The 143417-nt window shown below is 39.4% G+C and overlaps 9 protein-coding genes and 3 non-coding genes across 21 annotated transcripts in view; 5 read left to right on the top strand and 7 right to left on the bottom strand.

Moving 5' to 3' along the window:
* Positions 1–39201, top strand: part of shisal1b (shisa like 1b) — a 70104-nt gene extending 30903 nt beyond the window's left edge. The window contains exons 4-8 of one of the 2 annotated variants that reach the window (XM_088418350.1): positions 6726–6866; positions 9304–9407; positions 33986–34200; positions 35411–35624; positions 38898–39201. In XM_088418350.1, coding sequence (XP_088274476.1) covers positions 34134–34200; positions 35411–35624; positions 38898–39201 — 585 coding nt within the window. In that variant the 5' untranslated portion in view covers positions 6726–6866; positions 9304–9407; positions 33986–34133. Of the gene's footprint in view, positions 1–6575; positions 6867–9303; positions 9408–33985; positions 34201–35410; positions 35625–38897 lie in introns of those variants that run through there. The other variant, XM_088418349.1, reaches the window with a different exon arrangement.
* Positions 39202–48544: 9343 nt separating this feature from the next.
* parvg (parvin, gamma) lies at positions 48545–55291 on the bottom strand. Of its 2 annotated transcripts, none has more exons than XM_088417423.1 (13): positions 55173–55291; positions 54550–54653; positions 54426–54490; positions 52976–53078; positions 51787–51921; positions 51392–51507; positions 51270–51325; positions 51166–51194; positions 50561–50625; positions 49555–49623; positions 49390–49491; positions 48947–49019; positions 48545–48858 (listed from the first exon to the last, which is right to left on the bottom strand). In XM_088417423.1, the coding sequence occupies exons 2-13, from the start codon at positions 54611–54613 to the stop codon at positions 48746–48748; spliced, it is 990 nt and encodes a 329-aa protein (XP_088273549.1). In that variant the 5' UTR covers positions 54614–54653; positions 55173–55291; the 3' UTR covers positions 48545–48745. The 2 variants fall into 2 exon arrangements, with proteins under 2 accessions (XP_088273549.1, XP_088273550.1); XM_088417424.1 differs by having other exon boundaries at positions 51166–51197; positions 55173–55286.
* Positions 55292–58258: 2967 nt separating this feature from the next.
* On the bottom strand, positions 58259–71650 carry parvb (parvin, beta). 3 transcript variants are annotated; one of them, XM_088417475.1, is made up of 13 exons: positions 71398–71650; positions 65767–65856; positions 65191–65261; positions 64819–64921; positions 64411–64551; positions 63191–63306; positions 63044–63102; positions 62619–62638; positions 61459–61520; positions 61319–61387; positions 60683–60784; positions 60520–60592; positions 58259–58569 (listed from the first exon to the last, which is right to left on the bottom strand). In XM_088417475.1, the coding sequence occupies exons 1-13, from the start codon at positions 71492–71494 to the stop codon at positions 58493–58495; spliced, it is 1080 nt and encodes a 359-aa protein (XP_088273601.1). In that variant the 5' UTR covers positions 71495–71650; the 3' UTR covers positions 58259–58492. The 3 variants fall into 3 exon arrangements, with proteins under 3 accessions (XP_088273601.1, XP_088273603.1, XP_088273602.1); XM_088417477.1 differs by lacking the exon at positions 71398–71650 and adding an exon at positions 69924–70058; XM_088417476.1 differs by lacking the exon at positions 71398–71650 and adding an exon at positions 67391–67529.
* Positions 63863–63934, top strand: trnag-ucc (transfer RNA glycine (anticodon UCC)). Its single transcript has one exon. It is a non-coding gene; the product is annotated as a tRNA-Gly (tRNA).
* Positions 71651–71726: 76 nt separating the features above from the next.
* On the bottom strand, positions 71727–79618 carry hdac10 (histone deacetylase 10). Of its 3 annotated transcripts, XM_088417472.1 has the most exons (18): positions 79479–79618; positions 78361–78495; positions 78203–78299; positions 78016–78113; positions 77844–77948; positions 77695–77763; positions 77502–77628; positions 75983–76048; positions 75853–75912; positions 75615–75704; positions 75438–75544; positions 75298–75365; positions 74391–74695; positions 74030–74112; positions 73724–73780; positions 72894–73167; positions 72615–72774; positions 71727–71991 (listed from the first exon to the last, which is right to left on the bottom strand). In XM_088417472.1, exons 1-18 carry the CDS (start codon positions 79535–79537, stop codon positions 71966–71968), a joined length of 1986 nt encoding a protein of 661 aa, XP_088273598.1. In that variant the 5' UTR covers positions 79538–79618; the 3' UTR covers positions 71727–71965. The 3 variants fall into 3 exon arrangements, with proteins under 3 accessions (XP_088273598.1, XP_088273599.1, XP_088273600.1); XM_088417473.1 differs by lacking the exon at positions 73724–73780; XM_088417474.1 differs by lacking the exon at positions 79479–79618 and having other exon boundaries at positions 78016–78147.
* A 527-nt stretch (positions 79619–80145) lies between these two features.
* On the bottom strand, positions 80146–83220 carry aplnr2 (apelin receptor 2). Of its 2 annotated transcripts, XM_088417405.1 has the most exons (3): positions 83209–83220; positions 82198–82274; positions 80146–81583 (listed from the first exon to the last, which is right to left on the bottom strand). In XM_088417405.1, the coding sequence occupies exon 3, from the start codon at positions 81528–81530 to the stop codon at positions 80253–80255; it is 1278 nt and encodes a 425-aa protein (XP_088273531.1). In that variant the 5' UTR covers positions 81531–81583; positions 82198–82274; positions 83209–83220; the 3' UTR covers positions 80146–80252. The 2 variants fall into 2 exon arrangements, with proteins under 2 accessions (XP_088273531.1, XP_088273530.1); XM_088417404.1 differs by lacking the exon at positions 83209–83220 and having other exon boundaries at positions 82198–82301.
* Positions 83221–83821: 601 nt separating this feature from the next.
* Positions 83822–91770, bottom strand: pus7 (pseudouridine synthase 7). 2 transcript variants are annotated; one of them, XM_088416367.1, is made up of 17 exons: positions 91509–91770; positions 90766–91059; positions 90603–90687; positions 90173–90295; positions 89957–90098; positions 88770–88787; positions 88482–88593; positions 87509–87586; positions 87299–87427; positions 87025–87150; positions 86901–86962; positions 86663–86823; positions 85746–85872; positions 85569–85670; positions 85378–85507; positions 84578–84669; positions 83822–84462 (listed from the first exon to the last, which is right to left on the bottom strand). In XM_088416367.1, the coding sequence occupies exons 2-17, from the start codon at positions 91047–91049 to the stop codon at positions 84326–84328; spliced, it is 1908 nt and encodes a 635-aa protein (XP_088272493.1). In that variant the 5' UTR covers positions 91050–91059; positions 91509–91770; the 3' UTR covers positions 83822–84325. The 2 variants fall into 2 exon arrangements, with proteins under 2 accessions (XP_088272493.1, XP_088272494.1); XM_088416368.1 differs by lacking the exon at positions 88770–88787 and having other exon boundaries at positions 91509–91769.
* Positions 91771–92387: 617 nt separating this feature from the next.
* trnat-agu (transfer RNA threonine (anticodon AGU)) lies at positions 92388–92461 on the top strand. Its single transcript has one exon. It is a non-coding gene; the product is annotated as a tRNA-Thr (tRNA).
* A 978-nt stretch (positions 92462–93439) lies between these two features.
* On the top strand, positions 93440–134817 carry srpk2 (SRSF protein kinase 2). Its single transcript, XM_088416366.1, is given in 17 exon segments — positions 93440–93463; positions 93466–93499; positions 93502–93619; positions 121097–121248; positions 122182–122290; positions 123114–123201; positions 123272–123359; positions 123452–123558; positions 124170–124335; positions 125346–125386; positions 125519–125870; positions 126775–127533; positions 128164–128264; positions 129011–129118; positions 129211–129280; positions 131128–131220; positions 133439–134817. Coding segments are annotated over 17 exon segments (2595 nt in total). The 3' UTR covers positions 133624–134817.
* Positions 94107–94179, bottom strand: trnak-cuu (transfer RNA lysine (anticodon CUU)). The gene has a single exon. It is a non-coding gene; the product is annotated as a tRNA-Lys (tRNA).
* A 134-nt stretch (positions 134818–134951) lies between the features above and the next one.
* On the bottom strand, positions 134952–139598 carry adck2 (aarF domain containing kinase 2). Of its 2 annotated transcripts, none has more exons than XM_088416369.1 (8): positions 138422–139598; positions 138023–138169; positions 137776–137904; positions 137608–137703; positions 136451–136711; positions 136142–136270; positions 136009–136062; positions 134952–135260 (listed from the first exon to the last, which is right to left on the bottom strand). In XM_088416369.1, exons 1-8 carry the CDS (start codon positions 139271–139273, stop codon positions 135120–135122), a joined length of 1809 nt encoding a protein of 602 aa, XP_088272495.1. In that variant the 5' UTR covers positions 139274–139598; the 3' UTR covers positions 134952–135119. The 2 variants fall into 2 exon arrangements, 1 of the variants encoding a protein (XP_088272495.1); XR_015865816.1 differs by lacking the exon at positions 134952–135260 and having other exon boundaries at positions 136004–136062; positions 136451–136543; positions 136615–136711.
* Positions 139599–142752: 3154 nt separating this feature from the next.
* Positions 142753–143417, top strand: part of LOC148422800 (DENN domain-containing protein 2A) — a 29383-nt gene continuing 28718 nt past the window's right edge. Inside the window, exon 1 of the mRNA XM_088417918.1 lies at positions 142753–143029. The gene's annotated coding sequence lies outside the window, so the exon portion shown is untranslated. The remainder of the gene's footprint in view (positions 143030–143417) is intronic.

The following is a 143417-nucleotide window of genomic DNA, read 5'->3' as shown; positions in this document are numbered from 1 at the left end:
ATCGCATAAGCTTCCTCGGCGACTATTAAAACTTGGTACGGACCGACGACCGGCAGCGACAAGCAATTTTGGTTCGGTGCCAGTACCAATTTGTCATTCACACGCGGGAAGCAATAACGCCGTCAGTCAAACATAGAATTCCAGGCGCCAAACAATGATTTGATCTAACGCTCCGAATTTCGCTCCCATTCCGCAACGCTGAAGTTTAATTAGCTTGTCCGCCTCCCGTTTTGAAATCCATCCCGAGACGTCTTGCGGCTTTGCTCGCTTTTCCGATCGGCCGATTTCCATCATGGGCTATTTCTCGGCTAGCCGAGCGCTTTATGATTGAGTCTTGTAATTGCCGATGCTAAGTGACACCCCGAGTGCTCGGCAATAAGCGACATTAACTTTTCGGGCGATTACAAGCTCGCTATAGAAGAGCCCGGGGAAAGCCACGCAGCAGACCGCTGACTCAGCGAGAGCCGACCCGACGTCCTCTTTGAGTTTGAGGTCGTGGGATGACTTCCTGATAAGCGTCCAAGGCGTTATGCTCGACAACCCTAGACCAGAGCAATAGAGTTTAAAAATTGGGTGGGATTCGACAGTGCCAATTTTTTCATACGTATTGTACAGTGGTGCTTTGAGATACGAGCATAGTCCGTGCTGTGGACACGCTCGTAATGCAAAACACTAGTAGCGCAAACTAAATTACATTTAAATCCAACGCTTCGCCGTGTAGATTTTGATTGGGTTTATATCTTTGGATTCATGAAGCTAAGTCCTAGTGTCCTCAGTAGAGGACTTTGTGGCCTTTCAAACTAGTGAAATTCGAGGACACAGAGACACAAATGGAATAGTTCATAAAAGACAATTTTACACAATTAGACCAAAATTTTAATACATACTAAACATTGGTGCCGTGAGATACGATTATAGTTTGTGCTGTGGACACACTCCTCTTTGGATTCATGAAGCTAAGTCCTAGTGTCCTCAGTAGAGGACTTTGTGGCCTTTCAAACTGGTGAAATTCGAGGACACAGAGACACAAATGGAATAGTTCATAAAAGACAATTTTACACAATTAGATCAAAATTTTAATACATACTATACATTGGTGCCTTGAGATACGATTATAGTTTTTGCTGTGGACACTTGTAATGCAAAACACTACTGTAGTCCTAGTGTCCTCAGTTGAGGACTTCCTGGTCTTTCAAAAGAGATCTGATGAAATTCAAAGAGGACACAACAGTGGACACGCATAGTCTGGGTCTCAGGAGGGTATTTTATTTCATAAAAGACAATATTACCGATTGCATTAAAATTTTAATACATATTATACATTGCTGCCTTGAGATATGAGTATAGTTTGTGCTGTGGACACACTCGTAATGCAAAACACTATTACAGGTACCCTCCCTAAATTTTCGGGAAACAAATTGCACTCTATGATATCCTCCTGAGAGGATATTTTTGGACTTACTGAAAGAACCCAACTAAGTCCTACCGTCCTGAGTAGAGGACATCCTTTCAAAAGATGTCTCATGCAACTAAAGAAAGACACGACAGCGGACTCAAATAGGCCGGGTGTCGGGAGTATATTTTATTTCATAAAAAGACATACATTGGTGCTTTGAGATACGAGTATAGTCTGTGCTGTGGACACACTTGTAACGCAAAACACTAGTGGAGGTTAAGAAGCACGCCTCAATATCCAAATGCAGAATGATTGGCCAGAAGGGTCCCCATACCCATTAGCAGCATCCTTCCAAAAAAGCGACGGGGGCGGGGGGAATTACTGAGCGCAGATTTGCACGCTCCGCCGGGTCTCCTTTGACCTCCATCTTGAGCGCTTTAAGCCGGGGCCCATGAGAAAAGCTTTGACGACAACACGGGCCGTCTCGATCGTCACGGGACGGAGCGGCATCAGCTGTGTTCGGCATTTTAAAAGCTTCGCTTGTCCTTGCAGTGGACGCAAACAGACACCGTAACTCATCCACTGCCAGTGACGCCACAAGATCCATTTTTACAAGGCTCCCAGTCAATAAGTCAACTCATTCACTGCCATTGACGGCTAAAGACGTCAAAGATCCATTTTTACTGGGGTGCTAGTGAAGAGACTTTAAAGGGGAAGACAACCCAAAAGTTTTCTTTACCGTAATAGATTCTGATTTACATGAAGTTCATGTCATAGGAATTGAGCAGCAATATCGCCCCGTTTTAACTCTTTCAGTGCCAAGCGTTATTGGAAAAGTAAACCTCTGGAGGGTCGTATATTTTGCATTTTCACCCACCTTTTCACTCACCATATGAAAAAATGACTTCCATTCTTCAGTTAGAATTGATGTAGGTATGTTGCAAGTGTGGAAACACTGCCATCAAATGGTCACAGTTAGCACTACAGTGCTAAATTGGCTTAGATTAGGTAAGTATTAGTCAAGGGTGTCAGCTACCCTCCATAAAAATACGTATTTGACCAGAATTTTATTATTTATTCCATCCATGGCACCGAATGAATTAATCCATCTCAGGGGGCGGCCATTTTGTCACCTGCTGCTGATTAAAAATACCATCAGATTTAAGAGGCAGGAGTGCTTTGATGCTGAGTCCAGTCACATGGACGTTAGTTTTATGGAAAGCGATTTTTATTGCTTCTGTCTTTTGTTAATTTGAACAAGGATACCGTTTTAGATATAATATACCACTTTTTTAATAGATAATTCGCTTATTTATAGTTGGCGTGGAGGGTGGGCGGGGCGCAAAACATTTACTCTTTCCTTGGGGGGGGGGGGGGGGCATATATAATTGAAAGACATTATGGAAAAAGTAGGTTTCCATGGAACATATTATTGTAAAATAATATTTGAGGAGTTGACTTCCATCTTTAAAAATATAATCCACTGGAGGAAAAAAAAATAATAACAGACATTTCCCAGGACTGTTAGCATCTAATATTAAACTAAGCCTGGAGTGTATTTTTATTTTAAAGAGTGAAAGTCACATCTGTATCAAATACCCTGCAGGTTTAATGGCGGACCGTATAAGCCAATTCTCTGCATTTACGGAAACTCCATAAAATGAGTCAAAAAACCCCTGGAGAAAAAAAAAACACAGCATAAAAAAAAATAAAAAATGTGCAGGTAGTGGATAGAATAAGACTTGATGAACATCTCCATGCTCACAGCCCTTTGTATAATTAATGAGAGCACTTACATGGAAAACAATTCAAGCGTCGATGCCGCTCATGAATAGCAACCTGGCTCCGTTACCATCCGGATTTTCTGACACCGTTACCCCAAAATTTGCATGGCGACAGGCGTACGGCGTGTGTGTCGGGTCTTAAGTGAGAAATCCGCGCAGCATCGCATTCATCTATCATGACCTCATTTCCCAAGTACATTTCACATTCCACTCAATATTTCATAAGAAATGGAAGGACGTGTGTGGCTTTGTATTTACTGCGATACTGTCGTTGAAAAATCTGCGCTTTTTTTTTTTTTTTTCCTGATTGATCCTTACGGGTGATCGCTTTTTTCACATGGAGCAGGCGTGCGGCTTGATTGAAATAACAGATTTGAGCTAGCTTAAGTGTCTCTCTTACGCTGAATGTTGATTAGATGAAGAGCGCTACAAATAATATGTCATGTGGTGGGAATGTACTCAGTGGGAAATTTCTCCTGAAAGAACTTGCATACGGATTGATGATACCAACAGGCAGTGTGAAAGGATCTAGAGATCATTTTTGGACAAATTTAGCTTGGGCGGTCTATTTAGGCCGCATGATATCGCTGAAACTGTGAAAGTGACAGCTAACATTTGTTGATTTGATTAATTGAACATGTAAACATGATATAAATGACAAAACAAATATAGTTAAGGAAGAAATAAAAAGCATCAACGCAACAATTTAAACACTAGGTAAATTACATATGCTAAACTAATATGTTAGGTTGAGTCATCCTAGAACATTTAATAAATAACACACAACGAAAGATGACAAGAGACTTTAGATTCTTTTTGCTCGTGAAGAAATCGGATAGATTTCTAGAATAGAATAGAGATGAGAACAGTTACAGTCTTCGACCGCTCTGGAACACATCTGTGTCGAGTCTTAGAGTAGTCTGAATAACAAACGTCGACGCCTTGAAGGTTTTATCTATCTATCTATCTATCTATCTATCTATCTATCTATCTATCTATCTATCTATCTATCTATCTATCTATCTATCTATCTATCTATCTATCTATCTATCTATCTATCTATCTATCTATCTATCTATCTATCTATCTATCTATCTATCTATCTATCTATCTATCTTGCTAGCTAGCTAGTTAGCTAGTTAGATCGCTAGCTAGCTAGCCAATGTGGCCATTGATTTTTTATCTATCTATCTATCTATCTATCTATCTATCTATCTATCTATCTATCTATCTATCTATCTATCTATCTATCTATCTATCTATCTATCTATCTATCTATCTATCTATCTATCTTGCTAGCTAGTTAGCTAGTTTGAGTGCTAGCTAGCTAGCTAGCCAATGTGGCCATTGATTTATCTATCTATCTATCTATCTATCTATCTATCTATCTATCTATCTATCTATCTATCTATCTATCTATCTATCTATCTATCTATCTATCTATCTATCTATCTATCTATCTATCTATCTATCTATCTATCTATCAGGGAGAATGCTCTGCCGGTCAATCCTCTCCATTTTAGTTAAGTCGTATTGGGATTGAATATCTTGAAAAAACGTGAAAACACGTCCCTGGCATTGAATGACTTAATGGCACTCTTGATTTAAAGTTGAATGCATTTCCAAATCCCAATTTGCTTCATCCCATTGCTAGTTTTAACCTACGCAAAGAGAGTTAGCTGTCTAGATGACCTTAAAATGACGCAACGTAATTTGATTGATCGCGTATATCGACCTGAGCGGTCCGGGTACTCTCGGGAGACACTTAAAGCCGGACGGCTGCCTCGTCACGTCACCCGTCGGCAGAACGAGGGGCGCGTTATCGCACGCGCGCAACAGCGCTTTGTGTGCGCTCAATTAAATGTCACAAAAAGCTAGCATGTCACACACTTTCAATGGGATGAATGATGCAAAAATGTCAGCTTTGTTTTGTTGGTAGAACAGACAGCAAGCATAATTCACAGCTAATTCGTTGTCTTTTCTGTGTTCTCTTTGTTTTGCCGAATTTTAAACCTTGAGCGGTATCTTAAGCATTTTTGATACCGAATTTTAAACCTTGTGCGGTATCTTAAGCATTTTTGGGTCGTTTTTTTCCACATAATTCTTGAAGGTTTATAGTCAAGAGATGGCACAATCCTGGTTGTGTGATAACAAAGTGGTCATGCCATGTTGACATGTTACAATCCGGGTGAAATTTCAGTTCCCTAATGACTTATTTCAATGCTTTCACTCTTGATGTGAAATGCTATTAATGTAAAGATCAAAAGATTGGACAAAATACTGCACAAGGGTTAATTTTATCCACTTTATTTCTGGCTCATCTACTAGAAAATGGAGTCACTGATGACAAAGTGTATTTATGTAATATATATATAAATATATATAAATATATATATATATATATATATATATATATATATATATATATATATATATATATATATATATATATATATATATAAAAGCCCCACATGTTCCAATTAATTTGCTCTTAATTTGAAATGCGGAGAATCACTAAAGAATTGGAATATCAAACTGTGGCTAATAACGATTTACAAACAACAAAACTTTGCAAAGGAGCCACAGTGACAATAAACTGCTTCATGTTCAAATTGATTTGCGCTTAGTTTGAGAAAGGAAGAGGACTGCCTGGAAATAGGATTAACAAACTTGTTCTTCTTCCACTTCATTGTTGAGTCTCTTTTGACAAAGCATTTTGTATAAAACATTTATAAAAAACATACAAAATTCTGCAAAAGAGCCACAATAGCACAATTTAGGGAGAAGATGATTCATGTTCCATCTAATTTTCTCTTAATTTGAAAAGGAAGAGAACTGCTGAAAAATAGCAGTAACAAACTTGATGTTCATCCATTGTAGCCACGATAGCACAATTTTGCAATAAGTTGCTTCATGTTCCATCTAATTTTCTTTTCATTTGAAAAGGAAGCGAACCGCTGAAAAATAGCAGTCGCAAACTTGGTGTTCATCCATTGTATTTTTTACCAGAAAATGGAGTCACAAATGACAAAGTAGATGTCTCTTTAAAAAATGAGGCATACAACATTTTGAAGAGGATCCACTATAATTTAGTAATAAGTTGCTTCATGTTCCAATTAATCTGCTCTTTTTTTGAAAATAAAGCCAACCGCTGTAAAACAAGAATAACAAGCGTGATGTTTTGTGTCCAAAAGCATTCTAGTCATATCAAATGTTCACGGTCCATTGATTTCACTTGGGGAGAGGGGGTAAAGTGCACAAAATGGATTTCACTCCCAAGGTAAGTTGAGCCGAGCGCTAACAGGAAGTCTGTGCTCCTCTGGAGAGAAATGACGTTGGAAGGAGAGGAGACGCACAGCTAGATAAACATGCGCTCACGCGCGATGGAGGATCTCCCTCCAGCGTGCAACCGCACCAGCTCTCTCTCTCTCTCTCTCTTTTTCTCTTTTCCCCTCCCTCGCTCCATGCCTCCCTCTCCCGTGTGTTGTTTCATCTCACTCTGTCTCTGGCTCTCTCTTAACTCGCCCGCCGCCGCGCTCCCACAGATGAGGGAGACACCGGCGAGGAGGAAACTCGGGGGCGCGAAGAGCGCATTCGGTTCCTCATGAGCGACTCGTCAAGTTCCTGAGGAGGAGGATGAGGAGGATCGGCATTTGAGGAAAGAGGAGCAACAGGGTGGCTGGGAAGTAAGTCCCGCTTCTTCGTGTTTATTCTCATTTCTGGTTTCAAGTCGTTGTCCAAACACGGGATCAGTTTTCACTCAAAAGTGAAGTTCCTTTTTCGAGTTGTGCAAAAGTACATCAGGTGGAGCCTCTCGCTTTTTTTTTTTTTTTGAAGGCGTCACTTGGAGGCTAATCAGCAGGATTGGCAGGCAGGCGGCGCCGCCGGTGACTTGGAAACAGGCGTGTGGGTGACGCTCGCTTGGATTTAGGGAAAGAGAAAACGGGTGGGGGGGGGAGAAGAAGGAGATTCCCCTTTGTTCCGCCGCACACAACAAAAAGAAGCCTTCTTCGCGGTGAAATATTCAGCCCAGGGGCAGCCCCTGTCAGATTTGATGATTTGCTGGTGACTGGGAACCTTGTTTGAGACTACACTATTGCTGGCATGTGCATGAGATGGATGGAATGTGCCTTCATCCATGCACGCAGATAGCACACATTGCCCGGATGATGAGATCATAATATTCACTCTTAAACCAGGAATAAGACTGCGAACTGTTGACCAGCGTCTTCGTGTAGTTAACAGCGGAGAGTACCAGATGCTTTTTTGAAAGGGTAGGAGGCCTTTATTTCGACGAATTGATTTTCGGCGTGTTTTTGAGCATAAACGGAAAAAAAAGATATTTTTGAGCATGGCTGATTAGTCAATAATTTTCAAAAATATTGGAAATACGTGAGGATTAAAAAAGATCGTATTTTTGTGGCAGCAAAGTATGAAATGGACCAATTTGGGACAAGGGACATTTTGTTCTTGACGGTGACAAGTTAATAAATAATTTTAAATTTCCTCCTGAGATGCCACCTAAAAATAGTTCAAGACTTTTATTTATTTTATTCGTCCATGGTTTACATGTATTTTAATTCAGGTGCAATTTCCTCCATATCTTTTCGCTTATTACAGCATAAGTGTCAAATTCCAGTCCTCGAGGGTCGGTATCCTGCATGTTTTCCGTTTTTCTCTCCTCAACACACCCGATTCAAATGATTAGCTTCTCAGCGTTATGCAGGAGCTTGAAAACGATGCTGATCATTCGAATCAGGTGTGTTGGGGTTAGAAAATCGGAAAACATACAGGATAACGGCCCTCAAGGACTGGAGTTTGACACCTGTGTATTAGAGCTACCTTTCAAAATCCTTAGTAGACGACATCCGGGCCTTTCCAATTATGCCTCATGTAGTCATGGGAATACGAAGCTTCATGAACCACTTTTTTACCACATGACCATCACGACGCACATCTGCATAAAATTGACAGTAAAGGCATCAAACATTTTCCAAAGGAGTCACTATAACACAGTTTAGCATTAAGTTGCTTCCTCTTCCATTTAATTTGCTCTTAATTTGAAAAGAAACATGTACCGTTGTGGCCCGACATTTAAAACAAGCATGAAATGAGAGTTGTTGCTACCTACACAAACGGTGTTAAAGTTTTACGTACCCCCTCGTCTCCACCCCCCCAAGAAACTGTCATTTGGAATAAGGACAAAAACAGACAGCATCAATTATTAATATGGCTAAGTGGAAATGTAATTAGCATGTCTGCTTCAGTTCTAAAGTTTGTGGCTTTGGATTCTCCTGTTTCTTGTGTTCATTTTCTGCTACAGCTTTCTTCCACCTAAAAAATTTCAAGAGCTGATGAAAATGAAAGGATTATCAAAACTTATTCTAATCTTTATTATCAGTTTTACGGGGTCATGTCCGCTCTGTGCCACAGTAAAGCGTGTGTGTTAACCAGTGATGGGAAAATGAAGCCTCAGGAAGCACTTGTGATTTTTTTGTCTTTTTATTTGCTCCTCTAGATGGCAGTCTTGCTTTAAAAATGTAGTGGAAATTGAATACTTTTTCATTGCATTAGACTTTATCTTTAAAGAGGGAAACGTTTTGGAGCTTTTAAGCAGTTTACAATGTTGATTTGTCACTCCAAACAAATGTTTTGTTCATTATTAGATACATTTTTTAGCTTTCTTTGCTTATTCTGCGCTCTCACACTAGCCCTGCCCAAGCTGAAGAACTCTTATGACTCTTATAACTTTTATGTGGATTTTTTTTTTTTTACCTCCACTACCCCGCCCCCACATCACCCGCGCAAGAATAAATACATGACCTTAACTAAGTCTTTTAGTTTTATTTAGGTTCTGGAGATGAGGCGAGATTTTGCACCGGGTCAGCCAAGTAAACAGCAACATTTCATTTATTAGCTAGAATATTTTACTGTAGAAAAATCCAACATAAAGAGTAAATAATTCACCCCTGGACGGAACTATGGTTATGAATACTGTGTTCCCTAGGGGAATGATTTGATAGAAGGAACGGGTTCTAGTGAGGACAGTGTGTTGATGTTGTGTTGCATTTTAATGTCAGTAAAACACCTGTTTTTGGCCTGGTATTCACACTGTTGGAATAGTCTTCATCAACCACGAGGATGGGCAGTCAAAATGATGGATGGAGGGACGTTTTGCGGTCCGCCGGCATTGAACGACGTCATGAAGGGGGCGAGGCAGCCACACGGTAAGAGGCGCCGCCTCTCCAAGCAAGGTGTTTTACTGTAGTTTCCCAAATCTAGGTTGCACCTGTGTATAGGACGCTTTCTTAATTTTAGGGTCAAATTCTGGTATTTTCTATGTTATCGAGTTTTGGACACATCTTTGGAAACAATGTGAAATCTGTAGCAAAACAATAAATCTCTCATCTTAGTAAATTCTTCAGATTTTCTTACGGTCATATCTATAATATATATACATATAATAGTTATTTATCTACATATAATAGTTATTTATTTTGTTGCAGGCTAGGTTAAGTCTTTTTTCAGATTTCCCACATTGTGAGCGATCAGTAAACACCTCGCCAGTGTAACATTGAATGCAGTTGTTTTTCCTCTTCCTCTCGATGCAGCTCAACTTTATTTTGCCTTAAATACCCTAAGTTGCGCATCATCCATGTTTCAAAGTCAAAAACGAATATGTTTGCGTGTCCTTTAACTTCCGCGCGCTCTCAAACGGATCAAATTGTTTTATTCATATTTCTGTGTGTGTGAACAAGGATGAATGTTGAAATTATATATATATATATATATATATATATATATATATATATATATATATATATATATATATATATATATATATATATGAATTTAATTTATGTCCATATATTTAACTGGAAAGTGAAAAAATGCCATGATCTACGCCCTCTATACAAAGAAGACCATCTTGAGAGTTAAGAAAAATCGAGTGCTTCATGAGGCTTCATTTTCACTAGTGTGGACATACTGGTACAAAATTTATATTTTTGGCAGGGCATGATGATGTGGCGAATATTTTGACACTTGCTGCTAATTGAGGTAAACAGTATTTACATAGTCCAGAAATACAAAATCAAAGTCAGGAAACAGACCTTAAAATGGTCGCTCTCGCGATGGCAAACATCCTGACGTTATCATCTTCATCATCACCGTCGCCTCCGCAGGAGTGACTGAACACGTACGAGGTCATGCGGGTCGTGTTTGGCCAACAGTCATCAGCGGAGGTGTGTGTGTGTTGTGTCACTTTGTTTCGCTCAGATATGAGTGTGTGTCACATGACAGTTAAGACCATTACGTGTGTGCTTGAACGCTCCCTCATTGACTTGTGCATGCGCCCCACTAGAACATGGAGTTCTGTTGACAATGCATTTCAAAGCAAGGGCCTGTAAATTCGTCCTACCAACATTTTAAGCGGTACATTTGATACCACGTGGATTATGCTAAGTGTGTTTTATTTATGTTGCACTTCTCACAGAGGGGATTCACAAAGTGCTTTGCGTGGTTGAAGTACAGTCGTAAACATATGGTCAATGAAAGAAAAACACAAGTCAAAGCAGTTAAAAGGGGAAGTCAACTAAAACGTCCTCTTTACAATATGTTCTATGGAGCCCCAAGAGTGTATTCTGAATAATATTGCATTTATGAAATATGAATTGACAGACATTTTGTCTCTAGTTGTCGACTGAAAATGACATCACAGTTGCTTAGAGGTGAACCAGCCAATCACCACGCAGCTTTCGAACGCCACATGAACAAACTCAGAAAAGCACTGAAGCATGATTGGTTGTTATCTGAATCCTGAGCAACTGTGATATAATTTTCAGTCGATGGCAAGTGGCAAAATGGCCGCCCCCTGAGATGGCTAATAGGTGCATAATTCATACTCCACAAATGCAATATTTATTAAGGTTTTGTAGAACGTAGTATTTTGGTCACCATGTTTATCGCCGGGTTTACGTTCACAAAAAATGGATTGAACTCTATTTTATTATTTGTTTTTTGTTTTTGTTCCCTTTTTTGTAAAAAAAACAAAAAAAACGGCCATTTTAGTACTTGTCGAATGGAAATGACCACATTAGCTTAGGGCTCTTGTCACAGCCAATCACAGCTCACCTGTTTTCTGAGTTTGGTCATGTGATGCTTGCAAGCGGTCATTTCTTGAGTCCTGGGCAACTGTGTCTCATTTTGTTAGAGATAAGAAAATGAAGCCTCATGAAACACCTGCGATATTTTTTTTCACTCCACTAGGTGGTGCTCTTGGTTTCATGATTAATCCTAATGCAAAGGAAATGTAATGAATTTCTACTGCATCTTTGCATCACCCAAGGGAAAGCATTGAAGAAAAACAGTAGGGAGCTGAAATTTCACCCAGATGATGACATTATGACAAACCAAGAGGGTGCGTGCAACGGAAATATTTTGAATCTCCACTTCATCTTCAAACCAAGAGTGCCACCTAGAGGAGCAAAAAAATATCAAAGGTGCTTCATGAGGCTTCACAATCAGACGTTTTAGCGCTGTGGGAAATTAGCCAGCAAACAATATGCAGTCTTGCTCTCTGATATTATTCTTTGAAAACTACTTATTCATTCATCCTTTTTGTGCTCAAAGGAATACTAATCAAATGCCGAAGCAACTACTATACCGTATGTCATAATGTGATGAATACTCTGGAAGATTCGCTTATTAGCGGTCCTCTGTGGCAGGCATAATGCTAATATGGCCTCTGGATGAAAATGACTTTGACAGCGCACGCACACGCACGAGGCGAGGTGTCGTGACCAGAAGCTATCAAGGTGAACATTGGGAAGTGAAGAGCACTTGAGTTTGGGAAAAGCTCATCATGCTGCTGATGAAAGGCGATGATCACGAGCTAGGAGGCTTTAGCGCGCCTCAATGTCAAAAGCGCCACGTGTGTGCTATCTCACGAACATTACTATTAGTCAAAAAAAACATTTCAAGTTTTTCATATTTTAAAAACATTCAGCTCATTTTTATACTTTACAAAATCATTTCACAGGCCGGATTAAACTCATATTGCGGGCCAGAACCGACCCGCGGGCTTTATGTTTGACACTCCTGATACATATCAAAATTGAATTTATTTTCTGTTGTTTATTGTTGTCAAATTGTAGAAAATCATTTTTTTTTTCCACTGTAAAGTTATTATTCAGAGAATGAATCATACTTCTAAGTATTGTCTTTGCAATTAAACAACAACTGCCTTGTTTTTACACAAAAGGAGTTCAAATCAGAAGGCGGAACATCGAGGCAGCAGTGCCTGAGGCTACGCGCTAAAGCTCTTGCGCAGGCCAACTGGAAGAAATCAAACTCCAGCCTACTGATTCTTCTGGAAGAAATAAAATGTCAAGATCATTTTTTCTGAAGCTTTTCACGTTCTGGTTTTGGAAGCGCTAACTTTTACTAGCCTTGTAAATATGCCGTTCGTTTTAGGTCTGCATGAACGGTTCCTAAAAGCGCATCGGTTAGATTTTTAATAGAAAGAAAATCTTATCAGAAAATTCAATGCCACAGAAACAGGGACATTTTATTTTCAAATAAACTAATCCCTCACAAAGACATATTATTACGTTTTATTTTATTTTGAAGAGTCCAAACATTGAAACGCGTGTACTTATTTTTAAATGTATTTTTTCAAGTATTTCGCTAAAATGTAGGATCTTAAATCTTACATATATATATATATATATATATATATATATATATATATATATATATATATATAAGGTAGTCTTATCTTAATACTGTACTTACCTCCAGTAATGGACACCTTTAGTACTTAATTACAATGTATGTGTGCAACACTATTAATCATAAAATATTAGCATTACTGTTAATCATAAAAAAATTAGTGTTAATCATAAAAAATGTCAATTTTTTTCATTTATTAAAAAAATACAGCTCAATTTTTATACTTTACAAAATCATCTCGCGGGCCGGATTAAACCCGTTTGTGGGCCAGAACCGGCCCGCGGACCGTATGTTTCACACCGCTGTTCTAAATGATCATACTTGAGCAGTAAAACGACCTTACTCAATAAACGAAATAACAACATCCCGATAAAACTGGTCTCTTCTGTCCTACTACTCATTATCTACATGTCTTATACAAACATTTTCTTCCTGGCCTCCCACACAGCGAAATGTCAAACGTCAAGAAAAAAAACGCACGCAAAACGTCACTGCGAATGAACGGGGAGTGCTCACGGGTCGCTGTAATTGCAGGAAAATAACAGCGAGAAGCGCCAAGAATCATACAATAAACAATTGATGGTTTTTCTTACGAGACAATCGGATTCCTCGCACATTTAAAACAAAAAAACAAATTCCATGTGCGGTTTTTTGATGGCTCTAATTTGGTCGAGGTTTGTTTTGTTTATATTGTATGTGCCCTACGATTGGCTGTCAGCCACGCGACGGTGTATGTTGCCTCTCGTCCAAATTCTGCTGGGATCCACTCCAGGGTCCCTAATGAGGACGAGCATTTTAAAAAATGGATGGATGCGTGCCAGTCTGAATTTCTCTGATGCTGATTGGTGCAACGGCGCCTCCGGAATTTTTTCTTTGAGCCGACGGGTTGTGGGCCACCAAAACATTTAATTTGACTAATGATCTAATGTGCATTGACCAATAACGGGATGTTTAACATTTTTTAGTTATTAATTGAGTTATAAGGCAGGGGTGACAAACATAAGGGCCGCGGGCCACTTCTGGCCCGTAAACGGGTTTCATCCGGCCCGCTCGAAGATTTTATAAGTCTAAAAGTGAGCTGTTCTTTTTCAATAAATGAAAAACTTGAAATGTTTATGAATAATAGTGATACAGTATTATGGTTTTCTGATTAATAATAATGCTGTGCTAGTACTCTTTTGGACAGTAGTATAAAAGTATCATAATCTATAGAAAATTGTATAAGTACAAGTAAAATGATCCTTTTTAACATTGACACAAGGAAAAAGGAATTAAAAAATATTCAACAACTGTTAACTACTTTTTTGCAGCATTTATAAAGGTTCAAGGTTTGTCTAAGCCAGTGGTGTGAAACATACGTCCCGCGGACATTTCTGGCCTTCATTTCCATATCCATAAACTAATCATCTTCTTACTTCCTCCTTCAACATCACTAGCAATTTTGGGACCTATGGCTTACCAATTCAAGTTTGAATTAAGTACTAAAATGCACAATAAATACAAAATCTAACAACGCCTGAAGAGGGAGGCAAAACAACATAAACACAGCCAACCCCGCAGGTCATGACAGTTGTTCATGCCATAAAGCGGGAAAAATGCTGTGTAGAGGGGACGGAAAAATGTAGTATTCCGCTTCGTAATGTCCGCTGTACTTCAGTTTATACTTGGCAGTGGGCGTGGCCAGGCAGATACCTTCCGGTGGCGCCACTGGATTGGACAATTTTGCCGCTTAATTGTCTGAAATCGCAGTGACAAAGTGGCCTCATCACATCTCGCGGGCGCTTTGGGGCTGATTGATGATCCCGGCGGCAGCCGAATATTTCTCTTCCAGCAAGTAAAAATAAACAACAGCTGTTGTCATCCACTAATCACACTATACAGTAGCGTCTGCTTTTCCGCGCGGCCGTGCAGAAAAATGCGCCCGTTTAGTCTGCCCGCTACGTCTCGGCGACATTTCTTTGGGTCGGTGCCAGAGTTCAAGCCGTGTGTGTGCGTTCATATGAATTGATGAGCACTTGCCAGAGCTGGATGAGAAAATGTGTGCTTGTTAGACAGCGCGAGAGGCTGACTGATGACGTCTTTGATGCTACTTCTTTCCGCGTCGGATTCCGCCTATTAGATATGATCTAGCCCAGGGAATCTCACGCTTGAGCACACCGAGACGAAAAGCCAACTCCCACTTCTAACATCCGCTTTGCGGCTACTTATGCGAAAGTTTTATGCCGTATGGTACAAAGGAAATTTCTTTATTGTCTTCTGTTTTTTTTTTTTCATCAGAACTGTCAAACAGAAGTAAAAACATGGATCATGCAAAATATAATACATATTATAGGCCACCGCTTCTCGATTATTTACAGCCAATCACAGCACACCCCTTGTCTGCGTTTGGCTAACTGTAAAATATGAATTGAAAAAAATCAATCTAATCAAAACACAAGGCAACACAACGACACTTCCTGACGTGTAAAAGTTCATAGCTGAGAAAATAAATAGTACAGCATCTGAAAAAGATATCTATAAACCCAGCTAGCTCATTTCCATACAGTATTTGTGTTTATGTAAAAGGCTGCGAGCGTTCTTTGGGTGTTTGTGTGTTTCAAAAAGGAGACGAGGTGTCGCCTTGCCTAATATGCGCGGAGAATAATTAAAAAATCAACAAGCTGTTCGCCCCGCCGGCGGTGTTTGAATAGCAACGCCTTGTGTGCGTGCATGCGTGTGTGTTGGGTTCTTGTTTTTTCGCGACATAGTGGGACCAAATTTCTCTTCCGAGCACAAGAAGAAAAGAGACATTGTGACCTCACCACAGGGCAGGACAGCCTGTGGGTAGCCATTATGATTTTGTGAAGAAGATAGTAGCCACACACCACTATCGCGTGTTGATTCTCGCATCTCCTCCGTGTGTGCTCCCTTAAAATCCTTTAGGGCGGCGACATTTTGTAACTAAGGCTAATCTTATCAATAAATAGAGTGGGGTCAACAAGATGGTTCCCAGAGTGGTAGAAGATAAATAACTGCCAACACATACTGTCCGTTCTCCTCGCGAGCAAAACAAATCCTAAGTCTCTTGTCTTCCTTCCTTGTGTGTTATTTATGAAATGTTCTAGGTTGACTCAACCTGACATTAGGCTTGTTTTTACAGTATCGATTTGACTTGGATTTTTGTTGGGGTTTGTATAAGGGTTAGGCGATTCATTGCGGTGGTTAAGGTTAGGATTAACGGCTAGGAAATGCAATATGTCGATGAAATGTCCTCACGTTGATAGAAAACCCCCCTTCTGTGTTTGCGCTAGTGTGTGTGTTTTCAGGTGTGTTAAGCCAACAGAAAAATGACATTGATTCAGATTCTTTTGTCGTATTGACCCAGCGGAAAGAGTGAAATCACGCATGAAGGAGCGGGCGAAATGAATACACGGGGAAATGTATTTTGTATTTTGAGTTTTTTTTTTTTCTTCTTCCCATCTACGGTTGTTGTTCATTACATAAATTACGAGCCATTGTTGGGGAAATGCGCCGTCTTGCGCCTAATTGCGAGAGCACGGGGTGTTTTGGCATCGACGTACGGGCGCTTAAATATTCCGAGACTCGGCCCTGTTGCGCCATTAGCCGACCCGCCGGCACAAGCTGTGTTTAACCTTGTATCGAGTGCCCCCGCTGGGACCCCTCATACATCATTCTTACGTCTTAGAGCCGTAAACACAAATGCCCGCCGCTTTACTGTAGATCAAGTGCGAAATTAAGTACACTCCAGTTACCTTTTGTCCGAGAAGTAAATCCTAGTCTTTTAATCTGTAGTAGCAATACCGTATATTTTCGTACGTCTTACCGCGCGATTGAAATGTTCCGCTGGGTTCGCCGACTTGTTTTTATCGGTGGCCAAACGATTTGTTGGCTTGGAAACTTGTATCACGCCCTCTCATTGGATTTACAGGAATTAAACATTCAAATGTATTTGCAGATATGTTTTTAACATAATCGTAAGGTAAATTGTAAAAATATAGCTTTTTTTTTTCCATATTACCTGGTAAAAAAAAACATTATATATTTATATATATATATATATATATATATATATATATATATATATATATATATATATATATATATATATATATATATATATATATATATATATTTATTATTATTATTATTATGTTTTTTTTTACCAGGTAATATGGAAAAAAAATGCTATATTTTTACAATATATATATATTATTATGGGTTTTTTTTTTACCAGGTAATATGGAAAAAAAAATGCTATATTTTTACAATATATATATATATATATATATATATATATATATATATATATATATATATATATATATATATATATATATATATATTATTATTATTATGTTTTTTTTTACCAGGTAATATGGAAAAAAAATGCTATATTTTTACAATATATATATATATTATTATGTTTTTTTTTTTACCAGGTAATATGGAAAAAAAAATGCTATATTTTTACAATATATATATATATATATATATATATATATATATATATATATATATATATATATATATATATAATTGGTCGTGTGGGTGTATATGTATATATAGACAGTAAAATTAGATAATTGGTCGTGTGGGTGTATATATGTATATATACGTATACAGTATAATTGTATATTTATATGCAACTAATTATATATTGTGTGCATATATTTACGGAAATGATTGCAATTAATTAGCTCAGAATATATTGAAATGTGTGAAAAATTTGTGGTTCTTTTATGAGTAAATATGTCATTTCTTTTGATAAATGTTACATATCTCAACATTCATCACCCATATCACACATGTTTTTCCAATATCGTGCAGTCCTAGATGTTGTGTGCGTACCTCATAAAAATGAAACAAAATTGCCTTTCCTTGTTTCGGCTAATGAATGTACTGGATTTTGCCTAAGTTGCTTGAAGACATGATTAATTAACAATTAATTTGGCTTACAGTGATGTGATTTGCACTGCAACCCCCATAATAAACTGCCAAAATTAAAAGCCGGGAATTTGAAGGAGATTTTTTTCCGGGTGTCTTGGATCTCACGCATACAGTATAAACGTGAAGTCACAGCAGAGGAAATTGGTGCAAGTGCAAAGAATGGTCTAAAAAGTCCCCCGTCTCCATAAAGCCATTGATCTAAGTGACCTTCCCAGCAGAGGTGTAGAAGAAAGAAGCTCCGCCCGGGGGGGCGCACGAGGGGTTAAGCGTCCATGTCAGACAGCGGCCGCTGATTAAAGAGCCAGACGTGTCACTTTGGTTCAGTCTTCAGTCGGCGCAAATGGCTTCTTTTTTCAGCTGAGGCCAGGAGCGCGTCGAGCTAAAACAGCTCCGGGAACAGCCTTAACATTTGGCCTCCTGTTTAAAGTACGCTCGTTTTTTGTTTTTTTTTTCTTCCCCTCGTTGCTGCATTACAAGGTGACAGAATTCACAGCGGTGCCTCTTCTGAAACAAACGCTATTCAAATAACAAACTGTGCTTGTTTGCCACAGATGGCGCTTTTGTCTTTTTGTCTCTAAAGTCTCTGCCTGCTGGGCTGCTACATGCTCTGGAAAATACATAACGTAGCAGGAATTCCCTTTTACCAAGTTGCACACTGGTCCGCAATATGCGGCGAATAAATATTATTCTGTTAATCCCAAAATGGAGCTGCTGAGTATCAGGTTCAGTCAATTTACACTGTTTAATAAATAACAAATAAGGAAGGAAGACAAGAGACTTTAGATTGTTTTTGCTCACGAGGAGAACAGATAGAGATGCGTACAGTCTCCTACCGGTCTGGAAACACATCTTGTCGAGCCCTCTCTGTTTTACTCGGACGCAATTACTCGATTTTATAGTTAGCGATGCGCTAATGTAGCCTCATGGGCCATTTTTTTTTTTTTTCTTCTTTACATGAAAACAGGTTTAAAATAGGCCATGCATTGAAGGTGCGCCTTATAGTGCGGAAAATACGGTAAGGTTGTGTTTCTGTACTTCAAATTTAACAGCAAATCCAATTGTAGCACTTTTGCTAGGAAAACGAAGCCTCAATTCTTTAAAAAAAAAAAAACGGAATTCAAGTTGTTTATATTCAATCCCAGTTGACATTCACTGTCAAAATACACACAAAATAAACAAAGCAAAGAACGTTACTCTTTAGCTGGGCGTGAGTAAATTCCGATTAGCTTAATGCTAACAAGCGATGCGCTAATGTAGCCTCATGGGCCTTTTTTGATTTTTTTTTGCTTCTTTACATGAAAACAGGTTTAAAATAGGCCATTCATTGGTGGTGTGCCTTATAGTGCGGAAAATACGGTAAGGTTGTGTTTCTGTACTTCAAATTTAACAGCAAATCCAATTGTAGCACTTTTGCTAGGAAAACGAAGCCTCAATTCTTTAAAAAAAAAGCGGAATTCAAGTTGTTTATATTCAATCCCAGTTGACATTCACTGTCAAAATACACACAAAGCAAAGAACGTTACTTTTTAGCTTGGCGTGAGTAAATTCCGATTAGCGTAATGCTAATGTAAAACAGCATAGACAAGCTAATCGATAGCATAAATGTTATGACGGCACCAGAAGTGACCAACTGCTATGAAATCCCACTCACAATGTTATTATTCCTTTTTCGTATTGATCTATAGGGTGCGCAGGCCTGCTCCAGTCCAAACAGCTTTATGAATAATGTGCAGTCTGTGCGCAAAGATAATAACATATATAAAAGACTCAGTCATTCCTGAGTCATTATGACCTCAAATGACAGTCATTTCCAATTCAGCATGTAATACCAGCGCCCACCATAATCCTTCCCTGCAGTAATGACTAATAATAATCCCTTTTGCATATTATTAGTCAAACCGCAGGTTGCCGCCATTGTTAATTGGCGTAATAAAACTCGATTCACAGTCTGAGAAATGAGCTGAAGGGCTTTCTTTTTATGGGCGCGTAGACTTGCAGGAGAACAGGAAGTTAGCGTTCACCAGCGCGCCGAAAGCCGGTCTAGGAGAATTCGCTCGCCGGCGGGTCAGAGGCAGGACAGCCGACGCTTCCCGTTATAATCGGCGTCAAAATAATAGCAGCTGGGTGCAGTTTTGGTGGTTAACAGGACATATAACCGGCGGCCAAAACGACGAGTTAAAAGTTCATTCGCTCGGAGGGTTGCGCCGGTTCTTGCGTCACGGCTGGGAGGTCACATGACCTCGGCAATGAAGCGGAGTGAAACCAAGTCATATCCGGTTTCACTGCCTTTTTACGAGATTTAGCAGGTAATCGGATGGATTATAATATGTTCCTGGGAAAAGAAAATAGCAGCAATTACACGACTGATATTGAATGGACTTGCACCTATAGCCCCCACGATCAGAAACGGATATTTACCTTGCTGCCATTATGTGTCCACTAACCTTTCAGGGCAGCAAGTGGCTTTGTAATTATGCCCAACCCTAACGTCACCCTCTCACATCCTCGTGAGTAAAAAGAGTTCAAGTCCTTTGTCTTCCTTCCTTGTGTTTTTTTTTTTAAATTAAATGCTAGGTTGACTGAGTCCGACAGTTCCTGTCAGGGTATCAAAATAGATTTGCTAAAAGCCTAGATTACCTGTTAATTGATCAAAATCAATAACTGATCACTTTTATGATTGTTTATTTTTAAGTTGATCATTGCAACTGTAACCCTTGTATCTACACTTTGCAAAATATACATATTGATTTTTTTTCCTAATTTTGTAAAGGTGTAGCAAATAAAGTTATGTTTTTATTTCCTTCAACCACTCAAATTGTTCAGTGGCATCAGTTCTATCCATACATATGTCAATTACATTTATTATTATAGATTATTATTATTATAAAATAGTGTGGTCTGTAGTGTGTGACGTGATGATGACGCTAACTGGTGTCTACTGCCACCTACTGTATTAAGGTGAAACACAAGTCAACAAAGAATTTTCTGTTTGCTGACATAGTTTGACCGCCGCTTGACGTAATGTTGCAAAAATCGCAGTAAAATCAATGTCGTAAATCCTATTAAAATGCACCTCAAAAATTGTAAATATAATGCTTTTATATGGTCCAACATTTGGACAATGATTACTTTTGTACACAAAATCTCGCGCGTCCCCCTGCAATCGCATAGAAACGTCGGAATTGTTGCATTGTGAAATTTGTGTTGTTTTAATCATCTGCTGGAAATTTCAGCTCCCTACTGTTTTTTTTTCCTATTGGTTCCTTTATCATATCATAAAAAAAATCACAAGAATTTCCATAATTTGTATCACAATGCCACAAGGGTTCTTCCGCATGTTTTTTCCCGAATATTTTCGAACACATTTCACAAAGACGCTTGGCATGTTAACCAAGACTTGACGTTTTCTGCGGGTGTTAAATGTTTTTTCCGGGTACATTCTGGAAGCGGGTAAGGATTCCGTTTGTCGAAACAAATGTTTGATCGCAAGGGCATTAAGTGTTGTTGGCGCTTCACTGCGGAGTGTGTGTGTGTGTTGTGTAACTACTTTACTGTGGTGGCTACAGGGGACAATAACAAAGATGATAAAGCCGCTGCGTGGTTTGGCGCCGCAGCCTTGTATCTCTGTCCTCATGTCAGAAGAATTTCTTCTTCTTCTTTTTTTTTTTTCTTCTTCTTCTTTTTTTTTTTTTCAATTCCCACCCGGCTGCTTCTCGGGTGCTATTTTCAATCGGGGGTCAGGCGGATGACAACGGGAAAGGCGAGCAAGAGATATACCACGCGGGGTGTTAAAGTGAATCCCGGCAAACAACGGTGGCTTGCGTCTGTTGTCCGCATGCATCATAGATGACAATAGTGTGCGGCGAGCCAAGGACAGACGCTTGTGTAAATATAGCGCTAGCTTCAAGTTCCTCCGCCACGTATTTGATTTCCCTTCGAGATCAATTATATTTGAAAACAACTTTGTTCCGTAAGTCGACGCTTCTCAACCGTTTTTCAGTGATGTGCCCTCGGTGATTTTTGTTTTTTTTCCAGCCAAGTGCTCCCTAACCAACGCCAGACGCATTTCAGTTTAGGTAAAGAATTTAGAGTTCGGTGCGCAAACGTATGTAAATTTACAAAATAAAAGCATGGATTTTCTCGAGTCATTATTGCACAATTGAGTGATTTTGCGTCATGTTTGTAAAGAATGCCGTCATGTTCCCACCATTGCATCAGAAAACATTGGGTTAGCTTTGTTGATACCTGCACTTTAAAAACTGTTGTGTCCAAAAAAAAAAAGAGAAAATTAAGGGTCAAAAAAGGACTGCGTTTGGGTCAATAAGTCACTCATGTTCCAATCAATTTGCTCTTGATTTGAAAAGAAAGCGATACCGTTTCTGTTATGTCGTTAAAAAGTAGTCAATTAGATTTGCTCATACCTGCAGAATCACCCTTTTGCCATGATTAAAATAGTGACCCTCTAAAAACATTTGGGTAAGAAACGAAACCAAAGGGATTTTTACAAAGGACCAAGCCAATTTGTGGGTCCATTAGATCAAACTTTCTGCGTTTCATGTAAAAGGACTGAGCTTGGGTCAATAAGTCACTCATGTTCCAATCAATTTGCTCTTCATCTGAAAACGATACCGTTTCTGTTATGTCGTTAAAAAGTGGTAAATTTGATTTGCTCATACCTGTAGAAACACCCTTTTGCCATAATTAAAACAGTCAAACTCTAAAAACATTTGGGTAAGAAACGAACCAATTAGGGATTTTTAAAAAGGACCAAGCCAATTTTTGGGTCCATTAGATCAAACTTTCTGGGTTTCATGTAAAAAGACTGAGCTTGGGTCAATCAGTCACTCATGTTCTAATCAATTTGCTCTTGATTTGAAAAGAAAGCGATACCGCTTCTGTTATGTCGTTAAAAAGTAGTCAATTAGATTTGCTCATACCTGCAGAAACACCCTTTTGCCATAATTAAAACATTCACACTTTTAAAAACATTTGGGTAAGAAACGAACCAATTATGGATTTTTTAATAGGACCAAGCCAGTTTTTGGGTCCATTGGATCAAACTTTCTGGGTTCTTTCATGTAAAAGGACTGAGTTTGGGTCTTTAAGTCACTCATGTTCCAATCAATTTGCTCTTGTTTTGAAAAGAAAACGATACCGTTCCTCTTATGTTGTTAAAAAGTAGTAAATTACATTTGCGCATACCTGCAGAAACACCCTTTTGCCATAATTAAAACATTCACACTTTTAAAAACATTTGGGTAAGAAACGAACCAATTATGGATTTTTACAAAGGACCAAGCCAATTTTTGGGTCCAGTAGATCAAACTTTTTGGGTTTCATGTAAAAGGACTGAGCTTGGGTCTATTAGTCACTCATGTTTCAATCAATTTGCTCTTGTTTTGAAAAGAAAACGATACAGTTTCTGTTATGTCGTTAAAAAGTAGTAAATTAGATTTGCTCATACCTGCAGAAACACCCTTTTACCATGATTAAAACAGTCACTCTCTAAAAACATTTGGGTAAGAAACGAACCAATTATGGATTTTTAAAAAGGACCAAGCCAATTTTTGGGTCCATTGGATCAAACTTTCTGGGTTCTTTCATGTACAACAAAATTTGTTTTTTTCACTTCATGTTCCAATCAATTTGCTCTTTTTTTTTTTTTCAACCCATTGAGCAGCTTTTTCTTAATGTGTTTTCCCAAACAAATGATTTCGCTTCCATCCTTTCTTCCTTTGCATGTCGCTCAATCAGAAAAAGTGTCTCAAAAAGCCAATAGCAAATCGCGAGCTAATCCTTTGATGCTGTCTGGTTAAGGTGAGCTCGCGGCTCTTGTGACGTCAGTCCGAAAGTCTCATCAGCCTTTGGGTTGACCTCGAGCTTTGAGGTCATCGGAGTGTCAACGTTCCAATGGGCGTAGCTTTATCGTCTGCTCTCTTAATGAAAAAAATGATTTGCATGTGAACGGAGTCGTCATCCGTAATGAATTCCATAACTCGCCCGGCGAACGTTTCTACAGCGTGCGATATCTGCCTTGACCACTTTGATAGTCGGATGTTTTCACTAGTGAAAATTGAAGCTTGCCTACTATTACCACAAGGCCGAAAATGTGCAAATATTTATAGATGAATACATCGACGGCTGCCACAATGCATCCTCTTGCGTATTCAGCGTATAATTACACTTTCGCTCTGTTTCATGGGATTGAATTGTCAGAAAATGTATAATGCCCCCCCACCCCAACCCCCCCTCGCCTGCCATGCATTTTAAATGCTGATTTGAATGGAAATGAGGTGCTGCGGGGAGAGCGTTTCATTGCAGGTAGTTTCCGACACGAAATATCAAAACAACTGCCTCGACTTATTCCGGACTAGATTGGACCAGCTGGATACCTGGCTTCACTTTTTAGTCCAGGGGCAGTGAAATTTCCCAAGATTGGTTTTCAAGTCCAAGAATAGGCAAATAATGGAAAAGGAATCATCTTTTCAGCAGCTTCAATAGCTGTGTGAATTTTTTTTTTTGAGTTCGGTCACAACTGGGTTGTCATCGGTCGTTACCTGAGCCTTCTGCCAACGTGACGTCATTTTCGGTCAACAGCAAGTGGCAAAATGGCCGCCCCCGTGGTGGATAAAAGAACCTTTGACCCGAAAGATGAATTTGACTTCCCCCGCAGCCAAATGTGTAATTCAGTGGGTCTCAGGAAATCTAATTTAATGCTGTGACAGGAGTAGGAGTTGTTTCTTTTCAAATTAAGAGCAAATTAATTGGAACACGAAGCAACTTCTTCTTAAATAGTCTTATAATGACCCTGCTGCAAAACATTTTATGACTTTGTTTTTGTTAAGTTTTATACAGAAGATCGTTATTATTATTGATATTATCTTTGTATTAAATTTAATATCTGGATCACAGCGGTAGAAGTTGGATGGATGGATGTACTATATTAAATATGCTGCTACACAGATACACTATGTGTATATAGTTAAATGATATATAATTAGATATGAATATACATATGTAAGTCCAAATTTGATTAATTTTATATATATATATATATATATATATATATATATATATATATATATATATATATATATATATATATAAAAGATGAAAACTCAAAGTTGTGGATTTTTTGTTTGGGACAGCAGCAATATTTTATTGGAATTCAACCCTTGTGGCACTCTGTTGCAAATTATGAATTTTTTTTTTATATCATAAAGGAATCATTGGGGATATTTCCATCAGATGATTAAAATATGTAAATTTCAAAATGCTGCGATTCAGATATTTCCATGTGATTCCAGCTGGACATGCGAGATTTTGTGTACAAAAATAATGATTGTCCAAATTTTGGACCATATAAAACCATTATAATTACAATTTTTGAGATGCTTTTTAACAGGATTTATTAATTTGATTTTCCTGCGATTTTTGCAACATTCCGTTGAGTCAAACTATGTCAGCAAACGGAAAATTCTTTGTTGACTTGTGTTTTACTCCAAGACAGTAGGTGGCGGTAGAGACCAGTTAATGGCTATGTCTTAATGTGTGCGCAAGGGTTAAAATTGTAAAACTGTTTTCTGAATTCCCATTCTGCAAGATCACGTATAGCAGGTAGATTATCCGAACCCCCCCCCCCCCCTAAAGATCCCCCATTTTTTTCTTCTTTCACTTTGCAAAAAGCGCCAGAAAATTTGCACTTATTTTGAATGATCTTATAGAATTTTCTGAAATTTTCTCAAAAATCCCCCCCCCCCCCCCCCCCTCCATTTTTTTCCCCCCGATTAGCTCCGCCATCATCCCCCGCTCGGCCTTGGCCTTTGGCTGAGCTTCCCGAGAAAAAAAAAAAAACAAGGCGGCGAGAAGTCAGAACGGCTTCCATCACACTGACAGCTCTCAGCAGGTAGGAACACTGCAAGCAGATGCGAATTTTATTAGCATCCGTAAAGCTAACAAAGCATTAGCGGAGGGAAAGAGAAACAGGCCACCCGCGCAGCGCGCAATAAGCCAGCCCATTAATACAGCCTCGTTGGCGCTATGGCAACCCCGTTTTGTTATCCCCCACCTCTCTTTAGTTTTTTTTTTGTTTTTTTTCCTCCTCCACACTCCTCGTTTTACTACTCCGCTAATTAATTGATGTTACGCTCACTCCTCGTATCTGGCGTGACGTAAAATGTCTCCCGGGCAACATCGAGCCACCAGACCAAAACAATCCGCCGCCTCTGGTCTTTATTTAGAATATTTGATGTGGAAAATGAATTCGGTCCTCCGATCGGATGAAGCTGGCTGTCGGCCCCCGCTTGGGGGCTGTTAATGGAAAAAAAAAGCAAGTGTGGTTATTGAATTATTTACCTGATATTGCAAGATTTCAATTTGATTCATGTGCAAGAAATCTGTCGGTGAAAGTAACGCAATAGGGGCAGTTCTTTGATTTTTGCCTCCTGAGACTAGTGATGGGAAAATGAGGAGTCACGAAGCACTTGTGATATATTTTCACGTTTTTTTAAGAGTCCAGACATTCAATCGCAGATATGTAAGCACTTTTTTTTTTATAATGCTAGTAATCTTTTTTTTTTCTACAAATATTTGCAATGGGGGTTTTTGGATCATTTGCCCCTGACTCCAAAAGTGAACCCCTGATATAGAGGAGTTTAAAAAAAAGGAAAAATTCGCAAGTGCTTCATGAGGCTTCGTTTTCCTATTACTTCCTAATACTTTCCTATTACAAAAATCAATCAATAAATCAAAAATCAATCAATAAATTATTTGCATATTATTTATACTGCATATTAGAGTTTTTTTTAACTGCTATCTATATCTTTCTATAGGGCAAATAGTTTCGGTTGTTAAAAAAAGTTTTGTCACAGAAAAAAAACAGCAATTGCTCATAATCACACCAATTTTCCAACTCATTCAATGCCAAGGACGTATTTTCACGTTTTTTTTAAGAGTCCAGACATTCAATCCCAGATACTTAAGTATCAATTGAATTGTATTTGGACATTATTGTCCTTAATAATGTCCTTAAGTATCGAATTAATACTTAAACTCTTAAAAAACGTGAAAATACGTTCCTGGCATTGATTGAGTTAATGGCACCATTGGTTTAAAGTTTGAAGTACTTAAGCATTAAAGCGATACTTAACGATATTAAGGACATTCATTTCCAGATACATGAGAATTAAATTGATCCTGAAGTATTTGGGATTGAATGTCCGGACTCTTAAAAAAAACGTGAAAATACGTCCTTGGAATTGAGTGAGTTAATGGCACCATTGGATTAAAGTTTAAAGTATTTAAGCATTAAAGCGATACTTAACTAGATTGAGGACATTCATTTCCAGATACTTGAGTATTAAATAGATCCTGAAGTATTTGGGATTGAACACCCAGACTCTTAAAAAAAACGTGAAAATACGTCCTTGGCATTGAATGGCTGCCATTTAAAGTGTAAAGCAGCAGGTTTGGAATCATTCCTGAGACCTTGACGCAGAGCCATAAATGGTGGAAACTTTTATGCTTGTAAAAATGTCATTTTTAAACCGCTATTGTTATGAATGAAAACATTGTAAATAGTTACTTTTTAGCTAATCAAGTGTATTATTAGCAAGGTGTATTTTTAGCGGGCCACTTAGAAATGAACGTAGGGCCGCAAGTGTCCCCCGGGCCACAGTTTGGACAGCCAGTCCGTAGTTTGGACCGGCGGGTCCTCCGCGTCCCCGAACGAGATTAACGTTTCGTACGATGGATGGCCGGCTATCGATCGTTGCGTATCGGCCCCGTCGCGGTTGAAATTTCCTCACGGCGCCGTAAGTGCTTTCCGCTCCGCCGCGTACGCGTGAGCTCATGCCCGTCAATGTCCCTTTGGCGAGCTCATATCGTAATGGGGGGGCCGCCAGGACGTTTAAGTGGTGTCGTTAATGTCCTCCAAGCGAACGAGAGCCGCTTTCTTCAAATGCCCCCCCCCCCCCCCCCCCCCGATTAGTCGCCGTGCGTTCCACGGTGCCCAATGCTGATTAGCCAGCCCAATACAAGTAGATTGCCCATTTGCAAACCACTTTGCACGCAAACGCGACAAGACTGCCGCTCAATTATGGAGGAGCCAAAGTAACAACATTATATAAGTCTTCTGTTAAGTAATTAAATACATGAGAGGCGATAATTAATTAAATGTTTGATTAATTCATTGGATGTAAAATTAGATAAATCAATGCTTCGTTAATTAAATTGTAAAACACACACACACACAAATACATACATATATATATATGTATATGTATACATATATGTATGTATATATATACAGTATATATATATATATATATATATATATATATATATATATATATATATATATATATATGTATGTATATGTATGTATATGTATATGTATGTATGTTTATATATATGTATATATATATATATATATATATATATATATATATGTATATGTATGTATATATATATATATATATATATGTATATGTATGTATATATATATATATATATATATATATATATATATATATATATATATATATATGTGCAGTACTGTATATATGTATATTTTTTTAATATATAATATAAATTTTAATAAATAATTTAAATTTCTGATTGGTCTACTGTTGCTAATATCTTTTATTTTTATTTTTATTTTTATTTATATATATATATATATATATATATATATATATATATATATATATATATATACAAACATATATATTTATTAATTTATACTTTATATGTGTAAATATGTATATATAATTTTTTTTAAATATATAATTTAAATTTCAATATATGATTCATAATTTCTCATTGAAACAATTATTCCATGGTCTACTGTTGCTGATAGGGTTCTTTTTTTTATATATGTATATATAAAAATGTAAATTGATCTGCAATAGTAACACCAATATCTTAATTATTTTAACTTGAAGAAAAAAGTACAAAAAAATTGTGCTGATTTTTTGGTTTTTATAAATCACATTCTTCTTTTTTTTTTTTTTTTTTAACGTTGTTGATTTTAGGATTAAGCTAACCCAAAACAAAATAGACGCAACCGTTTGATTTTACCTTTGATATGGCCGATGCGCTCCGAACCGAAAAGGCTTATCGCCGATTATCCAAGTCACATTATTGTCCGTCCGCTCCATGTTCTCCACGTGATACGAAAGGGTCAAAGATCACCTTTAAGATGAGGGAGAAGGCTGAGTTCAATGATGGCTGAACAGAGCAGTGTACATAGTACACGGGGTGTGTACTTTGTGTCCCCGATGCTCACAACCTAAAAGGATCCAGCCAGATATTAACAAGCTCCCGGTGCGGAACGCAAACGCAGCTCCTTTGTTTCTCTGTATTGCTCACTTGTGCCGGCACAGAGAAATATGAAATGACCAATTAGCGCCCGTGCCGCCGAGGCTCCTAACTCATTCAATTCCAAACATATTCTTTTTCTTTTAAGTTTCCAGATATTCAATCACAGATACTTATATTTCGGACTATAAGCTGCTGCATTTTACTTAAGATTTGGATCCTGCTGTTTAAAGTCCAGTGCGGCGTATCTGCAGTTTTTTTAATAGCCACCAGGGGGCAGTCTCCCACTAAATAAGACAGAAGAAAACGCTATCAAATATTGATTTTGAGTTGGATCTGCTATTTTAATCGCCACCAGGGGATATTCCCCAATCATTAACACGATCAGACGTGTTACTATTATGTTGGTGCAGTATTCTAACAATCCCAGTGTGTAGGTTTTATGTTAAAAATTTGTTGTTCTTATTTCTAAATGTGCAAGAATGCTCAGTCCAAGCAGTTTGCAAAAAAGTTTATAGAGTAAATATCTGATATTACAATCTGTACAATTTATTACGTAACAAAAAAAAAAAAAATCACATTTCTGTTCAATTATTGTTGGTGCTTTTTGTCTGTCTCGAAACTTAAAGACCTAAAGTAATTATTTCCTCTCAATAACTATTGGTAATCAAATACTAAAGCGATCAATGACTTAAAATAATCAGTTACATGATGATGTTTGTGGGTATTTACGTTCTAAAGTAATCGATTACTTCAAATAGTAAAGTACCTGATTGATAGAATTTTAAGTACCTGATTACTTTAGGACTAAGAGACAAAAAGTAATCAATTACTTTAGTAATACCGGATTTTCAACGCTGGACTGCAAAAACATAAAAACACGTCTTTGGTAATGAATGAGTTAAAGAGCGATGCAGCGAGGTGGGGGGGTGGGGGGACCCCATTCTGCCAGAGGTTTGATTATTTGGCGATGACAAAAAGCTCGGTGTCGTACATTCTCCTGCAAGTTGTATGCCGTGAAATATTAAGGTCGCCATGTGACAAGAGACTACTTTGCTTTCTATAAATGATGATTCACTCATGGCAAGCTCAGCCTTTTAGTTCTGACACTCCCACCTTTATCATTTATTCAATTCGCAGGAGAACAATGCCATATATATATATATATATATATATATATATATATATATATATATATATATATATATATATATATATATATATATATATATATATATATATTTTTTTTTTTTTTTTAAGTTGGAAGTAATGACTCCGTTGAGGTATTTTGACGAGTTTAAACAAGTTTTAATTCAAAAATTGACAAATAATAAATAATAATAATAATTGACAATAATAATGAAAGTTAATTTAAAAGTTTTCATTCCAATTTTTATTCTAAAACTATTCAGCCAGAATCATTGTAGCAATAGTGATTATAAAATTGCTATAATAAATAAATGCAACTGCTTGAAGAGCAGCGCGTGGTAGAATTCACCTTGCGCGGTCCTCCTCCGTTCTCCTCATGCATGAGAAAGAAAACAAATCCTTCTCTCCTTCTTTGTGTGTAGTTTCTCACAAACGTCCAACAGGTGACAAATTCACACGTTGAACTTAATAAAATTTGTGTTTTGTTTCTTTGAGTATCCACACTAGTTTTGCAATTATAAGTCAACTATGGTCGGATTGATGAACTGCCAGACAGGAAAAGAGCGAAGGGAGAAATATCCCAAAATGCCACCGTAACAAGTCTCCCGGGATGTCAGCTGCATGACTTTTAGGGGAGGGAACAGCTTGTCTAATCTAGCGTGCTTTTTTCAAATGGAAGAGACAAGGGCTGATGTGCACGAGGCTTCGTGTGTGTGTGTGTGTGTGTGTGTACTTGTGCCAACATCAGCTCATGTTCTTTTGATAAGGCTGGAACAGGTCGAACGTAATTTTCCTTCAACAAGCGCAATTAAAAAGGTACGTTTTTCATTAGCTTTCCAAGTCATATTCAAACAAACGTACCCAACATTTGACATTAGTCTTTTTTTTTAACTCATAAATATTATTGAACTGTTCAAGTGCAAAGAAATGGTTTTTTTTTATTAATTGGACAAACTGGAAATAGAATCGCAATTATGCAGTTTTTTTTTACTTCCAATATGATACCGATAGGGATGTCTCGATCCAATAATGATACAGGATGTGGGTCTGATATCAGCCTCAAAAATATCAAGCGATTCTCTATTACTTGCTATTGCCGATTATTTTTTATTGTAGGAATGGGAGAGTACCAATACCAGCCTTATTTAAAGGTATCGGTACTCGAAATAATAGTCGATACTAGTGCCAGCCGCCTGCTTGTAGCTATTTTGCAATTAGGAGCTAGAAATGAGAAATTTTAATAATATAAATTTTACATTGATTTCTTGTGGTTGTAAGAATTGCTATATTGGGATATATGGGTCTCCGTTTCAAATTATGTGTCTTTTTTTTCTGAGAAATTTTTATGAAATATCCGATATCAGTATCAACTTGGGATATAGATCAAAGTATCGGCAGTAATGATACATGTTTATATTTATTTCTTAGAACAAAATGTAAGGAGACTTGATAAAGTGATACATTAGCCGATAACATTTTTTGGCCCTCATATCAGACCAATATCAGATATCAGTATCGGCTCGAGACTTCCCAACTTGAGATCTGAATCAAAGTATCGGCAGTAATGATACATGTTTATATTTCTTTCTTAGAACGAAATGTAAGGAGACTTGATAAAGTGATACATTAGCCGATAACATTTTTTGGCACTCATTTCAGAACAATATCAGATATCAGTATCGGCTCGAGACTTCCCAACTTGAGATCTGAATCAAAGTATCGGCAGTAATGATACATATTTGTATTTATTTCTTAGAACGAAATGTAAGGAGACTTGAGAAAGTGATACATTAGCCGATAACATTGGGGCTCATATCAGACCAATATCAGGTATCAGTATCGGCTGGAGACTTCCCAACTTGAGATCTGAATCAAAGTATCACCAGAAATGATATATACAGCACTTATATTTATTTTTCAAATGAAATGCTAGAGGAAACTCGATAAAGTCATACATTATTTCATGCTATTTTTTAACTGATATCAGACCGAAATCCGATACCAGTATCGGATCAGGACTTCCCAGCTTGAGATATGGATCAAAGTATGACCCTCAGAGTCCTCAATCAAGCTAATATGCATGTTTTTCTAATGAAACAAACATTTGGACCGACCCGAGATTCAAACCCAGAACCTCCGAACTTTGAGGCATCCGCCGTGCTGCTGCTTTTCAAGTCAGGTTTTTTTTCTCACATGACCAAATATCTTCTCATTATGTAGCTCACTTGCCAAGACTATAAAAAAAGGAAAGAAAAAAAATAGAGGCCGGACCTTGTGACCTTCTAAAAATATTCCCTCGGAGGAGCTTTTTAACTTCCTGTCTTTGCTCTCATCATTCTTAACCTCCCCCTCCTCCGTGCCATGGCGCGCTCCAAAACAAACCTCGGCGGCGTATTTACCCATCTGCCACCGCACCGAGCTTTTTCTCAGGGCGCGCAAACACGCAGTGACGAAACAGCGGCGGGCGCTGATGTAACGCAGAAGTTTAAAGACAAAAATAAAAGTCTTCCCTCAATTATTCACGACATGTGTTTACAGTAAGAACATGGCTGGAGGAAGCACTTATCCCATGATGCTCCTCTGCTGTAATGTTCATGTGAGGGACGAGCCATCTTGTCAGAAATAGTCAGTAACCATTCTGAAAATGGGGATGAAAAAAAAAAAAATGGTCGCAATTTTTCGGCTAGAACGACCTTTAACATGAACTAAATTATTTATAAATATTTGCCCACAAAAATAATCAACTACAAGTGTCGTACCTGTTCTCAAAAAGAAAAATAATATAATATTTGTCCACATAAAAATATTAAAAATAAAGCATTCTCTTTTGGGATTACAGTAGAGATCGCTTCACAAAAATAAATCAATAAAAAATAAATCATTAACTAAATTATCAATAAATATTTGTCCACAAAAAATATTCAACTACAAGTGTCAGACCTGTTCTCAAAAAGAAAAATAATATAATATTTGTCCACAGAAAAATATTAAAAATAAAGCATTCTCTTTTGGGATTACAGTAGAGATCTCTTCATAAAAATAAATCAATAAAAAATAAATCATTAATTTAATTATCAATAAATATTTGTCCACAAAAATAACATAAATAAATAAATATTCCACAGGAAAAATATTCAACCTAAAGTGTGAGGACACTTTAGGTTGAGATCATAGTAGAGAGCGGTTGAAAAAAATAAATCACTAACTTGACAGGTAACGAGCGGACGCACGTGTCAAATTGGGTAGTACTATCTGGCTTTTTAAAACAATAAAATTCAATAACCTACTGAACATAAAATGTGTTTTATGGACTTATATTTTCCTGAAACATTTAAACAATTCAATATTTTTTTTTTTTGCACCTTTGTTTGTTTTATTCAAAATCCTGAGTAGCCCCTGGCGTACCTTCAAGTACGTTAGCGGGAGTGTGCCGTCCCTCGCCGAAAATACTACCGGAAAGACGTGAGAGAACTTGACCCAAATTCGGTCGAAATACCAACCAGGATTAAATTTCATGGAGTCATCCCGCCGTATTACAATAACACACACACCTGGGCAAATTCGAAGCCAAAGTGGCACACAGCATGCAGTCGCTTCTGGAGAAAGACCAAAGAGAAAAGCTCATCTCCTCTGTGTCCGCACGTCTCCTTCCCATCAGGGGCGGGAGCGTCATCTTCACCGTCGAGCATGCGAGAGGAGCCCTCGGCGCGCGCGGGATGACCACGTCCAGCCGGAGCTGAAGCGGCTCCCCGAGCTCCTCGTCCCGCCCGGCCTCCCCGCCTCCTTTTCCACATGACCGCGAGAAGATGACTATCACCAGTCGGCAGTCCTTGAATGTCCTGGCGGTCATCTTCCTGCTGCTCTCCACCGCAGGTCTTACAGGTTTTTTTCGCAAAAGTACCGTCCTCCGAGTCTGTCTTCGCATGGGAGCGGAGGTTCAAGGCCGCTACAGGAACCAAATAATATGAAAATAAGATTTTTAAATTCAACACTCAAAAAGTTAGAGGTAGATAGTATGTTTTTTTGTTTAGTTTATTAGTAGTCAAGGTGGCCAATAAACCATATTCGGAGACAGTAAAATGTAATTGGAAAATGTTGGCGTCAAAATTCTATTTAAAAAATGGAGTTTTTACAAATTATTATTTTTGGGGTTTGAATATGAGTGGGAAAATTTGTTAGTTTGAAAAAAAATTTCAGTTTTTGAAATCAGAACTAACGTTTTTTGCTTTTTTATTATATGGAAAATAAATAAATGTGATTTTTTTTTGTTATGCTGATCAAAGTTCAAAAGTACTCTTATTTCCTGTTACCTTCATTTTTTTCGTTTTTAGATTTTTACATTTTAACTGAAAGTTTATTGTTGTTGTTTTGTTATGCTGATCAAAGTTCAAAAGTACTCTTATTTCCTGTTACCTTTTTTCTTTCCATTTTTTTATTTCGTTTTTAGATTTTTACATTTTAACTGAAAATTCAGTCCATTTTTTTCTCAATATGATTTTTTTCAATAATTTTGCATTCACCATTAAAATAACAAAAATAATTTATTATTTTAACGTATAATATGATAGATTTTCATCACACCAAATGCTAAAAAAAAAAAACCAAGCAGGTCGATTACCAAACAGCCGGTGTCCACTGAAAGTGTCAATTTAACATTTCCTTTAACGACCCACATTATTAATAAACTTTATTGTCCACTTTTGCCCGCTCAGCGCTCTCTTTTATGCGGCGGGATTTATGAGACGCAAAGCTGAAAACGATTCCCCTGACGCGGTCCCCAACATGCTAAGCTAGCGTAAAGGTCGAACGACTTTTACGATGCTACACGTGTCCTCCATTTTTCTGTTCGTTTTATCTTCCATGGCGACATTGTTCCTGGAGCGGATTTGAAGCTTTCTTTTCAAACGCTGTGGTCTGAACTTGAAGTGGACCTTCATCTCATTCTTTGGCTTCTTTTTGAACTCTGATGTTGAAAGCAAACGCGCAAACATCAATTAAATTCTGCATAAAGGAGACATTGGGCTCTTTTTTTTTTTTTGCCACAATTTTATTTCATTCTTTTTTTCTCCTGACTCCGCCGCAGCGCTCTCAGCTCACTACCGGGTGTGCGAGCCCTACTCTGACCACAAGGGGCGCTACCACTTCGGCTTCCACTGCCCCCGGCTGTCGGACAACAAGACGTACATGTTCTGCTGCCACCACAACAACACGGCCTTCAAGTACTGCTGCAACGACACCGAGTTCCAGATCCTCATGCAGATCAACCTGACCACCACCGCCGATGGATATTCGCACAAGTCAGTCCGCTTCCGGGAACGTTTTTCTTTTTAAAATAACCCTAAACCAAAACGGCGGAAAATCACGTGGGCCAGTAAAGAAAATAATGGCGGTATCTCACTTTTATGTTAGGGTTTTGTCTTTATTGGCAGGTTAAAGTCAGAATTCCGAGGATAAAATCTGATTTTGAAGTCAGAATTCGGGCCATGTTCTACGAATTCTCACTTGGTTCTCAGAAATCTCTTTTGGTTCTTTTTTTTATTCACGCAATCAGCTAAGATGATTATGAGAATAAAGTCTGAATTTTGATTTTGAAGTCAGGATCCAGACTTTATTCTCAGAATTTCTCACTTCATGCTCTTTTTTTTTAAGTATCAAAGAGAATTCTGAGGATAAAGTCTGAATTCTGACTTTAAAATCATAATTCTGGCCCTAAAGTAAGAAATCTTAGGGCAGAATTCTGAAAATAGAGTCCAAAGTCTGACTTTTTATTCATTTATTTTTTTCAGAATTCATCTTTTATTGTAAGATTTCTCACTTTATTGTATGAACTTATCCAAGTAAGAATTCTGAGAATAAAGTCTGAATTCTGACTTTAAAATTAGAATCCAGACTTAATCCTGAACTCAGAATTTTGCCAATAAAGTGTGAATTCTGACTGAGAATTCTGAGAGTAGTGAGAAATCTGACTACAAAGTCAAAACTTGGAAAATGATGTCAAAATTCTGACTTTAAGGACAACATTATGACATCAGAATTCTTCTGAGTATAACTTCATAATTCTGACGTGATATTTGAGTGAGAATTCTGACAGGAAAGAATTTTGACTGAAGTCAAATTCCTCACTTCTAATGGAAAATTCTCACTTTAATTGTGAGAATTCTGCAAATGCCAAAATTAAATGTCAGACTTTGAAGTCGGAATTTTAATTTAAACTCACTTTGTGATCATTCTGAGAACAGAATCTCACGCTTCAGGACAGGTGTCAAAACTTGCCTCATCATTTTATGTGACCCGTGAAAATCCGCCATTCTTCAGATAGTGCTTTCCCCAAATCATCTTTATTCTTAATTTCTGATTGTCCATTAATAAAGTTTGACTGACTTAATCTGATTGCTTTGTCAACATTCTATTCAGCGCAGCTCCATCTAGTGGATGCCTGATGCAACCCCGGCCACTACTGTAGCTTCTATTCTATGCACCTTATAATCCGGTGCTCCATATATATGAAAACAGTTATAAAATAAGCCATTCATTGAAGGTGAGCCTTACAATCAGGTGCATATTATATTGCGGGATATACAATACTTAAAATAATTTGCTCTCTGATAAAAGTATGATAAAAATAACCTCGCTACAGTGAATAAAGTCCGAATTCTGAACCTGCCCAGCGAGTGTGCCATATTGAAATCCATTCAAATAACGAATATGCAGCAGTCAATAGTGTGTCTAAGGTTGACCGGCGTAAACACATTCAAGCCGAGGAAAAATCCACGCGAGCGCCCGCGGACGCTCTCGGCGGGAGGATCGGGTGACAAAAACACAGCTTGCGCCAGCGCTAATGCCCTCCCAGCATGCCGGCGTGCCCTGCGGCACGGCGTCCGATTCCATTTCTTCTTCTCTCCCGCTGTTCCGTGGCCGGAGCGGGCTGGGGCTTCAACAAAAGCCGACAAAATTCACTCGATGGACGCCGGGATGGTCTAGAAGGTGAAAGCGGGCGGACGCCTTTATTTCTTTGCTTTGTTGAATATGGAATTTGCTTTTGTCGCAAGGTCAAGATCGATGCGGTCGATCGATGCCTTTGCGTGTTTTTGTTTGCGCGCCCTCACCTTGACTTCAAGCACGAAGTATTTCTTTCGGATTCAAATTACAATAATAGACACAACAGGAAGGAAAGTGTCCATACAAGCTTTCGGCGTTGTTTTTTTGCCTGCTAAAAAGCCTTTCATAAAGTCTTATTCTATCGCCATCAGCTAGTGATGGGAAAATAAAGCCTCATGAAGCACTTTTGACATATATTTTTTTGCTCCTCTAGATGCCACGCTTGGTTTAAAGAGGCGGTGGGAATGTAATATGTTTTGATTACATTAGCCTTCATCTTTAAACAGAGAGCAGAATCAAAGGAGAAAAAAAAAATCTCAAGTGTTTCACGAGGCTTCGTTTTGGCAGATGCTGTTATCGGCCGTTTTGTGTCCATTTTACGACCAGAAACCAAAGACGTGTAAAAAAATAAAATTAAATGAACTCATTCACTCCCAAAGTTGTAATTTTGCGTCAAGGCATTCAAGACTCAAACCATTCACTCCCATGTACGAGTTTCTATTTTTTTTACTGTTTTTTCCAAGTGTTTGGCTAAAGCAGTACTTCTCAAATAGTGGGGCGTGTCCCCCTGGGGGGCGCGAGGTGATGCACCCCAGGGAAAAGGCTTTGTTTTTGTTATGTGAATTGTAATTGCAATAGAATAATTTTTTTATTCATTTATTTTTTTTTAGCTTCAGGCACTTCTATGCACTTGTTTTTTTCGGTTTAAGACTAAGCTGTAACCCATATAAACGCTGTAAAAACAATTGTTGAAAGTTGATTCATATTGCTTTTTTTTCCTTTTGTTCATGTTAAAAAGGATACAGGTTTAGGAAAATCTAATTGAGAAGCACTGGGCTAAAGTTAGGTCTAAAAATAGCCGACACTAAAATAATGAGGGACTAAAGTAGTCAACTATTTTTGGAAAAATTTTAAGCTGCAACACCCCTAAAATGATCAGACAATCAGCAAAGTCTTGGTGTCTTGTAAAACATCCGTTCCTCGAGGCTCTTGATGTAAATCAAAAACTTGAAAGTGGCTCTTGATCTTCACCCAGCCTAGCTTTTCAAGTCATGGCCATAAAAAAATGGAGCGTGGTCAATTTTATCCTCTTGAGACCCAGCCTATTCAATTTGTGTCCACCGTTGTGTCCGCTTTGCCCAACCAACCCAGGATGTCCTTCACTGAGGACACTAGGACTTAATAGGGTAGCTCCAGTGAGCCGAAAGATATAGTCCAACAACAAACGTCCGACCTAGTGGACACAAATGAACCGTCTGGCATTCGGGACGATACGAAAAATGTCGGACATTCAGTTCCGCTTGCTTACAGAGACGTTTTCAGATACATAAAAGATTGACTGCGTTGTTGAACGCCGCACCCGACGGGTGTGCAGGCACGCCACGGAGCCCGCAATTTGTAAACAAGCCATTAAAAAGTCACTATTCCATAATATGCCCCATTAATCACGTATGTGTCCGACCCGTACGCAGTAATTACACGGCGCTGGTGGGAGTGTGGATCTACGGCTTCTTCGTCATGGTGCTGCTGGCTCTGGACTTTCTCTACTACTCGGCCATCAATTACGAGCTGTGCCGGGTCTACCTGGAGAAATGGGGGCTGGGGGGCCGCTGGCTGAAGAAGGCCCGCAGCCAGTGGCAGCGCTCGGCGGCGGACGAGAGCCAGGGCCCGGTCCGGCCCGCCTCCGGGCCCGGCCTCTACCAGCCCGGGCACGGCCTCCGAGGGGAGAGCCGCAGCCCCACGCTGCTGCCCTACAACACGTCCAGCGCCTGGTGAGTCCCCCGCTGCCCGTTTCTCTTTGGTCACGTGACCTTCGCCGGCCGCCCGCCATGGGGCAGCCGAGTTTACTGTGATGTCGTCATGCCGCCATGCGATGCGCCACGTCTGTTCATTAACGAAAACGAAGCAGGATTGGAGCGCAAACATCCTAAGCGGCCATCGGATGGCAGTGTTTCCACGCTTATAACACAGCTATTATCTACATGCAATTCAAAGTGAGGAATGGAAGTCGAATCGGGCGCCGAGTTTACTTTGATGTCGTCATGCCGCCATGCGATGCGCCACGTCTGTTCATTAACGAAAACGAAGCAGCATTGGAGCGCAAACATCCTAAGCGGCCATCGGATGGCAGTGTTTCCACGCTTATAACACAGCTATTATCAACATGCAATTCAAAGTGAGGAATGGAAGTCGAATCGGGCGCCGAGTTTACTTTGATGTCGTCATGCCGCCATGCGATGCGCCACGTCTGTTCATTAACGAAAACGAAGCAGCATTGGAGCGCAAACATCCTAAGCGGCCATCGGATGGCAGTGTTTCCACGCTTATAACACAGCTATTATCTACATGCAATTCAAAGTGAGGAAAGGAAGTCCATGCGAGTATAGACGTAGCGCGCAAAATTTTGCCGGCCTTGAAAGGTGAGTGAAAACGCTAAGAATACTGCCCTCTAGAGCACAGGTGTGGAACTCCAGTCCTCGAGGGCCGGTATCCTACATGTTTTCAAACCCTTCCCCTCAAAAACACCTGATTCAAATGATTGGGATCCTTTTGAAGCTCCCGCAGAGCTTGCAAATGAGCTAATCATTTGAATCAGGTGTGTTGGGGAAAGAAAACCGGAAAACATGCAGGATGCCGGCCCTCGAGGACTGGAGTTTGACACCTATGTTCTAGAGGTTTCCTTTTCCGGTAACGCTTGGTACCGAAAGAGTTAGCGAGCAGCTGCAAATGTAGCTCTCGTTGTGTGTCACACATAAGTCCTCCTCTGCTGCAGCACTTCAGGTTTTTTTTTTTTTTTTTGGCAGTTTCAGTACTACTACAAGTTGGGGAAAGTGCAGGGAAAGTGTATCAATTAATAGTAAAATGTGACGTTACGTTGACTATTGTCGCATGTACGCACAAACAAGCTTGCTCTCAAGAACACAGGTGTCAAAGTCAAGGCCCGGGGGCCAGATCCGGCCCGCCGCCTCACTTTTCGTGGCCCTTGAAATGCTGATTTGACTTCAGGTTTCTGACTAAAATACCAAAATTGCAAGTTGTCTTTAACTTTTAAACATTTGGGAAAAAAAACACACACATTTTCTTATTCTCCAAATCTCTTTTGAACAGTTTTTCCCGGCTTCTGATATCAAATCTTGGTAAATGTGTGATCAACTCACTTAAAATGTATTTGAATTCACAGTCCTTCGTTTGTTTCGAGTTACACCGCACGCCTTCAGAAGTCCTTTTTTTTTTACCCTGCTTAAAAAGAGACAGCGTCCAGAACGCCGCTCTAGATGCCCGGTAGCGACCAATGTTCATTTTGAAAAACGCCACACGCCATTTACTCCATTACCCCAACAGCATTAAAAGCATAAAAAGCCACGTAGTTCCTCCCTTGCCTAATAAATAGCCAATTACTTCCTTTTTTTTAAAATTTTATTTCTTATCCGTCCAAGGCCTCACGTGAGCTTCGCTAGCACAAACCAAATGATTTACATCATGATATTTCGTCCCGTCGGAAGCGACGCAATCATACCGCGCGCTCCATTTCTCATCCTCTTTCCGTCGTCCCTCTCGGACCTCGATCAGCTCACCTGGCCGATTTTGACAAATGACTCCTACATCCAGAGATAGCGGCGCGCACAATTCTTGAGGGGGCATCATGGGGCCCCGCCGCCCGGCGTAGAGACACTTAACTAAGAGCGAACACGTCCACGGGGCGTCCTCATTAGGCGTCGGCTCAGCTCGAGGCGATCGCGCTCATCAATCTTTTTGACTGGTGAGGATTCCCCGCCGAGTCACATTTAAGGCTAAAAAAAGGAGGAACAAAATGGGCCAAGGGAAGGAGCGCGCGATAAGCTAACATATGCTAATTCATGCTGTTTATTGCTTCTTCTCATGTATGCGGTGGGAACAGGACATGTTGAGATAAGAATAAAAGTGTTAGAGAAGTAGAGAAAATTATATATATATATATATATATATATATATATATATATATATATATAAATAAACATTAGCTTTAGTCACAACATTAAAATTTAGTAACAAAGTTTCATGTTCCATTTCATTTGCTCTTACTTTGAAAAGAAAAATGCCCTGTTCCTTTCACAGCATTTAAAAGCATTCATTCGATTTGCTGATATCCGCAGAAACTTAAAATCTCACAGACACCTAAAGGTCCATCTGGTACCCTCTTTTGAGAAACGCTGTCATCTTAGTACGCTTGTGTGCCACATTTGCTGCGACCTGAAATGGCCTTTGGTACGTAACACTGTCATCATCCCCAGAGAGGGTGCGGGCTAATGGCTCAGAAAAGTGGCTTGAACATCCGCCAGGCAAATCCCACAAAAACCATCGCAAATGTTTGCCAGAGTTTCCATAAATAACTTTTCCAAAAGTAAAGGTATGAAATGTCCACTGCAATATATATATATATATACATATATATATATATATATATATATATATATATATATATATATATATATATATATATATATATATATATATATATATATATATATATATATATATATATATATATATATAATATATATATAAAACTATGGAAGAGTGTGCCTTATCTGCAGTTTTTTTTACTAGCCACCAGAGGGCAATCTCCCAGTGAATAAAGGGAGAAAGAGACAGAAGAAGAAGACGCTATCAAAGATTTGACTTGGAGTTTGAACTGCTATTTTTCTTGCCACTAGGGGGCACTCTTGACTAACGCCAATAGGAATGTTACCGTTGTGTTAGTGCAGAATTCTAACGATCCGCGTGTGTTAGTGCCATGTTGAAAATGTGTTGGTGCTGCTCTTGTTTCTACATGTTCAGTCTGCGTTGAAGGCATGAAGTTGTTTTATCCAGGCGGTGTGAAAAGAACGTTTTCAACCAAAACAAAAATAATAACGACAATAAAATGATGGCGTAAGCATTCCTGGCATGTGCGAATTGAGAGCTCGCCAAAGCACATCAACATTGGCCATGTGCTGCCAGTTAATTAACACCGTGATACAGGCTGGGTAGACGAGTCGAGACGCCGCAAAAAATAAATCCCCTCTAGCTTTGCCACAAGCGTATGGCTTTGTATTCGTATGAGCTTTTATTAGATGTTTTCATATTTCACATTGTCGTTTTCACTTTTTTTTGACAAAACTTTTGTTTGTTTCATTTAGTCAAGCAAAAGCAAGATTTAGGTTGGAGCAATAAATTGAATGAATTTGATCATTTCTTCTGCAAAACTCAGAAAATCAGACATTTTTGTGCACGACGATCATAAAAACATGCCCTCAAAACCCGCATAATCAAGACATTTTAGTCTGCAACAATCATAAAAAATGTCCTCAAAACAAAAAAAATCTGACATTTATTCTGCAACAATCATGAAAAATGCTCTCAAAAATGCAAAATCTGACGTTTTACTCCACAACTACCATAAAAAATGCTCACAAAATGAAACATTTTAGCGTACAGCAATCATAGAAAAATGCTTGCAAAATTAGACATTTTGCTTCGCAATGATCATAAAAAATGCCGCAAAATCATGAAAAATGCCCTTAAACCTGCAAAATCAAACATTTTTGACTGCAACAATCACAAAAATGCTCTTAAAACTCGCAAAATAAAACATTTAAATCTGCATCAATTACAAAAAATGCTTTCAAAACCTGCAGTCAGACATTTTTGTCTGCAACAATCATAAAAAATGCCAACAAATTTAGACATTTTTGCCCGCATCAATCATAAAAAATATTAAAATCCGCAAAATAAGACCTTTTAGTTCACACCATTCATTAAAAAATGCCTGTAAAACCTGCAAAATCAGACATTTAAACCTGCAAAAATCACAAAAAATGTTCTCAAAACCCACAAACATTTTGGTCCGCAACAATCATAAAAAATGCCTGCCAATTTAGACCTTTTGGCCCGCAACAATCATAAAAAAAATGCAGTTTAGTTCACAACATCCATAAAAAAAATGCCCGTAAAACCTGCAAAATCAGACGTTTAAGTCTGCAACAAGCACAAAAAACGCTCTCAAAACCTGCAAAGTCTGACATTTTAACCCGCAACAATCATAAAAAAATACCCTCAATTTTAGTCTGCAACAATCATGAAAAACACCCGCAAAATCCTTCATCTCTAATCATTTTCTTATGTCACTTCTCCGTACAGAATCACGCGGCCGGCCGGCCGACAGTAAAGTAGCACGCCGATTCCCGGAGGTGTCCCGGAGGACACGCCCCCCCCCAAACCGCATCCACACTTAGATCGGCGGCCGTCCAGGAAGTCTTTGGCAGGGACGCCCCCCCCCCCCCCCCCCCCCCCCACGTCCGATGAGCACAAGCCAGCCGCGGACTGACGGCGGCGGCGCTCAACGAGCCGGCTGAGCTACCGGGGCCGGCGGAGCGGCGCCCGGCCCGGCCCCATCCGGCCCGGCGAGTGACACTAATGGCTGCCGGAAACCGGATGGAGCTTTTCAATATGAAATGGCGTGCGGGTCTGTGTCGCGTAGCAGTTAAACACGGTGGCCTGTTTTTTTGATGTGATAGTCACACGACGAGTGGTGAACCTTTCGGGAACTTGTCATTTGGTTAGGTGGATGCCGAGCATCTCGCGTAGACTCCGACGTGTTTCCTTTCCGCCGGCGGCCGCAAAATGGCGCCGCTTTTCCTGCTGTAGCTTGAAAAATAGAAATAGATTTTTCACGCGTTATCAATGTTTGTTATTATTTTAGAGCGGGGGTGAGGAAGTGGGAAACGGCGAGAAAAACCTCAGTAGTCCCAACGAACAGCGTAAATACATAATAAATGATAATATCCTCCTGAGATTAGTGTTGGGAAAACGAAGCCTCATGAAGCACTTACATATATATGTATTTTTTTTCTCCTCCTGATGGTGCTCTTGTTTTAAAGATAAATCCTAAAGCGATGAAAATCTATTAGGGTTAGACAAGAGTGCCATCTAGAGGGGCAAAAAAATATCAAAGCCGCTTCATGAGGCTTCGTTTTCCCATCACTACCTGAGACATGTCCTATCCATTTGTGTCTACTCCAGTGGACATTGGTTTTTGGTGTATATCTTAGGTCTCACCCTACCAAGTCCTACTGTCCTGGATGGAGGACATTCTGTCCCTTCCAGTCATGTCTCACGTGTTTGTGTGGGTGGGATGCCAGGACAATATGGACACAATAGTGTATTGATAGGAAAATGAAGCATCATGAAGCACTTGTGATATTTCTCTTTTACTTGTCTTGATGGCGTTCTTGTTTTAAAGATAAATCCTATTGCAATGGTAGTTTATTAGGGTTAGAGCAAAATATTTATCAAAAGTGCCTCATGAGGCTTCATTTTCCAATCACTACCTAAAACACTTGCTATTCATTTGATTCTCGTCCAGTGGATGTTTGTTTTTGGGCTCTTATCGTTTGCCTCATTGAAGCTACCCTAGCAAGTCCTAGTGTACTCAGTAGAGGACATCCTGTCCTTTCCAGGAAAAAATACACCACAGATGGGATAACGAAGCTTCATGAAGCACTTGTATTTTTTTGTTTTTACTTCTCTTGATGGTGCTCTTATTTTAAAGATAAATCCTAATGCAACGGAAATGTATTTGGGTTAGACCGATAGCGCCATCTGGAGGAGCAAAAAAATCTGTCAAAAGTGCTTCATGAGGCTTCGTGATTTTCATTACGACAGTGGACAAAAACGCTGCTTCTCCGGAGGATATTAAACATGAATTCCATTACATTTTGAGAAGAAAATAATCTCAGCCAAATCATTAGCGAAGATCAAGGCCTCTGAACCCATTTGAGTGTAGTTGCCATGGTAACCTCCATCCTTTAGCAATATGATGCACATCAGCCCATCGAGGAGTTTCAATAACACCCCATGAGTCAAATTCAAAGATCAAAACTTTCATTGTCAGCAATAATGTACAGTGAAGGATGACAAGGTGTAATCATGATACACACACACACACACACACACACACACACACACACTTTTGCTAGATTTGTAGTCATACAGCCTATTCTCAGAATGACAATTTCGTAGGATTTTGTACAAAAAGTGCACGGACATGAATCAAGGCTATCTGAAGAAGTTCAACTTGTTTTTTTGGTTTTATGAATGAAAGTTTTGACAGTAGATTGTCCCAATGCTGTAAAATAATGTCAGGTGTTCTTTAAAATGAGACTTTTAGTGCATTATGTCTATCAGAAAACAATAATACATTTTATTCATAAAAAAAGTTTCGAAATGGACAAGATCAGCGGCCTTATCAGGAGCAAACAAATTTTAGCGTTATTTGGTATACACTTACTTTTTTGTTGTTGTTTTGGATATGAAGAATCAAAATTAGCCGTTTTTTGTTTTGTTTACCATTTTTATTTGCCGTTTGTCGTAAACAATCTAAATTTGGATCAGTGCGCTTCCTGTTTCGTTTCAAGTTAAAAAAAAAACATTCAAAATTTCATTATATTCTCGTTTTTTTGTTTTTGTTTAGACTAAGGGTTAAACTGTGCCTGTTTTTACATTTTATTTTTCAATGAAAATGAATTCTCGCTCGCTTTTTGTTCCCCTGACGAAATCACCAAAAACAAACGTAAACAAACCATCAAAGTTGCTTTTTCATCACTTCATTCAAATTCCACGCCAATAGGCAAACTCGTGCACCACAACAACAATAAGCCATCCGCAATCCTCCGCCGACACTAAAGTAGGTCACGCCGTGTCACCATGGCAACAACAACGTTCTCCAGTCGACGCTAAGAAGGCGCTTGTGAAAAGTCAACACGTCGGCGACCTTCCCTTCTGCGGTTATGTGCGATCATCTCGGCGTTTGCCGGGACGTTAGCGGCCGCTCGGTTCCCATGGGAGGAGCTAACGTTTAATTGGCCGCCCGCCGCCAACACATTTGAACACACGGGAGAAATAATTGGCCGCGCTTTTCATTCACGCTCCCTTGCTCCTTCCTCTGCCTGCCCGCGCAGCTGCCACCCTTTTTTTTTTTTTTTTTAATTAGTCGCCAGGAAGGTTCCGGAAAACGGCGAAAAGATGGCGACGTCTCTGGGGTGTTATCATCTTTTCCCTTTACCGATGTTTTTTTTTTTGTTTTGTTTTTTGTGATGTGGCGCTCCCTGCAAAGTAAACTACCAGAGTGGGAAGAGGGGAGCGGGCGTCGGCCCCGCCGGTTGTCATGGTAACCGTTGCCTTACAGTGGAAGAGCCACCCGTGCGATAAGTGTACGTTGTTGACATCTAGGTAGAACGTGGCGTGCCGTGCTCACTTGATTGCACTTGTTGAATTTGTATCGTCACGACAGGGAGAAATAAAGTTTTATCTTTTACAGCGTGTTCGGACGGATGTCGTTTTTGTGTCCACGACTCGCTCACAATGAGTTTTTTTTTTTTTTTTCTGAATTTTTAATAATATATTTCTGTTTTCATGATTTATTTTCATCTTTTTCCACCTGATGCATGTTTATTTCCATTTTGTATTTTTTTGTGTTTTCCTTTAATAATATGGGGATTTTTTTTACCTTTTCATTTGTTTTTCCAGATATGTGACTATATTTTATGTTGCTTTATTTTTTATTTGTATTAATATTAATCATCAATAATAATACAACATAATAATTTATATTCTTTATACGTTTTTTCCTCAAATTTAAAAATAATGTTTCTATTTCCCTTTATTTTTTCTGGATGCTTTATTTGCAATATTTGTGCAAATTGTTTTTCTAATTATGCAATTGTTTTTATTATATTTTTGTTTATTTAAATGAATAATAATATTTATTTTTATATTATTTTTCTCCATTTTATATATTTTTTGTTTTGTTTTCCTGTATTGTTCTGGGGATTTTTCCTGAATGTTTTTTATTTTAATATTTTTCCAAATTATGTTGCATCTATATATTTTATTTATATTTTAATGTATTATAACTAATATAATCATAAATAAATTATACAGTATAATGATTTATATTAATGTTTTGCTTTTTTTTCAGCGGATAGTGTTTTGTTCTCTTTTTGTTTATTTTTTCTGTTTTCCTGTAATATTCTGGGGATTTTTTTTATCAATTATATAAATAATTATATTATTTTATTTCTATTTCTTCCACCTCAAAATTTTCAAAAATATTTTTCTGTCTTCCTTAAATATTTTGTTTTTTTCTGAACGTTTCTAAATGTAATATTTGTGTAAAAAAATGTAATATTTCTTAAATGTATATTTTTTATATTTCTAATTTATAGTAATGATATGAACTTCTATTCATAGTCAGAAACCTGGCGTTTTGGGGGTTTTGTGTTTCTACTGCTGCGGACTATTGTTTTGGTCTATATCTTTGGACTCGTTGGAGCTTCTCTACTAAGTCCTAGTGTCCTCAATCGAGGACATGCTGACCTTTCCAATGATCCATCATGTGTTTAGCTGGGATGCAATTTATGTTGCTCTCTTGCTGAGACAAAACGGACACATCGATGGACACAAACGAGTCGTCTGTGTTGCCGGAAGATCAAGAATCCTGCTGCCCCTGACCCACCGCATCACCTGCTGCACCGCCAGAAACTTTGTTCACACACCGCTAACAAGGCCCTCATCGCTATTGTGTCAATCACGCCGCTTCTTCTTCCCGCCGGCGCACACCAGAGGTCTGACGGTCATCCATCAGAGTCCAGAAGGAAGAAAACAAGCAGGCCCATTTCCTGCCGTTGAGGAGCCCTCGGCCACATCCTGTCACGGGGAGTCTGTTAAAAGTCCATTAGGGTTCATGGGCGGATCTGCTTCGTCGCGTTAAGTCCGATGTAATGACGATGTTAAAAGTGGCCACCGGATGAATCGTTGACGCCGCCCGATAAATAGCCGCGGAAATGAAAAGTTACTGGTTGCATTTTGTGCGCTGCCTGGAAATGATGCTACTTTGTTTTGAAATGTCTCACATGGACTCCATCTTAAAAGCACAAATACTGTGCAAGGTGTAATTTGAAGCCATGATGGATTTTTTTTCTTAAAATACCAGCCCTAAACCTCTCTTAAAACCTTGATTTGAATCCCTAATATAAACCTCAGCCATCACTTGAAACCCTAGGTGTGTTTTCAAACCTGATTTTAAAATCCGTCTCTCCATTGAAACCCTAATTTGAGAACACTAATCCTGTCTTGACACCCAAACTGGTTTGAAATTCTAGTTTTGAGACAAATCTGAATACCAAGCGGGAAAAACAAAGCTAAGACACAGTACATAAGAAGTGTGGCTGAAAGAGCGTCTTTTAGCTAAACACTGCCGCCTAGAGGATTGGAGTACAACATAGGACAGTTATGATCGTCATCAATGAAATTCTCCAACGCGTTGGGCAGCCATTTTCTCCTCTTTCTTCCCGTGCCTGCTGAAAAGAGCGTAGAGAATCTTGAGCGTGGCTGCCACGTCCCGAGCCACCACATCTAAAGAGAAAACATTCGACTTGGTGTCGGTGAACGCGCAGGCCCGTGACGTCATATTGCGCGTCAAAAGGAGTCGCGCTGCTGCCACCTTGTGGTTGAACCGAGGACACGTTCAGGTCCGAATGAGTGAGGAGGCTCAGGGCCAATGACACGTTGTCCAGCTACGAGGCAAAAACAACACACACACACACACACACACACACACACACACACACACACACACACACACACATGCAACACGGGTTATAACCTTCATTTAAAACCTTGTGACGCTAAATCCTTATCTAAATCTGGCATGAAACCTTAGCTTAAAACCTAAATTTGACACCTAACCCTGGTTCAAAAACCTCATTTGAAACCGTATCTTTGGTCTGAGACCGTAGTTTGAAAGTCTAACCTGGATTTGAAACCCTAATTTAGAACTCCAACCCTATCTTGAAACCCTACGCCATGTTTGAAACCCAAATTCAAAACTTGAACCCAGGCTTGAATCCTGTATATGAGGTGACGTTGACGCGTGACGGTTCCGACCATCTGCTGGTGGTTGACGGGGGTCAGACTGAAGTCACAGAGAGGAATGAAGAACCCTTCCAGCTGTCCGATTAGCAGCAGTAGAATCACGCCGTCAGAAAACTGCGAGCGAGAGGCAAAATGAGACGAAATCTCGCCCGTCCGTCGAGACGGACTTGCTCGTACCTGCGTGTCCGGGTCCGACACGTGCAGGCCCAGGCTGCCCAATCGCTTGTTGACAAAGTCCAGAAGGTCCTACAACAGGAAGACGTTTTCTTTGCACGTGTGTATCCACTTTTGCTGGGAGTGCAAAAGCTGTGAAATTAACCGTCTTTTTTCGACGGCAACAGACGTTTCGATAAAGTCAAGAAAAACATTTCAAGATTTCCAATCAGGGCACAATACGATTGGCTGCTTGCATTTGAGTCAACGTGCTGCCTCTTTGAAGTTATTTGGGGCCAGTAGCTCATTTAGGGATAGGAAAACGAAGCCTCATGAACAGCATGGTTTTTATGTGTTTTTTTTCTGCTCCTCTAGATGGTGTTCTTGGTTTCAAAATAAAGGCTAGTGCAATGAAAATTGCAGTGTGAAAATTACTATTGAATTATTCTTCTTATTAAAATTAATTATTAAAAATTATGATTGCAATAATTATTATAATCATTAAATTATTAAGAGATAAAAAATTGATTCATGAGGCTTCAATCCCTTCAATCCCCCAGCGAGCTCAGAGGGGAGAGCATGTGATGTCAACAGCAATATATATATATATATATATATATATATATATATATATTGCTGTTGACATCACATGCTCTCGAGACTCAGAAAACATCCAATCACAGCTAACCTGTGCTCTGGGTTGCTCAAGCTGAGCGGTGATTGGTTGTTAGCATTTTGGTGACGGAGACTCTCCACGCTTTGCTTTTTCATCTAATTCATTGATATTTCAATTTGCACCAAAGTATTGTCGTTCCCTGGTGGGTTTCCAGCGTTCATCTCGATAGGTGTGCTAGCTTGATGCCATGCAAAATAAAACGAAACAAAAAGGTGGTAAAATCCAAGGCCTGAGGGTTAGAGTATAAAAGTCCGAGGAGAACGCTAATGAATTGCATTTCCGTCACATCCATCCCTCTGAAGCTTCCTGCAAATTTACACCTTTCCCACCCCTCCCTCTACCCACTTTTCATACCTGCTTGACCAGCGCCACCTGGTGAGCCTCCAGCTTCAGCAGCTTCTCCACGTGATGACCGTCCCCTGAGAGGCGGAGCAAAAAAAAAAAAAAAACACTGCCCACTTCTTTTCTTACAGTACCAATGAATGTTGTCTTTTTCAACAAGATTAAACCAAGGATGCCATCTACAGGAGCAAAAAATATCAAGAGTGCTTCATGAAGCTTCATTTTCCCATCACCATTGAATATTATGTAGACCAAAAAAAATCTTTAAATTCATTAATGAGCAATAATACATTTTGGAACCAGTAATTATTATCACTAAAGTTTTTTACTACCTTAAAAGTATAGTCCACAATAGTGATGGGAAAATGAAGCCTCATGATACACTTGATAATTGTTTTGCTCCTCTAAAAGTCATAATTGTTTTAAAGCTGCAGTGCAAATTGAATCCGTTCCCGTTGCATTAGCCTCCAACTTTAAACCAAGAGCACCATCTAGAGGAGTCAAAAAATAGCACAATTGCTTCATGAAGCTTCGTTTTCCCACCACTAAGTCCACTTATTTGGGATACAGATTTTATGACCTTAAAGACATTTCAAAAGTAAAAATCTGAAAGTCACCATCAGTGTTGTTGGGGCTTTCCGAATTGCTGCTGGGAAAGAAAAAAAGCAGATGAAACGTTGCTCTCCTCAGATGAAGAGAAGGTAAAAAATGCGATTGTCACCTCTCCTCCGTCAGTACCTCAGTTTGAACATCCGATCGGATTCCCCTCTCGCTCACCTGCGCGGATATCGCCGTCAGCTGGCACTCGAGCCGAAACTTTTGCGCCCCGAGGCGGCGACTTACCTCCACCAGAACAACTTCAACCTTGACGTCGGAGGGCAGCTCCACCTCGGGCTGGAAATGTCTCGCCATGGCAACCAGCAGATGGAGCGTAGCCAGGAGGTCTTTCTTGTGGATCACTGAAAGGACAGCAGGACACTTGCGTCCGTTTTGTCTCAGCGAGACAGCAATTTTCACAGCATCCCATGAGACATCACTGGAAAGACCAGGATGTCCTCCAATGAGGACACTAGGACTTAATAGGGTAGCTTTAATGAGACTAAATATAGAGACCAAAAACTAATGTCCTCTATAATGGACACAAATGAATCGACCGGCTCTCGAGAGTTAACCAGAAGAAGAAGAAAATATCCAGATTGAGATGATTAGCAGAGCCTCCATTTGTCCGCATGACTCACAGCTGACGTCCCACTTGATGTCCCGCTGGTCCAGCCTCTTGTCCAACTCCTCCAGGACGGCGTCCAGCTTGCGGATCTGAGCCGAGCTGGTCAGCGCAATCTCATCCAAGGGCAAACGCACACCGGCCAACCTGGCTAAAAGAAGGAATGACAAGCATTCGCCATCCTTTATTTTTTCTTCTCTTTCAGCCTCATATCAAAGTTCTGCAACAATACTTCTTATTGTGGAAATCTATCAACACCAGTAATAATTCTAATATATTCAGTGCAATGACTAATCGACCATTAATATTTTTTATATTATAATATCTTTTTTTAATGTTCCTTTACAATTAAATAAGATACCTTTTTAAATGGAAATTATTCAAATACACAGGATTTTTAATAATAATGATTCTTAGTCATATCTAGTAATAATTTCATAATGAAGTCTCATGAAGCACTTGCGATACTTTTTTACTCCTCTAGATGGTGCTCTTGGATTAAAGATAAAAGGTTAAAAGGTGATGCAGTAGAGGAGCAACACACACACACACACACACACACACACACACACACACACACACATATATATATATATATATATATATATATATATATATATATATATATATATATATATATATATATATATATATATATATTGCAATGCATCAAATATATATTAGAAAAACTCAAATAAAAATAGCTTTAATATCATATACTGCATAAATTCATAAATACAGAGGTAACAGGAAAACGAAGCCTCATGAAGCACTTTTAATGTTTTGTTTTTTTTCTCCTCTAAATGGTGCTATTGGTATAAAAAATAATGCTAATGGAATGGAAATGCATTTAATGATCACTTCATCTTTAAACCAAGAGTGCCCTCTCAAAGAGCAAACATGAAATATCAAAAGTGCTTCATGAGGCTTCAGTTTCCTATTATTACTCTGTTATAAAAGTACCCTTAAAAATTCACGAGTTTTGCACTACATACTTGGATATAACAAAGACCTCAAATACAATATTCATATTATGTATAAATGAGTTTGTATTTATGAAATATTAATACAAAATGTTATATAATGAAAAAAAACCTACACAACGGCAGATGTCTTTGAGAGTTGTCAATGTGTGTGTGTGTGTGTGTGTGTGGCGTGCGTAAGCGTGTGCGTGTACTAGGCGGAAAGCGATATCGTCGTCGGACCAAGAAGATGATGAAGAACCAGCCCGTCGTACAGATCATCTTGCAGACTCTGAACCACGATGTGCTCTGCTTTCAGAGTGCTATTGATCCAATCCAGCAGCGCCTGGCCAGACCCACACACACACACACACACACACACACACACACACACACACACACACACACACACGTTCATTTCATCTCTCTGCATTGAGCTCTGACGGCCTTTGATAGGCCTAATTAATATCCTGCGATAACGCCAAATCCTGAGCTGGATGGAAAAGAAGCTCATCTAGATTCAGTCTGACAACATGAAGCTTATTTATTCATTGCCACTTGCGGGAGGGAGACACTTTCTGGGTGGGTGGGGGCTGTCATCCAGGAGAGCCCCCCCCCCCCCCCCCCCCCCCCCCCAACTCGCGATCTGGTTCCCATCACCTCCCATAATTACCTTCATTAAAATTTCAGCCAAGCTTCCACCTCAGCGGCCGCCGCACGTATGATTCATGCGCACGCGTCGGCTTGGGAACATGCGGCCTGTCAAAGGCGCTTGTGGGTCAGCTTCTCGCACGTTTCCCCGTCGTTTACTGCGAGCGAGAAGCCCACGCCGGCCTTCGGGGATATTCTTCAACATGGCCTCTCACACACTACCGGAACTTATTTTTCAGTGGATCATAAAGTAGGAGTGTTTTGAGTATGACAAGTAAAAGGAATAGGAGGAGTATTATATTGGGGTATTTTACAGGGGTATGTGTGAGAGTGTTTCGGTAGTGTGTGTTATTAGTGTAGAAAACTTTTGGTAGTGTGTGTTGTGTGAGTTGTATGAGAGCTTGAAAGTAGTGTGCAAGTGAGAGCAATTTGTGTGTGTGAGGTCAGTGTATGTGCGATTGCATAACAGTGGTGTGCAAGTGAGAGCATCTCAGTTATTTATGTGAGATTCTTTCTAGTAAATGTGAGAGCATCTCAGAAGTCATTGGCTAAAATTAGTTGTAGTTTCTTTTTTTTTCTTTTTGTAATTTTCTTTTTTTGCTGGCAGTCATGTTAATTTTTTCTGAGAGTTTTAGCTATATATGTGAGAGTGGGTCAGCAGAGTTTGAGTAAATTTAGATGTCACCAGCGTCCTTTTTGACCTAAAAAAACATGATTTGAAGAACCGCTACTGAAAACTTATCATTTGTATGTGTAAGTTTTAGTAATATGTGTAAGAGCACAATTGTGCAGATTTTATTAATGTGTGAGGTCATTATATGTGTGATTGCATAACAGTCCTTAAAACAGAGCTTAAAAAATAGTTGAACATTATTTTACCCTTGCAGACATGTTAGTCATTTGTGTGAGAGTGTTTTAGTGCTATGTGTGAGAGCATTTAGAAAAATATGATGTGCGCCACTTTGTTTTGTTGTTGCTGAAGACCTGTCATTTTTGTGAGAGTGCAGTATGAGAGCATTTCAGTAACTTTTTGTTTTCTTACATCTTTGAGCTTCTCCAGTTTGGGGTCTTTGAGCGACGTCGGCTGGATCATCTTGGTTCTCTCGACTGAATCAGAATTGGAATTAGTAGCCCTCAGCTTTTTCAAGAGAAGAAGCCAAACTCACCCTGGACTGGGACTCCATCTTCTTCTCCTTGTTCATTGTGATCCTGAGACACATTTGACTCCATAGCGCCCTCTTGTGCCAACAATTGATGCTGTAATAAATTACTGAACGTAACATAAAATTATTACTATTATTATTATTATCTTATTTTTTAATCATGAAAAAAATACTACCACTACTAGCAATACTTATTATTATTATTATTATTATTATTATTATTATTATTATCTTATTTTTTAATCATGAAAAAAATACTATTACTACTAGCAATACTTATATCCTCCTGAGAGCCAGTTGATTGATTTGTGTCCATTCTAGTGGACATTTGTCCTTTGACTCATTGGGGCTACCCTACGGAGTCCCTGTGTGCTCAGTTGAGGACATCCTGGCATTTACGATGGTGTCTCATGTCTTCGGGTGGGATGCAGTCCACTCGGCGTCAAAAAAAGACACATGAGTGGACACAAATAAGTAAGCTGGGTCTCGGCAGGATATGTCAGACACATGAAAGTCATGGTGACTAGTTCGACCTCAACATCCTCTTTCCTGTTTTTTTTTTCTTCTTCTTCTCTTGCAAACAAGATTATTGATGAAAAAAAAAATCTATTTCTGTATCTGCTTACCTCCCGAGACGGCTTTGGGCTCCCGAGAAGAAGCGGAGGGATAAATAAAGGCGTTTCGACTTGGGTCTATGGAGGATTCGGACGAAAAGCTCTGTCAGCACCCCGGCGCTTTTACGGAAATAAAAATGTCACCCAACCAAGAAGTGAAGACACCACATGCACACTTGAGAGGATGCGGTTGAGACAACAGTAGCGTTTCCTCTATTTTGGGGTGACATCTGAGCAGGAGCTTTACAAGCGAGGGACAATTTCAAAATATGATACAGTCCTACCTTGACTTGTGAATTTTATTGTCATCGTAAATGTTCGCCACCTGCAGACATGGGCGTGGACGGAAATTATATTATCTATGCCGGGTATGTGAAAATTGCAGGGAAAAAAAACAGATATAAAAATTTGGCAAATTTTCTTTTATATTACATTAAATTTGTTAAATAAGTTTTCCTGAGACCCATCCGATTAATGTGTCCACTATTGTGTCCATTTTGTCTCAGCAAGACAACAAAGTGACTTGCATCACGAGACATCCGTAATTTTGTCCAATCTTTTGACCTTTCCATCAAAGGTGTTTCTCATCAAATGGGAATCATTGGAAGAAGACATCAGGGAGCTGAAATTTCACCCGGATGATCAACAACGTGTCAACGTTTAAAATGGTACATTATTTAGTTATTACACCAGCAGGAGTGTACCATCTCTCGTCTAAAAACTTCGAGAATGATGCGGGAGAAAACGACCCAAAAATGGTCAAAATACTGCACAAGGGGTCAAAAAGGGGACGTTGTCAAAACTGACAGTGCATGTCAATGAAAACTGAACTATAAACAGAATTTTCTAAAAATATTGAAAAAATGTCCGAACAAATAAACTCATAAACAAACAAGAGTGATACCCAGTGGATCAAAAATTAAAAGTGCTTCACGAGGCTTCATGAAGCATCTGTAATATTTGTTCCACCTCTCGATGGTACTCTTGGCTTAAAGATAAGTGCAAAAGAAATGTATTAAATTTCCACTGCATCTTTAAACAGAAGTGTGATACCCAGAGGAGCAAAAATATACCAAAAGTGCTTCATGAGGCTTCATGAAGGCTTCATGAAGCACCTGTGATATTTTTTCCACCTATAGATACTGCTCTTGATTTAGAGATGATGAAAATGTATTAAATTTCCACTGCATCTTTAAACACAAGTGTAATAGCTAGAGGAGCAAAAGTATACCAAAAGTGCTTCACGAGGCTTCATGAAGCACCTGTGATATTTTTTCCGCCTCTAGATGCTGCTCTTGGTTTAAAGATGTTAAATTTCCACTGCATCTTTGGCCTTTTTAAATCTAAGTCTTTGCACAGGTTAGTGGCTGAAAAAAAATCTTTGACATATTTTGAAAAAAAAGTGAAGGACTGTATATCAAGCTGTTTCCAAATGAAGGGAACTGAAACGTGACACTGAGTGAGCTGGACCACTCAAGGCTAAGTGTCTGTGTGAGTGTGGTGAGCGGATCAATTGTAGTCCCATGCGTCCAGCAGACTCCATTAGGTCCACCAAAACAGACAGGAAGCATAGAAAACAAGCTAGCCGGAAAAAAAAAAAAAAAAAAGGTGGAAAAAAGCGATCACCTGACAGGCAGATTAAGGGGCAATTTGGAGGAGGGGCTGGGGTATGTGGAAGGTTACCATAGCAACAAAGAAGGGCGCTCTAAAATAAACCCCGTCATTCCTTTGTCCAAATTGCTGGAAGAGCCAATCAAAGCTAAGAAATTGTCACTCTGCCGATGATTTTTTTACAGCGCGTTGACTCATCTCCGTTTTCAATAATTTACACGGGCGTCACAAAGCGCGGCTCGTCATCTCCCCGTGTCCGCGGGCGGCGGTCGGATGAGGGTGGGGGGGTGTTGAGCCAGAGGTCCCCGGGGCTCTTGTGAAAGGTCAGTCCATAGCAGGCCTCTCTGACTGCCGGCCACCGGGGGCAGCGCTGCACTTAACAGGCAGCAGACGACGCCTTTAGAAAAAGCGCCCATGTGTCATGAAAGACACATTTGGAGCTCAAGTTGAAGGCAATCTGTTGTCCTAGTTCCAGTTTCACGCTCCTGGCATGTTTGTGGGTCAAACTCACCCATTTGAATGTTACAGTAAATGAAGATTTTTTTTTTCGCGCGTTCAATGCCACAGACGTATTTTGAAGTGTCAACGCATTCAATTGCAGGTGGCCATCTTTTTTGCGCAATTTTTCAAGTGTTTGGCTAAAGGAGGGTCTAAAAATGACCTGGAATGCATTACTTTGGTCATTGGTGTTCAAACTACGGCACGGGGGCCATTTGCGGCCCGCAATTCACATTTTTCGCAGCTAGAGTTCTTTAGAGTATAAAGTTCTTCACTTATAAGTAGTAAAGCAACAAAAGCAATTGCTTATTTTAATGAATTAATTACTCAATGTTAGACTTTGTTGTAGCCATGTGAAGTGCAAATAAGATAAGGATTTTTTTTTCCCCAGACACTTTTATGGACTTTTTTTTTCAGTTTTTGACTAACCTGTAACCCAGTGATTCTCAAATATTGAAGTGTGTGTGTGTGTGTGTGTGTGTGTGTGGGGGGGGGGGGGGGGGGGGGGGGGGGGGGTTGTGCTAAAATAAGGATTGGCATCCTTTTTTTTTCTTTAACTTCAGGCAGTTTGATGCACTTGGCAATTTTTTTTTTCAGTTTTAGACTAACCTGTAACCTGTATAAACGCTGTAAAAAAAAATAACAATTGATTTATATTGCTTTTTTCTTTTGTTAACGTTAAAAACAATACAAGTTTATGTATACCATATAATTTTTTATAGATAATAGTCTTATTTATATTCAGCACGTCGAGTGGGGGGGGGGGGTCTCTTTCCTGGGGGGCTTGGTAGTTGTTGAAACTTTATTTATATTGCTTTTTCTTTTGTTAATGTTAAAAAGGATAAGTTTTTTTTTTAAATATTTTTATGTTTTATGTATTTTTATAGATAATTACAAAGCACGTTGAAGTTGCGAAATAAATAAAAATAATTCTACAATTCTCTATGCTTGGAGTATCTTTGTTATCAAGACATGGAAACAATTTCAAATTGAGGAAAAAAAGTCAAATATGTCTCTTTTAATAGTCCCAAACAACACTTTCGGAAAGAATATGAAGCGTTTTAGTAAATCTAGCACTTGCGTGTACACTGTACGCTGTGCATTCCAACACTTTTGCGGCAAGAATAAATAAATACAACTCGATGGAAGTGATGAAAAAAAAAAAAGCTTTCCCAAGGGAACGACTAAAGAGTTCTTCTTCTTCGCACAAAAAGGCATGTGTATCAGTTGGAGTTCTTGTAATTGGTGAAGAGGTTGTAGAGGACTCGCAGAGTGGATTTGAGGTTCAGGTTGACCACATCTGCAAAAAAAAAAAAAAGAGCAAAGGTTGCCTCATTAACTCATTCGATCCCAAAGACGTCTTTATACGTTTTTTAGAGGGTCTAGACATTGTAATCTCAGGTAGTAACTTACTTTTTTTTTTAAATATTAAGTTAAAGAAGTCTAATTTTTAGACTATTTTTATATTTAAAATAGGATTTTTTAAATAGTAAAAATAAAAAATACAAGAAAAAAGATAGCATGGTATTTGCTGTATTTATTTAATTAAATAGATCATTTTCAAGACATCGTTTTTTGAAATATTAGTGTAAAGGGGTCTCAAAATGTGGGTTAATTTTTAGACTATTTTTATGTATATTCTAGTGTTGTTTTTAAATAGTAAAAATAAAACTACAAGAAAAAAGATAGCATGGTATTGCACCCAATTTATTCAATTCTTTTTCATGCCTTTTTTTTTTTTTTCAAAAAGGGTCTCAAAATGCAACTACTTTCTGACTATTTTTACATTTATTCAAGCATTTTTAAATAGTAAAAATGAATGAAATGAAGAACAAAAATTTGAGAAAAAATACAGCACTGTATTGTGCTATTTTTTCCCCATTAAATATATTTCATATTTTTGTTTTCAAATATCAGTGTAAAGGAGGCTAAAAAAAAAGTTTTACTTATACTATTGTACTCTTGTAAAACATAATTATATCTATAAATAATTAGGATTTTGAGACCGGATGAGTTCATTTTAAAACATGAGAAAAAAATAGTTATGGTGCGCTGGCATTAAATTGCAGCTCCTCAATTAATGCCGCATTCTTCTATAGAGCGCAAACTAGGCTAAAAATAAGAATTTACTGATAATTACCATAAGATGCATTGCGATGGCATCCACAAGGCTCATTTGCATATTGTAATTTTCTCTGCAGAAATAGGTCTTTGGAGATAAATTGTTTTGTTGAATAACATTAGAATGGGCTGGAATTAGAATTCAAGGTTAAACACAAGTTGGGCAAAAAAAAAAACAAACAGCCATCCCCATAGACTATGACGCTGCGAGGGTAACGAAAAGATGTGAAAACAATTATTTTGTGTGTGGATCACAGCGAGCTGAAATGCGAGCGCCTGCTGATAATAACGCAATAAAACAAAAGTATGGCTTCATCTTTCCATTCCAGCCACTGACTGAAATTACCTTTAATGGCACGAAACGTTGATTAACCTTTAAGGGGCCCATCCTTCATGACTATTAGATTGCTTTTTCAACCTAATAGCATTTTATCCTATTATATGATCTATTTATGTCCATTGATGCATAACATGCTGGTAGTTTATTAAATTTCACAGAGAAGTGACGACCGAGGTCCGTTTAGCTTGGTGCGCGCTTTAAACACGACGCGATGTTTCCCTTTAGTGGCCAAATACGAGCATTGCAACATTTTTTTTTTTTACACAAAGCTGCCCCCCCGAAAAAAAAGTAAAACAAATAACGATAATTCCCGAGATATCAGGTGAGATCAATTTAAGACAGTATTTAAATTTACGAGACAATTTTGCCGAGTTATGAGAATTAAATTACGGTATTATTACAAAAGCCGCATTATTAAAATGATCAATTTGGAGTAATACAATATGAGAAAAAGTACAAGTTATTGGAATAATCTCCGAATAATGTTAAAAAAATAAATTCCAAACAAAATTCAGAATAACACAGAATGCAGTTTCAATGTCCTCCTCAGAAACATTCTAAACATTGTGTCCATTTTTGTGTCCATTTGGTCTCAGACAGACAGCAACGTTAATCCCATCCCACCTAAACACATGAGATATCGTTGGAGAGGATGTCCTCGATTGAGGACACCCGGACTTGGTATATTGGGTCTAATGATTCTTAAGACAGAGACAAGAGACAAGTGTATTAAATACTACCCAAAAAAGTGATACAGCGCCATCTGCTGGTTATGTTGGAGGTGTTTACCTTCTGGTCTTGCTTTGGGTTTTTTTAGACCGCCGTCCTGCATCAGCTCAAAGGCAAATGCCACATTGTGGACCTGATTTAATTAAAAAAAAAAACAAAAAAAAACAACTTCATCTCAATTCTGGACGTATTTCATTAGGCACAATAACGACGGACAAATCACCTTCTGGTCAAAGTTCTCGGGGGTGAGGAAGAAGTTGTACAGAGGCACAAAGTAGTCCTCCAACAGACCCATCAACAGGATCAAGTAAACTCCATCGGCAAACTGGAAAAAAAAATCACACAATATTAATATTAATGATATGGCAGTGACTTAATTGAAAACATTCTTTTGATTGTTTTGCAAATTTGCCATTAAAACAAGAGGAAATGCCATTGCCCCCCCCCCCCCCCCCGTTTTTTTAATATGATAAATAACTCTCTACAGTATTGAACTTCATAAAATTGAAAGTAATAACATAGTTAAATCAAATGAAAATGAAAATGCGTCATAATTCAATAGGCCTTGTGCAGCTCATTCCGATGTGTGCAATTTGACCACTAGGGGGCAGCATAATATTTTCACTAATAGGAAAATTAATTCTCATGAACCACTGGTGAGTTTTTTTTTTACCCCTCTAGATGGTGCTCTCGGTTTCAAAATGAAGGCTAATTCAAAGGAGAAAAAAAAATCACTGCATCACTGGGTTTATAAAACGATGATATCATCCTGTGAATATGATTTATGAAATTCTCTTGGTTTTTGTAATTAATTTAAAAGTACATTCCCATTGTAAATAATGTGAAACAAACTAAATACCTGAGATTCCAGCTCAGTGACTTCCAGGTTCAACTTGTTCAAGTGTTTGTTCACAAAGGTGATGAGGGACTAAAATGACAGTATTATGACATGAATTTGAAAAGATTTATTTGTAGGGAGATCATAAAAGTTTTTCTCACCGTTTTGACCACATTGAGTTTGTCGGGCGCGTGATCCAGAAGCGTGTCAAATGCGTCTCTTTCTGTTGGAACGAACAACAACGACACATTTATGGGTACCGACCAGGCTGAAGAAAGATAGTAGGACAAAACGGTCTCATTTATCACAAAATACATTTGAAAATGGAAATTATTACTCCTATTTTAACTTTTAACCACGTGAAGCTAGTTTAGCTTTATTTTAAAGCTTTTATTTGCTAACTATGCTAATCTCTGTTAGCTTGCACTAATTCTAACGCTAGCTAACATTGAAAATGTGAGTGTTATTGCTGCTTATTTAAAAATGTACTGTTATCTTCGATGTTTTGCTATCTATGCGATGAAACCCTGCAGTAATCCTAACGTTAGCTAACAGCGAAAATGTAAGTGGTGTTGCTGCTAAGTTTAACTTTTAAAATGTAATGTTTGGTTAGCTGTTTTTTAAAGCCATTCTTTTTTAACTATGCTAATCTATGCCACCTTGCAGTCATCCTAAAGATAGCTAACATTAAAAATATATGCTGATATCAAGCTTTAAATTGTAAAGCTAGATAGACATTCTTTGCTAATCATGCTAATCCATGCTACCTTAAGGGATTGCTAACATTAGCAGGTAGAAGTTTTTCAATTTGTGTCATGTAGTGTAGTTATGGTATGTGTTGTTTTTTAAGGCTTTAAAGCTTTTTAAAAGCCATTCTTTGCTAACTCTGCTAACTCTAATCTATGCTAACCTACACTAATCCTATTGTTAGCTAACACTGAAAATGTAAGTACTATTACTGCTTGTTTTAACCTTCAAACTCTTATATTAGTGATTTTTGATAGATGTTTTTTGATAACTGAGGTAATCTATGCTACCTTGCACTATTGCTAGCATTAGCAAGTAGAATTGGTTTTGAAATTGTGTCATATAATGTAGTTAAACTACAACTATGCGCGAAATGATCCTCTAACCTTTGGGTGGCTTTTTGTCCCAAAATGTTCGTCATCTAAAAAAGTAAATACGATGTATGCTTTTTACTAGTGACCAGCTAATTCAACAAATTAGCTTCTTTATATACTTAAGGATGCTAAAAAAATATTTCAGCATTTTTGATTCAAAAGCAAAACTCATGTATTATGTGCAAAACACATTTACTTACCAAATCTTCCCATCATCATTCTGGAAAACAATCAAGCCAAAAAAGGACAATTCAGTTTACAACGCGGACTTAATAAGGGAAAATTTGTGAATACAGTTGTACCTTGACTTGTGAATAATCATTTGGCCATTTTTTCCAACTTGAGCCGTGAGCAAAAATTCGAGTTGTAAATGTTAGCTAGTTTGGCAGTTGGTGAAGATTTATTGAAATATTTTGTGTTGAGTCTTTTGTGTTTAGTTTGACATAAGTAAATTTGCCTTACAAACGCGTGCTAGCTTAATGCGTGACCACGTTAAGCTAGCGGACTTTTGTGAGTGCCATCTAGAGGAGCAAAAAGCTATAAATTGGTTCATTAAGCTTCATTTTCCCCATCAGTGATGTTTAATGCTAATTTGTAAACACACTACAAAAAACTGAGCACTCACTCAGTGGTACTGGTCAGCTCCTTGTTGACGAGAGCAGTCTGCAGGATGCCCTCTCGCTTCTGCTCAAAAAAAAACAAAAAAACAAAACAGGTTAGCATTCTAGTTGTGAAGTTCCCGTTTTGTCATTATCAGTTGAGGGCATCTCACCTTAACCACCACTACCTTGACGGAGACGTGCTCGGGCAGGCTGATGGCTGCCTGAAAGTGCATGGCCAGAGACACCAGCAGGTACACGATAGCCACCAGGTTCTTGGAGTGGATGGCTGCAAAAACAACAACAACAACAACATTTATTCATATAGCAAATGATTACAAATGTTTTTCTCTGTCTGTGGGTCTGTCTGTCCATTGAGCTAGCTAGCTATCTGTCTGTCTGTCCGTCCATCATCTATCTATAACATCTAGCTAGCCAGGTCGAGCATCTAGCTAGCTTCTAGCTAGCTACATAAGTAGAGTATCTAGCAAGCTAGGAAATCCCTCTATCTATCTATCTATCTATCTATCTATCTATCTATCTATTTATATCTAGCTAGCTAGCTAGATAGTTAGATCGCTAGCTAGCTAGCCAATAGCCATTAATTTTTTTATCTATCTATCTATCTATCTATCTATCTATCTATCTATCTATCTATCTATCTATCTATCTATCTATCTATCTATCTATCTATCTTTTTTTTCTAGTATATTTGTAAAGTCAACACTGTGGAGAGCTGGATTTGATGTGTATGTGTGTGTGTGTGTGTGTGTGTGTGTGTGTGTGTGTGAGAGACGTGGCAGTTTCAAGAATGCGCCCCCCCTACTCAGGCTCTTTCCCTCACAGCGTTGGTGGTATAGTGGTGAGCATAGCTGCCTTCCAAGCAGTTGACCCGGGTTCGATTCCCGGCCAACGCAAGTGGATTTTTTTGGTCCAAGTGTATTGTTTACAATAATTTCTCAGGATGTCTGATGAGTGTGTGAAGATGTATGAGCAAAATGTAAAGAAGTGGGACACTTTGCAGTGGATATTTGAGACAAGTGGTTTCCAACTTTTTTTTTTGTGTCATGTGGAACACTTTCTCAGTTTTTCATATTTTATTTTTGGCCCATTTCCCAGAAATGATGTCACTCATGACAATGTGCATCGGTATAAAACTTAACAAAACTACATTTTGCATTAAAACACAACTTAGCAACAAGTTGCTTCCTGTTCTATTTCATTTGCTCTTAATTTGAAAACGGCATTGAATTGAATTTGCTGATACTAGCATGAACCCAGTTGAAATCTCATGAGAAACACTGGATAAAACAAAAATATTATAGCGTGGGATAACAATACCATTCACAGAAATATGAAGACATTGAACGTGGCAGTGAAATTTCTTCCTCACCGTCGACATTCCACTCGATGGACCAACCATGAGGACGCAGCAGCTCGTTTACGGCCTCCAGCACCGTCTGCAGCTTCTGCTTCTGGCCAATCTCCGACTGGGTCACCTCGGCCACGTTCAGTTTACGACCTGACAACTTTTCTAGCAGGGGGAGACAGAACAAAAAAAGGTTGAATTTTGATGAAAAAAAATTAAAAAACCCACAAAAAATAATTCAAGAAATAACAAGTAATATTCAAAGAAAAAACATTGAAAGATCACATTGAATAATAACATTATTGATTTATTTGTTCAACTTTAATGTGAAAAGAGATAAATAAAATGAGATAATCTTCATGTTAACATATAATGCAAAAGTTGATTAGACAGCGAGTGGCCACTGGGGGGCGCAAACTTTTCTTGACTCACCAAAAAGCTTCTGCAGCACTTGCCCATCATAGCAGTCCTCCTCCAGATCTTTCACAATGATCCTGTCCTCCTCCAGCTCACTGTTGATCCAGTCAATCAGCACCTGTACACATGTGTAGTCGGTAGAAAAAGTCTACACACCCTTCTTGTTCAAATGACAGATTTGAAAAAAAACAAGTAAATAAGTTGAAATCATTTCTTTCCACCAATAACAAGAATTACAACGTGTAACTACAACTACTGTAAATAATGTAGTTGCATAAGTGTGCACACCCTCTAATGTCAAATCAGCACACACCTGCTCCCATTATAAGTGATTAAAAACAGTTCATTTCTTTCCATAATCTATTTTAGTGTTTCTTGAATCGTTACCTTGAGGAGATCTTTAAATTTGGGGTCGTCCCGCGACGTGGGGTCCAGCATGATCCTTTCGGCGTTTTCCTCTGGCAAAGACAAGGTGAGGAAAGTCTTTTTTTTTTTTTAAACCCAGTTTTTCACGCATGTTTTAAATCCCTCGTGAGGATTAGGAATTGCAAGCCGTTAAAAACGTCAAGAGCCATTTTGGCTGCGTGTGTGCGTGGGGGGGGCTGCATCTTCTTTTCATTTCCTGCTCCTCCACTTACACGGCTACCTCCTCATCAATCATTAGAATACTATGAAAATAAAGTGAAAATAAAGTCAGAACCTCGCAAAAACGGTCTCCCATTATTGTTACTCAAAAGTTAAAGGATTAGAAGATAAAAGTGGACTATTAATTATTGTAATGTTGTCCCCTATGTGTAAAGATGTGCTTAAGAAAAGGGGGTTAAAAATCAGGAGAAAAAAAGATCCATGATCCGTAAACAGGAAAGTAGGACCAAAAAACTAGTCTACAAAGGCCAACAACGGTGGCTCATGAGGGTCAAAACTGTCAAGATTCATTTTTTGTAGCATATTGTGTCTTCCTACCCAATAGAGTGTCTTCAGGATGGACGCTGGTCCCAGAAGGCAACATTGGGGCGTTGATGGCATTTTTGCCTTCCTCGTGGAGGTCACTCACTAGTTGCACAAAAAAACACAATGCACACACACACACAAAATGTGCAATTAGTAATGTACAACTACAATAGCACACTGTTAATGCCGACTATTTTTAAAAGGAAAAACTGCCAGTTCATTTTGAGCATTCTGACTGACTATAGTTTTTACATGCGGACATTTACTCATTTACGGTATACTTTTTTCAAATATTACATGTTATAATACCAAACATGTTCGGTGCACTCCCATTAATCTAAAAATAGCATTATATTTAACATGTTGACATTTGAATTAGGCAGCAAACCCCCCCCTGTTTTTAAAGGGACAATGTGTAAGATTTAGGGCAGTTTTTCATTAAAAAAAAGACTAAATTATATGATTATAAATTTCATAAACTTGCAAATAAATGTGTTCTTAACGACCAACAGTATGTTTTAAATATGATGGTAGGTCTAGTTATCATGAAAAGATATTACATGGGGGGTGGCACTCCTACGAAGGCTGCCATGTATGTTATGGCCACGGAAAATGGTGAATGCAGCACCTCCTGCTGTCCGTAATGAAAAACGGTCAAAATCTTACACATTGTCCCTTTAATTAATTTCCGGGGGCTCCCATTTTGCTGTTTGCTGATGACTAAAAATGACATCACAGTTGCTCACATGTATTTTCTGAGGTTGTACATTAAATGTGATTTCACATCAATGACACTCACAGTGTTCATCGTAATATAATTGCCATAATATTTTCATTTTTGCAATGTATATTTTACATACTTTTGCTTCTTTGCACATTAGTATTGTGTATATATATATATATATATATATATATATATATATATATATATATATATATTTTTTTTTTTTTTTTTCCCTATTAATGTTGCTTCTGTGTATTTATCCATTGATTTAAAAAAATGCTGCCAGAGCGGAACACTTGCTTGCTCACTTTTTCCACGGGCCACATGATGTTCCATCAACATCTTTATCTGTTCGTGTTTCCTGTTTGACTACAGAAACGAAGCCTTCAGGAATTTAACTAAAAAAATTGTAGCGTTTGAAGTACAACCAATACGCGCTTTCTCTTTTAAAAATCAGGCTTTTCCCGTTAACGCAGACAATGATCTTAGAAGCTTCCATTTGGATCATCCATCTATTCCACATAAATTCTCCCCAAAAAAGTTGAACGGACTAAATATAAGGTGAAGAAATTTCAACTTCAAAGCAGCCATTTCCATTTGCTTGGGGGCAAGGCGTCCAAGAGCGCATTTCCGATCCGATACTGCGGTCACTTTTAGCCCGGAATCTCCTCACGGATCGCCATTTGGCTGCATAATTACAGAGCAGCCTTGCTGTATTTCATCCTAATTGCTCCGTTTCCTCCCCCGTGTCCCCTCCGCCTGCATTACGCCCGCTTCCCGCGCCAAGTACACCCTGCATCAAACACCTCCACCGCACAACAAAAAATCCACACCTCCAAACACAAACAAAAAACTCCATACAGTATAGTCAGCATAATATGCCAAGCAGGACGGAAAAGGTCATCAAAGTACCTGGTTTCTTCTTTTTGCTTCCGCAGAGCAACCCCGCCATGTCCCCACTTTAAATTCCTGATGGAAACGAGCGCACGATGCAGTAAATGCATGCACAGTATATTCAATGTGCCTGTCAATACGGGTGAGTACGGCTGAACAGGAGCAGGATGGGGGGGCGTGTTTATTTCTGTCACAAACCTCCTCCCCACCTCAGAGGTCCAGTTACTGGAGATGCGTGTGTGTGTCACTATGAATAAAAGTATCCAATGGTGGTTAGCGTGATGTCATGGTTGGAGCTGATCAAAAGGGTGACTGAGATGAGACACTTTCTACTTTTATTTTGATTGCTTTCCATTTCCTGTCTTGCTATCATTATAAATAGCTTGATTATTAATGGCCAAAATTTTAATGAGAATCTCGTAACTACTGTAATACGCCAAATATAAGATGCAGTTTTTTTTTCTAAAAAATGAAGGTCAAAGGTATGGGTGCGCCCAGTTAAGAGTAACTCAAAAATTAGATTTTTTGTTTTAATTTGACACTATTCGAGGAAGATTGATCTGTCAGCCACTTAAGCCGGATTTTAAAGCTCAGATGTGCATTTTTATATATTTTTATGCTCAGTTACTAGCTGCCATACACTTGCGACCTGTGGTCAATCAATTAATTTTGCATGTTAGTTTTTTATTTTTTTGCATGTTTTTATGAAAAAAATATATATAAGTAATTTACAAGAATATCCTCCATACAAAAACCCCCAGTTTTTCCTCTTGCAGTCGAGCTGAGTGTCTAACTCAGCATAACTGTCGAATTTCAATGAGCCGCCAAATGAAGCCTTTAATACGTCTTACTTCCAACAGGCAATCAATCAGCCACTGACTCTATTACTGCTTACACAATTACACTAATTCAATCCAGAGAAAAGCCAGCAAGCCAGATAGAGGATTGTGTTTTTTGCTACCTTCCATTTATATATATATATATATATATATATATATATATATATATATATATATATATATATAGGAGTGGGTGGGAGGCATTTACTTGGGTAGGGAGGATATAAATAAGGTGGCAGTATATAGAGGTGACAGACTGACTCATAAATTTAGCGCCAGTTATTTACAAGAGCACGAGACTGGAGAGGAAGACAAGCCCAGAGATAAACAGCAGGAGGGCCCCCGCTGCATATTTTTATAATGTTGAATAAAGAATGCAATGGGAGGGTGGTGGGGTTGAGTGTTGAAGGCACAATGGAAACCTATAACGGTTGAGTGAAGACTCCAAATTGTTCATAGGTGTAAATCCTTGTTTATTTATATGTGGCCTGTGATTGGTAGGTGACGACCAGGGGTGTGGCTAGAACATTTTCTTGGGGGGGGTGGCACTAGTCGAGCATGCGTCCATCATTCTTTGTTATACCATCCACAGCAAAACTGATCATTTAAAAAATTACATCCAGATCAATTGTACTTTTATTTTTTAAATATGTAAATAATTAAACAAATAATGATGAAATGCAATTTTAAAAACGTTTGCCAGAGTATCAAGCTGTCTAAGAATGAGTGAGAAAATGTGAAAAATATTAGACATTTTTAAATGTGGCCCTTGGAATGGTCCACTCCTGGACCAGGGGATAAACGTGGGAAAAAAGAGAGCTAAGAATGTTTAAAATATGCCCCCTAGTGGCAGTGAGCTGACTAGGTGATCTTTCTGATTGTTTAATCAATAAGTGCAATGATCTTTGTTTTTTTAAAATTGATCTAGTCTCAAACTGACAAAAGGCACAGATCACGCACAATATTTATGTTATTGTTATCATTATTTTAATGAGAGTAATAGTAGTAATCACAACCGATTAGTGATGGAGAAATGAAGCCTCATGAAGCACCTTTGATATTTTTTTTGTTCCCGTACATGGCACTCTTGGTTTAAAGATGCACTGGTTATTAAATGCTGATCCATTGGACTAGCCTTTCTTTTAAAACCAAGATCACCACCGAAAAAAATCCCAAGTGGTTTATGAGGCTTCATTTTCGCATCAGTAGGTTCAATTGCACTAACCTTTCTTTTTAAATAGAAGCACCGTCTGGGGGAGTGGAAAAAAAAATCACAGGCGATTCAAGAGGCTTCATTTATCACTAATTCCATTGCACCAGCCTTTATTTTTCAAACCAAGAGCTCCATCTCGAGGAGTGAAAAAAAGAAATTCCAAGTGGTTCACGAGGCTTCATTTTCCTATCCCTAAAACCGATTTCCATGACGGCAACCATTTTGGCGTAGTCCATCGCTACCGCTAATGTAGTAGTAAAGTCATAATTACAGTAAGTACAGTACGCCTCTAAATGATAAATATAAAAAAATAAAGTAAAGCATATTAGTAAACCAAATATAAAGGTAATTGAGCATTTTTGTAGTTCTGAGTGATAACATATTCTTACACGAATTCTGCTAAACAAATTGGTTAATTATGTGCTCAAGGGGATTTTGCATGCCGACAAAGTTGTAAACGGAGGACCTTCGCGTATGAAATAAAATAAACACAACCTACTATTTGCAGTCATCATTCCAGCGCAAGCGAGCAACGTTTAAGTCGTACGAGTGAGTCTCAACATCAAAGTGCGAGATCATTCTCAGGACGTGACAGTTGGTTCCTTATAAAGCAATTTATGGATGTGACAGACACTGACACTTTCGGCCCTGTCACAAAAAAACACACTTCCTGTCAGTTTATTACAAGGACCTCAAGAAAACTGCAACAATCTGAGCTGGGATAGAAAAAAATGTAAATACTGTCTGAAACTACAGAGGAGGGGCAAAAACAAGATGGCAACATGCTGACATGCATAATGACTTTTCAGCAAAAAGTTACACAACTTTTCCAGATGCAACTCATCGTTAGGGCGTTTCCTCTCGAAAATAAAGTTACCACGCCTGACAGAAAACCACAACAGCTGCAAGATGAGCCATTAGGCGACATTACCTTTACAAGTCAGATGTTAGAGGCTCAAAGTATATTCAAGTATACTCAAGTATACTCACGTACTCAAGAGCTGAGTACTTGTATATGTGTGTATATATATATATATATATATATATATATATATATATATATATATATATATATATAAAATACGAAAATTCGAGGGCTCAACTTTCATTTCCCAGCAGCCAAAAAGGCTTTTAATAATTATTAAAAAATGTAAATATTCCGGGAAAATGTACTCTAAGTTCATAAAAAATACATCTATATTGAGTAGGCAATTCAATTTCATCATTCTAAATCCTAGTCTCCCCCTTTTTCAGAATAGTTTGACCCAAAAAGCCATTTATGATTTATCAATCAAATCCTTATTTAAAATCATATTGTTTCTCTTTGAGAACAGATCTTTAATATTATGCCAAAGGAGGATACTTTGTGTTGATAACAATTCTTATTAAATTCGTATCACAAATCATTATGTATAATCAAGCAAAGCATTTTTTTTCTATTTTTTTCTTCAATCTCTTTATGTTGACATAATTTTGACATGACTGTTGATTTTTTTTTGGTACAAAAATTCTTTGCGCTATTTACGGGGTACATCACTGGAAAAAAAAAGACTTCTGGCATTCTTCGACCACCCTGAGCGATTACACACACAGGCGTTAAATCTCGCAGCTGTCTCTTTTACCGCACACACACAAACTTAAAATAAGTTAAGACAAACTCTGAGAAGTGTGTAAAATGCAAATAAAAACACCTAAGTCTATACTGGCCTATTTGAACTTCCTCTTCCCCATGTAGCATTCATTCGAGCTTCTATTTCTGTCTCTTATCTCACATTAAATACACGCTTTGTCTCACGCATTGTTTGCGAGTACTAATATAAACATGACGTCATCAATATTGTAAACGAGTCCGCATTTAATGAGATTACCACGTGATTGAAGCACATAAATGCGCAAACTGAGAATGAAATGAGGTATTATGTATGATGAAAATGATTCATGTTTTAAAAACGAGTGAAAAAGAAATGACTTACCTTCTTTGGCTCTCTTCCTCCGGACCAAAGTGCCCCCGAGTCTGCCCAGAAAGGACTCGTCCTTTTTGGTTTTGGAGGACTGCGAGCTGGCGGACATCTTTCACACAATGCATGCGTGTGTGTGACCGCGTCTCTTTCACACTCGCCACACACGCACACAAACACACAATGGTGATGACAATTAGAGAACGGTGCATGCAAACACGCACACACGCCAAGTCAAGGGCAGACCGGTTGGGGCGACGCGCGTGTGTGACTCACATGGACCCGCGCGTCAGTTCACAGCGCCCCTAACAGGACGGATGTGGAAGTACAAGCGGTGTTCGTCAAACTCTTAACTGACATTTTTATTTTGTATATATAAAAGAAGAAATGCATTTTAAGTTAAAAAAAAAAGGTAACAATGTGTCCAGGTTGTACTTCCTTCTCAGTCAAATGGGATCTCTGTGGTTGGCGTGTGTGGCTCAACGTTTTGCGGTAATGGCTTTGTCCCTCCTGTATGGAGTTTGTATGTTGTTCCCATGCCCCTGGCAGTTAAAATTAAGTAGAAGGTATATAAAGTGAAGCTTCAGTTGTCCTCATCGCTTGCCTGAACTGTTTTGGAGACAAAATAGTACAACAGTACAAATAATGTTAAAACTCAAAACATACCCTTTTGAATATGTAATATAAGAATGGACAGTACATAATTATACATTCTAATATATTATCGAATATTTTTAGGATGCATCAGAATTGAATCATTGCAAATCTATCCTTTAATCAATTTACTAAGCATGAAAAATGAGTTTCTTGGCCTAAAAAACTAGCAATGTAAAAAAATCTCTTAATAAATGTTCAATTTATGCTAAACCTAAATAAATAAACAAAACAAAGTTCCAAATTGTAATCGATACTTAAATAAGGTCAGTGTGTTTTTTTCTCTCATTTTTATCCTGATTGGATGCCATGGTCCAGTGAGTCCGCCCTCAAATATTTAAAATCTGCTTTAGTTCACGGTTACGGAAAATTGAATAATGCTGATAACCCTCCGAAATCCAAAAAAAAAGGTCTTGAATCTCCCCCAAAATAAAGCAAAGAAAAAAAAAAATAGAAAATGTCAAGCATGATTATAAAACCAGTGTTGAATATTTGAAACGATACACGTATCATTGAGAATCACTCAAGTAAAAAGCAGCGGCTTGTTTTGATACTCCCGACCGTTCTTTTGCGTTTACCAGAAGTCCTCAGCAGCATCCAGTCAGCCTGGAGGCGGAGTCTCGAGCGCTCCAGTGCCTCAACGTTTTCATCCACTGGGGCAGAAAGTCGCGCCAGGGACGGAGCGGGATTCCCAAAGAGGGACGATGCCGTTGGCTTGACCAAAGCTTCGTCACCCTCCTACAATTAAACATGGGAAAATGAACCCCCATGAAGCACCTGTGATGTATTTCTTAAGTCCTTTTTCACCATGTAACATGAAAATTTAGCATCTGCTGTGATTGGCTACTTCTCCCCACCTGCATAAGCACAAGCATGTGACCCTGAGCCAGGCCAAGCAGCAGACTGACCAGCTGCTGCCACGCCCCAACGCCGGTGGCGCCTGTGCCAGGATGTCGCGCCAGCAGCACCAAATCCGGGTCGTACTCATATGCGAGAGGCAAAAGGAGGTTGAAAATGGCCAGCAAAAACCCTGACGTGTCCCCACAGATGTTCTTCAGATGCAAGGGGATGTAATATTTGGATCTGGGCTCCTCTGGTGCCTCCTGGCTGATGTGCACTGTGAGTGTTGATCTGGAAGAGGAATATGCAGTCAACCCATATGCTATATTTTTTGGACTATAAGCCGCACCAACAAAAATGTAACAGAAAATTGATTTTTGTCATGCGTGAGCCGCATCAGACTATAAAGGCAAAGGTGGTAATATCAGATTTTTAAGCAGAAAGATGGTCCATGGAAGTGTTTGTATTTTAAACTTTATTACTATTTAAAACTCATCCCTACAACACAACCGGCACGTTTAGAAACAAGAGCAGCACCAATATATTTTCAACATTACACCGACACACTAAGATTAGAATACTGCACCAGCACAACAGTAACACCCCTGTTTGTGTTTACTATTGTAGAATGCCTCCTAGTGGTAAGTAAAATAGTAGTTCAAACTAAAAATCAAAACGTCTTCTTCTGTCTCCATTTGTTTACTTGGAGACGGCCATCTGGTGGCAAGTTAAAAAAAACTGTGGAAACGCAGGATTCAAAGCAAAAGAAAAAAGTAGTGGATTATAGTCCAAAATTTACAGTACATGACTCTTTACGTAAATGTCACAAAATAGTAAAAATATTTACCCATCTTCTAAAAGGTGAGTCGGAACATCAGTGCCGCCAACAAATACAACTAAAATCCTGCACAAAACCATAAAAACATCTTCTTTGATCACAAGCCTCATAAAGTGCTTTTGATATATTTTTTGCTGCTCTAGGTGGAACTCTTGTTTTAAAGTTTAAGTGGAGACTTAATATATTTCCTTTACATTACTATGGACCTTCAAAACAAGCGCACCACCTAGAGGGGTAAAAGAAATGTCGTAATTGCTTCATGAGGCTTCGTTTTACCATCGCTATTGGTTACAATTTGAGTCACTTCAGTTTTACCGCTGATTGAAAACTGCTGTATGCTGGATGATGGCTGCTATCGCCATGGAAACGTCACCCACCAAGGCCAAGCTGTTGGAGATCTGGACAGGGAAATTAGAATGTCAACATTTTAAAGAAAAAGACGATTGAGGATATTCCACATTATAGTGATGGGAAAATGAAGCCTCATGATACACTTATGGAATTTTTTTTTCTTGGTCCTCTAGATGGCGGTCTTGGTTTAAAGATGGGAGTGGAAATTGAATATATTTACATCACCTTAGCTTTTAAAAGCAAGAGAACCATCTAGAGGAGTAAAAAAAAAAAACACTGGTGCTTCATGAGGATTCGTCTTACATCCCTAATATTTAGACCGTACCTCATTCTTCTCCATTTTCCCAACGAGAGCAGTGAGACCGGACAATGTTGAGACAGCATCTTCGTCAACGTCGTCTCTTTTTGGACAACGCTGAGACAAGTTGAAGCGTTGGCAACCATCAGGGCAAGACACTTTTTCGGGGATCGCCGCCGCCGTGCGTACGGGAGGCACCGCACACTTCTGAGGCTCAGGCCACGACACCGCATCTTCGCTATCTGCAGCTACTCCTGTTTGATGCTCTTCTTCTCTTTCTTTGTCTTCTAGCTTCACGCGCTTCGTGCTAACTCCTGAGGTGGGAGCGTCAGCTGGAGATATGCACAAAAACATTTTTGTAACTTAGTGATGCGACAATGAAGCCTCATGATGCACTTTTGTTATTTTTTTTTTGTCCCTCTAGATGGCACTATTAGTTGAAAGAAGAATTGGAATTTGGATGGATTTCCAATGAATTAGCCATGATATTGCCTTGGATACCTTGGACTCAACTTTGAAAGGGTCATAAGATTGTCAAATATAAATATATATTTACTTTCAACCCCTATATATATATATATATATATATATATATATATATATATATATATATATATATATATATATATATATATATATATATATTTTTTTTTTTTTTTTTGCGGGGGGGCGACCTACGTCCCTTTTAAGTACAAAAATGCGATAATAGCAAAAGCAACTGCTGCATATTTATATATTTATGAATTGAAAAACGAATATTTATGATTTCATAATTGGAGTGTTATGACTTTTGAAGACATTTGCATTTTGTGAGTCCAGGTTAAGTCAACCGTCAAAGTCATTGAAAGGCTTGCAGATGTCGGGTAGAACATTCAAACTCCTCACAGGAAAGCCGGGCGAGTTGGAATTGAACCCGGGAGCTCTGAACCCTTACCTGCATGCTTGAAACAATCCCAAAACCTGCGATGAGCTGCTCGCACACATTGCATGGACTCAATTGCGCTGAAAGGGAACCGGTTCCACTCCAAATGAGAATTGGATTAAACTCAGATTGGCGACAAAGCACGGTCGAACCTCTGACAGGGGCCTGGAAGTTTGGCGGGTCGAGGCGTTGGATCACCGAGTAGTGTTTGAACTGTGACGCGCACGGACTGGCTGAGCGATGTCAGGTTGTAGCCCCCCTGAAAAACGTTTGCGGGATGCTAGCAAAAAGATCCAATGCTGATTGAAAATGTAGATTTGGCGTCTGACCTCCAGCACTGCGCACAATTTTCCCTCAGCCAGGTTCATCAGCAGGTGGGTGAGGTGGGCAAAGATGTCTGGGGTGGCACACATTTCACCCTGGGAAACAGCAGAGCTAAATTCACTCTTTCAGTGCCATGGACAAGAATTTTCGTCGTGTAAAATACTTATGTGATAGATGGTAAATTTTAATTGTAAAATTACCCAACCTGATAACACAGTGGTGCATAAAATATATGAGCTATACCTCTGGGTCCCCGATTGCAGAATCAAAGCCCGCACACACCAGCACCAAATCTGGGCAAAACTGTCATGAAAGTTATTAGAATTTTTAAAAAAACAACTCGCATTTGTTCATTTTATTTGATGTTTCTCACCTCATAAGCGACGGGCAGAAGGACGTGAAAAAAGACAGCGAGATAGTCACTATTTTGCATGCCAATCTGAAAATGATAAAGAAAAATTTTGACAATAACGACAACAGTCTGCCAAAGTTAGCCGGCATTTATGAACCATTTTGAATTGCAAAATATGAACCCTCGTTAATATATTGCATTATTGTACATTTGTACAAGACTAGGTAAGCTGAGGTTCCCATACCTATTCAATCAACCCTTGTGGTATTATGTTACAGATTATGAAAATTCCATACATTTTTTTTAATGATCCTAAAAAAATCAAGGGGGAAAAAAATCAGGAGGGAGCTGAAATTTCCAGCAGATGATTAAAACATGTCAAATTTTAAAATGCAAATTCTGACATTTCTATGTAATTGCAGCTGGGCGTGTGAGATTTTGTGTGCAAAAATAATAAATGTCCAAATTTGGGAACATATAAAACGATTATTTATAACCATTAGGGTTTATTACACTGATTTTCCTGCGATTTTTGCAACATTCCGTTGAGCGGCAGTCAAACTGCCAGCAAACAAAAAATTCTTTGTTGACTTGTTTCACCTCAAGACAGTAGGTGGCAGTAGAGAGCAGTTCATAACCATGTCTTAACGTGGCGTCACGTTACAGACTACAAAGACAGACCTTATTGTTTTTCTTTTTTTTTGTGGGTGTTAGTAAATGTAACCTACATAAATACGAAAAGAACTGATGCCACAGAATCATTTGTGGTTGAAAAAAAATATTCATAAATAACTATTTTTTACGCCTTTAAAAGCATTTACAAAATTCGGGAAAAAAATGCAGTGTATAGTTTGCAAAATGTGTCCACAAGGGTTAAATAACAAAAAAATCGCACATAGGTTGCCATTATCAGGAAGTTAGCACACATTATTCTAAATTTAAAAATAAGAAGTGTTTTGTGGTTCAGCATTGTGAAAAAGAAAATATGGTTTTTACTATTGAAAAGGAAATACAGCAATATTGTTCACATAGTTGAGATGCTCAACACATTTTTTTTCAAACCAATATCAGTATACGCACTCAACTCTTTGATGTTCACCTATACCGATACTAATTATCGATACCACAAACACTTGTATGCACATTCCTCCAAAAAACTTTCAGATCATTTTGATAAAGAAAGACCCACATCTTCAAGTACTGTATAGCATTTTTCCTTCAAAACTTTATATATAGCACGTAGTTCATAAGGTTAGTTATGTTATTTTTAGTCGACAGTCAATGCAAAACGTCCGTCCCATGATGTGAGGGGGTGGATGGATTTTTCTGCTAAATTCTAATTCTGCAAACACAATAATCAGAATTTCCCCTTTAAAATATAGCAAGATTCTACGCATCAAAGAGCCTCAAAGCATTCGGAGAATTTCCCTGAGTAATTACAGTTGTACAATCTTCTTTTACAGTTTTACAAATATTAAATGTGCAATACTGATTGGAAAATGAATGCAATTTAGTATGTCAACCACATACTGTCACTGACCTTATTCCATGGTACATTTGCATTAAAACCAGCACCTTTATCCTTGCCAACACTGTCATAATCAGATTCTCGGAGTTCAGGCCAGAATTTTTGATGCTCATAGCGGTGCCAAGAGAAATACAGAACGCTGTAGAGAAAAATAAGCACATGGAAATTATTTCAAAATATAAAGAAATACCGTAAATGTACACACCTCGGATCATCCTCAAACGCATACTGCACCCCTTGTCCGTGATGTATGTCCCAGTCAACTATCAGCACCCTAAAAAGAAAAACAAACTCATATATATATAAATATAAATACACCCCATGAAGAGGCATTTTAAGTTCTATCCACATCACCTTTGAACTCCATACTTTTGCTGGGCATATTTGGCTGCTATGGCCACGTTGTTGAACACACAGAAGCCACTGGCAGCACTGCGCATGCTATGGTGACCCGGGGGTCTAAACATAGTCAAGGTTAGTGAAATATGGGAAAATGGAACAGAAAAACAGCCTACAAAATTCTTACCTGACCAGAGCCATGCCATTTCGCACCCTACCGGTCATAACGCTGTCTACCAGCTGCAGTGCAGCTCCTGCTGCCAGTGTGGCGCAGTAATAACTGTTCTGGAGCACAAAATGGAAGCAACCTGTGAAAGGTCTTTGACGAAGATTAATGACTGGTTAAGTGATTGGGAACACTAAATATGACTCACTGGGTGGAAGTACACGGCTCCATAATGCAGGGTGAAGTCCCTCAGGTCTTCCAGGGTCATATTTGGGGTCTTCTTCACTGCTTCCAGGTATTCCTCACTAGTACAACATTTTTAAAGGATTTCAAAAGATATTTAGACAACGGGGTTTCGGGACATACCTGTGAATCAGGAGAATGTCCTCGTCTGTGGCCTGGCGGACGGGTATGGAGACACATCGAGCAGCCAGACCGCTGCTGAGCAATGCTTTGTGGCTCGCCGTCAGACGCTCGGGCCTCTCGATCTCACAATCTGGACTGGAAGTTGTTGTTGTTGTTTTTTTTTTATTGTTACAATATGATTTTTTTTTTTTTTTTTAACTGGAACAGTGGAAGCCTATGAAGTTTTCCATGATATTGTCCCGTGACGCAGCCTCTTCAGTTGTGTCCTCTGTAGTGGACATTTGTTTTTGGTCCTTCGCTATTGAGCCCATCGAGCTACTCTAATACGTCCTAGTCGATGTCTCCTGTTTTGGGGTAGGATGCAATTAACATTTGTTAAATGGACACAACCGTGGACCAAAAATGATAAGGTTGAGCGTAACATTATTATTTTTATTATTATTATTTCATCAGGATCTTGTTGATTGGATTTTATTAAGTTTATAATAGTAAATAAAATAAACATGTCTAAACAAAACTAATGAAAAACATTTGAATTCGAAATTTTAAGCAACTGTTCAAACGTAACAATATTCACTAAGGAAAAACAAGAACTATTGTATTGTTTGAAAACGACTGGGCAATGTTTTGTTAAAGTACATAAATAATCCCACCAGCAACAACGCAATGGAACAAAAGTTCCGATCACTTAAACAGTGAAAACACATCACGAGGCGGTTATGATCGTGCATAACATCTCAATTCAAAATTTCTCCACATTAAGCAAAAAGAATAGCCAAACTTTTGCTAATAATAAAAATGATTATTAAAGTCATGTTTCAACCAAAGTGTATCAGTGTAACTCATCCGGGCCGCAACAACCAGCTGAACAACATTCGGTTTAGCACCACAGCCACAGTAGCAGCAACAATGTGTCATTATCGGACATATGCGCTCATAAAAACACAAACACGCAAGAACAAAATACCTGCACAGGTTAATGCAGCGACCTCAAACTCGGCGCAAAAGACCGCTAACTAAATAAACGCCAGAGATTCGTGCATCAGTATATTTTGAGCGAACCATTGCAAAATGTTTCCAAACAGACTTGTAGGATTAGTTTATTATCTCGTACTTACTCTAGCCAGAGTAGTTTGTAGCGGGTCATTTCTTCATCGTAAATCAAAGCTGTCCCCATCTTGGATGGACTTGTGCTCTGTGGAACAATCTGAAGACCATCGGTCCAGACTTACCGATTGTCCGTTTTGCAGGGTCACAGCGCCTCCCTTGAGAACTAAATGGTAATGTACTTTGCACCCCACACAAACCCAAAATTCGTACAGTTTTTAATACGCCCCCCAAAATTCAGTAACAGTAATTTGGTTTTAAAACACCAGCCCTTGTAACCACTATTCTGAACAAATTATTCAAGATTCCAAACCAAACAAAAATCTTAAAAACAAATGTGGGGTTGCACTAGTTTATTTTTAATACAAAATAGTGGAAATATTTACAAAAAACAAATACACTTTTGCAGCATGGTTAAAGACTTAAAAGCATTTACTTATACCATATATTATGCAGGCTGAGTTAATAAGGAGCACCTGCATAGTGCATAAGCAAAATTAATTGGGATTTTCTTTTTTTCAGGGTGGGGGGTGGGGCATTACTGTGATGCTTTTGAAGGCTGTGAGAGGAGCAGTGCAATTTTCTTTTCAAATTAAGAGCTAATCAACTGGCCAGCCCTCCCTATTTATTTGCACTCCCTACACACCAGTTGAAACTAGCTAAAACCATCAAGGCACACATGGGAAGACACTAAATACTTTGTTCAGGCAATTCAAGGCGAAAATTCTTTCAATTGGTGCCATGACCTGGATTGTCCATTCCATTGTTTTTAGGTCCAGGTCAACTCACTCCTCAGTGACCATGTCCGTCTCCTGCGTCTTTTCTGCCGTTTCTTCCCGAGTTTGCGTAGGCTCGTCTAAGCTCACTTCCCTCGTTTGTGCCTTTTTTTCCGCCACCTCCTTTTTCCTCCTGGGAGCACCACAGAGCAACAGAAGCGTGCGTCTACATCTCCTCCGGAAGGACGGGTCACAGGCGGCGTAGAGCAGCGGGTTAAGGCAGGAGTTGAGATAGGCCACGCAGGTGACGTACGGATGAGCCGCTAGTAGGATCTGGTCCAAGGTGCAGGAGTAGGGCAAAAACCCGAATTCCAAGAGCAGGGATAAAGTCTTGTTGACGTGAAGAGGCAGCCAGCACAGGAAGAAGGCCAACACTAGAGTCACGATGACCCTGAGGAGCCTGCGCTGGCGGCGGCGGTCCGGTCGAGGCCCGCCGCCAAAGTGTCTGCTGAGGAGGCGGGCCAGGGAGCAGTAGCACACCAGCAGAACCACGAGGGGCAACAGGAAGCCGAGAAGCGTGGATTTGAGGCTCAGGACTGCAGCCCACCACATCTGGGCCCGCTCTCTCTCGTCTTCATCAGGCTCATCTCCGATCAACATGGAGTAGTCCATCTGGCAGGCTGTAGAACCAGACTCATCCGGCCAGGTGGACTCCTGCACGGAGCGCAGCAGCAAGCCGGGAATTGCTAGAACCCCTGCCAGCAGCCACAAGCCGGCCAGCGCCCACTGGGCCCGGGCAGGGGGGCGGCGGCGTGGGTATCCGGTCAGAACCCAATAGCGCTCCACACTGAGCACGCTCAGGCTGAAGACGCTTGCGTACATGTTGAGGGCGGTGAGGAAGCTGCTGAGCTGACATAAAATCTGTCCGAAAGGCCAGTGGTAGCCCAGGCCTGTGTATACCGCCCACAGGGGAAGGGTCACCAGGAAGAAGAGGTCTGCTAATGCTAAGCTAGCTATCAGAGAGTCCGTCAGGGAGCGGGACGGGCGCGGGGGCTCTGGAGACGAGGACCCGGAGCTGGACGAGGTGTTTCTTCTGGACGTGTAACCGCATTCCTGTTTTGTTTGGAAACAGGGCCTCCAAAAACCAGCGGGGTGACTCCTCCCCTTTCCGTCGGCTCTGTTCATATAGGCCCACAGAACCAGAGCGTTGCCCGGGCAACCCAGAACAAAGGCCAGCAGGTAGATGGAAGGGATGATGGAGAAGGAAGGAGACCAGTCGGTGTAGTCGCATTGTAAAAAAGGAGGCGGCGAGGTCAGAGAGTCTTCATCCGACACGTTGGACTCCATCTGAACGATCGTTCCAATTTGGATTCTTCTCAGATTCACTCAGTTCATTTATGCTGGTAAAAACAGAAACATTAGCTCATCAGCTTTCATTTTGTTTAGCTTTTTATTTCACTGCTTTCGTGTCAACCTGAGACCCAGCCAATTATTTTATGTCCATTTTGCACTAGAAAGACATCAGTTAGTTGCGTCCCACCCAAACAAAAGGGACGTCATTAGAAAGACCACAATCTCCTCAACTGAGGACACTGAGACTTAGTAGGGAAGCTCCAACAATAGTCAAGAGAGATAGACTAAAGACAAATAACAAATAAATAAAGCTGGGCCTCAAGAGGATCTAAAAGGACGTGGGGCGAGATGAGAATGCAAAAGTATGCACACCCTCTTGTAACTGGGAAGATATCAGTGTTCACAAATAATTATTCACACAAACCTGACAGTCAAACAGGAGCGTGTAGACTTTACTTCTATCATTAAGTATGTTTACAACCACATAATATAAAACGGAATTGAGCAAGACATGCAAAAAGGTTCTGGCTCCTCAGTATAACACGAACAATCAAATTATTTATCAGTGCATTGCAGTAATGCTACTAGCATGAAGCGAAAAACAAAATGTGAGTTACTAGTGTTCCTGTTTTCGTTTTAATCATATCAGAAGCTCACTTACCTGTAAAGACGCCGTAAGGATGAATTGAAATCTTGTGCAACACGGGAAAATCAATTTCTCTCCTGTTTCCAGTTACTCTGAAACGTGCATGGTGAAAATGGTCTTAAATACAAGTTTTGAAGCCCCCCCCTACCATACACACACATCCCTCCTCCTCATAGCAGACCACACCAGTGGAATTACGAGACCTGCAAACAGACCCCCCCCCCCCCCCCCCCCACACACACACACACACACACACACACACAATCCAGGAGACACAAAAGAATACTGCTAGTCTGCTTGCAAACACACTCAAACACACAGATGCAAAAGGCTATTTCACTGTATTCTAATGCATTCCCACACAAACATGTGGTCACTGTGTTCTCTATCCCGCGCAGCAAAACGCACAAGATGACAAACAGCTCAAGTCAACACACAATCATGACAACTTACATTATTTTAGCATATTTACCATAGCTCCACAAAACCTGAGTGAGGGGTGATGTAAATAAATGAAAACACGGTCTTAATCTAAATAACTGGCAGGTATCAAGGGGTCTAGGAATACATGTAAAAATGGCTAAAACAAAATCAATGTCTTCCAAAATTGTTGTTAGAATGACCTTATCTATGCTATTTAAAGAAAAAGCTTTTCTTTGATATCCAACTTTTTCTTCTAAGAGACATTACAAGAAACCAGATTTATTCAAAGATTTAAATGCCTACACAAACTGTACGTACCTCTATCCGTTATTTTTTTTCAATTGAAAATAAAAATCTTTCCCCTCACATTACATCTATTTTAGTCCCCCCCACACACATACACACACACAACACAACTATGACTTCATTTATAGAAGTATTAGAGCCATACCATTAATCCAACAATAAAATTGACTCTTATTTTCTGGCAAGATGACAACTTTGTGTAATATACAGTATAGATTTATATTTTTTTCCCCATATGTCTCATAAAAGAACCTCAAGCAATTCTATGGTGCAGTGTTTGAAGGACGACTCCATCACCTTGGCACGGGGTTACTGAGTAAACAGCCAAGACGCTCCAACAGTAAACAGCAAGAGCAGAGGTCACGTTAGTGTCCAGCTGTTGTTACGGGAACGGATGTTTCTCTATACATTCCTGGCTTTTCTCAGGACAGTCAACACATATGGACAAACAGTGTAAAAAGAAATAAAAGTGGAGCAATTACAAGCGTTTGCATGGCACGAACAAGGTTGGCCTCCCTGTGAGAAGCACCGTAGAAAAAGGTACAATTTGGGGACGTTGGGATCAAAAGTGAACTGCATTACAGCCAAACACGAGACATTGTTAGAAATCTGAGATGTCCTCTACTGAGGACAGATGGTCTTAGTGGGATAACTCCAAATGAGTCAAAAGAAATGGACCAAAAACTAATGTTCACAACAGTGGACACTAATGAATGGGAATTTCAGGAATGTCCTAACATGAAAAAAAAGTCATTTTTAATTAAGTAAACGTATTATGATGTAGGAAAAATATTTCTATGAATAATAACTGTATTGTCTTAAAATAATTAATGCCATACATCTACAAAGATTCAAATTTTAGTGTTAAGTATGAAGAATGAAGTGTTACGATGTCCAGAAAATAGACAGATTCAGCTTCTCAATGATTTTAATGATCTCTCTGCCAGAGTCGCTTGTACATTCGGTCGAACGTTATTTAAAATAGAAAGTAAAGTCTCAAGTATCTGCACAAGCAGATAAAAACAAAACATCTCTGTATGGTACTTAGAGAAAGAGAAAACATCAAAAATAAAACTGTCATCAGTAATTTTCGATGTTTTAAAAAAAAGCCAGCTTACACCCTGCAAGTGGTGGGAAAATGAAGCCTCGTGAAACACTTGTGATTGTTTTTTCATTCCTCTAGATGGTGCTCTTAGTTTAAAAAAAATGCTACTGCAATGAAAATGGATTTGAGTTCCACTGCATCATTAAACTAAAAGTGACATCTGGAGGAACCAAACCAAAAAACAAAAGTGCTTCATGAAGCTTCATTTGCCCATCACTACCTGTAACTGCGGGGAACATGAAGTTGCCACAAGTGTAGCTTTGTTGCCAAACAATTTGCTTGTGCGGGTGTACCTAATGTGTGCCGGCATCAGTTGAACCAGGTGGTATTGAGCTGCGTCTGTTTCTTGATGCTGGTGTCCAATTTGAGCACCTCGCGTATGGCCATGGTGGCGTACGTCGAGGGCGGCAGCGAAAACTCCAGCCGAAGAGCGCTGTACTTCCCTTCTGTGAGACAAACCAAAATCTTTCAATTTTCAAATATGTTTATATTCTGGATTCAAAAAACAAAACTTTTTTGGTGTGTTTGATGTCCATTGCAACTTTTCTTTTGAGTCCTGACCTTTGTTAAAAACCGGTGCTGGTTTGTTCTCAATTTTCTCAAAGTCGGTGTGGACAAGTGACAGCTTGGGGTCGTCGTATTGGATCACCTCCCTTTATAGAAAAGAAACAAGAGTGCACTGAGTTTTAGCTGGGATAGTCGAGTCATTAATCTTCCTCAGATTGCGTTAAGAAATCCCGTTTGAAAGAAATGACTGTAAAACACACGAAATATAATAAAACCCTCATAAAATCACCCTTACTTGTACTTGCGTAAAACACGGTTCCCCAATTTGCTGGTGTCTGTTATAAAAGTAAATTAATAAAGACTGAAATCATGCCAACTAAAGTGTCAATACTTCTATCTATCATAAGGAAACAATAAAGGATGGGTGAGTATGGGACAATGTTTGAGAGATTTAAGACGAGTCATTCCACACCAGCCCAATGATTAGCGATCATGGATGTCTATAGCGGTCACTGGCAGTGAATAAGTAAAATGATCTGTCAACTAGCACTATTTATTTACTGCAACTAATGCATTTTTGTTCTTCAACATATGTGATATACAGCGACAAGTAAAATGATTACCATTCACTGACCGCTAGCCGAGTAAAAATGGAACTTAGTCGTCTATGGCAGTGAATGAATAAAACGTCCCGTGAAATGGAAGGATTCATTTACTGCATTGCGTTTTTGCTCTTCGATATATGCCAGCGACTTAAGTGGAATGATTAACATTCTCCGCCAGTTAGCCGAGTAAAAATGGAACTTGGACGTCTATAGCCGTCAATGGCAGCGAATGAGTTAATATGCACCCACCAGTTGACATCGCTAGGCTTGATGAGGACGCGTCTGTAGGCTCCAGCCAGCGAGTAGTCCTTAATTTTGTGCCGCATGTTGTCGATGTCCAGCCCGTCCGCGCTTAGCATCTCTCTGTAACCTTTGCCCACTGCCGCACACGCTCCACCGTGTTAGTTCATTTTTTACATGGAGAAATTTGACAATCTTACCATGGTGAGAAGGGTAGATGACGTCGAAGCCAGGAAGCGGCATCACAATGTCGTGTATGGAGTGGCTCTTTGCTTCCTCTTCTGACAGGATGTGCGCTTTGGCTTTAAGGAAACAATCACATCAATTGCCATCAGTCAAAATGACAACGGTCAGCTATCCAAAGGACAGATACGAACTTCCTCGGAGCACCAGGTCGCCCTCCACGGCTCTAAGCCCAAAAGCGTCGATCCGGCGGCTGACCATGGTGTTCCACACCACGCTTTGGTAGCTGTGGATGTACATCAGGCGGTTGTTTCGGGGGATCTGCAGAGACCAACATGAAGCAGGTCCTTAGCTCCACATTTCAATTCACTAATCAGTAAGGATGGGAAGAGATCTTAAATGGTTAGAAATCCACAAGATTTATTTTCTTACAGTTGTTTTTGACATGATGGGGGACATAGGAGAACGCGCTTGCCTGTTAATGTTCTGCATGACAGTAAAACACCGCCAAACATGGTGAGAACGTCAAAATAAACCTTAACATGATAATGAACTCTTTAAGTGCCAAACGTTACCCGAAAAGTCAACCCAGAGAGCGCCAGCTGATTTCAAGCATTTTGACGCATTTTTCAAGGCCGACAGAATATTGTATTGTATGACTATGTAGACATTAATGGTACCATATGAAAGATTGGATTCAATTCTTTACCTCAAAAGGAGAAAGTAAGATTCTAACATATTCCATTCTTTAATAATCACTGTTTAGAAAGTAGGTCATGAGTGATACTAAGCTATTTTGGACAAAAGGAGAAAATGAGTTTTGTGACAGCAATGACTCTGACACTAATGTTTTTTCTCCTTCCCTTTGATAAAAAAATGAACAAAAACAGTGAACATGTGTTTTTGATGGCAAAATAACGCTTCGTATGTATATAACTACATTACAAGTGTTTGATTGGCATATTATTAAGAGGAGCGCTGGCCACAAGTGTCATCATTAAAAAAAAAACAACAAAAAAAAACACGTAGTTACAGTTGTGGTCTTGTCACTGGCACACAAACTAAGTATTTTACATGATGAAAATTCCGATCCATGGCACCACTTACTTACCAGTCCAAAGGCAGTGACAATGTTATTTTTGCCATGGTGGGCCAGGCCCCGCAGCAGCTGGCCTTCCACGCAGCGCTTGTTGGGCAGTTTCTTCAGAGCCGCCTCAGGGTCTTGAGTCTTTGCCCACTCTTCTCTGCAGCGCACCAGAAATTCTTTCTCCGCTGCAGGCAAACGTATGATGGAAACATTATAAGGACCACAAAATTCCTTGACAGGCAAATTAGAAAGATTTTACCACCTCCGGGACGAGGCTTCAGAATTAAATCCACTACTTGCTTCCAGTCATTCTTCAGGATGGCCCTGTCGCAACATAAGCAAATTTATTAGCGTGGAGTTTGAGCAAAAATGTTGGATGGCGTTACCTGCCGACTTGATACGTGGGCACCGCCGTGGTGCCAAAGCGCTGCATGCCGTAGTAGTTGATAAAGCCCGTCTGCTTGAGGGACGTCATGGCCTGTTGGACTTGGGCGTCGGTTCCTGAGATGTTCCTGGGTTGAAGACATTAAAACACATTCAATACCACTGAGGGTTATGGAAGTCAAACATCCATCCATACATACATACATACTTTCACGCAGTTATCAATAGGTTGCATATGTTGGACATTACAGGCAATCAAAGGAACGTTTCCCACACCTAATGACCACCGTAAAGTGGTTCCCCTGCAGCTCCCCCAGCTTGAGAGGGTGATTCTTGTAGGAGAAATTTCCCAGTTTGAGGTTCATCAGGCACTTGTTGAGGTGAGCCAACCGTTCTGCTGTGATCCTGCAAGAGACAAAAGGTTCCCAGCGTGAGCTACAAAATCAGAGGCCACGTATTGTACGCGCCACCAACTTTTCCACTCACTTGAGCACAGCGATCTCCTGCACGGTGACGGCCCTCTTGTCTTTCGTGCCCATATAGGAGAACATGTTGGGTCTGAGCCTGGTAAAAAAACCATACAGAGTGGTACTCAGTGGAGCACAGACCAAGACGATACACTAACGCAGCTTAGTGGCAAGTTCAAGTATTACATCTTCGCAATGAGTGCAGTAATATTAATTATAACGTTTGCAAATTCTGAAATGCTGAATTATTTCCAACAGAGCGGAATGATATAGAAAATATCGACTGTTATTAAAAAATAGAACTACAGGTATGAAAAAATATTACATGTAATGAATGGTTTCTATTGATTTTGTATGGAAAATTTTCCATTTTGAAAATGATTTACAACATAAAAATTAGATCATGTTTGTGGTATTATTTGGGAAAATGATTAATTATTTTGCATGTGAATTGAATGACAAACATTTTACATTTCAAACCGGGTACTGTGTGTGTGTGCTTTTTTTTACGTCTTTGGGAATAGGGAATTTTTATGCATATCGAAATTATGAAAATCAATTTTTGGTCAAAAGGAAATTTGTGAAATTGAAAATGGCTCCCAAAGTCAATTAGCTAAATGATTTAAATTTCAAATGGGAATGATGTAATGTGCAAATGATAAATATGCCATCGGAAGAAATGATAAGCAATTTGGCCTAATTCAAAATGAATGGGAACATTTTGTGGTCAAAGTGACTTTTGTCAAATTGAAAATAATTCACAAGGTGAATTAAATACTTGGCTTCATTGTGAATGAATGGGTAATTTGGGGGTGAAAATTGTACAATTTGGGGGGAAAAATGTGACTATTTGAAATAAATACGAGCATGCATGGCGTAAATTTCTGGAACATGATGAAATTGGAATGATGTAAAACGGCTGAAATATGTGGATGGAAACGCAAGACAAAAAAAGAGACAAAAACACTTTTAAAATGTCCCTTGCCGCATACCTGAGGAACTTTGACAGCACATTGATGGCATCCATCGTGTCCTTGTTCTCCTTGTACAGCACAAAATGGCAGAAGCTCCCGCGGTTTTTCGGCCAGAAATGTTTCCTCGGTGCTATAAAAAGAAAAAGAAAAACAAAACAAAAAAATCCCATACAAAAAACGTGTCAGATCATATTTGAGACCTTCATCTTGAATAGTCTACTCCTGCCTGAAACTGTTGTCAAAATAATAAAACCTGATTCAACCCAACATCTTCTGTGCTTGCTTGTGTGGAAAGGAACTTCTTACCTGCAGATGTCTTCACCTCTATCCAAAGAATTGCAAAATATAGACAGTAGAAGAGCGTTACTAAGCGTAAGATATTTGTGAAGGAGCTAAGCCACATGCACAAACAAACCCACGACGGGACTGCGGATTGAACGGGCTGAAAAGGCATCAGGCAGGCATTCACGATGAGTGATGTGTGGTGACCGGTGAGCAGGATCAGAACCATAATGAGGGGTGGATGACCCGAGACTCATGCAAGTAGGTTTAGGCTGGATTGACACGGCAAGGGTCAAGCGACAATTGACATTGGCATTATACCTCATCACATTTTTTTTCTTTAGGAGTTAAATAAATCGTTGACGCCAGTACTTTAAAATTAGACGCTTGTGGTGTAATTCAGCCTTATTGCAATGCACACGGCATTTCCTTATTTATTTCAAATAAGATGGTGATAAATGTGCGTGGGTCTGAGTGATACATCGAGTTAGGTTGTCAATTTAAAAATCGAATGTGAAAATGAGCAAAATCGTGAATTTGAGGTTTTTAAACATTGTTAGGGTGTTGGAAGGTTTGTTTATGATAATTAAGGACTACAGGACTTGTTGTTTGAACATTCTGCACAGGACTTATTTTTGAATAATTTTAAGCTCCTTAAAAAAAAAAAAAGTTATTTGGTTTTATTCCTGCATTCAAAGTCACAATCGTCCCAGTCCTGATTTTATTCTCAGAATTCTTACTTTAGTCATAAAACGAACTTTATTATGAGTGACAGTGGGAATTCCGAAAAATCTGAATTCTGTTATATTGCAAGTTATTATGTGTGAATATTGGTAAAAAAATACAACACTAAAGTACCTACAAACATACTTTTGCATAATAATACCTCAGGGTAAATCACAAGACAAGAACATGATTTTCTTTTTCGACTTCAAAGGTTTTCTATTTTACTATTTTGGTCAATGCCCTTTTACAATTCTGTGACAATATCAAACGACATATGTGAAGTATTGTATTACACCTTCATTGTTCCTCACTTCAATTTTATTGTTTTAACATTACGTGTTCACTCGTGATATGAAACGTTATCTGTGCATTTAGTTGCTTTCTATTATTTCCAATGGGGAACATTGTTTTTGAAATAAGAACTCGATTGGTTTATTGGACCTTGGTGGATACACTATATTAGACATTTTTCTGTCTCCACTCACCAGCCAGAGCCTTCTTTCCAGCAGCATGGTAGGCCACAATGAACTTGTGACCGTCTTTCTCCTCCGTTTTTGTCTCCAGGCCGGGAAATTGAGTTTTGATGGCTTTGTGTACAAGCGTCCGCTTATCCTTTGACTCGTCCCCCTACAAAACATAATAAAAGTTCTTAGTGGACACGACACGACTCAACGCAAGGACCTTGTGGGTCTCAAAGTCACCTCGATGGAGACGAAGCTCTCTTTGTTCTTGAATAGCTGCAGCTCAGCAAGCTGCTTCTTCTGCTCTTCAGTCAGCACGGTGCATTCGGTTGTTGGATTTTCTTCTTCTGCTGCTGCTGCTTCCTAATAGAAGAAAAGTGCATGTACAAAAACACAATTCAAACGCTGCACAGACATATTCTCAAATGATAGAAATTGGTGTGTGTGTCCTGCTTAGAAAATGTTTTATGCTGTGTGATTAATGGTTGTTTGTGGAATATTAATAATAAGCAAAATCCACCCCTTTATATACTGTATATCTCCTCGGGGCGGCCTTTTTGCCACGTGCTGTCCACTGAGTATGAAGTTGCAGTTGTACAAGACTCAGGTAATGACCAATCACATCTTGTCTTGCACATGTCACATTACCAAAGTCAGAAAAAAAGCTTACTTGAACTTCTTTAGGAATTGAGAGGTCATCTAAGTGCACTATCTTGCCTTCTTTGCTGATTTCATGCACCACAAAATCTGAGTACCTGATGAAAAAAAAAATGAAATGCTGCGCTGTGCGAGAAAAGCGGTGGAAGAAAAAGGTATGATTTTCGAGGTCTCACCTTTCCTTCAGGATTCCTGAGAAGCCCTCATGTTCACTGACATACTTGCAGATGCCCACATCCAGCTCAGTGAGGCCGTGTTTCATCATGTCGGCAAATGTCTCGCCACTGCCATCCTCCTCATCCTCCTCACTGTCACTAATAGCTTCCTGAGGACCTCCATTTTCATGTTCATCTTCAACTTTGGCTCTTTTAGTCACAGTCGCCTTGTCTTCCTTATCTTCCTGGAAACCTCGCTTTGCCCCAGATTGGACAGGAGCTGGTGCAGGCTTGGATTCGTCCATCGTAAGCAAGCTGGGAGACAGAGGAATTTATTTTAGGAAAGCTGATATTCTGGCAGATCGCAACAACTATTTTTTTTTTTATTAACAACTTGTCATTGCAAGATCAAGCTTTGAAAGCTTGCAAACTGACTCAAAACCACAGTAGCTCAGACTGGCCTTAGTCGTCATGGTAACGAAAGATCGACTCGCCATTGAACTGTACATATTTGGTTGGGAGATGGGGGCTTATATGCGACAACATTTTGGCAAGACGAGATTTAATGTGTGTAACGTGTTATACAATCATTGATACTTTCAGGATTTAGACAGCTATTACAGGTCATATGAACTGCTATAGTTTGTGAAAAAGTACGATGACGCAACATTTGTTGTTTTTCTAACACTGTGTTTCACATACTCACAAACTTAACACAGTTGCACGCAATTGCGTACAATTTCTAAAACAAAATTCGTACTTACCTTTAAGATGTGGTCGGTGTCAATCTGAGACGTGTAGCTTAGCATTCGTGGATATTAGCAAAACGTAAAAAAAACCACGAGTAGAAAGAGAATCTTGTGGCGTAGCTGATGCCTTGGCAGCGTAACCTTAGAAATATTTTAACCTGGCCAAGAATGTATTGATTTGAAGATTGATTTCTACCCGAAAGTGAAAACAGCACAGCAGGATCAAGAGAGCCAAATCTACTCCAGAACACGTGTGTTTGCATCTGCGCATGCGTACATATACTTCCGGGTTTTCAAAACACCGCCCACAACAGTAAAAGTCAGTCAGCGATTTGAAAGAGACGAGATCAAAGAATGCGCTGACCACGTTCCCCTCACATGACGCGAAAATGTGTTTCTATGACTAAGACGCTTGAGCAATTGGTGCAAAATCAACCACATTACGTTTAGCGTGAGCTCGAAAATCCGACTCACAAGCTGAGAGGCTATACTTGTCTTTAAAGCCGTAGAATGTGCATCCACGGGTGAGTTTGGATTTGCGACAGACGACATTCATTTACGGCCACCGTATCCTGTTATTTTGAATTGATCGAAAGAATATTTAACGAGATACCATAATGTTTTAAATTATCTGTACAACAATAATAATAGTGAGTTAGATTACTTAAATGTACAAATCTCCATTGCCTTGTAGTTTAATCTAAACGAACCCCAAAACCCTGACGACGATTATTTGACATTTCTCCCGATTCTGGGGCGGGTACGCTCCTGGTTATGAACTTCACAATGTGTAAGGACTTGAAATCTGCTTAGGACAATGATGAAAATAATTCTTTCTCGTCAGCCGTTTTTTTGTTAGTATAAAAAATGTTTAGGCACACATATGCAACTACCGGCGCCGTGGCTTAGTTGGTTAAAGCGCCTGTCTAGTAAACAGGAGATCCTGGGTTCGAATCCCAGCGGTGCCTTTTTGTAGTTTTATTTCCACAGGAGAAAAAACTTGGTTGATTTCATTTCGTACCATTTCAAGGAATTCAAATAAATTTAGTATCAAAATAGGAAAAGCCGCACAGGAACATAATTATTTTGTGTATGGTAGCCATAAGAGACCAAAAAAAGAAAACGTTTTTCAATGCAATGTTAGTCAAGCCTCTCAATTAATGCTTGTCAGTACAGATGATTAATATTGTTTAGAAAGTACAGACAGATTTCCTTTTGCTTATTTTCTTTATGAAACATCACTAGATTATTTTTGTACTGTTTCCATAGCAGTCATTTGGCAAAAAAAAGTTGCTGAGTGACATCATAGTCCTGTAAAATCATTACAAAATAATTCGATGTATACATATTATGTTGGTTACTTAAAAAAATGAAAACTAGCTGTTCATTTAATTTTGTCGAAATTTTATTCTTTAATTTAACCCTTGCCCTCTTCCCTAGGATTATCCTTTAACAAATTTTGACTAAATAATAAAAATTGGCACAGCAAATTAAGGCATTAATTAAGAAAAAAATCGTACATGGTGAACGGCAAATATATATGGTTTATATTGCTGAAACAGCAAACAAACATAAAAATAAAATGGACAGCGTTGTATATTTACCATTATCAGCAATAATAGTTTTGTTTAACATTCTTTTCGGGGTCAAAGAACCCCAAAATTCCAGATCCTTCAATCGCCCCTGAATCCTACAGGAGTCGCGTAGTTGCTGCACGCAATTCCCGTTTTGACCTACAGAGGGAGCCAAGAAAAAAAGGGAAGAAAACGCACAGTGAATGTGAGCGTGCGTGTCTGTGCTGGCTGCCAGAGGGAGGAAGAGGAGGAAAAAATGATCTCCAGGAAAGGTGCGTTGATTTGAAAGCCCTTCAACTCCAAACCCCGGCGCTTTGCTGCTTTCGCGCCCGTCTTTGCGGCGAATCGAACCGGAAGTGGCGCCGTAGATTCATGTCTCGTTCTGACGTGTGTTCTCTCCTCTCCTTTCTCATCCCCTACTTCCTTGCACCCTTTTCCCTCGTATTGGGACGTCGCCCATGTCCTGTTCGCCGTCAACTCACTAGTGTTAGTCATGCAGTCCAAAAAGAGGAGGCCGAAGGGGAAGAAGGAGAAGCCGGGTCATCATCGGAGGTAAGCCGGTGGGGTTTTGGGGTGGGGGAGCGTTTGTCTGCCGCCGTTCGCTGGGTTTGACGTGGGTTCGTCTGTGCACGTTTGGATGCTGCAGATAAGTTGGAACTGGCTTGACACTCGACAGCTGCGCACTTGGAGCATAATTTTGCAAGATGAATGCATTTTGAAACCATGCATCTTTTTTTCATATGTTGATCTTGGTGCTGGGTGTGTGTAGTTCTGGCGGGGTGAATCTTAGCAACGTCCGCACGCTGCAGTGGCTGTGTAAAGTGCATGCGAATTCAGTGTGTGTGTGTGTGTGTGTGTGTGTCGAGTGAGTGGGGCTCTCCATGACGTGACGTAATTCACTGGCACCAACCGGAAGCGATCTCGTTATGGTCATCGTCTTGACGTGTTAATATATTTGTTGGAATTACCCTACAGTTGAATAAGTATCTTAAAGACGCGATCTTCAAGAAGAAATGAGAAAAGAATGGAAAAAATTAAGCGCCCAACGTGGGGCTCGAACCCACGACCCTGAGATTAAGAGTCTCATGCTCTACCGACTGAGCTAGCCGGGCGATGTTCATATTGTGAATCACTTTATTTCTTAAACTAATCTAAATACATCTAAATACAGTATGCGTCATTTATTACTCAGCTGTTTACTCGACTACGTTCAAATAATTCCTTTATCCCTTTATTTGAGGTCATATCGCGTTGTAATTTCTGTATATTTATTTTATTTTATTTTTTTTAGATTTTGGGCATTTCGTAAAAAAGTCACCTTTAAAAATCTAAACCAATCAGGATGAATCAGGCCTAGAAAAATCGAATATGTTTCAATTGCACTTCAGTAACGTATAGTTTTTGGTACTAATACTATTATATTTGTTTTTAACGAGTCAGCCTCTCAACAAACTTAGTCTAAGGTAAATATCACAAATCACGTGATGTTCAATATGGACACCTGTTTACTTAATCGCAAACTAAAACAGATATGGGCAAACTACAGCCCGTTAAGATTTTTAATCCAAAAAAATACGCATCAATCAGAGTTATCCGTGTTTTTAAAATAGTAACTGTTTGCAATTTTTTAAAAAAAAGTTTATTTAATTTTCAGTTATTGGAAGAGTCATTTCAATGAATAAATACATGGGGGTTAAATAACACTGTTGTAATGCTTTTGTTAATTTTCTATTGATGTAAAAGCACAAGTTTTCAGGATATCCCGCTTTTTTTTTTATCAAATATAAAAACACTCCATCCATCTGCTCCTCTGGTTCCTATGTTAAATTTGACAAAAGTGTGCCCACTCTATGTAAGATTTTAGCAAGTAGGCCTATGCAGTAAAATACAGGCTGTGACCAAATTGTGACGGATTTTTATCAATAAAATATTGTATATCGGACAAGTTTTGGGCGAAAGCAGTTGAGCAATGACCCTTGAGCAATCATAATTGATCATCTCATGATTGAATTTTGACAAATGTTGCCAGTCCAGCAATTTCTTGGTAAAGTCTTAACGCAAGTTGGGTTTTGGCCAAATCTTGGCGACCAGTTGGCGGTTAGACCAAATCTTGCTCAGCGATTTTCGACCACAAATTCCGATCGAATGAAGCGCCGCGATTGGATCAAGTAGATAAGTTACTTCAGAGTAGCACGTGTTGTTGTATGATAGCATGGAATGACAGATGTCTCCTAATGGACGTGAAACCAAGTAGCTACGTTGAGTCCACGGTTTCCTATTACAACCTAATCCCTTCTGTCTTTACTGCTTGAAGACATCCCCCCTAAAATAAGGTCCCACCATGCCATTTGCTGTGTGTTGTGTGCATTCCCATGGAAACAGGTTCTCTCATGGGCCAAAATAACTCAGCAAGCCTGAGTCGGTTGCTGTGATTGTACCGGCTAGCCGGGTCAGGGGAGTCATTGCGTGGCGTCTTTACCAAGAGACCTTCCGTTGACCCGTTGTTGGTTCCGAGGCGGTAAGTTGACATTTTTAAAGACGCTGAGAACAAAGCCGGTGCGGTTATTTGGATGGGATTTCCACGGCAGCCCATGTAAGCCGCCGACCAATCGAGGGAGTAGAGCGATCCGATTCCCGATTTGAAATAACGCTCCAATTTTGATAGAATTCATTACTTGTTTTTATTGGATGGATGGCAGTTGGTGGATTCCCGCTAAAAGGCATTTATGGTCTTTTTAATTGGATTTCTAAGAAGCAGCCAACTAGTCAGGCCTGAATTGATTGTGACCACAATATCGTCCTGAGACAGCCTAGTCATTTATGTCCACTGTAGCGAATATTTGTTTTTGTTCTGTTACTTGTGACTGATTTGAATTACCGCACTCAGTCCTAGTCGGCACAGTATAGGACATTCTGATCTTTCCAATGGTGTCACATGTGTTTGGGTAGGATACAATTAATTTGCTGTCTTGCTGTGACAAAATGGACACAACAACGGAGACAAGTGAATAGGCTGTCTCTTAGGAGATATAGTGAAATAAAAAATGTTATGCATCGTCATGCTGCTGCAAAGGCAACTGCTGAAGAAGCTTAGCAATTATTTTTTTTTTAAACGTTATTGTTGTATCGATTTGGACCTCCATGCATTTAAACATCTCTTCCTCTTCGCCGACCAATAATGACGAGCGCCGGCGTGGGTACAACAGTCGATACTCGCTCTCCTCACTTTGAAATGTTTAGTCCCTGCTGCTTCCTTGTTTGCAGCCTACTACTTATTTTTCCGTGTGTGCTTCATCTCAATCTAACTGCTTCTTTTTAGCGAAGCTCCTGCCATTGTGAATAGTAAATCTCATGCTGTGGAACAACTTACATTATGACTGTTGCCTTAATCACTGTCAGTCCAGTAAAAATGGATGTTTAACGTTTATAGGCGTCAGTGGCAGTGAATGAGTTCGTTGATATTCCGCAAAATGCTAAGTAATGCATTTTATTCTTCGATGTATGCCATCAATATAATACAGCCTACAATATTTTCTTTGAATCATTCACTCCCAGCCCAGTCAAAATAGAGCTTTGACGTCCATAGCCATTAGTGGCAGTGAATGAGTTGTATGATGTATTTAAAAGTAAGCGTATCGGGGCAAATCTATTCACAGTAGATAGCGAATATCCCCCTGACAGGAACAATAAGGTTTTGTTTTCAAATTAAGAGCAAAATAATTAGAACATGAAGCAACGTATTGCTAAATTGTGTTCCAGTGACTCCTTTGCAAAATGTTTTATTTTGTTGAGTTTTATATGGATGTGCATTGACATTAATGTGACACAATTTTTCAGCAGAGCAGTCAGAACTAAAAGATCAAATTTGCACAATCTAGCTTCTGAAGATGTTGACTATCCGTAAGGCAAGGCTTTGCCGCCATCTTTTTGGCAGTTTCAGACATTTCAGAAAGACCCAACCTATGAAATAACACTAAAATTCAACCAGTATCATTTTACAATTTTTGTAGGGATGTAATATACTGAACAACATTAAGTATTGTATTTTAACACCAGTTTGTATTACTCATTTTTATCGTTAGGGGGCAGCAGTGTACTGCAGACTGTCGGTAAAACGAATACACTGCAAAGATAAATGAGCATCTGTCTCCATTTTGAAATAACACTTCATAAATATCTCGTGCGTCCTCCATAATTTCGCACTGTAGATTTGGACACTTTTTTTTGGGGGGGGGGGGGGGGGCGGGTATGTTGAGTGGTGGTGTGTAAACAAACTCCTGTGTGGTGGCATCCATCTTGAGTGAGATGGCAAGGTAATAAGCCCTTACTCAGCAGGTGAAGTGCTATTGCCTGCATTGAAATATCTTAACGTTCTACCGGGTGACAAAGCGGAGGAGAAATTTCTTCTCATCTCTTTTCCTTGTTTTCCACCAATCACAGACCACTTGATGAGACACCTCTTGAAATTGGGATTCTTTGCTGCACTTTCAGCTAAATACCAAGGTCATCTTGGTGCAGAGTTCTCTTGTTTTTTGGTTCTAAATATGAAGATGTGATTCTGCGAAAATATGTTTATCACAAGTGCTGTCAATTTCATATAATTTAAAAGGTACTTGCATCAAACATCCCTAGAATTTTTCTTTTTGTGGTCCTTGGAAGAAAAATGTATACGCCCCTAATCTAGACTATTGAACACACAAAATTACTCTTACCGTGTGTGTGTGTGTGTGAGTGTGTGTGAGCCTTGTTCCACTTGAGGCCTGTGTGCAGTAATTAGACATTATAGCTGCTGACATGAGCACATCCAGTCTTCCAGGAGCTAAAAAGCGAGACACATACGGACAGTATATTGTCTGTTTGTCCTGCTTTGAATCATTGCTGCTAAGTGTGTCCAAAGGTGTGTGTGCTTGTGTGTGTGTGTGTGTGTGTGTGTGTGCATGTGCATCCTCTTTCCCCAGCCAGCATCCACCAGGCAGTATGGAGAAGTAGGCCGCTTAAAGATAGCTTGCGGCAGCCTCAATACTGGCTCCTAAAATATATCTGCTCATGAGAGTCATCATCGCTTTCTCCCCTCCTCACCCCCCCCATCCCCCTCCTCCCCTCTCTTTCGTCATCTTTCAGAGTTAAAATTGCACATGGACTTAACGTGCTAGGCTCCATGCTTGTGTTGCTTTCGTAAGTGTCCTTTCTCACAGAGCAACATTGTCCTGAAAACGCTCCGCCTCCCAACACTCTGCCACCTATATAACACTAATATATATATATATATATATATATATATATATATATATATATATATATATATATATATATATATATATATATATATATATATATATATATATACACACATACATACATACATCTATAGCATGCGTATATAAACAAGTTGTATGCATATCTGACTAGTATATAGTATATACAAACAGTATATGTATGTATTGTATGTAAATTTATGTGTTTGCCAGGGGCAATTCTTCTGTCCAAGGTTTAGTGGTGCTTATCTCCTTTCCAGGCATGATCACTTTAAGCATAGAGCCAATCAGAACCAAGAACGGGGGCTTTGGTTGAATTTACTTCTTTTAACCCCTGGGTGTCTGGGGATTTTTCACTTATTATCACCCGCTTACTTTGAAAGGGTCATAACCATCAAATTTAAATATATATTTACTTTCAACCCCTCAAAATGTTGAGTGGCGTCCACCACTGTAACCTACGTCCCCTTTATGTACAAAAATGATAGAAATGCGCTCATATATTTATGAAATTGAAATAGGAATATTTAATACGTCATAATGACTTGAATACTTTTGCGTTATGGGAGTCCAGGCTAAGCCAATCATCGAAGTCATTGAAAGGCTTGCAGATGTAATAAGTTGGCCACTAGCGCCATCTGGTGATTTGGGGGTTTCACCACAAAAATTTCTACTGCACCCCGCTCACGAAATGCCGTTGAAAGGAGTATGATAGAACATCAGGTTTTCAATATGTTCATTGAGAATATTTTCAATTTTGAATGGCAGTAAATGAGCCCAACATAGGCTACATTTGACACCTATAGGGTGTAACTATCGACCAGCGTGGCATATTCAAAGTCGTCATGTTTTGACAACTTATACAATATTTTAGCCTCCTAGTGTTTTGTTTTGGTATATTTTTCCCCTGATATCACACCAAAAAGCCTGAGTTGGGTCAAAATTTCTCTTAGGGGTTAAATATTACATGGGATTTATTTCAAGGGTGCTTGAGCACCCCCTAAATAGGCAAGAAGTGCCCATTGTACATACCGTTATCATGTATATATCAGTCATATGACCCTTCAAGAGTAGGAGGGTGAAAATAGATAAGAAGAAGAAACATTTGCGCCCCCCGGCTCAAGTGTTTCTCTGGTTGTAACGATTCAGCGTGTCCTTTGTAGTCGATGGCCCATATGAGTGCAGAATGAGGACAATACTGTGGCTCAGAGACACGATGTCGTCTTTTTATGCGCGAAAGTGAAACTCGTGCTTTTGTGTGTGTGTTTAGGCTGGAGGTCTTGTCGTTATCAAAAGACACATTACTCGAAGTACTCGGATAATAAAGAATCGATCCTTCAGTCAAGCATGTACTTGTAACCGGAAAGTTGGTGAGAAATGAATTGTTATTTGCCGACCTACTTCCTGCTCTTTTACAAACGCTCTGACATTCAAACTGGCAGTTTGTGTCACGTAGTTGACACGCTTGATTAAAAAAGTTTAAGAGCTTGTATGTTAGTGAGTGCTTTGAAAATAATAACACCATAATTACTATGGTGTTAATATGATGTGACCACATTCTCATGAGTAAACTCTATGAGACTTGGGAGAGCCTTGAGGAGATTAATAAAAATTTGCTTTAGCGAGCTCTACAATGATTGGATTATTTTGTCTTTAGACATAGTGAAGCAGTACTGTATACAGTATGCTGATTTTTGTTCAATGGAATGCATTCTTCCAAATAACAAACAATCGTATAATGTGAGTTTCTAAATCTCACACATTGTCCCTTTAAGGTATTCCATTTGACTGTATTGTGGTCTTTTGGCATATCATACCACAATAACAAACTGTGAAACACGGATGCCGCACAACTTTGGCTATTTATGCTAATGTTGTTGTGTTGTTGTGTTGTAATGTTGTTTTGGAAAGGAAAAACAACTGGTTGGAGTACATTCAAAGTTATGCTGGCGATGCGTTCACTGAACACTCACAATGTGGGAAATCTGAAACATTTAACACATAACAAAAAAAATAACTTACGGATATGAACACAAGAACATATGAAGATTTTAGGGAGATTAGATTTGTTATGTTTTGCTAGTTTTTACTTCGTTGCTAAAGTGTTGGTGTGTCTTATATACAGTACCATAGAAAAGACCAGATTTTGACTCCAAAATTAAGGAAGTCTTAAACACACGTGCATCTTATATTGCGGGAATTGCGGTAATACACAAGGTCATGTTACACTATTTTCTGCCATTACTGGATAAGCTACAACTAGAGAAACCGCTGCAAACATAGTTCTAAAGTTTAATAAATCAGAAACGATTTTCCCTTGTTGGCTTGAAAAAAAAAAAAGTCTTACGGAGGCACAGCATTGAAAAAGGTTTGAGAACCACTGCTGTAGCCCTTTCCACTAAGCACTTTGAATGTAGCATCAGCCACAACTCCCCATACACACACCTACACAGAAACGCATCGGTGCACCCGTAGACTAATATTGAGGTCAGACCGAGGGATCGAGACAGCCCCCCCTCACTTTTTTTTTCTACACACACAATAACGTCATGACACGCCCTCTGGCTACTTCAGTGAGCTGATCGCTCATGTAGAAGCGCACCCATCTGCCCATAAAATAAAGCTCCGAAAAAAGAGACAGCAGTGAAGATGAGGTTTAGGGAAAAAAGGCTGTGAGGATGCCAGATAAAGAGGAGAGAGAAGAAGAAGAAGAAGCGGGAGGGTGCAAGGAGGAGGAGGAGGGGGGGGGATCTGTGTCGCGTTGCCCTGAGATACAGGATGTCGTAATAAGGCAATTGGAAGAGAGGGAGCGCGAGTGAGCGAGGTGGGGGGAGGGACTTGGTCGGAGGTGGGGGAGAGAGTGCGCCAGAAGGAAAAAAATGCAGTTATTTCCCTGTTGCTGTCACAAGGCGACACCCCTCCATGCGCGCACGCAGTGGAATGTTCCGCCGGGCTCTCGGCTCTGTTGTTGTGCAGAGCTGCAGAAGGCCTGACACTCGCATTGGGAAAGACAGCGAGAACCGGAGCGGGAGCTTGGCAGAACTTGGCCCTGGATGGACGTCTTTTTTGGGGGAGGGGGTCTCCTTTTCGGAGGCTAAGTGAAGCGAGGGAAGGCGGTGCTGCCATCATCTTGAGCACATCGCTCCTTTTTTGTCCTCCATCCTCCTCGGAGAAAGAAGACACAAGAGGAGGAGGCGGAGGGGGGGTGACAGTAACCCTCTCCTCTCCTTTCACTCAGACTCACATCAACAAGATCCAAACACCAAAGGGGGGGAAAAACACACACCTCTTCTGTTCGCTTCTGGTCCCTCGGCCAGCGAGCGGCTAACAGGCTCCGCTCATGTCAGTGAACTCGGAGAAATCCTCGTCCCCGGAAAGGTAACGTCGTCATCCTCCTCCTCGTTTCTGCGTGTGTCCGCCAGCATGTCCTCCTCATGTTTCTGTACGAGCACCTTGCATGCTTCAGGCCTTTTGGCTTCACGTCCAATTTTCGTCTGCTTGGTTTCTTTTCCATCGTCTGGGTCAAACAAACAATGCAGTGTTGCATGCAGCTCATGGAACAGAGCATCTTTATTCAACCAACGCTGAGCTTTGTCTTACACACACACGCGCTCAAACACATCAACCATCCATTTTCTACTTGTCCTGTTCAGGGTCATCATGGGGCGCTGTAGTCTATCCCATCTTATTTAGGGCCAGAGGTGAGGTAGACCCCCATCACAAAACTACTTCACCTTCATGTCTAATGGACCATCGAGTCTCGGGTCAACCTACTCTGCCTGGTTTTGTAAATATTAAAGACTCCCAGTCATATTGAATACACCCTTATTGAAGTCTGCAAACATGTTTTTTTGCGGACAATGAGGTCATATTTGCCATCAAATAAATTCCATTTGCAAGCGTTAAAGAATGAACACATGGTTCCGTTTTGAACCTCTACCTGTTTTAACAATCTATTGTAGTTTTTAGCCCAGAGTTTTTCTAGCTGTTTCAAGATCAACAGCCCAAATCAGGTTGTAATCAGCACCAAGAGGTTAAAAATCTCCAATGGTCCTCATCATAGAGGACATTGTCGACTGCGAAGACTATTTATAGGCCACATGATATGAGGACTGATCCTTACGAACATAAGGTTTCAAATGGGGGTATGTGAAGGCATTTCGGGGGTGTATCAGACTTGAATTGGTTTTATGCGGGTAAACATGTTTTTATTGCCTATATCAATCATTTAAACCATTGTATTGGCTTTATAACAAAATATAATCTAAAAAAAGGTTACAACAGGCGTTCTCAAATAGCAGTCTGAGTGCCCCTGGGGGTACGTGGGATTTCATTTTCAATTTCAGAGCAAATTATTTGGAATATGAACATATTGCCAAATTGAATTATAGTAATTTCCTTGCTAAATATTCAATTTCTTTATTTTTAAGTTTTATACAGATGCACCTTGTCATGCAAATTTCCACCAGATGAGCCAGTAACACAAAAGATGTTGTTAGATGATCTTCTGGAATGGCTTAAATAAAATTCGCTTGATGATAACACTTCAAATGAAGTTCCAAAGTTGAATAAATATGATGTGGAAGACACAGTAAGACTTTCTTTTTTAATCCAAAAATGCTTTGTGCTCGTTACGGGGTACTTTAGCGCAAAAGCAATATTTCTGTAAAAAAAACGGATACAGTCGTGAATATAGGGGCAATTTTAATGTTTACAAAACCATTCATTGATAGATGTTTTGAATAAAAATTAACTTAATGGCTTGTCAGGTATATTGAATGTCGACACGAGTGTTTATAAAAACATAAATCGCTGATATCGCGACCGTTAGCTTTCAACACTTATAACACCAATATAGATATAGACCAATATAGACTGACCAATAGTATAGATTTAGGATAGAAAATACTTTTTTTGGGGGGGGGCCTTACAAGTGTTTGACTGAAAACAACATTACAGTTGTTCAGGGCTCTGGTAACAAATTGCCCCGAGTTATTGCGATGTCATTATCTGACAGCTAGTGGCAAAATGGCTGACCTTACGATGGATCAAAATGGACGATTAACAGTACTCATACCCAAGGGGAAAATATGAAATAAAATGCCAAATAAGATTTTATCCGTCGTCTTCACCGAATGGAGTTCATGCATTTAAAACATAAAACACATTGGTAAAACATAACGCCGTGATACACAAACTGTCCTTGAAGGCAGCACGGACACATTGCAAAACTGTCAACACAATTCAGCATTCGCGGCACGGGCTCACCCATTTACACACAGCCCCCCCCGCGCCCCCCCGAACGCCAAGCACGAGACGGACAACAAGACAGCTCCTCAAACGGCGTCGCTCTTACGCGTCGAGAAGCGCCGTGAGGCAAACAAAGCGGCTGATTGAACATTCTCAGCTGCTCTATTTCATAACAGACAAAGACGGTAATGACGGAACAGATCTCAACACGTGGGACCAAATGCAGCTAAAATAAGTCCTTTACAGACCACATCATCTTTATTCATTTTTGTTTTTTTTCGGGGAACTGGAACAGGGAAATGGAACTGTCCCAAACATTGCCACACGACAAATTCAACTTGTAAGTCACCACTATAGTTACGACCCACATCTGTTTGGATGCAAGCTGACCGGGCCCTTGAGCGTGCTAGCGCTGAAAGATCTCGATCTGACGTTCGCCGCCGCGGGCTGAGGAGCAGACAGGATGACTCAGGTAGCTTCCGATGGCGTGCCAAGTACAATCAGGCGGCCTTACGCCAGGCCCTCCAAACTGGCACAAACGCAATGTATGCGCAAATCTTCTGAGATGCTGTATTAATGCCCCATATTTTCAAATTGCCAACTTTTATCGTGTTCCTTGAACATCCATTCATTTAATTTTGCTCATCTCGTTCAGTTGTGGTCACTGCAGAATCAATCAATCAATCAATCAATCTATCTATCTATCTATCTATCTATCTATCTATCTATCTATCTATCTATCTATCTATCTATCTATCTATCTATCTATCCATCCATCCATCCATCCATCCATCCATCCATCCATCATAGTTGTATGTATGTATATGTAAATATGTACAAAGTGGCTCCATTATTAACTCATTCAATTCCAAATTCATAATTTTATGTTTTTTGTTTGTTTGACTAAAAAAGGTTCTAAAAATGGCTTATTTTAAAAGAATTAGGTATCAAAGTAATCAACTTCTTGAGTTGATTAAATACTAAAGGAATTGATTACATTCGGTAAATAAGTACTCCAGTAATCAATTACTTTATGTAAATAAGTACTCAAGTAATTGCTTTAGTACTGTAGCACATAACTACTTCAGTATTTAAAGTAAGTAAACAATTTATGGAAGTACTAAAGTAATTTAGGTACAAAACTACTCAATTACATTAAGCAATGTAGTAATTGATTACTTTGGAGTACCAAAGTTATAAAATATAAGGTATAAATATAGATTTAAGTAGTAAAATTAATTATTAATTAACCGATTAATTTAGGTGCTAAAGTACTTTATTACTAGATCTTAATTACAGGTTAATTGACTGCTTTCGTACTTTATTTAGTACCAGCCATTTTTAGATCCTTGAGCCAAAGACCAAACACAAATTATATAAAAATATAAGAACCTGGAAACTAATCTCTACCTCTAAAAAAAAAATAAAAATGTGTCCTTGGTTTTGAATGAGTTAAAGACCCCACAGCCTATTTACATTTAGTATTTTGGTCAATACCATCTTTGGTCCATGTGTATGATCATTATCATCATGGATATATGTTCTTTTGCTCTGTGTAAAAGCAGTCGAAGGGCAACCTTAATCAAGAGGAATTTTGTAATTGTGTGCGTCACGGGCTCGGCGTAATCGCAGTCTCATCTCTCCGTCCCGACGTCGTTGGGCTCACAGTCGTCTGACTGTAATTAAGAGCTAAGCGGTTCTCCATTGTTGCTCGGCTGCACTTTGCCAAGAGCTACACTCGCGGTCGTGATGCCGTCCTACATATCGAATAACAACACAGCTCTGTGTTTGTTTTCTCGACGCACCTCGACCAGTTTCGGATCAGCGGAACAGTGTCGTGACTGCGGGGGGTCATGAGGGCTCACCTCCAAGAGTTTTTCCTAAAATACCCATAAAAGATGTATTCATTAAAGCAGGACCAGGTGTTACATAGAGAATTTGGATTGTGTCTGCTGAGAACCAAAATGCGACCATTTCCAGTGAAGAGATCATTCCCAAAGTCACTCGTAGCATACATTTTTTGTAAGTAAAGCCGCTTTTACATGTGAATAGCCTAATTCGTTCCACGGCCAAAAAAATGCTTCTAAACATTTTAGATTATATTAGTAAAATATAAAACTACACCAAAAACTGTAATAAATACATATTGGAATTAAGTAAGTGCACAATAATCATGGAATTCAAAGTACATTATGTAAAAAATAAATTAAAAACATTCCTAAACTCTTTATATTAATCACATTAAATATCTAGCCGTTGACAACATAATTGTGGTTCACTTGTTTGCCATGTGATGGTGCTGGTGTGTTGGTTGTGAGTGCAGAGACCTTTTTCGATCATTTTATTTGTACATTTTTATTGATATTATAATTTATTTATTTTGGAAAATTTCAAGCATGTAAATTCACTTAGGTTTGTTGTCATCCAAGCTAGTAAACAAATAATACAAAATGAATTCCCTGTCAATTTGAAAAAATAGTTTTGTTTACTGTTTTCTAACCTGACCAAAAGCGACATATACTTAACTCAGACTTCAGTACTTTTGACTTCCTTTTAAAGTTGTGCTAAACTTTTATTTTGGGGTTTTCTTTTTTGGGTACGCTGTATATTCAACATGATTCATGTGTCTACAACTCCATCTGGTCCTCAGACGCTCTCACGAAAGGTTTGTTTGCTGAGGCTAAAGCCGAACAGATTGGGCGACTTATGCGTGTCGGACCAAATGATCGGATGGATGGCTAACAACATATCACCTAGATATAAGCTAATAAAACCCAGAGAAGGTTTTGAGTCTTTAAATGAAAATTGTGACTTTGATATGTTTGGTTGTCATGGAAATAAACAACACAGGATCCACTCGCTGGACCACACCGGAGAGAACGCGATCATACTATAAATCTTACCTTTATACTCAAACTGCTTTCTTTCCACGTACTTTGAAGCCTCTTGTTGTTAGCCAAGGTTTGCGCTGTTCCACATGATATCGATGGAATCATGTTCGAATGTCATGCTTGGGATGTCATCCTGTTCCAAAAATGGATTTGTGTAAAGAAGGTCGCTTTCAAAATATTAGGCCAAAAGTACGAAAGTAATGAATTATTTTAGGTAATCAAGAAATAAAGTAATTACCTTAGTACTTAAGGTAATGGATTATTACTTCACAACCAAAAGTAATTATTTCTTAAGTACTTTAGTAATAAGGTATTTTAGTTTCTTTAGTTATGTTAACTTAGAAACTTTCTTCAGTACTTTATTAGTAAGATACTTTAGTACTAAAGCAATTGATGACCAAAGTGGGTTGATTAGTAAAGTAAATGATTTCTTTAGCATTTAGTTACCTAAAGTAATTAATTGCTTATCTTACTTCATTACTTTACTACCAAAAATAATGGATTTCTTTTGTACTTTAGTAGTAAGATACTTTAGTACTAGAGTAATCAGTAACCAAAGTATGGATTGATTACGAAAGTAATTGATTTCTTTGGTATTTACTTGCCTTGTAATGGAGTTCTTGAGTACATAGTAAAAGTAATTGATTACTTATCTTACTTTATTACTTTACTATCAAAAGTAATGTATTTCTTTCATGCGTTAGTACTAAAGTAATTAGTGACCAAAGTAAAGGATTGATTACTAAAGTTATTGATTTTGTTAGTAATACCATATGTAATTGATTGGTACTTAGGTACTGAAGGTAATCAGTTACTTGGTGAATTAAGTACCAGCCATTTTTAGACCCTCCTTTAGCCAAACATTTGATAGGTTTTGAAAAAAATATAAACACGTACATACGATTGAATGTCTGGACTCTCCAAAAAAATAAACGTAAATATACGTCTTTGGGATTGAATGAGTTAATGAGCAAACGTGACAGTTGTGATCAATTCTATTCTGGCTGTGTGGTTTGTATTTTAGCTGCGAGTGTCTGGTTAGCTTGTGTTCATTAGCAGTGCAGTATTTTGGGACAGGTTTTCTGCCGAAAAGAAACATGACACACACAATTTGTTTGCTTTAGTGGGCCACAAAAAGAACCGGACCGGCAGGATTTGGCCTTGAGGATGACACCGGTGTTGTAGATATTTTCTCTGAGCAGTGATCGAGGTCTCGGGAAAGAAACAAGCTTAAGAGTCGGGGGCTTTTCAAGACTTTGGGAAAACATGTTTGGGCTGCCCTTAATCGTGCGTGTGTGTGCTTTGTCAATAGTGTTGCGCAATCTTGCATTTAATGGAGCGCGACGTTCACTTCAGGTGAAAGGTGAAAATAATCCACAAAGTAAGGGGGAGTGTGGTACACAAGGGCTTGGCTCTGTTGTCAACTCTTATGAACAAATAACACACACGTTCCGCCGTTTCCAACATAGATCAACATGTTCCATCTCATCTCCCCTTTCATCTATTCGACACCCGGCTTGAAACACAAGTTGATTCACCGCCTCCTTCCCGTGTTACACGACATCGTCTTGTTCTTGAACGACCCCGAGATGAAAATTATTATCATATTTTTTTTGGACTATGTCTTCTGCGGCTAAAATTGAAAAAAAAAAACCTCAAAACAAAACAACCATACTTTGTCATGGATAAACCGCACCGGTAGAAAATTGGTGTATGGAAGTTTGTTTTTATTTTTTATTTTATTTTTACATATTTATTGAAAATAGATGGATGGAAGGATATTTTCAACATAACACCAACAGAATGCTGCAGAGTTAGCATGTTTAACTTACCGTATTTTCCGCACTATAAGGCACACTGGATTATAAGGCGCACCTTCAATTAATGAAATATTTTAAAACGTTTTCAATCACAATATCGTAATACTCACAGTATTAACAATAATAACTCCAAACTCTCAATAGCATAATAACTCAATATAAGCAACCTTGTTCAACTGTAAACCCACAAAAGAAACAGGTAAAGCTTACTTTATCAGTTCATTCCTTGTCTGCGAAGCACAATCTCAATTTTGATCCATATATAAGGCGCACCTGATTATAAAGCGCACCATCACCTTTTAAAAAAATTAAGGCTTTTATACAATTATATGTATATATATATATATATATATATATATATATATATATATATATATATATATATATATATATATATATATATATATATATATATATATATATATATAATTACAGTATTTTTGGAATATAATATTTCTCACGATTTGAGCCCTGCAGCTTATAGTTATAATTATTCAAACCGTGAGAAAAAAGTCGCAGCGTATATTCCAAAAATACGGTAATTTTGAATTGGATGGTAGTCTATTAAGTATAATTATAACTATAAGCTGCAGGGCTCAAACCGTGAGAAAAAAGTCGTAGTGAATATTCCAAAAATATGGTAATTTTGAATTTGATGGCGAAAGTTTTGCAAACCTTTGGGGGGTTTTGAGCGGATGCATTTTATTATGAGGACAAAGAATGGCTTTAGTCCGACCCCTGATTGATTTGTTTGTCAAAGGGTTGTGTCTCCAAGCTTTTCTCCAAATAGTCTATCTTCAGTTAATAGGATTATTCATTTATCGTGGTGTTTATCCGTTGGTGTACAAACAAGGTTGTATTTAAAGGTCGTTTCAAACGTTTGTTTGATTAAATTGCTGCTTGTTCCAATAAAGCTGAAGGGGTGAAACGTTCATAAATCAGTCACTTCAAAAAGTTTTCTTGGCACAAAGGGAGGGAATGAGAAAGTGAGAGTAAACAACCAAACCAACCAAGATGAATGAGTAGATGAGTGATGAATATTGTCGTATGTGGGAAATCCTCAAAAGCTGATCAAATTGTACCCCAAATGAAAACTTCTGGAATTTCACAGGAGGCATACGTTTTAAACAATAGTGTAAATATAATCATATTTATATTAGATTGTGATGGTGATAACTGTGAGAAGGCCTGTTCTGGTGACTGATACGTTTTCCTAAAAACCTTTTTTCCTTATATATCGTAATTACCCAAATATAAGACTTTTCAAAAGTATGGGTGCAGCCCATAAACGGTAACTAGATTTTTTTTTTTAATACCACACCATTTAAAGAAAAATGATGTGTCAGCCACATAAGCAGACTTTTGACGCACCGATTTTTATATCGGCCGTATTTTTACGTACAATAATTAATGTAATGGGACGAGCTAGAGGGTGGACATCAGTAGGTTGTTGCAGTTAACAGCAGCTTGTATCAGCTGAGGTTGCTATGGCAATTTTTTCAATTTACGCAAAAAGGTGATATATTTTAAGCTGTTTTTTAATTTTTTTTCAACTATTATTTTAAATTAGAAAATGGATGGATGGATAGTTTCAACATAACACCGACATAATACTGGAGAGTTGAATAGTAGTTCAAATTCCAAATCGATACTTCTTCTGTCTCCCTTTGTTCAATGGATTGATTAGTTTGGCGGACATATAAACACATAATTCGTATATACAATCAATCATATCTACAGTATATCAAATTTACAAGTCACAAACTTGTATACAAGATGTGTTTCAATTTATACATTGTTTATATTTTGAATACTATATTTTTAAAACTCATTTTGAGCACAGCCAAAAAATACAGCATTTAAGCCACACTGGACTGTAAGACGCAGGGCTCAAACCACGAGAAAAAAGTTGCAACTTATAGTCGGAAGAATACGGTACATAAAGCAAGCTTTTTGGAAGGTTCCACGGTAACTAGCTTCAATCGGCTACTTTGGCGACCACCATCGCCTCTGCTCTGACCCACATTGCTACAGGCGCACACATGACTCACAAACACGCACACACAAAGGCGGGCAAGAGTCAGCACCCAGCCAAGCTGCAACGCGACAATATCTCATGAAGCAAACAAGCCGGCCTGCCCCACTCGCTTTTTTTCCTCCGTGCCCTCCATTAACGCCTCCAACTCAGCTTCAAAGCAGAAACGCATAAAGTGGCTTCCATTGTCCTGTTGTCGTTTTTTTTTTTTTTTTGGGTCCACATTTGTTTACCCGCAGTGCTCATTCATTCGGTGAATAAATAACCGGAGCAGGATGTTTCTTTGTCCCTCTGAGGCTTTTAAGCGATGCACTAAAATGAGAACGAATTTTATTTTGAATCCAAAATCGCGATCTCAGATGATTTGGGTTTTTTTTTTTTTCAACATCAAACCTGTTTTGTTTTTTTTTAATGGTTAAAAAAAAAGTTGCATTACGTTACTCTTTAACCATTATTGTGGAAACAAATTATTTTGCGTGGCCAAAAATCAAATCACATTAGATTTACCATGATTCAGAAACGATTTCAAATGTCCAAAAATCGATACTATTACTATCTATAATATACAAGGTATGAAATGTATAGCTAGCTTGAAACAGTAGCAGTTGTGGCCCATGTATTGTTTTTAAAAAAAAGGCACATAAGAGTCAAAACGTAATAAATTTTAAAAAAGACACTTGTGCACATATTGATTGAAACAGAAATAATTATAAATGAATCGAATCAAATTGAATCTAAAATAGCTTTGAATAACAAATCAATTCTGAATCAAATCGTAGACCGAAAAATTGGAATCTAATCGAATGGCGAGACAAATATTTCCAACCCTGGCGCTAAGCTAGCTTGGCTGTAGCACAGACCTAATATATATGTAATTCGTAAGTCTCTGAGCAGCATCAGCATCGAGCCCCCTGATCATTTCCTCTGTGTTGACAAATAAACTACCCTATTAACAACTAGCGTTTACACCAGATGTAAACAAGAAGTCGCTAACTATGCTAATCGCTATTTTACAATGCAGAGTTGGGATTATCCCCCCCAAAAAACTTCAGTTTACCCTAGACAGCAACCAGCAATGAACAGGAAATAGGTTTCACAATTAATACATTTCTTGACATAAAATAAGGACGACTGCATTATGAATATAGCAAAATCACACATGATCAAGGCTGATGTCTTGACAAGGAACTTGCGGTTCATAGTAAATTCAAAATCGGCATTTATTTGTATTATTTTTCACCACAGACTAGTTTTGAGATTGCGATGGTTTTATTTCTATATTTAATGTTAACTTTTACAATACCATTATAATACCATAATATTTACTGTACTTTACTGTCAAAAAATTCCGAAAATCATTTCACCCAAACATTATAGAGGTGTTCAACATTGACCAAAAGGGAAATGAGCAAAAAGAGACAAAGATGTATTGAAAGAAAATACAAGAATACAATTTTTAGTCCAAATAGGAGCAGTACAGCACGGCAACTTCAGAGCCAGCCGACTTGTCAATTAAAGATGATGCGCACTTGTAAATCAGTAATGGGTATAAGTGAGGGAACAGGACACCCTCCTGAGTATCGCGCCGTCACCATGGTGATACACCTGATCTAATGCACCGGGTGCCTCAGCTGTTCCGCTGAACTAGGTTCAAAGGTCACCCTCTAGGGCATCTCCATGTAAAAATTCACCGTAAGATGCCGTGAAGTGATTTATACTCTGTGTGCGTCCGACACTTCCTGTTTGCGTCTGGACCATTACGGTCTTTTCCGGTGGTTACAATGTCCCATTGTTGACCCTCCCCCCTCGCCGTCTTCTCCATCAAATCAGCTCATTTTTTTTTTCCTCCTGTCTGCCTTTGACGGCTCTGTTGTCGCCTCACTTTTACTGTGAGTTTTAACAGCGTCACAAAGCTGAAAGTTGAAGACATTCATTTTTTAAAATCCCCATTTTCATCGTTCAGCCGACACTTTTTTTTCCTTTGATGTGAGATGATAAAGAGAGGAAGAGGAGGGACGGGAATAAACGTGTGAGAGAAAGGCTGGATAGCCTTCTGGGAGAGAGATGATAATGACACCAAACAAGGCAGCAGAGGATGGAGCAAAGATGTATGTGAGAGGATGATGAGGGTGAAGCTCACCAAGATGGGGGGCGATGGCGGAGGCGAGTCTCCGCAGACTCGGGTGACGTCGGGTCAGCGCTGGATTGAGGCGGCGGAATGTTAATGACCTCTTCGTTCGTGTGTGTGAATGTGCCGTGTTGCGTAATGCCCATGTGTAGAAAATGAAATTGAATGTGAATCAAATTGAGTTGAATTGAATTTGCTGTATCACTTAGGTAGCGGAGCACATTAGGTACGTGGCTTGCAGTGATTTTTGCCCTTTTCGTGAATCCAAATACTGTTGTACCTTTACTTAGGAACATTACTTGTCATGGAAAATTCAGGTTACGAAACACCTTTTTGGGTAAAAAAATATTGTTGTTATGGAGAAAAATTCAGCTTACAAATGGTAAAGATCGTTTGTGTGTAACATTGTACATATTTATATATGTATAAAAACACTTTGGGCTGCTGTAAAAAAAAAATGGTGACCACTTCCTCTAGTTAACCGCCGTGCTGTCACATCTGATTGCATGTTAGCGAAAGGACTGAACCGCATAACACACAGAAAGTACTTTGCATGACCTTAAACTAAAGTAAACTTACATGCTCAACATTATCCTCAAATAATGATTTTTGTTCCTGTGGACCTTTAAATTTCACCTAGAACACTGAACTGTAAAATAAAAATGTATAACTTTACAGTAATGAGGCTGCACGGCCCATACCCAAAATAGCTATTTCCGTTTCATGTATTGCTTTATGTATTTTGAAAACCCTTTTATTTTGGAAACTTACTGGATTATCTTCCATTTGTTTTGGTCACCTGAAAACCCACATTTCTACCATAGAATAGAGCTAAATGAAAAGGGGAAAAGACCCAGAAAGGAGACAGAAGAAGCCTACAACTTTGATGAAAAAGAAAGCTTTTTAACTGCCAATACCAGTAGTGTTACTTGAAATAATAAGAAGTTAAAGCGCTACTTTCTCGGCAAACCAGGTGAATCCAGTATAGCTGTACAAGAAGTTGATCAACTGCTGGAAAGTGTGAATGACAGCGGCTTAAAAAATATGTTTACGATTTCTGACATCCTATCTGTATGAGCCGTGGTAAAACTTCCAGGCGTAGTGATTAAAAGGTTAGCGACCAAAGGGTTTAGCAGCGTTTTTTTGTGTTTGGAACGGATTAGGCTATTTACATGTAAAAAGCGCCTTACGAAAGACTTATTCTGAAATTACTCCTGTAACAAATGAATTTTGTAAGTAGAGGTACCACTGTATTGAAAATACAGCTTTTTAGATCTTATACTAATTATAATCTTAATAGTAGAGTCATATTGGCACCATCCGTCTGTTTATTGTTTGACATAAACCAGGAAGTTGCCTGCTGACTAACAAACAGATGGACAGACACAGCTTTTGTTTAGGCTTGGCAGAGGCGGGCGCTCCGACGAGTAATAGAAGTTGGTCATGATGCCGAAACAACACAACTAATGTTAGCAAAAGACCCTGCCAGTCATGCGGACTTCTTTTTGTTTTGTGTGCCATGCAAATATTATTCCCGCTGATCCGGTTTTGTAGCACAATTTGACTAGCGCCAGCCGTTTTTGCATGCGCCACAGGGTTTTGTATTGCCCTCACTAATGATTAGATGTTGTGCTTTCAGAGCCTCTGTAGGGTTAAAAGTCGATGCATCGCACTGCGTGTGGTCTTGTATCCGTCGGAGGCCCGCGGCAGGAAGTTCAGCATCAGTCAATTGAGCCTTTATAGATTGCTGAGGCCTGGTTTCTACACAAACAAAGCTTGGCTTATTTGTTTTATTTACAGAAGTATGAAACATTGCTTCTAACCGGAGGGAAACGAATCATTTGACTTGTAGACAGAAAAGGAAGGAAGCCGGAATACTCTGGCCGAAATTTCAACCCTGAACTACTAGAACGTGAGGCAAAGATGCAATTGGCTTGTGTGCGGTTCAGCATGCAAGATGTTCCTCACACCAAGTCAGCTGGAGTAGCCTCCACTTTACCTCATTCCTAATGAGGACAAGCGCTAAAGAAAATGGATGCAATGGAAGAAATTGATTGATTGGGCTGTGCCGGTTCCACTAGGTGATTTATGGTTATAGACTTAGCTTTGAACCTTAGAAGGAAGAAAATATGTAAATTGATTGGGAGAAGGTTTGAAGTGTCCATGAGCATGCGTTTAACACCTCATTTGACTCTTTCGCACATGGTTTCTGCACAATAGCTGTTCAAAAAAAGCTTGATTCATTTATTTCTGTTTCGGGTACCTCCTTATTTAGTGTACACTGCCAGGAATACGTCAAGCTAACTGCAGCAACACATTTTGCATAACAGGAACACTCTTTCCAAAATAAATTTCAAAGTAACACATCAAAGCCCTGATAGACTTTTATTTTGAAGTAGATCTCAGCGTGTCGCGGTGTAAAGGCTGGCTTGACTCATCACATCAAGGTGGGAAAAAAACCAAGGCAGGGACGTTGTAAACCAGGGGTCCACTGTACAGTTCAACCTGGAAAAGAACCTAGGGAAAAACCCCATCTCTGTAAAAAGCATTGATGTTCCGTGCTCAGACAGGCAAAGGATTCGAAGGAGACTATAGGCCTGCAGGAAGATGTATCAAAAATGGATGCGGAGAGGTTACGCCGGGGCATTTCATCCTGAAAATAGTGTCAGGTCTCAGGTCTGAACTCAGACAAATACTCAGAAGGAGAGCAGCGAATGAGTCAGCTGTTCTGCCGACACAGGCCAAGACGGAGACACCAGGGGAATGAAAAATGACTGGCACGCGAATCAATCGGAGACCTTTGGAATGTTTGGCAGACCTGAAGGACACCGACAGCGTGAATCCCACGCCTTCATGCCTGAGCAAAGAGGATGATGACGAAAATGAGGGTTACTAAGAAAAAGTACTTGTTACCAAGGTGATAACCAGACACGTTAAAGGATGAGTCATCGCGTTTGAACCAGGAAGTATCTGAGCCATATAGGGCCTGATTACCTGAAGATACCGAAAGCTTTCATTAAATTACAATTTGACTCTTAAAGGGATTTAGAGATTTAGATTTAGACCGTTTTTGGTTACGGACAGCAGGAGGCGCTGCAGGTGTTGCATTTACCATTGTCTGTAGCTATAACAAACATGGCTGCCTCCAGACAAGTCCTACACCCATGTAAAATAATTTAATGATAACTAGACCTATGTTTATATTTAAAACATACTGTTGATCATTAAGAAACATTCATTTGCAAGTTTTTGACATTTACAATCATTTAATTTATTTCTTTTTAATGAAACACAGTATAAATCTTACACACTGCCCCTTTAATAGACATGCTTGCTGTTGGTGAGTGTTAATATCATTTTATATATTCAATACTGACATAATTCTTAACCTTGTGCATTATTGTGTCCATTTTTTGGACAAATTTTTCCTCGTTCTACTCATAGTATCTTAGCCAAGGGATGGCACATTCCTGCTAGTGTGATTACCAAGTGGTCGTGCCATGTTGTCACCACGTGGGTGAAATTTCAGCTCCCTACTGTTTTCTGTCAATGTTTTCCATTTGATGTGAAAGGCCTCTGATGTAAAGAGCAAAGGATTGGACAAAAATTGCCATTGGACAAAAAATGGCGTCTTGATTATCATCTTGATCTTGATCATCATAAAAAATATTTTTTTAAATGTCTTATTTTAATCAAACACAATAATAATCTGTTTTGTTTCATAGAGGACAAAAAAAAAGCTGGATTTGGACAGTTTTAGCCCTCATAATGATACCTAAAAAATAAACCGATTATTTGTATAACTGATTAGTTGTTGATTCATCGTTGCGCCTCTAAAGCTGCTGCTATGTCACAATATGCTAGTTTTTGTAGATAGTGACTTAGAAAAGCCAGAAGTAGAAATATTCCAACTGAGGATCTAATGTGTTGGACAAAAACCTGTCTATCAAGGTGACAGTGCATTCTTGCATCGTATGCTGTATTTGTGTTTAAAAGGCCTGCCTGTTTAGAGGGTAAATCTTGGAAGTTGTTTTGACATTTTCAGCTGTGCCCTGTCCACTCAGCAGTTTACGGCAGCCAAACGGCTCCGACGCAAACAAGCAAGAGCGCTGTGCAATGGGATTCTAATGCGGCATGATTGGCAAAGAGTCCTTTGTGTCCATGTCATGATTGTCACACCCCCCTGAGATTTGTCAAGTACCAGGCATCTGCCGCGAATAAAAGCTTTTATTCAAGCAAGACGGTGAAAAAATAACAAAAGTTCACGACGGACTGCAGGTCATGAAAACTCGAATCAGCAGGCGCCTTTCCTGGCTTTGCCGGAGATTGACTGTAATCATCTGACGGACTGTAGTGAAAAATGGAATTCTCATCTGTTGTCGGTGCTCATAAACATTCATCATGCTTCATTTTAACCTCAACACAAAAACGACAGGCGCCGCAGACAACGGTTTGACCTTGGATGTGATAGATGGCTGAATCTCATTCCTGGACAGGGGTTTCTCCTTGGGTTTTTAAATATATTTTAAAATATATTTATATATTTTAAATATATTTAAAATATTTCCTTATGACTTTCTGGTAAAATAGATCAGTCATCTTGACGTGTATTCTGGAGTATCTTCTATTTCGGATGACAAACAGTCCATAAACACAGGATGTTCCAAAAAAAGTACCATATTATTTTCAGATTATAAGGCGTTACTTTTTTCTCATGATTTGAGCCCTGCGGCTTACAGTCCACCATTAAAACATAAAAATTATGTATAAATTATATATATATATATATATATATATATATATATAGTAAATATTCCAAATATAACACTCTGCATCTTAAGCAAATAGATAAAGTCCAAATAAATGTATTAATCAGTGATCTGAGACACATTTTAATCATTTGTGTCCTCTATTGTGTCCATCTTGTCTCAGCAAGACATCAAATTTAGTTGCATCCCACTCAAACATGAGACATCCTTTAGAAAGGCCAAGATGTCCTCTACCAAAAACACTAGGACTTAGTTGAGAAGCTCCAATGAGGCAAAAGATATAGACCAAAAACAAATGTCCACTACAGTGGACACAAATGAAAAGACTGGTCTTAGGAGGATATATTTTATAACCAGTTTCCTTATGAAACACTTATAAAGCACTCATTATCTTAAGTCTATTTCTTATCCGAAGGCTTTGACAAATGAGTTTGTGTATTCATTTTGATTTTTATTTTCATTATTATAATCATAATTTTGCCTTCTCCTTTTTTTTTGAATGAGCTTGGAGGTTGAGGTCACTGAATAAATTTAATGTTTTGAAGCGTGTATGTTTACCCGTTACGGTCCTTCCTTTTGGAAGGTCAATCATGCTGATGGGTATGCTGAAACTGGAGCCAATGACAGTCGCTATGGCGACAGTGTACACACACATGCTTTTGAGTAGCAAATTGGTCCTTCTAATGTGAAAATGAGTCCCCATTAGGGGAAGGGGAAGTACTTAGTGCTGCTTCAGCCACGGGAAGGGGCCACACTAATCATAGCTGATTTGCCCTGCTGGATCTCACTTTTGGAGATGTTTTGTCATTAAAATATAGAAGATGGGACATTACGGTGGACATGCTTTTGGCTTTTTTCTTAACTATACAAAGATGTCTCTTTTTCAAGTCAAGGTTTCTGATGGTTTTTGATGATTTTTTTAAAATCATGAATACGCCCGGTTTTGCACTTTTCATCTTTACACGCTTCATCCAGACTTCCCACCAACATTTCACACTGTCGGAACTAACAAATATAAAACTGACATTAGCTACAGCTAACATTGTACATACAGTATTCACGTAAAAACACATACATACCACTTTGGGCTGTCGCGTTAGCAAATTAGCAAATGGGCTGTACAGTATCACACAGGAAGCACTTTGCATGACCGCAAACTAAACTTAAGTAAACTTACATGCTCAAAATATTCCCAAAATAATAATTATTCCTCCTCTGGACTTGAAAATTATGTCTAGATCACTTGGAAATGTCACATAAAAACATACAAATAAAACGACCTAAAAGGTCTTTGCACTCACCACCAACAGATCAGTGCCATTTCAAGGTGAGCAACTGCTACAATTAATGAAAAATTTAAAGGTATGTTTTTTTTATTATTATAATTATTCTCTTCATTATGTACTTTGAATTCCATGATTATTATGCACTAAAGTAAATTTAATACTGCATAAATTTGTTACAGTTTTTGATGCATTATTATATGTTATAAATCTTCATTTAAATAGTAGGAACATTTTTTGTGCATGGAACGGATTTACATATAAAAAGTTGCTACTGAAAAATATTTACCCGAAAAATATTTAAAAATATTTAACCTGTCCTCTTTTGGGATTTCTGTTCACAAAAATAAATCATTAACTTAATTATTCATAAATATCGGTCCACAAAAAATAATCAACATAAAGTGTCAGCCCTGTTCTCAAAAAGAAATAATTATTAATACATATTTGTCCACGGAAAAATATTAAACTTTAAGTGTCCTCTAGAGATCTGTTCACAAAAATAAATCGTTAACTTGACAGGTAACGAGTGGTGGCACATGACAAGTTGAGTCGAACCATTCTCTTATGGGGGAGAATCTGGCTTTTTAAAACAATGAAATTGATAACCCACTGAACATAAAATGTGTTATATGAACTTATATTTTCCTGAAACATTTAATTACTTCAATAATTATTTTTTAAAATATTTTTTTGCATGTTTGTTTTATGTACCAGTACCTCCATATGACAACCACTATTAACTTATTAACTGCTAGTCCAATATAAAACAGATCTTTGACATCTATAGCCGTCAGTGGTATCATGTATCAAGTATCTAACTACCATCTTACTTTTCCTGTCTTACTGTCTCCGCGGCTGCTTTGATCGCCTCCGTTTTGTCGGCTCGCATTCAGGAAGTTACGAGGGGGTGGGAGGTGTGCCCTTGTTGTGCTACCGCCGACCTGTGTAAGAAAAAAAATCAAAAGCACCAATCCTATGGATGCGACGTATAAACAACCTACGTGACTCGTTTGGTAAAAAACGCAGCATCCCATAATAGAGCGCAAGGACACATTTAGGTTGTAAACAATGAATGAATCTCTTCTGCCCTTCACAGAAGCTCTGGAAAAGCCGCCGCCACCGTCGTCGTCGCCGCCGCTTTAACGCTTTGTGTCCCGGATTCCCCAGAAACCACCCCCATAACCCAGCGCCCCTTTTCTTTCGCTGCAGTTGCCACGGCAACACAGCGAGATCATGCGTCTGCGCCTGTGACCGCCGTCGATAGCAGCTCTCGCATGCCGGCTTTGTGTTGATGTTGATGTTTTATTGCGGCGCTGTGGACTTGATGGTGATGAAAACGATGATGGCATTCACATGACATGTCGAGCTGCCCTATTTACCGATTTTGTGCTTACACCTGACTTAAGTGGACATGGAAACTGGTACCTTGACTTATGAGTTCAATTAGTTCCGTCACCATGGAGCAGTTCTTCTCTATTATATTTTGTCAAGCCCCCCCCCCAGGAAAGAAAACTTTCGCACCCCCCTATACTCGACACGCTGACTATAAATAAGATTATTATCTATGAAAAATTGTATAAGTATACCTAAACCTGTATCCTTTTTAAAATGAACAAAAAACGCAATATAAATCAACTTTCAACCATTGTTATTTTTTACAGCGTTTATATGGGTTACAGCTTAGTCTAAAACTGAAAAAAAAACCAACTGATTTTAAATCAAGAATACATCTTGTCATCTGAATATGTTGCACAGAATCTAAAAACTAAACCAAATCAAACCTTTAGATAAATGCTTTTGGAGTTTATTACTTTGATTGAAATCATCATCCTCCAGACTTACAAATGATAATTGAAATTTTGTTTTGGGACCGTATTGTCCCACAATCGGTAAAAAGAAAGAAAAGACGACTAAAGAGCATTAATTGAAGATTTATTAAAGCGTTACGTTGCCATTTTCAGCAGTAAAAAGTTTATTTATTATTTGATAACTAAATCATGTGCAATTCATACTTTTATTGAGTTAAAATGACATATTCACTCAGGGCTCGGGTAACGACCAATCACGGCTCACCTGTTTTCTGGCTTTGATCATGTGACACTCACAAGCTGAGCCTTGATTGGTTGTTTGAGCGCTCAGTACATGTGATGTCATTTAAAGTCTTATTATCCTAAAGGCATTAATGTTAAAAGAAAAAAAAAAATAGTCATAGAAATGTTCACTTTTTCCGGTTGAAAATGGCTAAATAAGTAAAAGATTCCGTTAGAAAGGCAATGAAGCGAAAAGGTTTCTGCTGATAACTTTTAAAGAAATAACGAGCAATGGCTTCTGCTCAGCCAGTTTTAGAGACTAATGACATCATTTCCTGGGCTTTTTCTTATGGTTGGGATCCCTGCTGAGCACCACCTGTCAGCCGCACGCACTTTCACTGCTTATGTTTTCTTAAAAAAAAAAGATACAGGAAAATGTCACAAGTTTTTATCCGGGTCTGAGTCACACTTGCTGCTCACGCACTTCGCTCTGAGTCATCGCCTGGAAAGACCAAAAGACACTTGAGGCAAACGTTTATATCGTCCCCTCGTTTGTCGTCGGCAGGCCTGAGACGCAGCAGAAAGCCTCGGCGAGTGTCCCTCCTTCCCCGCCGCCCCCTCCGCCCCCCCCTGAGCCGACGGGGCCCCCGGAGCCGGAGGAGGAGATCCTGGGCTCCGACGATGAGGAGCAGGAGGACCCGGCGGACTACTGCAAAGGTCAGCGCGGAACGCTGTGAAAACGTCGTCCTCAACCCTTTCTTTCTTTCTTTCTTTCTTTCTTTCTTTCTTTCTTTCTTTCTTTCTTTCTTTCTTTCTTTCTTTCTTTCTTTCTTTCTTTTTCTTTCTGTCTTTTTCTTTATGGGCTATCTATCTATCTATCTATCTATCTATCTATCTATCTATCTATCTATCTATCTATCGTATTTAGCGAGCTAGCTATCGTATTTCACCAGCTAGCTATCGTATTTTGCTAGCTAGGTATCTAGGATATATCAATGTTTTGTTAGCTAAATAGTATCTATCTATGTTTTGTTAACTAAATAGTGTCTATCTATCTATCTATCTATCTATCTATCTATCTATCTGTCTGTCTGTCTGTCTGTCTGTCATTCGTTCATTCATTCATTCATTCATTCATTCATCCCTAGCTAGCCATTGATATGCTTATTGATTATTTTAGCCTAATCAATTTGAAGCTAACTTCTGTCTCCCCATATCCATTTATCAATACGTCGCTAACTTCTTTCTGTCCTTAACAATTTATTAGGTAGGTAGCTGGCTGGTTCACAAGCTATTTACCTAGCTAACCTTTGCTGCCGAGCACACAAACTAGCAAACTAGCTTGCCAACTAGCGACTGTAGCTGGCTATCTCACAAGCTAACTCAATAGCTAGCTGGTTGGATCACAAGCTAGGCACCTTGTAAATATGTTTTTCTGTAAAAATTGCACTAAAATTTATTGAAATGATTTTTCTTATTCTTCACATCACATGTTTGTATTTGTTATCAATGTTTTTTTTAATTAATACCAACCAACAACAAATTTAAATCTGACAAAGTAGACTTTTCTTAGTGGCAAATCCATCCAACTTAACAACATTTGGTATAACTTTTTTCAGACCACCCTTTCCTCTTTTTTGTGTCTCTCAGGAGGCTACCATCCGGTCAAGATTGGAGATTTGTTCAACGGGAGGTACCACGTGATAAGGAAGTTGGGATGGGGCCATTTCTCCACCGTGTGGCTGTGCTGGGACATACAGTGAGTTAGCAAACATTACCACAAAATCTGACACACACTACACTGACACCAAAGCTCATGTCGTATTTTTTTTTTAATTGGCAGGTTGCATGACCGTAACATTAAGCCGGTGTCAGTTTTCATGCACACACACACGTAGTTACTCACGCTGTCGGTGTTAATTACAGTAATGGAATTCTAGTTTGCTAGTGTTGGGTTACCTGAAGCGCGCTAAGTCATCCGTCTTTATTGTCGATAAGTAACAGTCCCCACTTGGTTTATGTGTCTGTACAAGTCCGTCACACAAACAATGTAATTAATAACATTGTTTTCATGTGAACTGTCAACTCGGTGGTAGACTGTTGATTCCTCTACTTGCGAAATTTATTCAAACCAGAAGTCATTTTGTAAAGTTAATTTTTTGTTAGTAGAGCCGCTTTTTACATGTAAATAGTCTAATCCGTTCCAAGCCCGAAAAATGCTCCTAAACCCTTTAAATAGATAATATGAATAAATTATAAAAAGACATCAAAACGCTATCAAATACATATTAGAATTACACAGTCCATAATAATCATGGAATTCAAAGTCCATTAAGTGTAGAATAATTAAATACTTTGCTGATTTTCAGAGCTTGATTGCATGTGTTTTCTCAAATCGATGTTTATCCACTATTTAAGAAATAAAACTAAATAATTTTGGATCTGTGCATCGTCAGGAGACGGCTAATAAGTTCGTGCTGCATTATCATTCCTGCATTCATTGTAAGAGTGTGATGAAGTCGATGAGGGACGTTTCCTTCTGTAATCGTCAATTGTTGATGTACCTTTGTGTGTGTGCGTAGAGTGAAGAACTTTGTGGCCATGAAAGTGGTGAAGAGCGCCCAGCATTACACCGAGACGGCCTTGGATGAAATCAAGCTGCTGCGATGTGTGAGCATCTGATTGGTCTTTTATCTGTGCATTTCTCCTCTACTTTCTTATTTTTGTTCCTGCGTTCCAGGTGAGGGAGAGTGACCCCACTGACCCCAACAAGGACATGGTGGTCCAATTGATAGATGACTTCAAGATCTCTGGTGTCAACGGCATTCGTATCCTTCTCAGAATAGTTTTTGTTTGTGTTGAGTTTTCTACCCACATCGTGGAGTCATAGGCACAAATGTGTCCTTAACTCTTAGTCCAGATGTGTGCATGGTCTTCGAGGTGCTGGGTCACCACCTGCTCAAGTGGATCATCAAGTCCAACTACCAAGGCCTGCCGCTACCATGCGTCAAGAGCATCATCAAGCAGGTGAGGAGGCGCACCAAATTTTGGCGTTCTTTTCGACGTCCGCATACAGCAAGCCGGATTTACGCTGCATGATTTAAATCAAAGGCTTTTCACATCAAAATGGAAAGCATTGAAAGAAGATACTAAGGAGCTGAAATTTCACTCAGATAGTGACAACATGTCAAAGTTCAACCAGGCACGACCACTTAGTTATCACAATAGCAGGAGTATTCCATCGCTTGGCTAAAATACTTTGAGAACGACGTGGAAGAAAATGACCAAAAATTGTCAAAATACTGTACAAGGTTAAATTGACTTTATATCTTACTGAGACCTAACCTTTACTGCATTGGACACACATGAATAGAGTGGATCTCAGGAGGCTGTACCAGTCAATGTTAAGTGAATAAGTTAACTTATTCAATGGAACTTAGACGTCAATAGCCGTAAATGGCAGTGAATGAGTTGGAGACGCACACTCGTAATAGGAAATGTGGGATCTGCGCAATGTAAACAAGCCACAATGGATCCTGAGTTCTCAGAATAAAGTCATGGAGATGCTACAAAATAATATAAGATAAGATAAAGGAGCTTAGTACAACTCAACACATCACGCGGACTTTTGTGTGCAGGTCTTGCAAGGTCTGGACTACCTGCACACCAAATGTAAAATCATCCACACGGACATCAAGCCCGAGAACATCCTGATGTGCGTGGACGACACCTTTGTCAGGCGTATGGCCATGGAGGCCACCGAGTGGCAGAAAGCAGGAGCTCCGCCCCCTTCCGGGTCGGCAGGTAAGGACGGCGGACCCGCGTTAAATGCTGCATAGAATTGTTTTCCCCTACGTGACTTTTTAGTGCAATTTCATGACAAGATTTGTATTACAGGTTGTTTTCTTGCTCCCTAGCTCCCCCTACAGGTGTAAAGTGCACTGTAATTGTTGCTGTAATTTTAGGCTGAATTCACCTGATATTTACAGTAAAATTACCTTTAAAAAGGATGCATTTAATCTCGGATAAATCTCTTCTGAGAATGAAATTTATTCTGCTTCTCTAAGTCCAAGCCCAAACTCTACAAATACTTTTTTGTTCCTTGCCTTTTCTCCCCTCTTATTATTGATAACTGTGGCAATGTTTCCGAATTCCATCATGAACATTTTATCAAAATATTGTCACATAAATTGGCCCACAAAATAAAAATGTGTGTAAAAGAATACTGGTTAATATATATATATATATATATATATATATATATATATATATATATATATATATATATATATATATATATATATATATATATATATATATATATATATATATATATATATATATATATATATATATATATATATATATATATATATATATATGTATATATATATATATATATATGTATATATATATATATATATTAAAAATTGTCTTTGAATTAGTTAATTTGAGGATATCAAGGACACAATTCAGAATGTCTCTCTCACATTACCTGACTGCCACTATAATGTTCTCACATTTTCTACCGATGTGTTATTTAAGCTTATACACAATAAAACACTGACACACAGGAAAGAGTTTCACGCACATTACTGAAATCCTTTTACACATCTATATGAAATCTGTTGGGATTACTTTGGAATTTGCGTTTCGGTAGTGTGTATGAAGTAACTCATTTTTTCGGTACAGTAGTGGAGTATGTGAGGGGTCATCCTGACTTGTGGTGTGGCCTCAAAAGGCTTTTGCTTGTGTATGCTGTGACTCACACCTTGAACATGTCTGATGGCTGTTTCTCCTTGTGTGTGTGTCAGTTAGCACAGCCCCCCAGCTCAAACCGGTGAGTACGACTGATGTGAGTATAACACGAGAGGACACACACACACCAGCACGCACATGTACATACACACACAATTTAAATGCGTACTGTAATTAGAATCACATTTCTAACCTGAATTTAATCTTTTTTTTTTATCTTTACTCCCAGGCGGGCAAGATCTCCAAGAACAAGAAGAAGAAGCTGAAGAAGAAGCAGAAGCGTCAGGCCGAGCTGCTGGAGAAGAGGATGCTGGACATCGAGGCGCTGGAGAGGGAAGCCGAGAGGAAGAAGGAGCGAGCCAACGATGAGGGCGACGAGGAAGAGGAAGATGAGGAAGGGGTCAACGAAGAGGATGCGCGGGAGCGGCTGTCCACGCCCACCTCGGCGCCTCCTCAGCCGACGGCGCCGGGTCCCGCCATGGCCCTCGGAGAGAGCGATGAGGACGACGACGACGAGGAGGACGGGGAAGAGGAGGAGGAGGAAGGTGGCGAGAGACCCACCAGGTTGACCAATCACACATGTGAGTAGAGTTGAGACGATGAATTAACGGATCGTTGATGATCAAATTAACCGGTAACCAATTTTGATAATCGCCCAATGGTTTTGGGATCATTTAAAATGATCCAAATCGTGCAAATTTCAAACTCGCAAACTTAATATTTTTGTGTTTGATAGTAATTGATTGATTTGATGGAGGAAACATGAAACATTAGAGACCTTAGCAATATATGGATCCATGCTATTTCAATGTCAAATTGTCTTGTTTTTTTAATAGGGAATAGAATAGAGTATAGAATAAAATGCCTTTATTATCATTGTGCACAAGTATACAATGAAAATGGGAGGACTGCTCTGATTGGTGCATATTATTGTATTGCAGAGAATTATTGTCACATGTATAATAATATGAACAATAGAATAAGGTATAATTAAATATTTTTACTTGCTAAATGATTAAACGTTTTCATCCTTTTTTGTGATGTTAGTGACAGTAACTACATCATTATTTTTTAACCCAAGTATACAATGAAACGGAGCATTGCTCCGATTGGTGCATATTAATAAGATGAACAATAAATAGACTAAATAATATAAATACTTTTTAAAATCCAATTTCATTAATGCAATCAATTAATTGACCTGATAACTGGCAGATTAATCAATTATTCAAATAGCCCTTGATGTGAGTGCAAATTTTTTCTTGAAATGTTTGTTTACACGTTTTTCAGATTTTGAACATAGCAGCTGAATTTCTTAGAAAGTCAAACCTAATCTGTTCTCCATATACACCTCTATTATTCGCAAAATGGCATTCTGATTAATAATGCTCCTAAAATATGAATTCAACAGTAAAATATATATTTTTTACCCCACCTCCAAAGCCACCACTTTTCAATGAGTGATGTTCCTTTCCACTTTTTCAGGCGCGGCACAGAACGAGGAGCCCGGCGAGGAGGAGGCGCAGCAAGAGGAGCCCCCCCGCATCATCGATGACGACTGTGACGAAGACGCGGAAGAAGAAGAAGAAGAAGAAGAAGAAGAGTCCACTCCCGTGGCTGAGAAAGACACTCCCATCCCACCTGGTAATGGAGATTTGTCTCAAAAGGAGGACGTCCAAGAGGGGGCGCTGAAAGACCTGCAGTTGGAAAAGGAGATAGAGAGAGTCCACAAAGAGGAGAAAGATCATGAGCACGAGGAGAAGGAGTCGACAGAAGCCAAGGACGAGGAGGAGGACGACGACGAGGACGCCGAGGATGACGATACCACGGCCGAGCTCCTCACGGACACCGGCTCCCCCGTCAAGACGCACCCCAATCAAACCGACGCCTCCAAAATCAACGGGCACGTCCTGCTGCCCTCGGATGGGCCCGAGGTCCACCTGCTCCCCACCCCGGAGCCTCTCCTCTGCCCCCTGGTGGATTCGGAGCTCAGCTACACCGACAGGGACCTCTCGCTCAGCTCCGGCTACGAAATGTTCAACGGCGAGGCGGGCGAGCCGGGACTCATCAACGGCTCGGGCGAGCGCGTCAGGGCCGCCGCGCCCATCTTCCCGGACTTGCCTCTGGATCCCGAGCCGGCAAGTCCCGTGTGCGGAGATACCGGAGCCGGGAAGTCGCCCAACAGCCCCACGGTGGACCGAAGCCGCACAGTGTCATCATCTAGCACGGGGGACATGCCCAAAGGTGCTAGATTTGATTAGAGTTAAAAAACAACAACTAATTAATCAATTAAGGGTAAAATTGAAATAACTTTTTTAGTAAATTTGCATTATATTTTTATCGGATTTTAGACCGATTTTAGCTCCACAAAAAAAAAAAAAACCCAACAATCAGATTCTATCGGTATTCATCCCACATCAATACAAACGGTCCATTCCAAATGCCGCTCCAGTTCTTCTATCCAGCAGCATCTGAATCTTGCATATTTGAATTTTGAATCGTCCATAAGACAGGAAAATGAAGCCACATGACCGATTTTTTTCTTGGTTTGAAAACAAAAGCTTGTGCAATGGAAACGCATTGAATTTCCACGAAATCTTTAAACCAAGAGCAACATCTAGAGGAACAAACAAAATATTAAAAGTGGTTCATGAGGCTTCATTTGTACATCACCACTCTAGATTACAACATTGGTATTGTATTGAAAGTAAAAAAAATAAATAAAGTGTCGGGACACATGTAAATTCAAGTAAAAATGAAATTCGACATTATATATGTATAATACTCACTATAAATATAGAGAATATTTCTGAATGCATCACAATAGAAATATCAACATGACATTAACATAGTTTGCACTTTGTCCTCCGGTAGCCCGAGCCCGTGCTGCAGACCTCCTGATCAACCCACTTGACCCCCGTAACGCTGAATCCATCCGAGTGAAAATAGCAGACCTTGGAAATGCCTGTTGGGTGGTAAGACCTACAATTTATTTGAAATGTATTTTATGGTGTTTTTATATTATAGGATTGGAATTGCAGAATATTTGCGATATTGGCCTTTGTGTGGAGCAAAGATGTACTCCCTTGTAATTTTTTTTTTTTTTTTTTTTTTTTAGCCAAGTACCCCCTAACTAGCATAAATAATTTTTCAATGTTAAAAAAAAGACTTGAAATTAAGTAATGTGCTATTCATGTCACATTTATTCATCTTTAGAACTACATTTCTTGAGGTATCTCCAAGCCTTTTTTATTCATCACCTCCAGAAGATAGATTGTAGGACATCCTCTTTTTATTTATTTATTATTTATTTACTTCACGTTCCAATCCATTTGGTCTTAGCTCATTCAGTACCTGCTGATTTTAGATCCTCCAAAAGCCCAACAAAAAATGGGGGGGGATTAAATAGATACCTGGTATTGAATGTCATGACTATTAAAAAAAAAAACAAAAAAAACGTAAAAATGTCTTTGGGAGTGTATGATTTAAAAAGAATATTGTACCGTTGCTGTCAAGGCACTAAAACGCATTCAATTAGATTTGCTGATGCCTTCAGAAACCCCGTTAAAAGTCTCATACCCCGTGAAAATGCCTTTGCGTACCCCCAGGGGTAAACGTAGCCCCATTTGCGAACCAATGGTATAGAGTACAATATAAGCCGTGTGAATAATTCATCAACAGCATGATTGTGTATTGAAATCCATCCATTTCTGCATTGCAGCACAAGCACTTTACGGAGGACATCCAGACGAGACAGTACCGTTCCATCGAAGTGCTGATAGGAGCTGGTTACAGCACCCCTGCCGACATCTGGAGCACCGCCTGCATGGTAAAGGCAAAAAAAAAAAAAAAATGCACCGGACTCCACCGTGCAATGCGCACGAGCCGTTTAACAACAGCGCCCCCTTTGGTGTCTGGCAGGCCTTCGAGCTGGCCACGGGAGATTACCTGTTTGAGCCGCATTCGGGCGAGGACTACTCCAGGGATGAAGGTGAGAATTAGCACAGTACGAACTTTATATTGAAGGCGGTGGAGTATGGAAAAAAAAAACAAAACAAAACAAAAAATTGTCTACCATGCGACAATTTCGCCTTACGATCCCAACCCCGGAACGGATTCGTTTCAATTCTGTGAAGAAAAAATATAAATACTTTTTAGAAATTAGTTTTTTTTTTTTTACAGAAAATAAATATGTCATTATTTAGGATAAAAGCCTTAAATTACAAAAAGTCCCAAGTGTTACAAATTTAATTATAACTCAATATTCCTCATCACCGTCGACCTAAAATGACATCACAATTGCTCAGGTAACGGCCAATCACAGCTCAATGGTTTTCTGAGTTTAATCATGTGATGTTCTCAATCCGAGTCGTGATTGGCCGTAAACTGGGTTCGGAACAAATCTGGTGTCATTTTCAGTCCACGCAAATGTGCAAAATGGCCGCCAGACTTGTGGTCCCAAAGAGTTCGAGAACCCCTGCTCTCAATGCCAGCAATATAATGACAATCAGAGCAATTTCAATGTGCTACCACTAGATGGCAGTAGATACATTTTTAACTTATAGCTAAAGTACATTTATGCGTGAACTGAGAGAAGAGCAACATGATTACCGGGTTATTTTGTTTTATTGATATTTTTGTTTGATAGTGTCGTTTGTTAAATATATACTTGGCTTCCTAACAGTCGTTTAAATTGCTTTAAATGCTCATTGATATACAAATGAGTCTAAAGTGCGCCTTCCATCCCCGAAATTCCCACTATCCACTTGCCATCTGTACTCAACTGTAAATCCTGTCCTTCAATTCTGATACCTTACCTTCACTCATTTTCACACTACTCCGGAAGTAATCCAGGTCACATGCACTGGCAGAACCTTTGACCGGTGAAAATGGAGATAATAAATCAGAGGTTCTCATTTGAAAGATTCTGGCTGGGCCTATGTCATTTTCATTGATTGCACCCGAGATGTTTTCTTTGAAGGCACCACTTTTGAAGGATTTACTTTAGTTTTATTTTGACCAGCTCAAAATTCGGAATATCACTTTTGGAACGCTTTTAAATGGCTGCCGGTAGAAATGCTGCCATCTGCTGGCCATAGTTGGTGCCCAAAGATCAAATCAAATCCGAATGTTACCATAAAATAATGCAGATGTCATTTAATGCTAATGGCATCAGTAAATTACGTCATTTCACGTCAAGAGTTAACCAATAGTCTTACTGTAATGTGCAATTTTAGGGTATTTTACGTTCTGATGTAAATTTTCCCATAATACATTTTTCATCACATTGGTCAGCAACACCCTTGGCAGATTAAATTTGATGCGGCAACACCGACAGGCTGAAATCTGATTGGAGGGCTGGCCACCACATTGTGACGTCGCCTAGTGGACTTCAGCTTCGTCTCGCTTTTTGTTACTAACAACTTTTTCTCTCCTTTACTATGTGTGCCTCTTTCCCTCTTTCCCGCCATTTTTCACCAACCTTCCCCTGTATTTCCTGTCCATTCGACCCCGCCCCCACCCGACACACACATCCCTCTCTCCGCTATAGACCATATAGCGCACATCATAGAACTACTGGGCTGTATCCCAAGGCACTTTGCGCTCTCCGGAAAATATTCCCGGGAATTCTTCAACAGAAGAGGTAGCGCTGGCCATAGAGCCGGCGGGATTGACTTACACGGACGTCGAACGGTTGGACACGCAGGCACACGCAAGAGTCCAAAGCGACCAGTGTGTCCCGGGTCCCTGGCGGAAGTGTGTGTCAGTCCCCTTTGTGTGTGCGTGTTTGCATGCTGTAATGGTGCCTGTTCCCTTTATGTGGTGGTGGGCATGCAGACCACATCGCTCTGATCTCGGAGCTCCTCGGGAAGGTCCCACGCAAAGTGTACGCCGCCGGGAGGTACAGCAGAGATTTTTTCTCCAAGAAAGGTAAACGGATGCCTGCGCTCACTGAGCCGAGGCGCAAACAAAACATGACGGCCAGGGTGAATTTAGAATGAAGTAAATGTATATATACAAGTATATATACTAGTAATACTGTTTGCGTACATATACGAAGGCACAACCCAAACATGGTGGCCGGTGTGAATTTAGATTGAAATAAACGTATATATAATATATATGTATACATATATAAAGGTACAAACAAAACATACATATTTATACGTATGTGGGTGCAAATAAAACATGGCAGCCAGGGTGAATTTAGATCGAAGTAAATGTATATATAATATATATGTATACACATATAAAGGTACAAACAAAACATACATATTTATATGTATGTGGGTGCAAACAAAACATGGCGACCAGGGTGAATTTAGACTGACATAAATGTGTGTATACTAATATATATGTACAGGTATATGAAGGCGAAAACAACATGACGACCAGGGTGTATTTAGATTGATTGATGGTCACTGTGAATTTAGATAGATATAAAAGTAACTATACTACTATATGTATACGAATGGGAGCAAAAATGGACTTGAATCGGAAAATCAATTAAAAATCAATCAAACTGAATCGAATCAATTCCGTTTCAAAATATATCAAGATGCATTTGAATCGTCTGTTATTGGAGAGCTGTATATTTAATTCGCAATCATTTCATTTCGTATGTCTTACAAATCTAACACTTGTGCGGTATTTTGTTCAAGCGTTTGAAATTTACTATCAAAGGGAAACCAGGGAGCTGAAATTCTACCCAGATGGTAACAACATTTCAAATCTCAACTTGGCACGATCACACTATTAAGGAGTGTGCCATCCATTGGCTAAAATACCGCAACAACGATGTGGAAAAAATTACACAAAAATGATCAAAATACTGCACAAGCGTGAAATAAAATACGTGGTACTCACCACAGATGCTTGTTTTCCAGTATTAACAAATATTTTTGTAACGTTACTAGTCAGACCATCTATTTCAAAAAGCAAACTCCGTTTTCTCACTTTTGTTGGGTCCAAGTCTCTCCCGCCGTGATGTGGGCGCACACTGCTGCAACCAATCAGTCCAACTTCCTGCATGATTGTGTCCATGTGAATAACCAATAGGAAGAGGGGGAAACAAACATGCTCTCTTACATGCTGTGCATGTCTGCATATCAATCAACTATAACATTTTATTCCCATTTTAGGCCATTGTTAATTAGCTTTAATGTGAGTTCTTAAATACTGTAATTCCCAAAACATAAGATGAACTTTTTTTCTCCAAAAAACAACAAAAATTTGGGTGCGTCTTATAAATGGTAACTTAAAGATTTTATTTTTATTTTCGACACCATTCGAGGAAGATTGATCCGTCATAAGCTGAGTGGTGACACAGATGTATTTTTTATATTTTTATATCGGCTGTATTCTTTCTTATGATAATTACTGTAACGAAACGAGCAAGAGGGCGAACATCAGTTGGCTGTTAGCATCTGGTGCCTGTTGGAGCTAACAGCAGCTCGTGTTAAGGTGAGGTTGTTACGGCATTATTTTCGATAAAAGAAGCAGGCTGACTGAACCCCTGTCCGAGTCCGTCCTTGTTCAAACACAGGAATAATAATAAAACAGAGACGATCATGTAAAGAGCTCCAGATGATTCAATTAACTCATTCAGCGCTGTGGATGAGAATTCTCGTCTTTTAAAATAGTAATAACAGTCATAAATAATACATTTTTGGTCAAATACATTTTTTATGGAGAAGAGCTGACATGACAAATATTTAGTATAATCCAACTGACCATTGGATGGGAGTGTTTCCACACTTACAACACTACTATTACGGACATCAATTCTTACTGAAGAATGGAAGTCAACTTTTCATATGGCAGCACCCATATTTATATAGACTAGCACACAATATTCTGTTGGCCTTTAAAGGTGAGCGAAAATGCAAAATATACTGGCCTTCTAGAGGTTTCCTTTTCCGATACGCTTGACACTGAAAGAGTGGCAAAAGATGTGCGCACCGGTTAGAGAACATGGAACGGTATTCTGTTTGACTCGTTTATCACGCTGTCAGAGATGCGTCTTATATTTAGGGAATTACGGTTTATTTTCAGCGGGCTTTTGTAGCAAGTAAGAGAACATGAGGTTAGCACCCCTTGGTCGTTTTTAATGGGATCACCTAACGGGCCGTCCCCGCCCCCCCCGCAGGCGAGCTTCGGCACATCACCAAGCTGAAGCCGTGGTCTCTCTTCGACGTGCTGGTGGAGAAGTACGGCTGGGCTCACGAGGACGCCGCCCACTTCACTCAGTTCCTGCTGCCCATGCTGGAGATGGTGCCGGAAAAGAGAGCGTCGGCGGGCGAATGCCTCAACCACGCCTGGCTCAACTCGTAGCCACCCACATGCCCCCCCTCCCTCCCTCCCTCCCCCCTTGGCGGTACTACAGCGACTGGTTTGTAAAACGCACCCTCGGCGAGCACCCTCCACGATACCCTTAACGGAATGTAAAAACGAGCGCGTGGATTTAAAAAGAAAAAAAAAACTTTGCGGCTGTCTTCCGAACGGACACATACTGCCCAGAGCTCCTCCTGCCATGACCTTTGAACCCTCCATTCATAACAGGGGATCTTCACTGGACGCTCTCGGCGGGATTCTTACATTTCCTCCCAAGAGCTTGCATGGTCGCCAGGCCTCCAGGGGGCGCCACTGCTAAAAGCGTGAGGAATGACTAAAAGAAAAAACATGCATGGTGAATGGATGCAACTAATGACGGTACGATTTTCGCTTTTTATTCCCAAGTTGGATGACTGACAAGAAAGGTGGGTGTGTTCTTACTTGGAATAGTCAAGTGTCGCTGTGACCCCCCCCCCCCCCCCCCCCCAATGACAAAACAGGCGCTCGCTGCAGAGGTTGCACTTGTCGTCCTTCAGGAATCTGAACATTTTGTACATAAAAAAATGAGACATGGGAACACACGTACAACACATGCACACATTCCAAACATTAAAAAAAAAAGGCTGTGACCCCCCTCCCCCTTTTCCTGCATTGCCACACATACACAAACACATCTATCACCCCCTTAACATTTATCACTAGTCCAGTTGCCTATTTTTTGCAATAAAAAAAAAACTATAAGTAAATGGTGAGATATTTTTCAAGAAAAAAAATATTTAATTCATTAAAAAGAAAAAAAACAAGGTTAAAAAAAAAACGAAAAAATAAATCTGCTTCTCTGGTTGTTGTAACCGTGACAGAATATTATTCTGAGGTGATTGTGTTTGTCTATTAGAGATTTTTTGCTGTTATTTAATATAAGTATGATTATTACTACTAGATTTTTTTACACCTCTCCCTTGTTAGCTGATCAGTGCTGCCCTCTATGGGCTCTTTGATGGTGGTTCAACACAAACACAACATTTTAAGTTTTCGCAATAAACGACAAGTACTATTTTATTTTTATTTGAGCAAAACCTTATTTCATTCACTTCTCTTTTTCTCAGCCATGCTGACTGTTCTTCCTGTTGACAAAAGTGCGTCTGTTGTCTGTGTTTTTCATTGACAGATTTAATAAAATGCTAAATGAATGGATTTCGTGCTCAGTTTTTGCAGTGGCTCTCATAAGGAGTCACCATAACACAATTTAGCAATAGCTTGTTGCATGTTCCAATTAATCTGCTCTTAAATTGAAAAGAAAGCGTCAATTGAAACAATTACGGGCAACATAGTGTCAATTGTCTTTATTTTAGATATGTCTCATCATATCGTACACGTAATGGCATAATGTTATGTTCAAGGACAAATCACTGATGTAAACAGGTCATTAAAAACATGACACCCCCCCAAAACAAACAAACAAACAAAACCTTTTAAAAATGAGCTTATATGTTGATTTATAAAATTGAGGTACAGTTTTTGAGCAGCAATGGTTTGGCCAGCTCCAAGATGTCCAAGTTGGGGTCCAAGGAGCGGCCGAGTCCTTCCAGCACCATGATAGCAAACACGATGGATGCAAAGTTACTCTCCAGCTTCACCTGTCAGGTTCCAAAAAAAAAAAAAAAGTCAAAAGACCATTTGAATTTGAAGGTGTTCCTAAACTTTTGACTGATACTGTAAAACAATGGCTCATTTTCTCATTTTTTCATTTTCTCAATCAAAATGAGGCTACAGATTGCAAGCAATATTAATTAAATTTCAGGTTCTTATTTGTTTTTTTTCCTCCATGGAGTCCATAAATTCAGTATCAGATTATAGCTGTTCTATGGACGTTTTTTCAATATTGGTTAAAACTTTTTTTTCTCCCCAACTGCCTTCAACAAAGACATGCTTGGATGTTTAGAACTAAGAGCAGCACCAACATGACATCCTTAGATTTTGAGATTACTACTTACTGCACCAACATAACAGTAACATGCCTGATTGTGTTTACTGGTGGAGAGTGCCCCCTGGCGGGAACTAAAATAGTGGTTCAAAACTCAAAATCAAGACTTCTATAACTTTGTTTCCCTTTGTTTACCAGGAGATTGCCCTCTGGTGGCCAGTTAACAAAAAAAAAGCAAATCAGCCGCTCTGGGCTATAAGCCGCAGGGTTCAAAGTGTGGGACTAAACTAGCTGCTTATAGTCTGAAATTTACAGTAACGTACGTATATTTATAAACGTTTTGTTTAGGTGCTATGGATAAATGGATAAGTATTAAGGATCACATTAAATTAATAATACTTGTAATCTGTTGCCTCATAATTGAGTATTTTTTTTTACTTTTACTTTACTTTTCCATTTACCTTGTGTTTGATAAGGAGGCCGAAGACTCTGGAGAGCAAGTCAGCGACTTGTATCTGTTGACATGCAGCAGGTCAAACGGCGTCACGAAAAGTACAAAAAAAAAAAATCGAAACAAAAAAAAACCCAACATACTTTTCCCAGGGATAGAGTACTACTGAGGGCTCCGTCCACCAGTTCTGCCATCTCCTCCTTGAATCGAGCCACATCTTGGCACTCGTTAGCCCTAGCATGATGGAGGATAAGCTCTGCTACTTGCTCGCCCTGAAGAGACAAAAATTAGCAGCTGAGTGGCGATGGGACAATGAAGCCTCGTGAAACACTTTTGATGGTTTTTTTTACTCCCTTAGTTGGCACCCTTGGATTAAATACGCGGTGTTAAGAGCGCTGTCAAATAAAATTTAAAAGTGCTAAAGAGGCTAAAGGAAGCAGCTGTTAGCTTACCTGACGTCGCACCACGGCCGTGAAGACGGCCTTGAAGTTGTCCAGGTCGTGGCCGCTCAACTGGGCCACGATGCCGGCGTCCAGCAGCACCAGCTGGAAAGGACACGGCTGGGGTCGGACGCTCACCACCACCGTGTCCCACAGGTCGGTCAGGGTGGTCTTACCGAGGTCTCCTCCGGGGACGTCGGCGGCTGGGCCGCAACGTTGCACCAGGATGTTGCCCGGATGGAGGTCGGCGTGAACAAAATTATCCACAAAAACCTGGAGTTGTGTTTGGAAAAATGGACATATAACTAAGGCGTATGAAATGTGTTTAATAAATCCTTGCCTAACTCTTTCCCATGCCAGGTGGGCACAAACTTTTACAACACACAGTGCGTGGTGAGCAGCCGCTAACGTAAACTTTACAACACACAGTGCGAGATGAGCAGCCGCTAACTCAAACTTCGTTTTCTCTTGCAACACAAACTGCGAGGAGAGCAGCCGCTAACGTAAACTTTACAACACACAGTGCGAGGTGAGCAGCCGCTAACGTAAACTTTACAACACAGTGCGAGGTGAGCAGCCGCTAACTCAAACTTTGTTTTCTTTTGCAACACACAACACACAGTGTGAGACAAGCAGCCGCTAAAAAACTTTTCTTTTGCACGCAACACACAGTATGACGTGAGCAGCCGCTAACAAAAACTTTTGTTTTCTTTTACAACACACAGCGTGAGGTGAGCAGCCGCTAACTCTGCCCATAGCCTTGAGGACTATTCCCACACCCACCACAATGCAAGTTTTCTTAAAGGGCCAGCTCCAGCCTGTACTGTATGTCTTTCTCAATCCTTTACTCCCTCATGCCCCCCCCCACACACACACACACATACACACACACACACACACACACACACACACACACACACACACACAGCTCTACCACTCAGTCATAAGCGCACCGGCCATATGTAATACCATTAAATTGTTTTATGTCGAATGACAAGTTGTTTAGTTTCAAGCAAAAGTGCTTTCATTTGTGAAAGAATAAGGCCGAGTATTAACAGGCTGATTCAGATTCAACGTTAGTAGTGAGAATGGAAGTATTATTGCAGTACATCGCGTAGGCGCTGCTGTAATTTTTTTTTTGAAGACGAAAGCAGTTGGTGGTAGCTGACCATTTTTAGCAGGGTGTCGACTCCCATCCTGGCAATCTTCTGCTTCACCTCCAGAGGAGTCTCGGCCCTCAAATACTCCGAGATGGGCTCGCTCTCCTAGACCACGAAAAAAGACAATTCCTTGAGATCGATTCCAAGCGGGATGATTGTCTTTAACGTGTTGCTTACTTCAAATGTTTCCACCAGGATGGTCCTGGTGACGAAAGGCCGTAACGGAGTGGGGAACTTCACGTAGTCCACATTGCGGAAATTCTCCCGGAAGTGCTCCATGTTCTCAGCTTCGAAACGGAGGTCGATCTGGAACGAACAAATGCAGGTCGATTGTTGCCGCAGGCTGGCTGAAATCGGGAATCTAAAATCCTTTTTTTTTTTAAACGTGTAAAAAGCGAGGGTTCAATCTACAGCATTTTCAAACCTGCTTGGTCATGAGCTTCTCAAACTCGTCGACAATCTCGCGCAGGCTGAGCCACTTGAGTCCCGGCAGGCAGTGCAGAAAGCAGCTTGCTGCCTTCATCAGTAGGAGATCCATCTCCACTTGCCGCTTCAGGCCTGGATGGAGCACCTTCAGTACAATGACAAAAACAATAAAACAAAACTCAGGACATTTAGAGGGCAGCTTTGAAAGGCCTCTCTCCATAACATGAAGGTGTCTTCTTGAGTAAATAATATAAAATGCGGTTGCCTTCAAAAAAATCTTGTTTTTTTTAGGAACAATATTAAATTTGTTTGCCTTCAAAATGTCTTTTTTTTCCATTCGGGCGCAGACAAATTAACTTTTCTATTCATGTAAAGATGATCTTCTAAAGTGACTGACCTTGATAGCGACCGGTATCAGGTGATCCTTCGGTGAGGTGTTCTGCTCATGCAGCAGGTCTTCTTCCCGGGTTTCTCCCTTCCAGAGATTCCACAGAGAGCCGGACACACCGCTCAAACCAGGAATCTCCCACGCTTCCAGAAGATCCTCCCTCTCCAGCTCGTCCACCAGCATCTGGAAGTCCGGGTCCTCCACCTGATCCTTGTTGGCCCACCCGCGATAAACCTGGGCCACGCACCCCGAGCCCACCGGCTCCTTGCTCTCGAACGCCAGCACCTTCTTCCAGCCCTCCCCGAAAGCCCTCTTGAGACACTGCTTGGTGTGGGTCCAGGAATGAGGACGCACCTTCACGTGGAGCCTGGAGAAGCGGTCGCAGAACTCCTGTGGGAAGATGTCCCGCCTGGTGCTGGCCCATTGTCCCAGTTTAATGAAAGCTGGGCCAGAGCTTTCGGTTACCCACAGCAGGGCGTCCAACCAGCACGAAGTCCAGCGAGAGGACACCAAAACCAAAGGGTAGAGAAGCAAGATGGGAGAGAATTTCAGGAAGAGCACCAACGCTCGCAGGCCCAGGCGGAGAAGAAAAACCAGTTTGTGCACTTGAACCTTGGCCAGAGACTTCCTGTTGGTGATTTGGACTGGGAGGGAGGCTTGCTGGCATTTGGCTGAAGATCCACAGGCTGTGCCCCAACACAGAAACGCAACTTTGGGGATGTTGGTCAGAACGTACCTCCTTTTGACCAGAAATGACCTGGATGTCTGGATGAGTCTGCTTCGACCCAAAAAACTTGCTCTTTGGAGGCTGGACCTCAGGTGGAGAAGAACCGATCGCGCTCCTAATATCGCCACTGCCATTGGGGCAACCGGCTGAGCCACTATTGCACGTAATATGCGTCTTCTAATACATAACTACCATAATGAAGGAAAAACTGGAAGATCGACATTCGCCATTCCGTCGCCTTCATTCCACCGATTGCGCAAGGCTAACCGACATGAGCTAAATCTGACATAAAAAGCAATAAACTACAAGAAAAACAAAATAGCACAATAATTGCACTTGTTATGTTGTAATTAGCCGCGAGCGTCCACTGCTAAAAGATTACTTAATGCTAATTTTGTTGGGATCTCCATTGCAACAGTAACAAAACTCATCAATGAATCCAAATGTGACAGCCGTTACACTTCCGGGTATGACGTTGGGTCTCAAGATCACGTGGCTGTTGCTTAAAGCGATAGTCCACTTATTTATTTTCAGCGGTACGTACTAGAGGTTTTACGTGCACTCATTTTATGACTAAAAACGTTTTATCAACAAACAAAACTTTTAAAAACATAGCTTTCCACTTGATTTGACTGTAATGAAATTACATATGCTGAAGTTTAAGGAAACGACCAATCAAGCTCACCTTGTAAACGTCACATGACCAACAGGTGAACTGTGATTGGTCGTTACCCTATCCTTGAGCACAGGTGTTTTCAGTCCACACAAGTGGAAAATGTGTTTTAAAGGTAATAATTTTACAAGAAAAATAACCTATTTAACGTAATTACTGACAACTTAGTTACTGTTTAGAATGGATTAATAGAACAAAAGGTACGTCACCACAAAAAAAAATCTCATTCGTCGGGTTCTTGTAGCTTGTACGTCGAAGACAATCATTCATATTATGTGAATACGCTTAAAGTGAAAATGTATTTAAATATATTTATCTCGCGACGCTTAGCTATTTGGTCATCTCGTAAAGTGGAACGAGGTAAAAGCCATGTATGGATGGACTGTTGACTAAAACTTACCATCAAAAGGTAAGTCAAATAAGGCACAAGAGTTTAATTAAATCAAACTGCGTTGAAAGTTAACTGCTTAAAATTGCAATGACGCCAACTGTCCGACAGGTAGCAACATACCAATTTCTAGCGGTTTACATGACCTTCTTGGTAATTTTTTTAATCCGTCGTTTGTAGTTTTTTTTTTTTTTTTTATAATTCTTATTATTAATTCTTTGTTTCGCGTTGGAGGTATAATGTAAAGTTGAAATTTAATTTTTTCCTTACAAATAGAGCTGGTGTCCTGGAGTTAATGTCTGCCTGTCCATCAAGTGTGAAATTATACACCCGAGTAAATCCGATCTGTTTAGTTCTGAAAAAAACATGTATAAAATATTCCTGATAGTAATTTCTGGTTCTTAAGGTTGGAGGAAAACTTGTTACATTCAATATGGGGGAAATGATGAATCTTGAGTAAAAATCCCAATTTCAACTGTGGCAAATAAAAATTAGGGGCACCCGTATAACTCTGTGGTGGTCCAAATGTTTTTTTTATTAGGGCAATTATGGTCCAAATGTGTGTAGGTGTATATTGGTCATGAAATAGCACAGCCTTTGTAGTTCCATATGTTGCAAATATGAGTGGAAGTAGCACAACTTCCTGAGAGGATGCTCCTTTTTCCTGAGTATAGTTCCATGTGAAATCACTTTGTTGCATCAAAGCGTTACTGCCGTGGCGGCGAAATGCTTCTTGGTCATTAAGGAGAGGAAATGAAGAGGCAGGGCCCAAATGCCGATTGTATTGTCTGCTGCTTTAACAGGAGCTCTTGCAAGGAGGGATGGGAACCCGGTCTCGCTATCTTCCCAGTCACGGGTCATTCCCCTGGACAGTGCACTCCTGGAATCCCAGCTGTAGGACACCGCAACACAATAAGGTGGAATAAACGGCAAACAGATGTTACTCCCACCACCCCCCCCCCCCCGTTCCCACCGCAGCTATTGATGGACACGCCAAGCTTTTTTTTTTCTTAGGGCTCGCTTACATTTCAAAGGCAGGGTCAGTGGTTTGGGCTCAGGGTTCGAATTGGCTCATTAAGACCCATTAACACTTGCGGTGATGCTATGTCTCTGACGTGGCATAAAGGCTTGGGGAAACGTGACCCAAGTGCTCGTGTCGATACAGTACAGCATCTAATTTAGTCGTTAAAGCGGTCGTTTTTTCATTTGGGTAAATCCGATACAGCTGCACTAGAAATGGTACGGTGCCAAATTCAAAGATCGGTTATCGGGAAAACCTCCTCCTCTTGTCGATTGCTTCTTAGATTTCCAATTGCTATCCTAAAAAGCAAGGGGGGGGGGGGGCAATCTTTTTACTTTGAGGGCCACATCCAGAAAAATCCAAAAACGTCATGGGCCACGTTTTTTTATTTTTTTTACTTAAACCTATTAATCTGTAAAAATCAATAAAGCAAGTACTTATGCATTGTCTGCAGTATAACACATACTTTAAATGTATAAAGTTTGACTGTATAAAGCTTTTTTGTACTTGAGTACATTTGGTAAACTACTGGAACTTTTACCACCTAAAATAATGTATTAAGTACAAATATGGTAACTACTAAACTAATCAATTACTTTAGTACTTATTTCATTAAACTAATCAATTAATTTATACATTATTACTTTAGGCTATATACTACCTAAATATATAACTTTATTACTGAAAAATCAATTACTTTAGTAATTTTGGTAATTAAAATACTAGTATTTTTCATGAATAAAACAATTGATTACTTTTGTACTTAAATACCAATGTAAGCTATTACTTTCGTAATTATTCAATTAACTAAGCAATTGCATTTGGTGCTTTAGTACCTAAAAATATTAGCACTTTTTACCTTAGTTATTTGAAAAAAAAACCCGGTAAGTCAAGGCTTTTCGTTAAAAGTGAGGAGATGAATTGGGATTTTATTTTCACGCTTGTAACGGTGTCTAACGTCAAACCTGTTTTACTTTTTTAAAAAGCATCGCAGTCCATGTCAGCATGTCTTTTTAGAATAAGCCGCGGGCTGCAAAAATGGGGATGGCGGGCCGCAATTGGCCATAGTTTAAAAATGTAGTTTAAAAAATAATCACTAGTGGTGCTACATTGAAAAGTTATAATAAAGGAAATTTTTGACGTTTTAATTTTTCCCGTTCCTTTTGGAATCACTGTTGTTGTCCATTCCAAGTAAATAAAACTCAGTCGGAAATAGGACAATTGGCTCCCATAGGAGGAGGTTATTTATGCTTGTATTCGTGCCTCTTCCTGATCTCCATTCCTGCTTTTTCTTTTTTTTTTATTTTTTTCTTTTTTTGAGGGGGGACTTTGGTTTCCTTGACAACCTGTGCTCCAATCCCATGTCCAGCTGCAGATTAGTTCAGCGGTGGGGGGTTTTGGTTTTGGTGGGAGGAGTTGAGGAGTAGGGGGGTGATGATGGAAAATAGAGCAGGAGGAAAGACAGAGAGAGAGAGAGAGAAGGGGGGGGGGGGGTGGCCCGAGGAACGCAGTACTGGGAAAACTTTGACAAACAGAGAAAGAGATAGTCAGAGAGGGAGGCATCACCATTGAGGGACGACAATGAAAAAAGCTGTCAACATCTAAGGAATCACTCCAAAGGGATTTTCCTCACTTTTTCTCGCCTTTTCATTCAAAGCCCGAAACTTTGGAATGCCTGCCGAGACACGCCGAGGAGAGCGGCGTACGGAGTGAGGAGGAGAGCCACGCAAGACGTGGATGCCGCCTTCCGCCGCAAAATGAGGAACTACCGCCGGGGAGCTTCGTCGGGGCTCGGCCGCATCGGGAAGGTGAGGAGACTTGAAATGCGGGATTGATGATCAGATGAAGTTTTTGCCTAAGTGACCCCCCCCCCCAACCCCGAAATCCATCACTGGTTGGCCGCGTATTGTAAAAACGAAAAGTTTTGGATAAAAGTCAGAGCGCATGCTGAAGCCATCACAAATTGGCAGGTTAAAGCAAAGGGGGAGGAGGGGGGGAAAGGGTAAGGCGGGGGTGAGCATTCTTCACAGCGAACAAAAGCAACTCTATGAGCGAGGGCCCCTGCGCCTGCTTTGTTGCGAGGAGACACGGGCAGGAGTGGAAACCTCTCTCGGGGAGAGCGCACGACTTGTTGCTTCAGGTGATCCCACTTGCGATGATGGTCGCTCCAAAAAAAAAAAAAAATGGCCTGTGGTT

The sequence above is a fragment of the Hippichthys cyanospilos genome, chromosome 6, assembly GCF_059441005.1.
Source record: "Hippichthys cyanospilos isolate Australia breed blue-spotted pipefish chromosome 6, RoL_Hcya_1.0, whole genome shotgun sequence".
Classification (NCBI taxonomy): Eukaryota; Metazoa; Chordata; class Actinopteri; order Syngnathiformes; family Syngnathidae; genus Hippichthys; species Hippichthys cyanospilos.
The sequence above is the reverse complement of the archived record's forward strand: the minus strand, read 5'-3'. Positions and strand labels throughout refer to the sequence as shown.

Excerpts from the sequence above, each read along its gene's own strand:
- parvg (XM_088417424.1), bottom strand. The coding sequence starts at position 54,613 with ATGGAGTCAAATGTGTCTCAGGATCACAATGAACAAGGAGAAGAAGAT. Across the intron at positions 51,198-51,269 it reads GAGGTACTGACGGAGGAGAG|CAGCAATTCGGAAAGCCCCA; the intron begins GTGACAATCGCA and ends TTTCTTTCCCAG. Across the intron at positions 49,624-50,560 it reads AGGTGGCGCTGGTCAAGCAG|GACCTTCTGGACTTTGTCAA; the intron begins GTATGAAAAGTG and ends TTCCTGTTGTAG.
- parvb (XM_088417475.1), bottom strand. The coding sequence starts at position 71,494 with ATGTCCGCCAGCTCGCAGTCCTCCAAAACCAAAAAGGACGAGTCCTTT. Across the intron at positions 65,857-71,397 it reads GAGGAAGAGAGCCAAAGAAG|TGAGTGACCTCCACGAGGAA; the intron begins GTAAGTCATTTC and ends TTGTGCAACTAG. Across the intron at positions 61,521-62,618 it reads AATGATGATGGGAAGATTTG|AAAGAGACGCATTTGACACG; the intron begins GTAAGTAAATGT and ends TCGTTCCAACAG.
- hdac10 (XM_088417472.1), bottom strand. The coding sequence starts at position 79,537 with ATGGGGACAGCTTTGATTTACGATGAAGAAATGACCCGCTACAAACTA. Across the intron at positions 77,764-77,843 it reads CAAAAGTATGGAGTTCAAAG|GGTGCTGATAGTTGACTGGG; the intron begins GTGATGTGGATA and ends TTTTCTTTTTAG. Across the intron at positions 74,696-75,297 it reads GGATTGTTTCAAGCATGCAG|CTGACGCTCCCACCTCAGGA; the intron begins GTAAGGGTTCAG and ends GCATATCTCCAG.
- aplnr2 (XM_088417405.1), bottom strand. The coding sequence starts at position 81,530 with ATGGAGTCCAACGTGTCGGATGAAGACTCTCTGACCTCGCCGCCTCCT.
- pus7 (XM_088416367.1), bottom strand. The coding sequence starts at position 91,049 with ATGGACGAATCCAAGCCTGCACCAGCTCCTGTCCAATCTGGGGCAAAG. Across the intron at positions 90,296-90,602 it reads CAATTCCTAAAGAAGTTCAA|GAAGCAGCAGCAGCAGAAGA; the intron begins GTAAGCTTTTTT and ends TTCTTCTATTAG. Across the intron at positions 86,824-86,900 it reads TCTGAAGCCTCGTCCCGGAG|CGGAGAAAGAATTTCTGGTG; the intron begins GTGGTAAAATCT and ends GTTTGCCTGCAG.
- adck2 (XM_088416369.1), bottom strand. The coding sequence starts at position 139,273 with ATGGCAGTGGCGATATTAGGAGCGCGATCGGTTCTTCTCCACCTGAGG. Across the intron at positions 137,704-137,775 it reads TCCTGGTGGAAACATTTGAA|GAGAGCGAGCCCATCTCGGA; the intron begins GTAAGCAACACG and ends TTCGTGGTCTAG. Across the intron at positions 136,712-137,607 it reads TCGACACCCTGCTAAAAATG|GTTTTTGTGGATAATTTTGT; the intron begins GTCAGCTACCAC and ends ACACAACTCCAG.